Genomic DNA, 141,662 nt, shown 5'->3' on the forward strand with positions numbered 1-141,662 from the left:
TAACGATGAGACCACCTTTTTATCTCTCAGCAGTCTTTGGCCGTCAAGCCTACAATGTTGTTCCAAACTTAAAGCTATACCCAAATATGACTTTGTATATGCATTTACAAATTGTATCTACAAAGATTCTTTGACATTTCAAGGACAACATGTCAACACTTCACCGTGCCTGTGTTGCTCCTCCATGAGCTAGCTGCAGCTCTTTGGACTTGTTCACACGTTGCTTTGTTAAAAACCTTTGGCAGCTCATTTGAACTTGATAAACAGATCAGTTCTGTTGTCAAAACCAGCTTCTTCCAGTTACCAGCGTTGGCCAAAGTGAAGCTACGCTAACCATTTCGCCAGTCATGCGCGTGTTTTTGATTACTTGAATGTGGGTTTTGTCGGGTCTCCTTGTGGCAGGGTGGAGCAGCTGCAGCCACTCAGGCTGACGGGACACACCTGTGTCCCGTCAGAGTGGCTGCAGCTCCTCCACCCTGCCACACTCCTGTTTTAGCTTCAGCCGGTGTAAAACACTGCCCATTGAGGGTTTATTCCTATATTTTAAGGCTTTAAATGGGCTGACACCACCGTACTCGTCTGAAGTTCTTCTTCTTTCCAGCCCTGTCGGAGGGCTGACATCATCCTGCCAGAAAGCCCTCCTGGTTCCCAGATCCGGACTCAAATGGAGGTGACTGAGCCTTTTCTGCAGCCGGACCCACCGGTACACATAACTACACCTCGGAATGTTGTTATCTTTACTTGTGCCTTCGATTTGTACGTCTTTGCATGTGTTGCTCATGCTTTATATTAATCTTAAGTGCACTTCACCCAACCGTTGTTGTTTTTAAATGTCCCACAGAAATCATTTGGACATTGAGCTACCCTGACTGGACTATGAACTGTGACACATAGTTGGAAACAGCTGAAGTGAGGTAGACGGAAGCATGCATCGTTTCTGCAGTTTTCCCCCGTCTATTAGAACATTTTCACCGCAGCTCCCCAAAACCATTTATGACAGCAACAAAGCCAGTTCAGCAACCTCCATTTAAGTTTGTTCAGAGTTGTTCTATGCTACCATGACAACCACGTAGCTTAGGGAACACGAGGACGCACAGATCAGCCCTTCTTAACGTAGCCTGGGCACCTTTTATCTGAAACAGTCGTAATTCATTTCAAAGCAGCTTAATATATATATGTAGACTCACATTCATGATTTCAGCATAAACTGAATAAAATGCACAACTATAACAATGCTGGTGGTGCAGAATATGCTTTATGCATCACACACACTGCAAAAACTCAAAATCTTAACAAGAATATTTTTCCTATTTCTAGTTAAAATGTCTAATTTTTAGTCAAAGAAAATCTCATTACACTTAAAACAAGACTCATCACTGTAAAAACAACAACAATGTTCACCTGTTTCAAGTAGATTTTCATTTAAAATAACTAGAAAAATCTGCCAGTGGAACACGATTTTTTTGCTTGTAATGAGAAGATAAATCTTGTTCCACTGGCAGATTTTTCTACTTATTCCAAGTGAAAATTTACTTGAAACAGGTGAAAATTGTCAAATAACATGTTATTTTTCTGGTAATGACTCTTGTTTTAAGTGTAATGAGATTTTTTGACTAAAAATTAGACATTTTAACTAGAAATAACACAAATATTCCTGGTAAGATTTAGAGTTTTTGCAGTGCATATATATATACAGTACTTAGTCAACACAACCAAGATGCCTGCAGAAGTAACCAACAAGCTTTTTCTGCAAAACCAACAACAGCCTTTCACTGATATCAAAATCAAATGCAGAGGAACCTGACAGCCTCACCCCTCCAAAGTAAAACACCAACGGATGATCTGATTATGTTTGGCCTTCTAGAAATGAATGGATACCGGTTAGTAAGAGAATGATCATACGCCATGTCTCCCAGTGGAACGAGCCCATGAACCTCAACGGGGAGGCGTCCGGGGGGCATCCGAGCCTCCTAATCAACCTCCTAATCGAACCTCTCCTGTGAGAGTTTAAGGTCCTGGCCTGACGAAGCCAACAGAACCACATCATCTGCAAAAAAAAGCAGAGACCCAATTCTGAGGTGACCGAACGCGGACCCCCGCTAGCTTCACCTAGAAGTCCATGTCCATGAGTCTGTCCATGAGAGTCATGAACTGGACCGATGACAAAGGGAAGCCTTGGCGGAGTCCAAGATCTGACCTGTCCAGAGACCAGAGAGCCCGTCAAAGAGTAACAGAGATCTCGGTTCCACACAGACTCCCAGAGCGGCCCCCATATGAATAATAAATAATAAATGAAGGACCTGCGCTGTTGTAAAACCTAAACAACTGCATGTTTAACTTCCCGGAGGCCGTCTGTTGGGATCAGATCAATACCTGACACTTTTCCACGCCTCAGCTGATGCTTGTGTTTGTCTGTCTGACCTCATCATTTACGAAGCAATGACCCAACACCGACAACTAACCTTTTTAAAGAAATAAAGTCCCTCAGACGATTTCTTAGTGCATGTTTATATTCTCTCTGTTGTTTTTGTACCTGCTGGGGCAAAAGTGACAGAATAAAACACTTGTAAAAGGGGAAGTCCAGTTTCCTCGTGACCATTGAAAGCAGACGTGTGATGGGAAAACAAAGACAAAGCAGCAAAACAAAAATAATCCCCTCTCAAGGAACCCCCTCCCCACTCCCCCTGCTTGATCCTCATCCGATGAAAGAAAAGTCTTTCCTCGCTGCGAGCAAAAACTCCAACATTGGGGTAAACCGACGCGGCAACGCGGATGGTTGAGTGTTGAGGGTTTGGTGGGAGCCGGCGTAGGCCCGGTGCTCTTACCATGGGACGCTCCTCCACTCTGAGTCGCTGTGAGAATGAGGGGGTCACCAACACTGGGATAAAAGAGGGGAGAAGATGGAGGGGGGGAGGAGGAGCAGGACAACCAGCAGGGGGAGGGGGATCGGGGGGAAATGAGGAACTCTAAAAGAAGAACTGCCCACCATTACCAACACATCCAGGACCCCTCCCACGCTCACCCCCGAGTGTGTGACGAGTGTGAGGAACTGGACAATACACACACTTGCAAACTCAGCTTTCATGTTCATAACAGAAATAGTGTATATATTTGGAGAAAAATGTCTTAAATGTTAAACTATTAAGTCTCCTTCCCGTATAATAGCATAAACTTAAATTTTTCAGTCACCAGCCAAACCACCGTGAGGACCATGTTTGATCTAATGTTTATAAACCAAAGATTAAATCTATTCTACCTCCGCAGTGTTCAAGTCTGAACCAGACCTGATCCTGGTGATGCTGTCCACGTTTTATACACACACTATATCTGTGATGGAAATGTCCACTAAACCTGTTCAAATGAACACATTTCTGGAGTTGGGAGCTGGGACTTGTCATGGTTTGACATTTCCCCCAGTTTGTGTTTTCAGTTCTGCCCCTCCTGTTTCCCATCTGCCCTGATTGTCTGCACCTGTGTCTCGTTATCCCCTGTGTATATCTAGTCTTGTCTTTCCCTGCTCCCTGTTGGTCCGTACTGTTTCCTCTCTCCATGTCTCCTCGCCTAGTTTTTGGATTCCTGTTTTTTGTTTTACTTTTGATCCTGCTCTGCAGCGTTTTTGGTTCACTTTTTGTTCAAATAAATCCTGCCTTTTTGCCAACTCCTGCCTCCTGCTCTCCTGCTTTTAGGTCCTCAACAAACCACACCCGTGACAGAACGGACCGACCAAGATGGACCCAGTGGGAGAGCTCATTACCCTCTGGGTGTTCCTCCGCCGGGAGGCGGAGAAAAACATGCGCTGGGTTGAGAAGGAGTCCCCTTTCACGCCTGGCTCGGGGTGGGCCAAGGAGCCCAGGGGAGATGAAGACGGCGTCGGCGCCAGCCCCAGCTTGCTCCTGTTCGGGCGGTGGTCCTAGATGCATCAGCCTCTGTTCCGGCGGTGGTCCCGGGCGCATCGTCTCCTGTGTTGGCGGTGGTCCTGGATGCATCAGCCTCTGCTCCGGTGATGGACCCGGGTTCCCCCTCAGCCAGCTCCGAGGATCCTTTGTCCCCCGAAACCTGCTCCGGCTCCTCGTATCCTGTCTGCCCCCAAGCCAAGTTCCACGCCACAGCCCAAGCCAAGCTCCACACCCGTGACAGGACTGCTGCTGGGAGCTGGGACTGGTGCTGGGACTGGTGCTGCTACTGCTTGACTTCAGTGCTGCCTTTGATGTGATCGACCATGACATTTTAATTTCCAAATTTATTAGTTATGGTTTTAATTTCTCTGCAATTCAGTGGTTTAAGAGCTATCTGTCTGACAGGTCACTAATAGTTTAAGTCCCTCGACTGTGGAGTCCCCCAGGGTAGCAGTGTGGGACCTCTATTATTTTCAATTTTTACAAATGATATGCCATATGTACTCAGTGAGGCTAAGTTGATTATGTTTGCTGATGATTCTACTCTTCATTATTCAGCCCCCACATGTTCAGAGCTTAATCAGGTTCTGTCTTGTGAGATTGGCATATTATATAATTGGATCAAAACAAATAAAATGATTCTTAATACATCAAAAACAAAGAGTATGATGTTTGGTTCTAGCTATAGATTATCTGATAATCATAAACTGAACATACAAATCATACAAGTCAAACAATTCAGCAAGTAAAAACTGTGAAGCTTCTTGGACTTTGGCTGGATTGTACATTGTCATGGTTTCAAAGGTCTCTCTCTAAACAAATTAACATGTTTTTTTATTTTTTTATTCTCAATATACTAATACATGTGAATTGTTTAAAAGTGAAAAGATTTGAGATTGAAAAGCCAGAAACTGTGCAGCGTGGTGGCGGGAACCTGAGTGGGACGGATGAGGGGACCTGTCCCTCCTTCAGAACAAAGACTTGCACAGGAATCTGGGTCAGGGCTTAACCCCCCGTCGACACTCCATCATGGGCGCTCGCCTCCTTCTTATTCAGCCCAGCACTCGGCGGAGCTCCCAACTCTCTCTTTTCTCTTGTGATTGCTGCCAAAAATCTGCTTGGCATGGGAAGGACTCCCTGGAAAACAAGTTGAGCCCAGAAACCGCAGCGTTCCCCTCGGGCTGGACCCATCAGAAACAAACATGTCACCTTGTTTTCAGCTGGGAGAGTTCCCGGAGCTGAAGAACTGCACTGATTAAAGCATTTTAAAACAAAAACAGGGGCGGCCGCCTTTTATTTACATCCCGTGGAGATGGTAATGAATAAAGTACGGTGAATGATGAAGGATCTTTCTTTCTTATTGTTCTTATTGTTCATCACACTAAATTACAAAAATAAATCCCATAAACCCATATTTTATTCACAACAGATAACAAAAAAACATATAAAATAATTATTAAAATCTCATTAAAAAAATATCAACTAATTGTAAATTTGATGGGAGCAACGCATCTCAGAAAGATTTGGACATAAGAAGTACTAACAAACAAAAATCTTCAATTCAATTTTATTTATATAGCGAAGCTATATTTGAGACTAACTATTATAGTCTTGTTTTATAGCTGCAACTATGACTACTGACTCTAACACACTAGAGTTTACACTACCTAGAGATTTACCAACACCAGCTAGAGGTTTACTAAACACTAACTATAGGCTTTACTAAACAGAAAGGTTTTAAGTTTAGTTTTAAAGGTGGAGGTGGTGTCAGCCTCCTTAACCCAGATTGGAAGTTGGTTCCATAGTAATGGTGCCTGATAGCAGAACGCCCACCCTCCAAATCTACATTTAGATACTCTAGGAACTACGAGTAAACCTGCACTCTGAGAGCGGAGAGCTCTGCCAGGAACATAAGGCACTATCAGGTCTTGTAAATACTGCGGAGCTGAGCCATTTTGGGCTTTATATGCAAGTAATAAAATTTTAAATTGGATTCTGAATTCTTCAACTAATTAGATTAATTGGCAACAAATCAGTGACAGGGAATAAAAAGATCATCTCAGGATCAGTAGAAAAGAAGAAAAGATGAGCAGATGTCTACCAAAAAAAGAACTGAGAAACTATTTCTAAATAATATTGAATATAAAAAGAAAAATACTTGAACTATCTCATCATCAGGCCGATCCAAGGAGAAGCTTATTGAAAAAGCTGTTTTTAGACAACTAAATAACTTTTTAACACAAAATAACTGCTATGATGCCTTCCAGTCAGGTTTTACACGGCACCACAAAGTGTTTAATGACATATGTCTGAATACAGACGCTAGAAACACGTCAGTCTTAGTTTTACTGGATCTCAGTGCTGCATTTGATATACGGTAGCTGACAAGGAGAACTAGACTGGTCTTTTTCCAGAACTGTACTAAACTGGTTCAAAACATACTTAGAGAACTGTAAGTACTTTTTGTCAATAGGTAACTTTACATCTGAGCAGACAAGAGTTACATGTGGAGATCCCCAAGGTTCCATCCTGGGAACTGTTCTGTTTAACATCTACATGCTCCCGCTGCCACAGATTATAAAGAACAACTAAATAAACTACCACAGCTATGCAGATGACACGCAGATATATATATATATATATATATATATATATATATATATATATATATATTACAATGTCACCAGGAGACCGCTATACTGTACAGGTGCTTGGTAGATGCATTGAGGGGATTAATGACTGGATGTGCCACAACTTTCTCCAGTTAAACACAAACAAAACTGAGGTAACTGTCTTTGGGGCCAAAGAGAAACTAATGTGGATTTTCTGGGCCGGTCTGAAGAACGATGCTATTCATCGACTACAGCTCAGCCTTTAAAACCATCATCCAAGACATTCTGATCAACAAACTCCTTCCATGGACCATCCACATCCATCTGCAGGTGAATAAAAGGCTCAGTACGTTTACATGCAGCAGTTCAAATTTCGGATTTCTGATTGTATAAGAAATCGTTCGGACTTTTAAACTGCATGTAAACACCTCAATCCGATCTACTTCGGACCTATTTCGGACCTATATCGGACATTTAATAATCGGATAGCAACACCTAGATAATTCGTTCAGAGTCGGAATGTTAACGCCATGTAAACGGAGACATCGGATATTGCAGTCTGTGCATGCTGGAGAATTTCCTCTTGGACTTCACCCGGAAGTGAAAGGAGACGGCGTGTGTTAAATAGTTGTTTAAACACCAACATGGAGATTGCAAAAGAGATGGTAGAAGCTTCATCAGGACACCGGAGCAGATCAAAATAAAGTGTAAAAATATACGGAAGGCGTACATTGGCACAAAACAAAACAAACGTCAACCGGAAGTGGCTCTTTGTTGAAATGGTTACAAAAGGTTACCATGGTTACAGCACCACATAGGGTCACAGAGTCAGCCATGCTCTGGCCATTTATCCGATTCTCTGAACAGCATGTAAACTCAGACAAGTGATTGGGTCTTCTGGATGTTTACCTGATACGACCAGAAATCCCATTTCTTTGCTGCATGTAAACATACTGACTTTCTCATAGACCGCCCACAATCTGTGAGATGCCCACACCACTCACCCACTCAGCACGGGCTCTCCACAAGGTCGTGTACTGAGTCCCTTACTGTACTCCTTGTACACACATGACTGTACACCATCCCATCTCGCCACTTTATCATCAAATTTGCTGATGATACCACCATGGTTGGGCTCATCTCAGAGATGAGGTTCAAAGACTGTCAGTGTGTTGTCCAGACAACAACCTGCCACTGAACACCACAAAAACAAAATAACTGGACTTCTACAAACACAGCATGAATCTGCCTCCACTCTTCATCATTAATAGTCATAGCTGCAGAACAAGACAATAATAGTTAGTCTCAAATATAGCTTGGTGGTAGATATGCTGCTATAGGCCTATGCTGCAGGGGGAACCGACATGATCCACTGAGCAGTGCCTCTCACCCTTCTTCTCTTCTCCTCTTCCATTTTTTATTTATTATAAGTATCTAATAGCCATCATTTCCGTCCATCGTTCTTGTAGTTTCTTGTGCGGGCCCCCTTTTTTCTCTTTTGTGCATGTTTGCAGGCTGGAGCTTCAGTCTCGCATCTCTGACGAACTCTGGACTGTCAACACCACAGAGGTGGTGAAAAAGGCCCAGCAGCGAGTCCACTTCCCGAGAGAACTCCAGAAAAAACACCTGGATAAGCCGCTAGTGACATTCTACAGAGCCACCGTAATTACTGGGTGATGCATCACAGTGCGGTACGCTGGATGCTCTGCAGCAAACCCGACAGAGAGTCATCACTGGCTGCTCTCTCTCCTGCCGTCTCTCACTACCTCAACAGAGCGACGAGCATCGTCAGAGACCCATCCCATGAAGCCTGATGGAAAGTATCAAAAGCATTGTTCAGTCCATATTTTAAATCATGCTGCTCTGCTAGGAGGAGTGTTGAGTGGATGCATGCCGCATCATCCTGGATAAAAGTGGACCAAAGGCTGGCGTGTAGCCTGGTAAAATTTTGTTTCAACATCTGGAATATTGGTAAACCTAGCAATTTGTCATCACATCTAAAACCCAGCAATACTCAACATGGCTTTGGAACCAGATCTGCTTCTGGTGTTCACTTTACTCTTCCTCTACCAAGAACCAAAGCACTAAAGCAGACACAGGATCACCATCCTTACTTATCATCCTCGACCTGACAGCAGCATTCGACACTGTGGACCACACCATCCTCCTGGAGCGCCTTCAAAACACCACTGGACTTTCAGGCAGTGCTCTGCAGTGGTTCCGGTCCTACCTTTGATTGATTGATTGATATATTTTATTTGGTCACGTTGTAAAGTTATTTGTCGATACAAAGTTTTTTCATGTAGATCAAGGACCAAAAGGTGTAGACAGAAGCCAAAGCTTATTTTGTCTACCCTTTTAACATAATATAACCACTACAGTGCAAGATTTAAAAAAACAAAACTAAATAGCTACGTGAGAGAGAAAATAAATAAATAAATATATATATTCATACATATATATATACATACACATACATACACACACATACATATATACATACATACACATACATATACACACACATATACATACATATATATATACATATATATATATATATATACACACATACATATACATACACATGCACATACACATGCATACCCACATACACATGAGATAAAGAAAGAAAAAAAGTAAATAAATAGGAAAAAGAAATAATGTTGCTCAAACTGGCCTATCTCGGCTTAACAGCATCAAGATGTGCTTACATTCATCCACATGTACCAAACCCACTTATATATACATAGCTGTGCATACATACATACATATATATGCACTTATTTATACCTGTATACACATACATACATGTACACTCATCTACACATACATGCATTCATAAGCATTCATATACATCCTTCCATGGACATAATACACACATAATTCTGTCCATAATTTAGCAATAAATGTACATAATGTGGCTATGCCAATGATTTATAATTATTTATAATCTTATCTTTATACATATTTTTGAAATATTTTAGTGTATTACACAGTTTCATTTCGGTATCAAGGTTGTTCCACAGATTGACTCCTTTTACTGAGATGCATCTCTGTTTCACAGTCGTTCTTGTCTTGGTTTTCATAAACATACATGTTCCTCTCAGTTCATAATGACTGACTCTTCGTTGGAAGAGCTTCTGAACACAGTCAGGGAGCATGTTACTATTTATTTTAAACATAAACTGAGCGGTTTTAAAATCCACCAGGTCATGAAATTTAAGAGTATGTGAGTTAATGTATAGATTGTTGGTTGATGAATAATAATCTGCATTATTTATGATCCTGATAGCCCTTTTCTGTAAAATAAAAAGCGGATTTGTTATTGATTTATATGTGTGTCCCCAGACCTCCACACAGTAGTTAATGTATGGGACTAGGAAACAGTTGTATAACAGGTGTAATGAATTTTGGTTGAGGATGTCCTTTATTTTATACAATATTCCTATGGCTTTGGATAATTTTGACTTGACATGGTTTACATGTGGCTTCCAGCATAGTTTATAATCGATAATAACACCTAAGAATTTATTCTCATATACTCTTTCTAATTTGATATTATTAATTTTAATTTGTGGCTGGTCGTTAGGTTTACGGTATCCAAATAATATGAATTTAGTTTTATTTATGTTTAAAGATAATTTATTAATGTCAAACCATTGTTTTAACCTAATTAATTCCTCTTGGACTGTATTCAGGAGCTCGACCAAGTCTTTTCCAGAGCACAGCAGAGTGGTATCATCAGCAAAAAGAACATATTTCAAGACCTTTGACACATTGCAGATATCGTTTATGTAGAGAGTGAACAGTATTGGGCCCAGGATTGATCCTTGAGGGACTCCGCATGTTACTCGCATCAGATCTGATTTGACTTTATTTAATTGTACGTATTGTTTTCTATTTGCCAGATAGTCTGTAAGCCATGAAAGTGCTTTTCCTCTGATTCCATATCTTTCCAATTTTTCCAAGAGTATAGTATGATCAATTGTGTCAAAGGCCTTTTTAAGGTCTATAAAGATCCCAACTGTATAGTCATTATTTTCAATGGCTGATGATATTTGCTCAGTCAAATCAATCACTGCCATTGCAGTTGATCTATTTGACCTAAAACCATATTGATGTTCACTCAAGAGGGCGTGACTTTCAATGAAGTGGTCTAATCTTGAGGCAAAGAGTTTTTCTATTATTTTTGAGAACTGAGGAAGAAGTGAAATTGGTCTATAATTTGAAAAAATGTGCTTATCTCCGTTTTTGTAAATTGGAATAACCTTGGCTATTTTCATTGAGTTGGGAAAAGTACCGGTTAGAAATGATTGATTACAAATATGTGTAAGTGGTTTAACTAAGTATTCTATAATATCTTTTACTAGTGCCATGTCAATATCAGTGCTGTCGGTGGATTTTTTATTTCTAAACTTGTGAACCACATCTACTAACTCATTCTCCTCAACTTTTTTCAGAAAGATGGTGTTTGGGTTTCTAGTGATAATATCCACCTCTACCCCGTCCCTTAGTAAGGGATCAGCAATATCCTTTGCCAAATTTAAGCCAACATTTACAAAATAGTCATTAAATTCATTTGCTGTTTCTTTTGATGTGGTTGCAGTTTGTTGATCATTTTTAATAAAATAGTTTGGATAATTTGATTTTCCAGTACCCTTTTTAATAATAGTGTTGAGCACTTTCCATGTGCCCTGTGTATTATTTTTGTGCTTTTCCAACAATTTATAGTAATAATCCTTCCTGTTGATTCTCATTATATTTGTCAATTTGTTTTTATATTTCTTATATTTTCTTTCTGCTTCCTTAGTTCTCATTTTTAGAAACTGTTTATATAGGAGATTCTTCTTTTTACATGCATTTTCCAGCCCCCTGGTCATCCAGGGCTTGTTTTCATATTTATTTTTCCGCCGTTGTGTTCTTATAGGGCAGTGTAAATCATAAAGGATGTTAAAGACTTTCAGAAATTCCTCATATGATTCATTGGGATCATGTTTGGAATAAACCTCCCTCCAACATTGCTTCCTTAAATCATCCTTAAGACCCTCTATGGCAGCTGGTGTTTTAACCCTTATCAATCTATTATTGTCAGTATCATTATTTGGTTTATTTTTTAGAAGGTTCTGAAATGTGGCAAATACTGGAAGGTGATCACTTATGTCGCATAGTAGCAGTCCACTTACAATTTTACTCCCCAGTTCATTGGTGAAAATATTATCAATTAAAGTTGCGCTGTTGCTGGTTATCCTTGTTGGTTTTAAGATAGTAGGGAGTAGACCTAAACTATACATTGTGTCAATAAAATCACTATTTTCTTTTTGTTCATTCGGGTTTAGCAGATCTACATTAAAGTCTCCACATAGAAGGACCCTTTTCATATAATTCATTTTTCCATACATTTCAACCATCACATCCTTAAATATGTCTAAGCAGGAACCTGGTTTTCTATAGATGCAACTTGCAATTATGTTTCTAGAGTTTTCGGTTATAATTTCTATAGTTATACATTCCATCACATTTTGTATTGTTGTAGACATGTCCTTTACTATTTTGCAATTTAATTTGTTGTTGACAAATAGGGCTACTCCTCCTCCCCTTTTTTTCTCTCTATTGGTTGAAAACAAAACATATCCATCCAGTTCAATTTCTTCTTCTTTCTTTTCACTAAGCCATGTCTCAGAGACTGCAATTATGTTAAACTTGGGGAGTTTGCTCAGGTAATCCTTAATAGATGTAAAATTACTTTGAAGACTTCTGCTGTTGAAATGTATAATTGATAGTGAGTGGTCCAATATAATATGTTTGTTGAATTGATCATCAGTGTAGTATTCACAGTTACAGTCAATGTTATTATAGAAATTAATATCTGAGTCTATGTTATTCTCATGACCATACCTTGTGTGCTCAGTGTGACTAAAAGTAGAAAAATTTAGATTTTCAAATTTGCTTTGGTCACCAGCACACTCCATATCAGTGTCTACAAACTCCTCTAAATCAATGTCATAGAATGGGAATGAATATTCCTCGTCAATTTCTGACATTTATCATACTATAATTCTTCCAAGTCATATTCAAATTAGTCCATATAAGTGTCCAGTACACACTCATATATACTCCAGACACACGGGTCTGGTTAAAAGGTCTCAAAGTCCATCGAGATAGGAGAAGAAACAGAGCGCGCTTAAATCCCAGACCACAAGAGATAAATAATAATAATCCCTGCACTCTGCGTCTTCTTGGTGGAAAAGGGAAAAGAAAACAGAAAGTCCAATAAAGCAAAATCCACAATGAGCTCAGCGGGTGAGAAAGTTCATGCCATCTCCAACCAGAATTACAAACTAAAGTTTTTAGACATCTCAGGCAAAAGACGGGATCCACACAGGTACAATCCATACACGCCGCAATAGTTATGGTCAAAGAATGTGAATGTCCGGCCATTATTTGTATTGATCAAGGTCTTGAAGATCTCTTACCGTGATGGTCCTGGCTTCTTCGGCAGTGTCTCCGTTTAGCCGTATCATCACTTTGCAATTTCTGGTCCAGGTTCCTTTAATCTTGTTCTGCTTTCTCAGATTGCGTGCCTGCCGGGCAATATCGGCATTCTTTTTTGTTAGATGCTCGTTCACATAAACATCTGAGCCCTTCAGGTTCCTTCCCTGCATTAGCAGCTGGGTTTTGTATTTTCGGTTCGCAAAGCGTATGATGATGGCAGGCTTTGCTTTGCTGTCCTTCCGGGGAAGGGTGTGGCAGGCAGCGATACTTTTAGGATCAATGGTTATATTTTTACTTTGGAGAAAGTCTGTGACTTGCCGTTCCAGTGTGAGTTTTTCTTGAACTGGAGCGTCTTCTCCGTCATTTCCACCTGCGGCTGCTCTGGCGTAGGTTTGATGTCTTGTTTCCAGTCCAGTGATGATAACGTCCTCCATTCGTGAGTACTGTTCCAAGTCCTCAATCCTGCGTTCCAAATTGTCTATTTTTTTGTCCCTTTCCTTCACCAGGGCTTTCAAGTGTTTGACTTCGTTCATGAGCTCCATAAGAGCGGTTTGCTGCTTCGCCACCTTGCTCAGCTCCTCTGACATGAAGTTGAGGGATCGTCGAATTTCCTCGAGATCATCCTCGTTTTGGGCAGGAAGATGTTTCTTGGGTGGCATTTCCTTTTCTTTCACTTTTCTCTTTCAGTTGAAACTCAGTTTCCAAGCAGAAACTTAGTTTTTCTTTCAGTTTTCTCTCTGGTTTACCGGCGTTTTCTCAGGACGCCACCGTCTTGCATGACGTCATCAGATCAGTCATACCTCTCAGACAGGACGGAATATGTGTCGCTGGGAGGCTGTAAGTCCAGGCTGCTCCCTGTCACCTGTGGCGTACCACAGGGGCCGGTCCTCGGCCCCATCCTTTTTATCACCTACCTGCTCCCACTTGGTCGTGTCATTAGCAGACATGGGATATCCTTCCATTGTTCTGCTGATGACTCTACATAAGAACTGCACCCACTCCCTCTGCAGCCCTGTCATCTCTCACCGTCTGTCTTGAGGAAATAAAGGCATGGATGAGTAACAACTTCCTTCAGTTGAACAGTAACAAAACTGAGGCTCTCCTTCTTGGCACCACATCAGATCCAGACTTCCCCCATATCCCAACTCACCTTCGACGGCCTGGTCATCCCTCTATCAAACTCAGTCACAAATCTGGGAGTTCGATTCGACCCCCACCTCACTTTCAACAACCACATACAACAAATATGCAAAACGTCTTTCTACCACCTCCGGAACATCTCCAAACTCCACCTCGCTCTAACCCTTCCAGATGCAGAGAAACAGGTACGTCTTTATCTCCTCAAGGCTGGACGACTGCAACAGACTCTTTTTCGTGATCCCTGGCAAGAACATCCAGAGGCTGCAATATGTTCAGAACAGCTGCTGCCAGGGTCCTGATGAGAGTCCATAAATACGAACACATCACTCCCACTGTTCACACGCTGCACTGGCTCCCTGTCTCGTCCTGGATCAACTACAAAATCCTGCTACTCACCCACAAATGCATCAATGGACACGCACCACCATATCTAGAAGACCTCATCACTCCACAATCCTCCACCCGTTCCTTCAGATCTACAGGCAGCTGCTCCTCCGAGTCCCAAAAACAAGACTCCGCACCATCGGGGGCTGAGCCTTCTGCTCATCAGCACCTGTGGAACCGTCTCCCCGCCCAGTTCAGAGCTCCACAGAACTTGGACAATTTTAAAACAGGCCTAAAAACCTTCCTATTCAGGAAAGCTTTTAACTGCTAAGGAGAGTAGAGAGGAGAGGACGCTGGCGTGTTTGTTCGCCGCTTCTCTGTCTCTGAGTTTTTACATTTGTACCTGTTTTTAACTTGTTTTAATCTTGTAAGCACTCGAGATTCTTTGAATGAAGAGTGCTCTATAAATAAAATCTATTATTATTATTATTATTATTATTATTAAAGAGGGCTACAATGTATAGAGCAGTAACATAAGCTTCCACCACATTTAACCATGATAAACAATAAAGCTAGATTCAAAACTAAATTAAGAAAATCAGTACTTAGCAAGGAAGTCAGTTTTTTAGTTAGTTGGTTTATTCTGAAATTCTTGGTTTATTCTGAAATTCTGAGTGTGTAAAATTTAATATTTTTTGTTGTTTAAGGGTTGAATTCCATTACATCTCAGATCATTTTTGTTTAGATTTAGTTATGTTTTAATTGTATTTTATTGTTTTATGTGTGCAATGTTGGACCCCAGGAAGAATAGTCTTCACTGCAGTGAGGACTAATGGGGATCCGTAATAAATAAATAAATAAATGCTTTTTATTTTCCACTATGTGGTGATGTTTCAATGTCTTTCTAAAGAACTTTGAATCTCCTTGTTGAATTGTGTGATATAAATAAACTCATCAAGGCCGTGTCTTTGCTCCGCCTCTCCACAGCTGAAGAACCACCAGATGTGAATGTAGAGGCTCATGTAATCTGTGCTTTTTGACAGCAGTGAGAAAACTCCACCATCCGCTTCCCTGTGCTGTTGAGTGTGGATGAAACATGCAGAGGGGGTTCACCAAAAGTCAGATTTTAATGTTAAAATCTGTTTTTTTTATACTGAAGCCCAGTGAGTGGCATCATGACATTCAGAGTGCTTATGTAAATAAATCATTTCACCTAACATCTGTGCAAATCACGTTTATTGGAGATAGAGAAGATTTTGGTGCACAAAGGTTGTCTTGTGCACCTACAGCACCAAGGAAAAGGGGAAGTGAAGGGGGAACCTTTTTTTTCTTTTTAAAGATGTATTTATTCAAAAAGAAATCCTGTACAGCATTGCTCACAGTACAGTACAATACAAATATCTTTTTTATTTTTTATAACCCAAACAAAATGTAACATTATATATATATATATATATATATATATATATATATATATATATATATATATATATATATATATATATATATATATATAAGAAATAAAACAAAATAATTGAAAAATTAGAAAAGAGCCCCCCAACCTGGGTCCTTGGCTCGTTGGTCTTGATCCTCAGCTTGTTTCCGTCCTGCTCCTGATCAGGTTTAGTGAGGTTGGAAGCAACAGCAAAGCAGGACAAAAGTTGAAAATATCAATCCTGGGGGAAGTGAGAGGACCAGTGACATCAGGAGACAGTCTCCCGGACATTCACGCCCACAAGTTATCATGCTGTCAATCATACGTCAATCAAATATGTCAAACCCAGACTGGAACCGGTGCAGGAACCCCAGGACTGGCCTTGAGTGTGGAGGTACAGCTGGGACTGTGCTGCCCCCCGCTGGTGCTCTCTACTAACTCAAATGTAACACTTGGAAAACATGACAAACATGACATGACAAGATGAACTCTGTGTCTGTTTCAACACCATATATTGAAATAATAAAAAACAAAAAAAAAAAAGAAGGACAATGAGACAGAACATCCTGTGCTCTTCCCGTATGAAACCGTATGAAGCGGTTATTAAAGATAGGTTATTTTTTCTTCCTGGTTTGGGTTCAGTTTATTTTACACATTAAAGAGAAGAAAAGCATTAACATTTCCATTGTTCTGTCTGGAGTTTATTCTATTTGAAAAGATAACGTTCCTTTCTTTCAGATATTTGATCAACAAATATTATTTCAAAAGCAAGTGTTATTTAACCTATTTAAAACAAACATTAACATCTGGTTTGTGTAGTTCAGTTAGATTTTTCTAAAAAACAGGGGGAATTAATTTACCTGCCATTGTTTATGTAATAACTGCTCGGGGGTCATGTTCTGGGTCTCTGGAAAGCGTCTAGAGACAACTTTTGTTGTATTAGACGCTATATAAATAAAATTGAATTGAATTGAATTGAATTGTCCAATCACATTAGATTAAAAACAACAACATACGAGTACGTCACAATGCTGATCGCTGATTCGTTGCTGATAACTTGGTGAATGAAAGGTACAGGCCTTCAACCCAAAACACAGAGCTCTCCCAGCAAAACGCTGCGGTCCAAGCATGACGCGCTGGGGCTGTTTGGCTGCATCAAGCTCGAAGAACATTGTTGGGGTGCATGGGACCATAAAAAAAAGATGCTATTTTGATAATTAAGGTCAAATATCTGCTGCCAGCCTAGCTTTAGGTCGTCAGCTGTCTCTCAACAAAACAACGGCCTGAAACAAACATTTACATTCATCCAAAAGCCTTTTTAGGAGTCTTTCTGAGAATCTGTGGTGGAAGCTCAAGGTTAAAGTTCACGCTCAGAAACCATGGAAGACTGGACTGAGACCCTCATAGGAACTACCACAAGAGGCTGACTGAGGCTGTAGGTCACAGAAAGCTAAATTATTCGTCATTAATGGTCAGAGGGCTCACGTTGACGTTGACGTTGACGGGAATCACGCTGACCTTGGCACATTTAGCATTATTCTTTTCTTAGATCAACTTATTTTTTAAATATATTTATTTAGAATAGTGACTGCATATTAATAAACATTTAAATAAGTACATACATAAATGTAAATATGCCAGATATAGCTAACAAGCTAATTTTCATCTGCAGTCCCTCGTCAGGTTGATGGCAACAGAATAAAACAAGGAGTTACAATTACAAATGCACAATACATATAACATATGTATTGTGTAGTCCACCTGACCTAGAACTTACTCTACACAGTAACACACCCATATACATAAAATAAAATATACACAAAAATGTTATAAATGATGGCTAAAAACAGGATCTCTCTCTCTCTAACACACACACACACACACACACACACACACACACACACACACACACACACACACACACACACACACACACACACACACACACACACACACACACACACACACACACACACACACACACACACACACACACACACAACACAACTGCAGTCAAAAGTCTACATTTTGCTTGATTTGGAAATTTGGTTCTTTGGAAACCATGTTAATAGTAAAGTAAAAAGTAATTGTAAGCATTATTAAAAAGAGCAAGAATGAATACGGGACATTAATACAAGACTAAAATTAGATCTCCACTGAGTTTTATTCACTAATGCAGACAAAATTTTCAAAAATAAAAGATGTGACGGGGCCAACACTGGAACAGATGGAGGTCTTCAGTATCCATCACTAAAATGCTTTTAGGATCACAATTAAAATAATCAAATTCACATGATTTTGTCACAATACTCAATACACGAGAAAGAAAAAACCCCAAAGTAAGAAAAACTAAAGGACAGAGTCCAGCAGTGGCGGTTTCTCGGCGCATGTGTAGAAACAGCGCCCTCTGGTGGATCAGATGAACACCTACAGTCAGAGCGCTGACCGGGAGCAGTTTGCTGGTTTCTCAACACAAAGCCTGAGCTTTAACCAACATAAAATAATGCGGAGCACTTCACAAACACTCCGTCCAGAGCAGGGCCGGTCCAAGCCTCCATGGAGCCCTAAGCAAAATTTGATTCTGGGGTCCTCTATTACTGCCAATAATACTGATTATTGATCACACACCCACTATAAACTGATTTCATGTTCTTCCCTGTCATTACAAATACACTTGTAAGAACTTTTTGTTGTAGTTAGATTTTAATCCACAGTGATTAAGACCATGGAAGCAGACAACAGATTAATAAACTTGCAGAAAAATCTTTCAATTAATATTTTTCAAAGTCAGCAACTGCCCCTACTGGCCACACAGAGAAGCAACAGATAAAAGGTCAGAGAGCTGCACAGTTGCAGCAGTGTTGTTTCCATCATCCTACTGTCAGCCTGGCAGGTTTTTACCATCTATGGTTTTTAATCTGAAATGGGATCAAATTCAGCTACAAGAGCGGCCTGGGGTTGATTTACACTAATATTTAAAGTGATATAGTACTAAGTGTGATACTGAGTGTGATCTAGAGTGTAGACCTACTAAAAGAAACAAAATAATCAAATAGATCATTTATATAAACCATTTACTGTAAACACTTTATCTAGTTTATTTTTGGTTTTAAATAAACTGCAACAACAATTTGAAGTGGAACAACAACAATTAAGTACAACAACAAAGTACTACAAAAACTAGAACTATAATTAAAATATTTCAACTTAGATAAACAGTACCTCGTCACTATGTGTATTTATGTAAAAATATTTATACAGTACTGTCTCAGAAAATTAGAATATTGTGATAATAAAGTTCTTTATTTTCTGTACTGCAATTAAAAAAACAAAAATGTCATACATTCTGGATTCATTACAAATCAACTGAAATATTGCAAGCCTTTTATTATTTTAATATTGCTGATCATGGCTTACAGTTTAAGATTAAGATTCCCAGAATATTCTAATTTTTTGAGATAGGATATTTGAGTTTTCTTAAGCTGTAAGCCATGATCAGCAATATTAAAATAATAAAAGGCTTGCAATATTTCAGTTGATTTGTAATGAATCCAGAATGTATGACATTTTTGTTTTTGTAATTGCATTACAGAAAATCACAATATTCTAATTTTCTGACAGTCCTGATATATATATATATATTTTTTTTTAACTCTTGGGGGCCCCCTAGTGGTCACGGGGCCCTAAGCAGCTCAGTTGGGCCGGCTCTGACTGTCAGAAGCTTGTACCGGTACCCTGAAAACGTCTGGCCCAAGTCACGCAGTTCAAAGGCAACGCAGCTAAATACTAAGGAAATGTATGTCAACTTTTGACATTGAAGAAGGTAATATAAAATTCTCTAAGAAGTTCTCTCTCATTTACCAAAATGAAATCATTTGGGTGACCCTGACTGACCGGAAACAGGAAGGTTTAGTTCTGTTCTGTCTTTTTGCACATCGTATGTAAACTTCTGGTTTCAACTGTAACTGTAGCCACATTTACAGGCTTTCCTGCTCCTGAAGCAGTCCAGGTTGTTCAGAATAAAAACCACTAGAGCCACAAAATCTTTAAACATTTACAAATTTATCAAAACATTTCCAAAATGTCTCTCTCTGTATGATAGGGTACCGAGTACCGGTAATTTTGTATCTCTAATTTGGTCAATACAGGAGTCCGACTATTGGGGAAAACAGCATCATTGTATGCAGAGTTGGGTAGTAACGAGTTACATTTACTCCGTTACATTTACTTGAGTAAGTTTTGGGAAATTTTGTACTTTTAGGAGTACTTTTGAATCACTATACTTTTACTTTTACTTGAGTAGATTTGTGAAGAAGAAACTGTTCCTCTTACTCCGCTACATTAGGCTACGTTGAGCTGTTACTTTTCTTTTATCCCTTTTATCCACGTACGCGTCAATCTCATGACATCACTGGGTGAGTTTCTATGAGTTTATGGGCTTGTTCTAGTTCTGCCTGGTTAAAAAAGAAAAGTAAAAAGGCTGGAAATTTTGTGCTACTTGTGCTTAATTTATTTTTTTATTATGTTATTTTATTTATTTTATTATTTATTAAAGTACTTGAATTTACTTTAAGATTATTTTAATTTAAGCTATTTTTTATTTTTTATTAATTTAAATTTATTTTATTGATTTAATTTGCCTGAAGATGATTATTTTGTACTTTTGTCTGTTTGAATGGTTGGGTTAAAAAAATAAATCAGACGTTACTCAACAGTTACTCAGTACTTGAGTAGTTTTTTCACCAAGTACTTTTTTACTTTTACTCAAGTAATTATTTGGATGACTACTTTTTACTTCTATTTGAATCATATTATTCTGAAGTAACAGTACTTTTACTTGAGTACAATTTTTGGCTCCTCTACCCAGCTCTGGATCTTGGGTGGCAGTAAACACTTCAGGGTCTCGGTCAGGACACTTATACGCTGCAGGGGAGTTTAAATGATCACAGAGTCCAGGAATAAAGTTTCAGCTCTTTATGAGTTCTGTGCTCTCATTACAACTGATTTGTGTGTGTGTGTGGTTATTGAATCATAAACACAACAATACTGGTTGATTAGAAAATAAAAGTACATATTAAACATAAACATACCCTGAGCTGGATATATCTCTAACACGATTTCTGAAATTACAGCTCTGGATGAGTTATGAAATTAAAGTCAGCATTAATCAGTTATCACAGAACGATCATTAAGATATGCAGGATAAGTAGAATAGAGAGTGCCACTGATAAAATAGCCTTCAGTGAGTCCTGTATAAACATACGTAAAAGTGTAACACATGTAAACAACTCTGAGCTGATCGACGTCTGTGGTGCGTTTAAGGACCTGAAGACTGTGGGAATTTTCATGTGCGGCATAAACTTTAGTACAATCATTATTGGTTCTTAAACATTTAAAAGTGTAGAGTATTAACGAGACTCGGGTTAAAAAGAAACATGTCAAACTATAGTCCTACTCAAAGGAGGGAAACACCCACAACATCATTAAAGACACATCATTAAAGGTAGGGTAAGCGATTTCTAGATAATGTTGACATTTGAAACGGAACACCAACAAAACACAAGAACTAGCTCCTTGCAGCGCCACCCTCCAGGTTAACAGGTGACCTCTACGCTAGCATCAAATAAAGAATATTTGACCAGATGGGTGTTTTTCTACTGTTGTTTCCACAGGGTTGTTAATCAGTTCTAATATTAGAAGTTGTCATCAGTTTATAACTAATGAAATAGGGTTTATTTGAACAAAATTCCTTCACTTGACGAGGGTGAGCAGCTGAGTTGGATCTGACAGGCTGCCATGACAACCTAAATTCTGTAAAGCTAAAGTGTCTTATTTACAGGTGTTTAAGCCTCGGCACCAACAGTCCTCTGGGTGGCATGTCTGCCTGCAGTCGATTTCACAACCAGCTTGAATCATCCAGATTCTAATTTTCTTCATAATGACTTTTATATTAAACACATTTAATTGTAAATTATTTCATTTCTAATCTCGACTCCTAGAACGGTTTAAAGAGAAGGCTGCACCTCCGGACCTCCAGGCCTCCGGACCTCTAGAGATCCAGACCTCCACCCCTCCAGACGTCTACACCTCCAGACGTCTACACCTCCAGACCTCCAGGCCTCCTGACCTCCAGACCTTCAGACGTCCACACCTCCCGACCTCCGGCCCTCCCGTCAGTGAGGCTCATGGATGCTCTGGGTGAAGTGTTCCCCGGCGTAAAGGCCACGGTGAAGGGTGTCCTTCTGCACCGCGGCCCACGCCATCTGCAGGCTGGAGAAGCGAGCGGCCCAGTTGCCCTGGGGGTCCACCGTCACCACCCCACCCAAACCCCCCACTCTGGACTTCATGTAGGCCAGGCCCAAATCACTGGCAGCCTCTGCTGACTGACCTGAGAGCAGAAGGAGAGGAGATGATAGTCACTGCTGAACAATCCATTTCAAAGTTACATGCTAGTCAGTCTGATGTGTTGCTCTTTGATCTTCATTTTGTGCTGGAAGGATTCTTTTTAAGAATACTTTTCCATCCATCCATCCATTCTCCACCGCTTATCCATTACCGGGTCGCGAGGGCAGCAGTCTTAGGAGAGATGCCCAGACTTCCTTCACCCCAGACACTTCCTCCAGCTCTTCCGAGGGTAGTCCGAGGCGTTCCCAGGCCAGCCGAGAGACAGTCTCTCCAGCGTGTCCTGGGTCTTCCCCGGGGTCTCCTCCCGGAGGGACGTGCCTGGAACACCTCCCTAGGGAGACGTCAAGGAGGATCTGGTACAGATGCCCAAGCCACCTCAGCTGTCTCCTCTCAATGTGGAGGAGTAGCGGCTCGACTCCGAGCTCCTCCCGGGTGACCGAACTCCTCACCCTATCTCTAAGGGAGCGTCCAGCCACCCTGCGGAGGAAACTCATCTCGGCCGCTTGTATCCGCGATCTCGTCCTTTCGGTCACTACCCAAAGTTCATGACCATAGGTGAGGGTAGGGGCGTAGATTGACCGGTAAATCGAGAGCTTCGCCTTTCGACTCAGCTCCTTCTTCACCACGACGGTCCGGTACATCGACCGCATAACTGCGGACGCTGCACCGATCCGTCTGTCAATCTCCCGCTCCATCGTTCCCTCACTCGTGAACAAGATCCCGAGATTCTTGAACTCCTCCACCTGAGGCAGGACTTCTCCACCCACCCGGAGAAGGCATGCCACCCTTTCCCGGTGGAGAACCAAACCTCGGTTTTGGAGGTGCTGATTCTCATCCCTGCTGCGTCGCACTCGGCCTCAAACCGCCCCAGCACATGCTGAAGGTCCCGGTCCGATGAAGCCAACAGGACAACGTCATCTGCAAAAAGCAGAGATGAAATCCTGTGGTTCCCAAACCGGATCCCCTCCGGCCCCTGGCTGCGCCTAGAGATCCTGTCCATAAAAATTATGAACAGGACCGGTGACAAAGGGCAGCCCTGCCGGAGTCCAACATGCACCGGGAACAAGTCTGATCTACTATGCAAACCAGACTCCTGCTTCGATCATACAGAGACCGGACAGCCCTTAGTAGAGGGCCCCGGACTCCATACTCACTCAGCACCCCCCACAGAATGGCACGAGGGACACGGTCAAATGCCTTCTCCAGATCCACAAAACACATGTAGACTGGTTGGGCAAATTCCCATGAACCCTCGAGCACCCTGCGGAGGGTGTAGAGCTGGTCCAGTGTTCCACGACCGGGACGAAAACCACATTGTTCCTCCTGAATCCGAGGTTCAACTATCGGCCGTAATCTCCTCTCCAGTACCCTGGAGTAGACTTTCCCTGGGAGGCTGAGAAGTGTGATCCCCCTGTAGTTGGAACACACTCTCCGGTCCCCCTTTTTAAACAGAGGGACCACCACCCCGGTTTGCCACTCCAGCGGTACTGTCCCCTTCCTCCATGCAATGTCGCAGAGGCGTGTCAGCCAAGACAGCCCTACGACATCCAGAGACTTGAGGTACTCTTCCTCCATGGCCTCCCAAATTCCTCCCAGACCCGAGTTTTTGCCTCCAGGACCGCCCGAGCTGCGGCTCGCTTGGCCTGCCGGTACCTACTGTATCTACTGCGTCAGAAGTCTCACAGTTTGAAGTTTGAAAAAATACTTTTTAAACACCAAATTCAATTTTTATACAGAAAATAATTACAGTACATCTGAAACAAATGATTATAACAATATATTCAAGAAAAAAAGCATGTTATTGCCTCATTCAAATCATCATCTGGAAGTTTGCATCATAACTGCCGGTGTACCTGCCGATCTTCCACCCACTTTTCTCTAGATTGTCGCTACGTTTCTCCATTTTCTGTTATCTCTTCTCTTTTCTTTCTTCCCATTTTTATTCTTTGTGACAGGGGTTCGCTTTGGCCTGGGGAGTTAAATTCAGCATTCGCTTTAAAGATATCTGGCGCCATCTAGCGTTGTGAATGGGTATCATGTCTAGACCCCGAATGTGCTTTCACACCTGTGGCCCGTTTGTTTTGTTGCGATTCAGGGGCTAAATCGATACAGTTGTTTCATTTTTGGTTTGTGGCGTTTGTGTTCACAAGGCAACCGTCTGTAGCGGTTCAAAGCTGTTAACAAATGCCATGAGAACCAACTGTTCTGTCATTAGTCAGAAATGAACGGGGAAGGAGTTTCCTCTTCCGTACCCTGGGAAAAACAACTATGGAGCATCATAAGCGAGTGTGGCTAGTTTGTCTTGTGGTTAATCGGTTGCTGTGTGGATTATGTTCTCACTGCAAACAAACCGCTCCAGGTCTGGAATGGAAGCGAGCTGAGAACCACCTCTCCTAGGAGATCTCGGCTCGCTTGTTTTGTCCCACATCCGAGCGTGATTGCTGTGTTCACATATACCAAACGAACCGATCTTTAGGGGGAAACGCTCCCTGCTTCGGAACAACTGCTCCAAACGGGACACTTTTTCAGTCTTATGTCAATGAAAAAAACACCATATGATATTCAGGCCAATACGGTAACTGTCAAACCCCAACTTTGCACGTGTGTTTGTGTGTGTGTGTGTGTGTGTGTGTGTGTGTGTGTGTGTGTGTGTGTGTGTGTGTGTGTGTGTGCGAGAGACCTTGCTCCATGTGGAACAGGATGTGTCTGGCCAGCGTGACCTTCATGATGGTTTCTCCGTGGCCAGTGGTCGACACAGCTCCTGCCTGATTGTCAGCATAGCCGCCACTCCCTGATGCACACACACACACACACACACACACACACACACACACACACACACACACACACACACACACACACACACACACACACACACACACACACACACACACACAGAGTAAGCAATTAAACATTGTACACTTATTGGATTTCTCCCCACTGAACCTCAGTGAGCTGTACTTTGTTGACCCCCCCCCCAGTCCAGAGGGGGGGTCAACCCTGATCAGCCACTACAGACAACAACAACAGCAGACAGTTCTAGACAGAAACACACACATCAACTTTCCCTGCAGTCGCAGAGAAAAGCTTTTTATTTCCTTTTACATTCCCATCCTGAGCCAAACGGCAGCCTTGACATTGAGGAATGTTTCACTGCGTGAAGTTTTATAACTAATAAAGTATTTTGAGGAAATGTTTCGTCGTTGCTCTGAGGACGAATCCCATTCACCTCATGGCGTGTTATGAAACCGGAGCAATGATTAAAGTAACTGATGCCTTTTCTCTGAACCTGTGTCTCTGATCAAACCTTCCCACCACAACATCTTTGCTGATTGTTTTGGACTTTGGGGCTGAATTCCGGCTGCTGAGTCATAACTTGTCCTATCAGTCACGTATTGATAGTGACAGATTAGACAAGCCGCAAACGCAGGCCAAAGCTCCCTGCTTCTATTTGCTAAAGTGGAGGATGTTTTCATCCACTGCGACACTGCCGTACCTTTGCACTCAAATCAAAACTTTGGCTCCGGCCTGTTGCTCCTGCGGCAGTATGTCATCAGTATTAGTCAGCCGACGGGACGGTGGGGGGGGGTTACTGGTGTCTGTTGGTGGTCTGCGGTGGTTGTTAAAGACGCTGGTGTCAGAAACCTCTTTGCTGGACTATCACATGTTGAGTTGATTAAAGAAATGACTGATGAAGAAGCAGAAGTGTTGCCATCAAGACGAGTCGTATAAGGGTCAATGACGAATAAGGATTTTCAACAGGTCAATTTTAAAATAATAAAAAAAAATATCTATTGCAGTAGTTCAAACATTAAGAATGTCGTGTACACATAAATTCATATAAAACTTAAATTAAGTGATTTTTGTCAAGATGAATTGGCACTAGCCTTAAAAAAAGTCATGTGGTGCAACCATGATTCATATTAAAATTAATTAATTTCCTTAACATCTTGACATCTTTTTTTTAAAAAGTTTTCAGTATTATACAAAAATGGTTATTTTAATGGTCGCGTCACATGATATTCCATAAAATGGACATAAGTCAAACTTTGTTTGTATATTATGACGGAAATATAAATGTGTTGCAATCTTATACACTAGAAGACATTTTGGAAATCATGCCAGATAGGGCAGAACATTTAAATACATTTAGAGTGATTTCAAAAAAGTTTTCAAAACAAGAGTCATGGTCGAACGGTCACACCACATGACATTTTGATGCTTAAAACAACAACAAAATCCCAAATAACTAGTATTTTTTGTAAATTTCACGTGAGTCCATATGTGGGACAGGTAGTTCATATATATGGTATTTTTTTATCCATTTAAACCTTTTTTGAATTGAAAAAAAATCTGTTTCTCAGAAAATATATGTGTCACGTCATTGACTCATAAGCAGCTCCAAACACACGTCGTCCTTCACAACGGACCCTTTTTGAAAGGCGGTGTGGATGATGAAGCAGGTATATACCATACCACTGGCTCCAACTCATATTCAAATGTATCCACTTTAGTTATCCATCTTACTTAAAACAATATTTGATTCCATATACATCCTCATATTCTCTCAGAAACACTCAGCAACCCTTCCTTTTCGTTCCTTTGACATTTAAAGAAATTGGCAGATGTGCTTTTAAGTTCAAAGCCCCATCAGATTGGAACAACCTACCTATCAATATGAGAGAACTTAATTCATTACATCTCTTTAAAGGGGACCTATTATGGCATCTAATACCTATTTTAAACAGGCCTTGAATGTCTTAAAAACAAGCTTTTGATTGTTTTTGCTAAATAAATTAGAAATTCAGCCTCTGAGCCATGTCTTTAGCATTCCATTCTCTAACCTCATTATCTATGCAGGATTCTGAGTGGGCGGGGCTATGATAATGAGGCTCTTTGCTGATTGGCTGCCTGACGCGATGACGTGAATGACGCGATACACCGCTTTGAAAAAATGGCGGAAGCTCCGGCTGGCGGAGTTAGTTGTGGGCGTGGTTTCACGCATCGCTCCCGTCGTTACGTAACGACGGGAGCAGAATCTGAACGGCTCGTAGATCCACATCACACTGGACGGCTCATCCGGGCGGCTGTACAGACACTGCAGAATTTGGTTGATTTCCTCCTTCTCTGAGTTGGCAGGCTGAGGGGAGACCACTTTATATATGTTAAAGCAAGAGAAAACCTGTTTTTCATAATAGGTCCCCTTTAAAAACTCACTATTTTCCAATCTCAATAAACCATGTAGTTGCCTCAAGTGGTGTTGCCTTCTCATTTGTGTAATTTAAAAAACATTTTTTTTACATAATGCATCTATTTTTTCATATATTGTATAATAATGATGATGACAATGACTATTACTAATATTGTTGCTCCTGTTGTTATTACTGTGTTATATGCAGTATTTACTTGTGCTCTTTGTGTGTGGTAGGTCTTGGGGACTGGTGTGTGGGCGGGTTTGTGGCAGGAGTTTCTCGGGACGGGTCTGACCCGCCACGGAGCCATGCCCCCACCCTTACCCAGGTGATCTGTGTAGAGCTTGATTAAAAAAGGCCCAGGTCAGCGATAGTGCGTAAGTTGCAGGGGAGTTCCAGAGCCGCGAGGGGGGGCAATTGAAAAGGCTCGGTCACCCCAGCGCTTGAACTTTGACCTGGGCTCCTCCAACAACAGTTGGTTTGAGGTTCTCAATGCTCTGTCATGCTCACGCACCGTTAAAAGCTCAAATAGGGGAGGGGGGCTTTAAAAACAAACATTAAAAGTTTAAAATCAAGTCTAAAATGGACAGGAAGCCAATGGAGTGAATAAAGGACCGGAGTAACCGGAGTGCTCACGTCTTTTAGTGTTAGTTAAAAGACGGGCAGCTGCTTTCTGCACTAGTTGAAGACAGAGGACTTGGAGATGCCAACATACAGAGCATTACAATAGTAATGCTTGTTTTGAGGGCTTTCGTAGAAGTGTGTGACGTTAGACCACAGGTGTGAGGACTGACCTATGCAGGGCGTGTCCCCCACCCGGCCTTCCATCTTGTTCAGCATCCCACCGGTGGAAGTGGCGCACGCTACGTTGCCCTCTCCATCCACTGCAACTGCACCAACCGTGCCCATCTTCCCCCTGCAGAGGCAGATACACTGCAAACTCAAAATCTGAACAAGAATATTTGTCTTATTTCTAGTTAATATGTCTCATTTTTAGTAAAAACATCTCATTACACTTAAAACAAGACTCATCACTGGAAAAAACAACAATTTTCACCTAAAATAAATAGAAAAATCTGCCAGTGGAACAGGATTTTTTTTTACTTGTAATGAAAAGATAAATCTCGTTCCACTGGCAGATTTTTCTACTTATTTCAAGTGAAAATTTACTTGAAACAGGTGAAAATGGTCAAATAACAAGTTATTTTTCTGGTAATGATTCTTGTGTAATGAGGTTTTTTTGACAAAAAATGAGACATTTTAACTAGAAATGAGACAAATATTCTTGTTGAGATTTTGAGTTTTTGCAGTGTAGACAACACAGCCCAATAAGTTCAAGGTTCTTCCCGAAGAAAAACACTAAATACAAATATAAAAGTAATCATAAATAAATTCCAAGAAAATCTGTAGTTAATGCAGAAGATTTAAAAGTAAAATAGTTTATTTTGCTCTGTTAGTTTGGACATAACTGGGACCAGGAAAGAGACAGGCAATGTGATGTCTGCAGTTAAAGTCACGTTTTGTTTCCAATGTTATAGAGGTGAAATGGTTTCGATGCAAAACAAAAAAACACAACACATTTCTCCACATGACCAACCAGCTGCAGACGACCACAATCCCACCTGATGTACGTCACCAGCACGCTGAAGGGACGTTGATATTAATTATATGTAGGCGATGCATTTCGTTTATAATACATTTTAGGAAAAGGTGCTTAACAACGCTTAACTTCCTTAACCGTAAGTTATCGAACAGTTGTTAATCCAAAAACTGCGCTCGTTGTTGTAGCTGCAATAAATCACACCATATCTTCCCTGCAGGAATTTTAGGAATTCATTCTATCCTCTTTAAAAAGACGACAGTCTCTGGAGGCCCCATCTTTTTAAATACCGGGTACCTGACTTCCACTCTTATCTCCTATCTAAAATTGTTACTGTGAAGCACTTTGTGGTTTCTGTCTGCGAAAGGCAGTGCATGAATACATTTTTCTAACTGACTGCGCTGCAGGTGAAGCTTTTCTTTTCACATTTTTGACGTGCTCTGACATGCTACACAAACAAGAAAATGCTGTACGACTGTGTGACGCCTCACATTTGGCACTCCACAGGGTTGGCGTCTGGGGCCAGGTTCTTTTCCCAGCGCATGCGAGAGTACTGGGTGATGAGGGAGTCCATGGGAACCTCCGGGACGCCCATGGACCGGGCAAACTTACTGGCACCGTCGGCTGTCAGACACACGTGGCTGGTCTAAAGGAAAGATCAAAGATCAGACGTTAAAGTTTACAGAGCAGATTCATGGAGTGGGCTCTGAGGTGCCCGACCTACGCTGCTGCCACACTCAGTATCCCTCTGTTGGGTCTTAAATGTTTTAAATGAGTGTCACTCTGGTTCTTCAGACATGGTTGTTTACACCTACTCACTCAACTACATACTCACTCACCTACATACTCACTCCGCAGTTTTGGGGGACAGATAGTCGCAGTAGCCTAGTTTCATGGACCTGGAATGGTTGCTGTTTGTGTCTCTGCCTGTTCTCGTGTCTGTTTGTTTTTTCCCTTACTAATCTCAAAAGCTTGTGTGCCCGTTGTGCGTTTCCCTGTTTTTCTCGTTTCAGACTTGCAGCGGATGTCACCCCTCAGGGGTGAACCAATCAGAAAAACAAAGCGTGGTGCAGCCATTTAGCCTCCGTACCTTGTCCATGACCAGTCGTGCCAGCTGAACGGGGTTGGCTACGTTGCGTACCGCAGACACGGCACCGCTGCCCAGTGTTTTCCCATCCATCACAATGGCATCCATCTCCACCTCCCCCCTGATGTTTAGCACCGAGCCACAGCCTGGAATATGATGGAGAAATTGACTATCTGTCAGGTTTTAATCAGCGGATCACACCTTACACTTCGCAGTGCCGACTGAAACAAACAAATATGGAGTCAAAGTTTTGACGGAGCTCTGGTTTGTTTCACTTTAAATTTCCACGGTGCACATTATATTCACATCATCCACAAAAAAAGAAACAAAATAGTCTCTCATCTCACAACCACCCTCCGGTATATAAAGACTACCGGCAAAACCATCCATGATAAATTAAAGGGTGTATTTGTATTTGTCTCTTAAAACCATTCAATAGTCCAAAATACTTCCTACATTCCCTTCTGACCATTTATTAAACCCATCAAAATAAAAAACACTAAGGCCACGTTTACACATATGTTTACACATTTACAAAAGCGGATATTTCCCCATTTACGTTTTGAAAAATACCATAATTTACACAAACCCGCATAAATAGCTGTTAAGGTGCTATGAGCAGCCAAACCTACAGGGGGCAGTGTAACGAGAAGATAAAGTCATGCTAGCCAACAAGAATCCTGGAAAAAAACATCAACAAATGACACGAGTAACTACAGTGGCCAAATAAATTGTAAACACGGGTCGCACACATGACGCTGGTGACGTTTCTGTCTCATAATGTGACGTTCTGAAGCCTAAATGTACGTTTCCCTCTGTTTACAAGCAAACTTGTAGATGGAGTTTTTGCAAATCTCCACTTTGGCCGGAGTTTTCAGAAATGATCGTTTTTGGTGACTTTGAGCTTCGTTTTCGTGTATGGGTCAATGACGTGACACCTATATTTTCTGAAAAACAGATTTTTTTTTCAATTAAAAAAAGGTTTAAATGGATAAAAAAAAAGCCAGATATATGAGCTACCTGTCCCACATATGGACTCACTTTAATTTTACAAAAAATTCTAGTTATTTGGGATTTTGTTGTTGTTTTAAGCATCAAAATGTCATGTGGTGCGACCGTCTGACCATGACTCTTGTTTTGAAAACTTTTTTTGATATCACTCTAAATGTATTTAAATCAATCGTCTGCCCTATCTGGCATGATTTCCGAAATGTCTTGTAGTGTATAAGATTGCAACACATTTGTATTTATATTTCCATCATAATATACAAACAAAGTTTGACTGATGTCCATTTTATGAAATATCATGTGGCGCAACCATTAAAAAAACTACCATTTTTGTATAATACTGAAAACTTGTAAAAAAAAAAAGGAAATTACTTTATTTTAATATGGTTGCACCACATGACCTTTTTTATGGCTAGTGCCAATTCATCTAGACAAAAAACTCCGAAATCACTTAATTTAAAATGTTTATATGAATTTATGTGTACACAACATTCTTAATGTTTGAACTACTGCAATAGATATTCTTTTTTCTATTATTTTAAAATTGACCTGTTGAAAATCCTTTTTCGTCATTGACCCGTAAACGAAAGGCCAAAATGCATGAAAACACCACAGTTTTTGCTACGTGTAAACAGGGCCTAAAAAAGCAACTAGTAAACTAAACACTTCTAGCCCAAATCACCCACCCCACACCCTCTCTCTCCTCAGGCCGTTTGGTTAGTGCCAGCCAAACTAATTGAGCACACCAGGCCTTCATCAGCCACACAGAGAGTGGTTAGAAGAAGCAGAACAAAAATACTGAAAACAAATCAGCCCAAAACAATAGATACAGAATAAATTTCATATGGAGGAAAAAATGAACGAATGAATGATGTGGCCCAATACTGATCACCTGCTTAGTGAGGTTTTTCTTAGTTTTTCTCTTTTCCTGCTCTGCTCAGCTGGTCTCCAGCAGGAGGGTTCCCCCTTATGATCCAGGTCCTGGTCCAGGTTTCTTCCCTCCTAAAGGGGAGTTTTTCTTGCCACTGTTGGATTAAGGTTTTTCTCCCACTAGGGGAGTTTTTACCTGCCAGTGTTTATGTAATAATTGCTCGGGGGTTTATGTTCTGCGTTTCTGGAAAGATCCTAGAGACAATTTCTGTTGTAATAGACGCTATATAAATAAAATTGAATTGAATTGAATTGAATTGAATTGAGGGGATGTGTGCTACTATGGAAGGTATTTCTGGGAAATACTAGGTTCCCACATGAGTCACTAACTTTTAGATCCAGCTTGAGTTACGGTGACTTGAAGTAGTTGTTTTCCAGTAAGCCTTCATCAGTCTCTCACAGTTGTTGTAGAACTTAGCGATCAATGTCCTCATGAATCTCACTCATGTCTGTGAACCCAGCTCAGCTCTGAAGGTGCCAACTCAGCATTTTAATCGGGTTGTGATCAGTTTCAGCCAAGGCAAGGCAAGTTTATTTGTATAGCACAATTCAACACAAGGTAATTCAAAGTGCTTTACGTCAACATTAAAAGCGCCAAGACACTGGAAGCCAGTGTAGTGATTTCATGACCGGTGTGATGTGGTCCAGTTTCCTGGTGTTTGTAAGGACTCTGGATCAGCGTTCTGGATCAGCTGCAGCTGCCTGATTCATTTCTTGTAAAGATGCCATTGCAATAATCCAACCTACTGAAAATGAATGCATGAATAAGTTTTTCCATGTCTTGTTTAGACAGAAAAGATATTGAAATTAGTAGAATTATTATAATGATAGCAATGACTGAAAATATATTACTAAGGTATGGTATTATTAGCGCTATTATAGTGTATTAGTATAATTATAGTGTTATTAATATACCGTATTTTCTGGACTATAAGCCGCTACTTTTTTCATAGGTTTTCAACCATGCAGCTTATACAAAGATGCGGCTATTCTGTGGATTTTTCTTCCACTGCTCGGGGCGCTCTAACCAGAATTAGAATCAAAACTAAGACAAAATAAATGCAAAGAAGAATACGCTACTTCTTCTTTAGCAGATAGAAGTAAGTAGAAGCAGATTTCAAACAGATAAATAGATAAATAAATACTGGTTATTTTCTCTTGGTTCTGTCCCGTTTTAATTTTTTTTTTAAGTTGCTGCCGTGTTAAAAGACACTGTTAGGAAAGGATCTATTTAGGTACAAACATGTACATCATTTATAGTTCAAAATCCTTCTGTACATGTAGTAAATATCTAATCTAACAACATAAATATCTGCGGCTTGCATATCTTCTTTTTTTTTTAAATAGAGCGGATGCGGCTTGTATGCAGGTGCAGCTTATAGTCCAGAAAATTCGGTATTATAATATTATGCATACCGGTATATAACTGAAGTGTGTGTTAGTGTGTGTGGTTATTGTTGTTGTCATTGTTGTTTTTATTATAAGTGTAGTTATACTAGGAATGTATGACTGCATGTATTTATGTCTTAGATGTTATCATTTATGTAATATTTTATGTACTTTATGGACCCCAGGAAGATTAGTGGTCGCCAAGGCGGTAGCTAATGGGGATCCATCCAATAAACAATAAACCAACCCCTTAATTAAGCCAAGCTTCAGCCGTCAGGCCGAATGTCCTCACGCTTGTCTCTGAAATAAAAGGGTGTGTTTGTAATCAGCTCCAATGACGGCAAGGTGCTGAAATGCTGTCTGGTGTTCAACAAACATGAAAGCTGGGCATCAAGACTCAACATCTCCACCTCGGTCTCATCTGTGTACGGGACATTGATTTGTTCAGATGTACTTTTGCAAACTTTAGTTATCCTTCATTGTCTTTTTATAAAGAAGAGGCTTTCTTCTTGTACTTGTTCAGTCTGCTAACTGTGCTGACGTGCTCTTAAGTATTTAAAATGCTGGACGAGTCCTGTAAGGTCTAAATTTAATGTAGCTCTTGGGTCTTTCAGAGCTTCTCTGGCAGAGGTGTCAAGTAACAAAGTACAAATACTTTGTTACCTTACTTAAGTAGAAATTTTGGTTATCTATACTTCACTGGAATAATTATTTTTCAGACGACTTTTTACTTTTACTCCTTACATTTTCACGCAATTATCTGTACTTTTTACTCCTTACATTTTAAAAACAGCCTCGTTACTCTATTTCATTTCGGCCTTTAAAAAAAAAAACTATCCAGTTAAATTGCTCCATCCGGATAGAGTGAATTTGGTTGTGGTTGTTTCAGATGTTCTTGTCCAGTTTTGTTCTTACATCCGTTCCCTCAGATTCCTGCAACTAAACTTGGATGTACATTCCAATAAAGGTTAGGATAAATGATAACATGCCTCTGAACTTTGACTTTTTGCACCATTACAATACTTATAGGCAACTAGTCATCATATCTCCTGCTCTCTGAAACACATGTTAATACTCAATAGTACACATATATGCTTCTTTAATATATTTGCATTATACTAAGATGCATTCATTTTCAATGGCTTTTGTCCTTAATAGCTTTATTCCCCTTACATTACTTTTACTTTCATACTTTAAGTAGTTTTGAAACCAGTACTTTTATACTTTTACTTGAGTAAAAAACTTGAGTTGATACTTCAACTTCTACAGGAGTATTTTTAAACTCTAGTATCTATACTTCTACCTGAGTAATGAATGTGAATACTGAAGACACCTCTGTTCTCTGGACACTGCACGGTCTGAAAATGGGAAACATTTGCTGGGACCTCCATCCCTGGGAAGTACGGAAGAGTATTAGGGCCATGCAGGTGAAAAATATATTTGAGAGAGGAAGATTTTTTTTTATTGTGCACTTCGGGAAAAAAGTCAAAATGTCGAGAAAAAAGTCGAAATGGCGAAATGAATGTTGAAATACAATTCGAAATTTCGCCTTTTTTTTTTCAACATTTCAACTTTATTCACAAAATTTTGGACTTTTTTCTCGAAATTGTACTTCAACATTAATCTCGACATTTCAACTTTTTTCTGGAAGTGCATAAGGAAAAAAAAATCTTCCTTCTCTAAAATATTATTTTTATTTTTCTCCTGCCTGGCCCTAATACTCTTCCGCAGGGAAGACTGTCACCTGTCACGCATGATGGTTTTACTTGTGAAAAATATTTCTGACATTACAGCGTTGAACTCTAATTATTTGGAGGACGACGGATGAAGATGTGTGAGCATGAGGATCAAACAGCCAAACACAGGTATTAAACTCCTTTAGTGGAGACCCAACCTTTGAATAGTCAACTTTTGATCGTTCACACGTCTGCTTGTCTAATCACGTGAACCCGCCATCGTCCTCTCCTCACTGGACCGGCATATCAGATGCAGCCACACATCTGCCTACGAGTGACTCCACTTCAAAACGTGGACAATTTGTCACGAGGTGTCTATTTGAAATCACCCTTCTGAAACAAAAACCTTTCACATGAACAGTTGTGTTTGTGTAGATTCTGAAACAGACATTTCCTGTGTACAAGTGAATGACTTTACGGCGCTTTTCCACTAGCACCTACTCAGCTCGACTCTCCTCCACTCAGTTTGGTTTTTTCCCACTAGGGGTCTAACGTGCAGAGTAGATACTTTTTCTGTAACTATTCTGCCGAGGTTCTAAGCTGCTGAGTCGGCTGTATCTGACATCATCACACTACAGGCCACCGATTGGTCGGGGGGTTGGAGTCAGACGTTTGAATCAGGAGGAGGAAATCAGAGAAAGAGACTCTGACGGATTCTTGTTCATTTTATTCAACAGACAATGGCAACAAAAGTCTGTTTCATGATCCAACTCTGAGGTGCAGATGTTCATAAACCTGGTGCTGAGGAGAGAATTAAAAAGGGATCTAGACCAGAGGATTTCAACTGGTTTTGTCCCAGTCCCACCATTATAACCAAGAAGCAACTCGGGGACCACTGCTTTTTGGGATGTTTGTTTTATTTTGCACCTTGCTTTTAAATAAGAGTATGAGCCTATATAGGCTATTTATTAGCATCAGTGTATATTTTTATTTTTACCTTTTGCTATAAAAAAAACAGTCAATTAAAAATTAACAATAGGAAGCCAAGACTGCTTATAATATTAAAAAGTTCACTCTCACTCATTTGACATAATTTGGATGGGTAAATTATTCACAAAAATGAATAGTAAATGGAAAATAAATTGAGTCTAAAGAATAAATATATATTTTTTTAAATATTATTGTTTTCCATTTACAATTTCACGGACCACCTGCAATACCGCCACAGACCACCAGAGGGCCGCGGACCACCGGTTGACAAACCCTGATCTAGATGGGTGATAAGGAACGACCAGATCTATCAGGAGCTCTGTCTCTTCATAGCTGCTCACGGCTCCAGCTGACTTTTCAGCAGCGCAGAGACAAACGGAAGTCACCGCTTGAAGCTTCTTTCGCTCTCATTTTTAACTTGATATTGAACACAAGCCACTAGGGGTGTGACAATATATCGTGCCACGAAATTTCGCGATACAAAAACGTCACAATACGTGTCGTGGAGGTGACAAAGTGTATCGCGATATTGTGTTATTAATATTAATCCATTGTGTTGACTAGAAACGCGCATCCGACCGCGACCGCACCTCGACCCGCGGACCAAAATCTTACTCCACTCAGAAGAAACTAGTCCCGTTTTGTGGTCCCGTTTTGAGCTCTGAACTTTTACTAATGTAAGGCTGGTGTAGAGTTAAGCCTTACCTTATTAAATTAAACCTTTTTCGGGTCGTGAGTAGGAGAAACACGCAGGCAACTTGTCCGCTCAACAGCGTAGGATTTTAGAGCATCAACACAGCACCTAGTGCTGTATCACTCCGCCCAATCTAAAACAGACTAATCACTACAGATAAACTGACTAGTGTCATTATAGTCCCTGATTTACATCAGAATATAAAGAATATATTTATAAAATAATGAACCCTGAATTACCAAAATAAACTTCTTAGCAAAAATAAATCTCCTCTTACACTTATGAGGTGAGCATGAATCAATCTTTTTTATGATGTAAAATTGTATGTATTTATTTACTTTTATTTATTTAATTTTAGTTGTTAAATTAGAAAGAAAAAAGTCAAATCATACATGAGAGAAACTATTCAGTTTGTGGCTAAATATTTGTACTTGTCTGAAACTGAAGATGCATAATGCAAACCTGACATTTACTTTTAGTTCAGTTTGTGGAAAATGTTTGGCCTGGCTTTCTCTTTAAAACTTAAACAGTTATAAAGAATTACAAACTGTAGCAATAGGGCAAACACACAGCATTGTTTTGTATTTTGTGTCTTTCAAATAAAAGACAATTTTTCCAGTCATATGTTCCTCATTCAAGGTTGTTAAAAAATACTGCTATAATATCGTATCGTATCGTATCATTATCGTGACCTCAATATCGTGTATCGTACCGTATCGTGAGATTAGTGTATCGTTACACCCCTACAAGCCACAGACCCAGCAGCACATCTATCATCTCCTCCAGGTTCTACATCTTTAGTGTTGTTGTCTTCTTCGTTTAGATCAAACAATCAAATACGTCACAGCAGCTTCACTCCAACCTCCTACTTCTGATCCAGGTGCTGAATTGTTATGGAAAAGAAACCAGGTCGAGCTGAGTTGAGTAGAGCCGAGTACTAGTGGAAAAGCGCCATTAGTCTCCCCTGTGACGATACCTGCATTGAAGGAGGGGTTGTTCTCCAGCTGGGTCACGGCCTCCACCACGGCGTCCATGCTGCTGCCCCCCCCCTGCAGGACCAGGTACCCGGCCCGCGCTGCAGAGCTCACTCCCCCGGTGGAGAGTTCTGAGCGCTCCTTAGGGATGTGGCCCGCTCCTCCGTGCACCACCACCACCGGAAACATGGCAGGGACCTGGAACAGAAGCTTTATTAGTAAAGCCTGGGAGCGGTTTTCACCTGAGATGTTGATTTTTATCACTTAATCGAACTTCGTGAAGATGCATTTTTACACTGCAAAAACTCCAAATCTTAACAAGAATATTTGTCTTATTTCTAGTTAAAATATCTCATTTTTAGTAAAAAAAATCTAATTACACTTAAAACAAGAGTCATTACCAGAAAAATAACTTGTTATTTGACAATTTTCTCCTGTTTCAAGTAAATTTTCACTTGAAATAAGTAGAAAAATCTGCCAGTGGAACAAGATTTATCTTCTCATTACAAGCAAAAAAATCTTGTTCCACTGGCAGATTTTTCTACTTATTTCAAGTGAAAATCTACTTGAAACAGGTGAAAATTGTCAAATAACAAGTTATTTTTCCAGTGATGAGTCTTGTTTTAAGAGTAATGAGATTTTTTGGACCAAAAATGAGACATTTTAACTAGAAATAAGAAAAATATTCTTTTTAAGATTTTAGGTTTTTGCAGTGTAATTCCTGCAGGTAAAGTGACAGTTTATCTGTTCATCCAAGGAAATAAAACAGGATGAACATGACAACTTATCCAAATGTTCTTTAAAACATAGAACCTTCTCACAGCAACACCAAACTGCAACATAAAGTTGAGATAAACGCCTAAATACGATTAAATACAGTTCATTGACCGACCACTAGGAGCCGTCTCCAAAAGTAGATCCCCTCGCCCTCTCAATGTTAAAATTACAGAGCTAAATTTCACATCCAAGACAATTATAGGAGGTGAATTTTTATTTATCGAAGCATGTTACATAAAGCAACAAATATATGCAGCAACCTGAGAACAGCAAAACATTATCAATCAATACAGTTTTCAGGAAATCAATCAGAGATTGGATTAAGAGAAGGTTGATTAAATATACTTTGTCTGGGCTTGTCACCAAATAGTACATGTTGAATGCTCAACTTAAAGGAAGAATCAACTTTAGCATTTATAAAATTATTAAGGTCAATCCAGAGAATATGAGTATATGTGCAATTCTAGAATAAGTGAGATATTGTTTCATCCACATTACCACAAAAAGAACAGAGTGTGTCAATGTTTATCTTATATTTAATAAGATTGGTCTTGACTGGATAGCATCTATGAAGTATTTTATAAGTAACCTCTCTTACTTTGTTTGTAATAATACATTTTTCTTGACAAGACCCATGTGTTTTTCCAACCTCATTATAAGTTATTGGAATAAGTTATTCCAGTAGAAAACTGCTGCAGGTTTAGAAACAATATCTCTCTGTATAGTATATCTAATGCAATGATTCGTAGCTTTATCACTTAGTAAAGGACAAATATTACCAACATCAGGATTCATTTAAATCTGAATCATAGACCGTTGCCATTTAACCCTCACCTGCCACTCAAACCTGGTTACCATGGAAACCTGTCGCTGCAGCCCCTCAGGAGTAGTTTTATTTATTTATTTATTTTTGCCTTTAATTTATGTGTTAATCTTGCATTGTTATACTTCATAATATGGGCATTACTTCACCATGGAATTATAGCAATATAACAAGGATATATGTGTGTATTTCTGTTTTTTTTTGTTTTGTATTTGTTTTTTGTTACTACATTTATCTATGCATTTGTTGTTGTGATGCATTTTTGCTTGTTTGCTAAAAATATCAAATATATGCACCGTGTTTTTTTTCTCAAAAAAAGGAAAAAAAAAGAAATAAAAAAATTTGATCACAAAAAAAAGTTTTAGACTCGCGCGCGCCGCTATGTAGTGAAGTAGAACTATGTAGCGGCGAAGTAGTGCTGGTGATTTGCGCTATTTAAAACAAGTGGAAACCTATATATGTCATGAAATATATACAAATATAAGAAACCACGCTGGCCTGGTGAGCAGCGAATTAAATGGAACCTCGTGATCCTCGGAGATGAACACTGCGGTACAGCCAGCCGTCATTCGTAAGGCTGGTTTATGGTTCCGCGTTACACCAACGCAGGCGGCGTAGGGGACGCGTCGCCGCTTACCCTACGCCATGGGCTACGCCGTCAATTTAACGCGGACCATAATTCAGGCTGTGCTTGCGTGATCAAATCAGCCGCTCCTACATTGCATGTGCGCTCCTTTTTCATTCTTTACGGCAAATGAATGATAGCGGTTCAAAAACAGAAAGATATGAAGTACTGAGTTTGAGATAATGCAGATATTTTTGTTTCATATATTTCTTTCATTACCTTGATGACACCCATAATTACACCGTAATATGTACACACTCTTACTATAAAAGAAAATGATAAAACACTTTTTTCTTTTTTTTTACTTCAGGTTCTGTGTTGGAGAGACTGTAAAAATTAATTCTTCCATAATTTCACCTAATACCTCACATAACTTTCTTCAGGACTACTATATTAGTTGTGAGGAGAGGTATATGAGGTATTAGGTGAAATTATGGAGGAATTAATTTTTACAGTCTCTGCAACACAGAACCTGAAGCAAAACAGGTGATTGACCTTTGTAGAAAAGTAAAATGTTTTAAAGTTTAGGTCTTAATATTTCAATATTTGTACAGTTAAATTGTTTGACATTCAGTGTGCTTGTAGTGATTGTAGTCCTAAAGAGAGGTATGTGGGGTATTAGGTGAAATTGTGGAGAAATACATGTTTACAGTCTCTGCAACACAGAACCTGAAGTAAAAAAAAAAAAAAGTGTTTCATCCTTTTCTTTTATAGTAAGAGTGTGTAAATATTACGGTGTAATTATGGGTGTCATCAAGGTTATGAAAGTACGACAGAGTATCAGGGCCAAACTAAGACCAAAAAAAAAAAAAATGGAAATTACGAGAATAAAGTCATAATGTTGCGAGAATAAAGTCGTAATAGAATAAAGTCGTAATTTATGAGAAAAAAGTAATATTATGAGAATGAAGTCGTAATTTATGAGAAAAAAGTAATATTATGAGAATAAAGTCGTAATATTATGAGAATAAAGTCGTAATTTACGAGAAAAAAGTAATATTATGAGAATAAAGTCGTAAAATTACAAGAATAAAGTCATAATGTTGCGAGAATGAAGTCGTAATAGAATAAAGTCGTAACATTACAAGAATAAAGTCGTAACATTACGAGAATAAAGTCGTAATTTATGAGAAAAAAGTAATATTACGAGAATAAATTCGTAATATTATGAGAATATAATTTATGAGAACTCTAACAGGAAGAGCATCTTCTCCCTGTGTTAAAATGAGGAATATTGAGCATCTAGTGAAGTTCTATTTATATATTTATAATATATTTAATATTAAGATTCTCGTAATATTACTTTATTCTCAAAATATTACGACTTTATTATCATATTATTATGACTTTATTCTCGTAAATTCCATTTTTTTTTGTCTTAGTTTGGCCCTAATACTCCGTCGTATGAAAGAAATATATGGAAACAAAACATACCTGCATTACCTCAAACTCAGTAATTCATATCTTTCTGTTTTTGAAGCGCATTCATTCATTTACCGTAAAGAATGAAATAGAAGCGCACACGAAATGTAGGAGCGCTGGTTTGACTGCAGTACTTAGATGAACAGCAGGTGATCTGCTTGGACCCAACCATAGTGGGTTAATAACACACTAAACTGCCCCACAGTTAAAAGCACCAAGCTTCCTGTAATATAAAACTCATATCGTGCATTTTTATTTGTTGTTCGCTTTTTCAGAAACCAACACTTCCTTCCTTATGACCCATTTGTAATCAGATTAACATGAAGCGAACATTATGAGCTCCCTGGTGGCATATTAACGACGTAAGTCAGCGAAGCAATACACCTAAAAGGAACAAATATAGTACAACAAACGTGTAGTCAGTTCATAATGACAACAGAAATGTCAACCTCACCAGAATAAACAGTCCGAGCTCAGAAAGTTTGCTGTCAGAGACTGCACGTCCCGGATATGACGATGACGCTTTCAAAATAAAACTACACATTACAATTAATTTCAAAATTGAACCGTCATTATAGTCATAAACTATCTACTGTATTCATGGAAATAACCAGAGTAGCCAAAATTGTACTCAAGTAAAAGTACTGTTACTTCAGAATAATATGACTCAAGTAGAAGTAAAAAGTAGTCATCCAAATAATGACGTGAGTAAAAGTAAAAAAGTACTTGGTGAAAAAACTACTCAAGTACTGAGTAACTGTTGAGTAACGTCTGATTTATTTTTTTAACACAACCATTCAAACAGAGAAAAGTACAAAATAGTCATCTTCAGGCAAATTAAATCAATAAAATAATTAAATAAATTAAAATGAATAAAAAAAAAATGCTTAAATTAAAATAATCTTAAAGTAAACTCAAGTACTTTAATAAATAATAAAATAATAACAGAATAAAAAAATAAATGAAGCACAAGTAGCAAAAAATGTCAAGACTTTGTACTTTTCTTTTTTAACCAGGCAGAACTAGAACAAACATGAACTCATAGAAACTCTGTGTGTGTTTCAGTCTGTGTAAATGTGACAAAACATGCAAAAACAAACATTTTTCCCAAAGAATCACCCAGTGATGTCATGAGATTGACGCGTACGTGGATAAAAGGGATAAAAGAAAAGTAACAGCTTAACGTAGCCTAATGTAGCGGAGTAAGAGGAACAGTTTCTCCTTCACAAATCTACTCAAGTAAAAGTAAAAGTACAGTGATTCAAAACTACTCCTAAAAGTACAACATTTGCCAAAACTTACTCAAGTAAATGTAACGGAGTAAATGTAACTCGTTACTACCCACCTCTGGAAATAACCACATCCAAAAGGTAGTAGAAGAATAAAGAATAATACAAATATAAAATACGTCCACTGTAATTAAACTGTCACAGTCCATAGTAATTTAAAATACATAAACTAAACTTGAATATTTACAGTATTTATAAAAGCTAAACTTGAATATATAGTATATATATATAGTATATAAACAGGTGAGGAAGTACCCAGTCAGCCCAGTATTCTTCTATTCACTTAAACTGTTATTTTCTAAAGAAGTACATTAACTTTGTCTCCACCACACATTCTCAACAGGATTGAGATCAAGGCCACTCTGTTTGATTCTGTTGTACTTCCAAATTTTTCGAACAAATACAGACGTTTGTTTTGGGTCATTTTCTTGTTCATACGCGACAGATCAACGACATAAAGCTAAAATCATTTTTCAACATTATTTCTCAGAATATTAACATAACTCTTTTTTTCATGATCCCATGAATCCAAACACAGTTCTTTGACCCTTTAAGAAATATGTCATGTAATGTAAATATGATCATGTAAATTTGGGATTCATTTGATTTGCTGGTGCATGGAGTGGGGAATTTCTCCTTAAACCATGATCTCCAAGACCTATGCGGGGCAGATTCCTCACAACAGTCTTCACAAAACCCCAAGGGCCTGATTTACTAAGATCCTAAATAAAGAGTACTAAATTGCGTGTGCACTGAAAAAGTTTGCGAGTGCTGTTGTTGTGTGTTTTGCGGGTGATCAACTAAGAATGCTTGCTAACAGGTGCAAACCGCAGTATTTAAATGAGGTGTTGCGTCTTACGGTTTGCGCCATGGAGAATCTGGATGGAAAGCAGATAGTCGCAAGCGCAAAATGAAATTTGACGAGTTGGAGTTAGAGATATTAGTGGAAGAGGCAAATAAACACATTCATGAACTACAGCAAAGAAATTTAAACATTACCAAAAAAAACGCAATATGCGAGAAAATCTGCGATAGAATAAATTCAGTTGGTAAGACAAAAAGAACGGCATATGAGGTTAAAAGAAGGTGGCAAGATATAAGGCGAAGAACTAAAGAAAAAGTGGCCTTTAATAAAACTTGTGCAACCATTTTAAAAATAGCATGCAGCAGAATAAAGACTCTCTCTCTGCGTATTCTTTGATTTTGGCGATGTCGCCTCCTTGCCACAATAACAGCAGCCATCGGTGCGTAATGCTGGGCAGATTAGCACCTTCCTTTCCAACGTATTAAATACAGACGCAATCACAATCCCCGCAATAACTTTCAGGCTTGGTAAATCTCATTGCAGGTGGTAAATGAACCTATTTGCATCTTCCCCTCCCAGTACTTAGCGCTTTCTGGCGGGTACGCCCCATATTGATTATTCATCAGGGCAAAAGTACTAAATGAACAGCGTGTGCTATTTTGCTCATTTGAGAGGAGCAGTCCTCTTTGCAAGCTGTTAGTAGATCAGCTTGCACATTGGTTTGCGGGTGATGTCAAGTTTGCACACGTTTTTACGCACGCAAACCTTTAGTAAATCAGGCCCCAAGTCCATAAGGATTCTTAATAGGACTAGCTGTTAATATCCCTAAAATATATCAGCACACTAACTCCTAGCGGACATGTCGGTGGGGTGGAGTTTGGACAGGATCGCAGGGCACCACCAAATCTACACGTCATCAGTTGTGTGCCTTGTCTTCATCAGGTGTTTCGGCCTCTTAACACAATACACCCTCTTCCAAGGTTGGCCCGCCACAGACTGATCAGACCTGGGTGTGTGTCATATGGTGGCACCCCGTGGTCATCAAACAGCCCACATTGCATCCCTCCGTTTCAGCCACAGCCAGTGACTGCTCCGTTCGGCTGCTTTGGCAAGTTCTTTTATTGCCTGTCCTCTGATCCCAACTTCCTTCAGGAGCCGTGTGGTGGACCTGGCTACAAAGCCTCGGCAGCCCACCTCCAATGGCCACACCTTTACAACATAAAATAACATACACTTCATAACACCCAAGGTCAAGGGTAAATATTTGAATGTGAATATTCCCTGCTGGAGAGAATGTGGAGCAGTAAGCCCAGATCATGCTCACGTATTTTGGAAATGTGATAAGGTACAACTGTTTTGGAAGATGGTACATAAAACTCTGCAAGAGGTGTTAAGGTATGAGATCCCTATGTGCAGTAAGGTACTCTATTTGTGTAATTTTACAGACGAAAGTGTGCATGCAGGGGATAGATACCTAGTAAAAATATTGTTAATAGCGGGTAAAAAAGCTATCACAAGGAAATGGGGTAGAGTGGACTCTCCGAATCAGGAACAATGGATGGAGATAATAGAGGAAATCTATGTAATGGAAAAACTGACACATCGTTTAAGACTGCAAGAAACGCAGCTGGAGGACAAATGGCTGAAGTGGACATCTTTCAAGACCTGGTACAGCGACAAAGACTGATGAAGGATCACCAGATACAGAGGACGAAACAGGAAACCAACAAATGACCATGTAGGAATGCTACTCCCAACAGGACTTTAATTTGTCTTTTGTTTTTTTTTTGTTTTATTGTGTGGCTGTTTGGTTTTTGTATTGTGCAAAATGTGAAAAATCAATAAAAAACAAAGTTTAAAAAAAAAAATAACATACACTTGTTACAGACACAGTAAAACTCTTGTAAATAACGAGCCGTTCTGACATAGATACATCCCTTATCATGGATTTGAGAGGAGTTTCTGAAGTAACTCATGAAGTCCTCTCAGTGAGATTGAAATGCTGATTGATACGATGTGGTTACACGGAAAAAATCAGTTTAGGGATAATAATTTGGACCATCAACTTCATTTACATTTTTATTTTACCTTCAAATGTAAAATAAACTGAGACCGTAACAGTGAGAACATTTACTGAACATACAGCCATAGATTTAATCATAAGTATATTACAGTAAATGATCATAGTGAGCTTTACTGTAAAGGGGGAGTGCTAACTTTGGCACATGACTGTTGCAACAATGTTCATTTTCTAACCCGTTTAGCATATCGGAAAGCACTTTATTTACAAAATGCCATCTCTTTCTATAAATAGATCTTGAAGCAAATTTGCTTCCAAATTTAGATTACTGTAACAAAATCTCTCGTGTTGTGTAATTTTCTTCTTCTTTTTCTTTTTTTGGGCTCAAATGTTCTATTTTTAGAATGTTGGACTGCATCTAAATGTTGCGGAAACCTTCAGGAAGCCACACATGATATAATTGAAATGTTGCAGTCTGACATATTGCAAATGTCACCCGATAGTATGGGGTAAGTATGAGGAAGAAACGTGTGTGTGTGTGTGTGTGTGTGTGTGGGTTGCTGAAAAGATGGATAGAGTGAGAGAATAAAGGAGAGCAGCAGAGAGAGAGAGAGGGAACAGGGGGTATGTACGTCATCCTCACATGTGATGATTGGTGGGAGACACGGGGAGGGAGGGGAGAGCCAACACTCTCACTGCATAGGGTTTCAGACGGGAAATGGTTCCACAGTTGCATTCATAACATTCTTGTTATGTCATCATGTTGATCAGCATCTTTGTACAGTCCTACTGACAGACAAAACTAAATACATTCATACAAATATGATGGATTTCTTTGTCTTACCACTAAAATCTATATTATTCATTTATTTATGGTCATTTCTAATGACTGTGCGTGTGTGTGCGTGCGTGCATGCGTGCGTGCGTGCGTGCGTGCGTGCGTGTGTGTGTGTGTGTGTGTGTGTGTGTGTATTTGAGAAGAACGATATGAAATGGCCATATAAAAGCTCCAGAATATTGTAGATAACAATGAAAAAATGTTTTTACAACAAATCTTTCTCCTTGAATGAAACAGAACAGAAAGAAGACTAAGCTTATTTTATCTGTCCCTTTTTCCTAAGAAATCAAATTTCAATTCATGTAATAATAGAAAAAACAAAAGACAAATTACGCAATTAAAAAAAAAACACTTTCCAATAAACTTAATTTAAAAAACCCCCCACAAAAAACACACACAAAAAAAAAACCACAACAAAGTTATAAAATAACACAAAATAGCTTTAATAATATGGTGTAAATAAGTGAATTTATATAAATATTTATATGGGCATCTGTGTACAAATATATAGAAATATTCAACTACGTGTATGTATGTATAGGTAAGTGTGTGAGTATAATTATAGTATAGTTAGTTATTAGCAAATACTTGTTAATAAATGATTAGTGAATGGGGGTAGGATTAAATAAGTTTACACTTCTTCCTAGTCCTTTTTTGCAAATGTAAATTAAGATATTAAGTTTTAAAAGATGAAATTCTTTGTTTTTTTTGTTTGTTTTCTTATGTTTTCTTATCTTCTCTTCTGTGTGCCGTATTTGTGCTACAATACGGGACTTCCTACACAAGGGACATGCCAGGAACTCTGATCTGCAGTATTTTGATTTACTGACAGTCAAAGTAAGACGTGAACACAGGACTGATGAAAATATAAAGCTGATATAAAGAAAACCAGCTCTGTTTGGAAAATGGTTTATGATTCCTGCTTTCCCCTTCAACCACTGGCTTTTCTAGATCCGACCCCCTTTTGTGTTTTCTTAGTCAGAAGACAGATGAGGAGGAGGTTAATGGAAACACACGAGCTTGAGACAAGAAGCAGAAGCAAAGTTACGCTAACCCCTTCACAACCTTACATAACTAAATGAGAAAACAGAAAAAAACCTAGTGGAACAGACTCACGTGATGTCAAAACCAGATCACACAGAATGCAAATAAGCTCATAAAAATGAGTCCCTCAAGTTTTGGTCGATTGTCCTTCCATTTACTGTAATATTACAGAATATCGGACAGCTTTTTCTTCAAAATAGTTTAGAGCCATGTTTCTGGCAGAATATATGAATATGTCCAGCTTAATTGTTTTATTGATTTTGTGCCATTATAGTCCTAATATACCTGGAAGCACAGGAAATTAAATCACTTTTTTCTCTGCCAGATGAGCTCAACTCTCTGTTCTGTCTGCATCTTTTTCCATTCACAAAACATGTTATAAATGAACACATGAACATCGGGTGTTTTCTATTATAGTAATACACGAAAATAGATACTTAAACAAATCTTGTTTAAAATCTAAGCTCAGTATTCTAAATAAGTGTTTAGTTTCAGAACTTACAGTGAACGTACAAGCCCAAGGAAGAGTTTGTCCCACTTAAATTCAATGTCCTCCCCAAATATAATAATAAATAAATAAATACTCTAAATAATCCATCAGTTTAATCATCTAGTTTTGGATGTTTTAAATTGAACGACAAAATAAGGAAAGGGGTGTATTTCAAAACTATGAATTGGGCCCTGACCGGTAAGCAGTGGCGCCACCAGGGGGTGGCCAGGGGTGGCCACGGCACCCCTACAAATTTGCTGGCCACCCCACTTGCCTCAATAAAAAAAACAAAAAAAACACTTGCCGGTCACATAGATTCTATCGTCAGTTATGCGTTTCATCCCAAATCATTTGGGCAAAATGCATTGCAGTAGTTGTCTCTTTAAGTATTTCTGAACCTAATAATCAAATATAGGGTTATGTATGTATATACAAAAAAAAGAAAAAAAAATCAAAAATATTTAAAAAATGCATATATATAATAAATAATAAAATAAATATATGATATATTAAAATATATATGATATTAAGAAAACTCAAATATCCTATCTCAAAAAATTTGAATAAAATTTGAATATTCTGGGAATCTTAATCTTAAACTGTAAGCCATAATCAGCAATATTAAAATAATGAAAGGCTTGCAATATTTCAGTTGATTTGTAACGAATCCAGAATGTATGCCATGTTTGTTTTTTTAATTGCATTACAGAAAATAAAGAACTTTATCACAATATTCTAATTTTCTGAGACAGTCCTGTATGCCTTTTGTTTTGACCAACATGGTATTAACCATTAATATATATGCAGACAAGTTAGAAAGTAAAAAAAAAAAAGTATTTCTGAGCCTGTATACTACAACAGATAAAATAAATAAATAAAGTCCTGTAATGATGGCTTTTAGTTTTGGTGTCCACCCCAAGAGTTGAAGTGGCCCCATCTGGCCCCCCCTATGAAACCGCTTGGGCCGCCCCTGCCCGGTAAGCACCGCTGTTCTGATGTGAACATGGTTCCAGGAATCACTCACACCCTTGAAGAACCTCTTATTTCCTGTGTGTGTCGGGAGCGCGCATCCTCCTCGGCGCGCGGAGCCCCCCATTCTCAAATGAGGGAGCTGCGCGCTCCCGCGGCACACGAGAAGTGCGCGCGCCTGCTCGGATGCGGTCCCATTGACGGAGCTCCGTCTCCCTGACAGCAGCATCAGCACCAGCACCAGCACCAGCGGCGGCGGCGCTGCGCCGGGGACAACGCGAAGTTACCGCCTCGCCCCGCAGCCATCCCCGCCGAGCCGAGACCCCCGGCCGCATCCAGGGAGCCCCCCCTTCCCTACCCCCACCCCCCCGTCCCCATCCTCCTTCTCCTCCATCTCCTCCTCCTCCTCCTCCCCATCCTCCTCCTCCTCCTCCAGCCTCCTCTCCCGTGCGCCATCAGCATCAGGACCAGAGCGCCGCGGACATGCAGGGCTCCCCGTGAAACGGAGGCGGTGGAGGGGAGAGGCGGGCGGGTGGGCGGCGGGAGGGGGGTGGGGGGAGAAGAAGAGGAGAACCGCGGAGCAGCGAGACGGAGGAGGAGAGGCTGAGTGCAGGGGACAGGCATCCAGGATCTCCCCCGATCCAGTCCTACGCCGCGGCCGCCGCCGGTGCGCCGCCACCGTCGCCATGGGAACCCCGCGATCATCGCTCCTGCTTTCACCGGGGGCCATGTCGTGATCCGTGGGCACCGCCAGCGGGTTTTCTCTCTCCGTGATCCGAGGCGGAGGAGGAGGAGGAGGAGGGAGAGGAGGAGAGGAGGAGAGGAAGGTGGTGGCGGCACGGGAAGATGTTCGCCTCGGCGGGCCCTCGGGGCGCCCCGGCCATCCCGGAGCCGGACCTCAGCCATCTGACGGAGGACGAGAGGAAGATCATCATGGCTGTGCTGGCTCGCCAGAAAGAGGAGGAAGCCAAGGAGGAGGCCATGTTAAAGTAAGGGAGGGAAAAGAGACGGATACATAGACTGTGCACAGTGAGTGTGTGAGATGTGTGTGTGTGTGTGAGAGAGAGAGAGAGAGAGAGAGGCCTGATTCCATTCTGAAGAAGTCCATGCTCCCTTAGACATGTCATGTGGATGAGCCGCTCATCAAAACCTCTTACTTTCCTAAACTTGGCCTCACTGAGCCCAGAATGCATTCATGTGTGTGTGCGTTTGCGTGTGCAGATCCAGATGAAGTCAACACACGCTGTTACATCCTCCACACTGTGACTCAGAGAGGCCCGTGCAGGTCTGAGCGGGAGGACGCATACATGGAGGGTTCAAATCCAGTTCACAGATCCTCACCGAAGGGCCAGGTGCCTAACTTCCTCCGGAGGGAGATACACGGGAAGGAAGTGGGAGGGTGAAGGGGTGTGTCACCACAGATCAACCCTGATACTACACAGATGCAAAACAAGAGCCGCGTTTCCCTCACCTTTACTTTGCTTCAGTAACTATCTCTATCCCATGTCCGCACAAGTCAAGGTGCAAGCATTTGCGCCTTTTTCTGAATGTTTCACCGATAGATGCTGCGGGAAATTGCAGAAGCCATGGCGTTGGGAAAGTAAAAGTAAAACCCTCCCTGTTGGCTTTATCTGTGCAGCATCCGTCTCAACAGCTGCTGTTCTCAGCTCTGGGGTGCGGTTGAGCCTTTCCCAGCCTTATGCACTGTATGTAGGCCAGTGCTCTTGCAACAGACATCACACGGGCTGTTATAGAAACATGGGCCTGTAGCAGGAGAGGGAAAGGTGCCAGTGTAGTCTTACTGTGAATGAGGAGCGACTTCTTCCCTCCACCTCCTCTGTAGCGCCTTCAGTGTATCAGGAAAGTCTCTGGATGTATCGTCCCTGACTGTGATCGGTACTGAGGTGTACACACATCCACCTTCCTTCTCCTCCAGGAATCAGAAAAATGCATCAAGTTGAAACAATGCCTTGCTCACGTTTTCTGCATTGGAGGCTGCATGCACAGACGAGCAGATAGTAAGATAGAACGACCCACCTAAGCGAGGCGCTCCTCAGGCTCTACGTCCCTGTTCTATTTTAAGCCCTCTGTGTGGACTGATGGCCCAGCACTGGAACGGAAGATCGATTCATTGCATCTAAAGAAGGAAATGTCCAATTTATAGCTCCGGCTCTAAGTGGCTATGCATCATTTTAAGTAATGTATTAAAGAGGAATGGATTCGGTCATGTCATAATGTAGCAGCTGCGAATGAGGCAAGCCGTCAGCACATACGTGTCCGACCGTATATATATTGCCTTCTGCAGCGTTTCCCTTCCCTTCTGCTTAGATGGTCGTTATCATGGTAAAGCCTCGTGTGTATATGGGATCGCATTTGGGTCTACATTGAAAAGATGGTTGACTAATACATGCATGCTAAGTGTGCTAGGAGTAGGGTAGTGTGGGTTGTAATGCAGAGCAGTACTTATGAGCTGTTAAGATGTACTAACATCAGTTTCCTGGCTCTCAAAGCATTCAAACCTCGTAACACTGGTACGTCAGCCTGTATCCCTGATTCTGCATCCCTGAGATGAAAATAGCACAGTAATATGACAAAGCATCAGTGATCAACGACCGGTGCTCTCATTGTATCAGGAGCCAGAAAAAGTGTGAATTTTAGCGGCGGTTTAGCAGGTAGGATGGCCTTTCTCAGCGAAACAAAAAACTCGGTAGTCAGTATTCATCCCAAACTGTGATCTCTTATTTTCAGTCCATAGAGCACACAGCTCACCTGAAAGCCAGAGCAGCGGCACACACACAAACTCATCCACAGTGTACAGTCTGCAAAGTCTCAATGAACACATCCAGAAACATGGCGGGAAGTTTATGTAAGAGAACGTATCTGCTACAGTATGTGTTGGTGTGTGCTCGGTGTGGCCTGCATGTCCCCCTAGGAATACATCTGCTGTCCCAGCTTATTAATATGCAGGATATGCATATGTGAAATGTACACAATTAAGATGTCAGTATGTGAACACTGTTTCCCACATGCTTTTGCCGTGCTACTAGGATTTGTATGGCATTGGTATCAGCACACAAGGGCATTACCAGCAGTAAATATAAACACATCAAAAGCTTAACATTAAGTACATCAGCTCTTTGAGTGGAACAGATTGTTACAATTGTTGATTTTAAGACCCAAACAGGGGCAGCACGGTGGCTTAGTGGTTAGCACTGTTGCCTCACAGCAAGAAGGTTCCCGGTTCGACTCCCAGGCCCAGCATGGACTTTCTGTGTGGAGTTTGCATGTTCTCCCCGTGCTTGTGTGGGTTCCCTCCGGTTACTCCGGTTTCCTCCCACAGTCCAAAAACATGCGTCCTAGGTTAATTGATGATTCTAAATTGCCCGTAGGTGTGAGTGTGAGTATGTCTGGTTGTGTGTTTACAGGACTGTCTCAGAAAATAAGAATATTGTGATAAAGTTCTTTATTTTCTGTAATGCAATTAAAAAAACAAAAATGTCATACATTCTGGATTCATTACAAATCAACTGAGATATTGCGAGCCTTTTATTATTTTAATATGGCTGATTATGGTTTACAGTTTAAGATTAAGATTCCCAGAATATTCTAATTTTTTGAGATAGGATATTTGAGTTTTCTTAAGCTGTAAGCCATGATCAGCAATATTAAAATAATAAAAGGCTTGCAATATTTAAGTTGATTTGTAATTAATCCAGAATGTATGACATTTTTGCATTACAGAAAATAAACGACTTTATCACAATATTCTAATTTTCTGAGACAGTCCTGTATATGTGTCCCTGTGATGGACTGGTGACCTGTCCAGGGTGTAACCCCTGCCTCTCACCTGTAATAGCTGGGATAGGCTATTACAGGTGATTGGAAGCGCAGTGGTTAATTACAAACATGTAACCCTAACACCACGGCTCATCCTTTGTGAGGCCTGCTTGCTGTAAAAGTGGGAGTTGCGTCAACTCTCTGATAAATGCATAGAAGTTTGCAGAAGTAAGATCTCGGTATGTGTACAAACACACAACACTGTTCCCATATACCAGCAGTACATAGAAATACTCGGCAACAAGTAAAATATGAACAAAAGTACTTTGAGAGGTTCCATTACTATTTTTTCTCTTTCTGTTACCGGGCTTTGAGTATCTTTCTTCTTTACTTTTTTTTTCTTTATTTCTTTATTTCATTTATTAAAAGAAAAACAAAACAGTTCAATATAATTACAACAAATCTCTTTCCTTGAATGAAAGGGAACAGAAAGCAGACTACGCTTATTTTATCTTTCCCTTTTTCCTAAGAAATCAAATTTAAATTTATGTAATAATAAAAAAAACAAAAACAAATTACGCAATTTAAAAAAAAAACCCAACACAAACAAACAAAAAACAAAACCAAAACTACAACAAAGTTATAAAATAACACAAAATAGCTGTCGTCAAACACAGATAGTCGTATTCTTTTTTGATTCAAAGAAAAAAAATATGACAATGGTGCTAAAAAGAGAGATAGAAAAAAAGAAAACCCACCTAACTTAACAATTATGATATTTCTTCACCAAAATGGCTTTTCTTATTCTTTTAAATGTAATGTTTGATTTGCATTCTTTGACTTCTGTATCCAGATTGTTTCATAAACTGATACCTTTTACGGAAACACAAAGTTCCATTAATTTCGTCCTGAATTTTAGTTTTTTTTTTTAAAGATCTCTGGTCCTTTTAAGTTATACTTATTTTCTCTTTTTTCAAATTTTTTCTGCATATTGATTGGCAATATGTATATAGGCTGATACATACCAGACAGATGTCATTGGCTGGACCTGAATACTTAGTTATCTGGATATTTGTTAGTTGGGAGGACATGGCTTTTATTTTTGCATTCGCAGCCAGCGCTCTCACTCACCGGTGGCCACGGAGATTGTCTACTTCGGTTTGTTTTAGTTGTTAAAGAAAATGCTGAAGACCTGAGCTGCGTGATGTTCTCTTAAGTGATCCTCTCATTCCCAGGCGTTTGGTGCTCCACTGGTTTGGTGTTGTCACGCTCGTCTCACGTTACCCACACTCCTCTGGTCAAGCTTGAGTAGATCACACGGGTTCAGTGTTGCGTCTGTGAAGGCTTGTTTGGGCACGCGTGTGTGGGCGGTACTTGTTTCTGTGCGTCGTGATGCGGAAGTTCCTGAGCCTGTGAGGTGGTAATTGGACCATGTCAGAGATCCGACTGTTCGTCATAAAGCTTCACTTCTTTGAGCTTACATGACATATGGCGCTTTTCCACTAGTACCTACTCAGCTCGACTCGACTCGACTCGCCTCGGTTTTGCGCTTTTCCACTAGGGGTCTAACGTGTCGAGTAGATACTTTTCTGTAACTATTCTGCTGAGGTTCTAAGCAGCTGAGTCGGCTGTATCTGACATCATCACACTACAGGCCACCGATTGGTCGGGGGGTTGGAGTCAGACGTCTGAGTCAGGAGGAGGAAATCAGAGAAAGAGACTGTGACGGCTTCTTGTTCATTTTATTCAACAGGCAATGGCAGAAAAAGTCTGTTTGGTGATCCAACTCTGAGGTGCAGATGTTCATAAACCTGGTGCTGAGGAGAGAATTAAAAAGGGATCTAGACGGGCGATAAGGAACGACCAGATCTACCAAGAGCTCTGTCTCTTCATAGCTGCTCACGGCTCCAGCTGACTTTTCAGCAGCACTGAGACAAACTAAAAAAAAAAAAGCGTCGCCGCTTGAAGCTTCTCTCACTCTCACTCACTTGATATCGAACACAAATCACAGACCCAACAGCACATCTATCATCGCTTCCAAGTTCTACATCACAGCATCTTCACTCCAACCTCCTACTTCTGCTCCAGGTGCTGAATTGTTATGGAAAAAAAACCAGGCCGAGTTGAGTAGAGCCGAGTCCCCTACAGTTTGGAGAGAGCCGTTTCAGAAATGAACATCTTACCCCGTCAGCAGTGTTAAGTCAAGTGTTAGCATAATGCTGATGCTGGATAGCTAGCTCTGATCAGCGACTCAAAGCACGATGTTGCAGGGCAGTATTTCTGGCTTTTAGAGCTTTCGCAGGTCCCGATACCCTTATTTCTGTTGTGATTGGTGAGCACTTCGGATGTTGGTATTGGAACTTCATTAGTCCCTTGAGTGGAACTGATTGTAATTTGGCAACATGAGGCCCACCAGTCAGGTTTATAGGGTCATCATTGGCGGGGACTGGAAGATAAGTAACCCGAGTTAATTACAAACAATCCAACTTTGACAGCCCAGCTTATCATATTGTAAACCAAGCTGATCAGCTTCTGTCAAAATCTATCAGGAATTGTAAACTGACAGAGACCCTCTTTTGAACTGACGCCGTGTTTCACTTTTCGTAACGCGTCACGAGTTACACACTCAGCCCTTTTGAATGGAAACCTGCATATTTGGCAAAGACATCAACGAATCTGAACTGAAAGAGAAAATAGTTTAATTTGATTTTATTAAAACATTAAACTTGTTAAAACAGTAGCCCTTGGAAAGTCGTTTTAAAAAGAAAGCTGGTGGTCTTTAACAGTTTAAGCCAAAGATGTGGAGCTGCCTTGTTCACCAGCACACGATTGCTTAGACAGCCTGCACGGGATCTTTTGCTGTTTCCAAAGTGCCAGAAATGTCTGATAGAGGGGTCCCCACAGTATTGATGTTAAAAAGACATGTCTTCTGTTTTAGACAGTGTAGGTGTTGGGGGGGGAGGGGGATTCTCTGAGTTCCCTCTGTGATCAGACTGATCAGAGCCCACGGCTCATGTTTATGGATGAGACGGTTTTCAGCCCCAGTTTGAATGTGTCAGTGGACGTATTGAAAGCACGTCATCATTGTCTAAGGCCTGTCATTGACACCTACACGGTACCCAAATACTGCAAAGATAGAAATGGAAGATTTGTTCTGTTTGCATTTAGTACCCGTATAGTATAAAACAGAATTTGATGACCTTTCCTAAAGTCTGAGGACTTCCTGCAGTCTTTCCTGTTGTAGCTCTCTGTTGACGCAACAAGGAAAGGCAAGGCAAGTTTATTTGTATAGCACAATTCAACACAAGGTAATTCAAAGTTCTTTACATCAACTTTAAAGGCGGCAAGACACAATTAAACAGTAAATAACAAATAAAATGAAATAAAATGATAAGAAAAGAGGTAAAATAATAAAAAGCACAAGTAGTTAAAAAGTAAGGGCAGTAGAGTACAGCAGGTACATCTCATTCTTACAATGGCAAGAATTACATTTCTATACGGTCAAAACGTACAAAGACCGGGTCAAATAAAGTATTACAAAAGTAATCTGTAACAATTCGTACGTGGAATTAAACCAATTTGACAATTCTATGCCACAATGCCTGTTTCCAGGTCTTATTTCACACAACTGACGAGAATTACGTTTTCTATACTGTCAAAACGTACAAAGACCGGGTCAAATACAGTATAACAACAGTAATCTGTGCCGATTTGTGCGGTGAATCAAACTAATTTGACAATTCTACGTCACAATGCCTGCATTCAGGGCTTATCCATCACTAGTGTAACTTCGAGCGGTTTTCAAAAATCGTAAGTATTTAATTTAAGAGTACGCTTCAGTAAACAGTAATGTTTTTAGTCCTGATTTAAAGGAGCTGACAGTTGGAGCAGACCTCAGGTCTACAGGATGTTTGTTCCACCGGTGAGGAGCAGAATAACTGAATAACTGAAGCAGATTGTTGTGTTTCAAATCTTGATTCAGCGCTGGTTTAATGTCAGATGCCCGTCCTGACACAAACCTCCACATTTATCTGGGCTTGGGACTGGCACTATGAGTGGCAGAGGCAGTGTGGTGTTCCATGTCCTGCCCAGGGACACTTAAGCACATGTCGGGGCAGCAGATCGTCCCGGCGAAGTTCCACAACTTTCAGTTGGATGACAACCGACTGCCTACACCACGGATACCCTGCTATGCCGCAGCGCACAATCCATTCATAAACTCTGAGAACTTTGTGAATTGCAGAGAGCATTGGGAAGCAAAAAATATTGTTCTGTTGAACGCCTGGAGAAATGAATCCAGGGCTGACTGCAGTCCGAACTGCTATCATATTTATCCTACAACAGCAGGTTAAAGGGTAGATAAGTATTTGTTTTACTCTGACAGAATTCCTGTAGCTAATCATTGTTTGTTGCAAATGAAAGGAAACATATTATGCCTTTTTATTTAGAGTTGACACAATTTTCTGAGCTACTAATGAAACGTCTGTGACATCCTCTGCTGAAAATACCGCAGGTAGAGGATGCAAACCATGTGCTTTACCCATGCGTTTACAGCTCAGCTGGGTTTAGGCGGTGGGGTTATGGAGCCAAATCAAGGCCAAAAGTTTTGCTAATTTGAAAATAAAATTTGAACCTGAAAATTCAAGTTTTTATCATGAACTTTTTTCTTTACAGTTTCAATTTTTTTTCAGTATCAGATCTTTTTTTCAGTTTCAGATCTTTTTATTTCAGTTTCAGATCTTTTTTCAGTTTCAGATCTTTTTTTTTCAGTTTCACATCTTTTTTTTTCAGTTTCACCTTTTTTCAGTTTCAGATCTTTTTATTTCAGTTTCAGATCTTTTTTTTCAGTTTCAGATCTTTTTTTTTCATTTTTCAAAAAAAATTGAAACTGTAAAAAAATAAGTTCATGATCAAAACTGGAATTTTCAGGTTCTAATTTTATTTTCAAATTAGCAAAACTTTTGGCCTTGATTTGGCTCCATATGGGGTCCGCCTTACACCTTAGTGGTACCTTCTTCTGAGGTCCTGCACTTGATTTGATGTTGGGGCAGATAAAGAATAGTGAGACTGATCAATCTCCTCTGATCTGGGTCTGTGATACCCATGATGCCCAAATCTCAACCGCTCAATGAATGACATATTTTATAAATTAAGGGGCCCCAAACGAAGTGGCGAGGTTGAATTATGAGTAGAGTTTTGAGTTTTGAGTCGTTTCAGATGAACAAATATATGCTCTCAAGCGCAGAAATAAGTATCTCTTTGTGACATGTCGCCTGCAATAGACTGCATACAAGAAAGTTAGCAGCAACAAAACTAATGAAACTGTATTTTTCTCATCAGGGAAGAGAAGCCCATTCAAGCAAGAACTGTCAACCTGGTTGGGCAGAAGAAACCGCCACAGCAAAATGACGTCAGGTGAGTGGCAACAGCTATTTAGCTGGTAACTCCATAACACCCCGGCTTGGTGGAGCTCAAAGAGATTAAAATGCAAGTAAAATGCTTTTGTGTGATTTGACCTCAGAGGTTTCTTCTGAGTTAAAGTGGGTTTGTTCTCAAATCTATTGTAGACAACAGTGTGGATGATAAATCAGCTCTGATGACTTTCTTATGGTTGTTTAACTGCAAACAGAGTTTAAATAGGTGAGATCACATGACACAGAGACCTCATTGCAACTTTTAGATTGACAGTGTTTTTAGGACAGGAGTCCTCCGCTGATTGATGTTATATCTGTTTAACACTCCATATGCTATCGCTAATCCGTCAGACGGTGGCTACATATAGGCTGTGCTTCAAGGATTCAGTCCACTTAGTCCAGTCCCAGCTTTGTTGAGTCATTAAAGGCCAGCTTGTGTCATCTTCCCCCGTAAAACGTTGCTGTCTGAAGGCTGAATTCAAATGCAGGTCTCACAGTTGGCGTGACTCCCTGCCAAGCGGTTTATCTGGAGGAACGCCTCCATCATGTGTTTTGTGTCTGTGATACGTTTGACTTCAACTTCTTACGAGTATCCAAGTTTCACACAGAAATCTGTTGAGAGCTGTGAATAATGTCCTTAAAAGAATCTTATATTTATGCAAACGTGTGTGGTCCACATTGCCGGTAGTTAGCCAGATCTTTTCTAGTTGACGGTTGTACACCAACAGGGCCGCCCTTTGTCACCAGTTCTGTTCATAACTTCAGTTATCAGTTCAGTGGGGTTAGGATTTTGGGATGATGTGGTCACAATGATGGAGCGGTGACTTCGGTTCTCACTGCAGCAGTTCACAGTGTGAAGTTATGGGAATGAGAATCAGCACCTCGGTTGGTAAACGGTGGAATGCCCACTCTGGGTGGAAGACTTAGGGTTAGGGTTAGGTATCTCAGGGTCTTGTTCACCATTGCAGGAAGAATAGAGCAGGAGATTGACAGGTGAATTGGTGCAACATATGCAATGGTGTGGACTATGTACATGTTGGTTGTGGTCAAGATAGAAATGATCCAAAAGACTGTTTACCGGTCGATCTTTGTTGATACTCTTACCTGTCGTTACGAACTGTCAATAGTGACCAAAAGAATGAGATTGAGAATTGAAGCGGCTGAAATAAATGTAACCCACAAGGCCACTGGTCTCTGCCTTTAAGATAGGGGGAGGAGTTCACCCATCCAAGACAGAGGACTCAAAGTAGAACTGGTGTTTAAAAAACAGAATAACAGGAGCGCTGCTGGTGTCCCCACAACCACCGGTGCTCTTGCAATGGGTGCAACAGTAATCTCAAAAGGAAAAAATGCAGGCACTCTGGTGGCTTGAAAAAATTAAAAAACCTTTATTTGACTGGGTTACATACTAAAAAGACACCAACGCGTGTCGGCTTGCGCCTTCCTCAGGGTGTATGGAGACAAGAGACAATCAAACAAAATTAAATAGAGTTCAGTTCAGCTGTGGCTCCTCAGGTCTCTGCAATGCTCCTCCAGGCCTGAAGGAGGCGCCGGCAGGAGCACCCAGATATTCTGCTTCCTGAACAATCAAAAAAAGGAAAATTAAATTGACTGTTGAAAAGTAACACAGAGTAGCAGTATAACGTGAATCATGAGTACCAAAATGAAGACCATACAAAGAATAATAAAGCTAAATATATAGAGAAAATCTCCCCTCCTTTAAACAAAACATGACAGTAAGTCACAAAATGGCCTGAAAAGTCATGACGAAACAGAAGAGCAATGTGAATATAAATATAAATGCAAACAAAGAAACCCAACAGAAGAAGACTGATAATTATACAACAAAAATGACTAAATCATAGAAAGGATGAAAGGTCAAAATCCTCATTGAGGCCAGGGAAGCTGGTGGCCTTCAGGACATGAATCCAATAAGCCTCTCTCTGCTTGAGGCGTCTGACTCTGTCCCCACCCCTTGCATCGACACTGATCACCTCAATCCCTGAGACTCGTAGAGAAGAGTCATCTGTGTGTTGTGCCTCCATATAGTGTTTGGCCATTGGGTAGTTCACAATTTTGGTACGAATGGCATATTTATGTTCAGCCACCCTGTCCCTCAATCTCCTTTTTGTAAGCCCTACATAAAAACAACTACAGATGCATTCCAGTCGGTATACAACATGAGTAGTGTTGCAATTTATGAAACTGGAAATAAAATACAACTTATTGCTAAAAACATCCATGAAAGTATCCGTTTTGACCATGTTGTCACAGCATCTACAGTTACCACACCGAAAATTTCCCTTTGGTCGACGCAGCCAGGTGTCTGGTTTGTGAGCAGGAAGGTAACTCCTCACCAGTTTATCTTTAATGGTGGATCTTTGATTCCCTTCTGAAGCTGATACCTGGCGGTTCAGGGAAAACCCCTTTTAAAGAGGGGTCACTCTCAATTATGTCCCAATTTCTCTTTATGATACGTTTGATCTGGACAGCTTGTTTACTGTAGCGTGTAACAAAGAAGGGTTTCTGAACTTGTTCTTGTTTTGGTTTAGGGGTGAGTAGATCCCCTCTCTCCAGTGATGAAGCTCTGTTATGAGCCTGAGTCAGGAGCTCAGATTTATACCCCCTCTGTTTAAAACGTTGCTGCATGTCCGTTGATTGATTTAAAAAGTCTTGGTCAGAATCGCATATACGCCTTAATCTGTGCATTTGTCCATAAGGGGTGTTCTTAATAAGCCACGGCGGGTGGAAGCTATCTGCATGCAATAGAGTGTTACGGTCAGTTTCCTTTCTAAAAATGGATGTGTGCAAGTAACCTTGGTCATCTTTAGAAATCTGCAGGTCTAAAAAATTGATGACTTTAACGTCGTATTCTATGCTCAGTTTCAAGTTTTTGTTCAAATTGTTTACATAGAAATGGAAGTCAAGGAGCTCTTCTTCTGACCCGGAAAAGAATAGGATTATGTCATCTATGTATCTGCCCCACCATACAATTCTTTCTTTAAATGGGTTGTGATTTGAAAAAATTTACTGTTCCTCCCATAGTCCCAAAAACAAGTTTGCATAATTTGGTGCAAAACAAGCACCCATAGCTGTTCCTTTTTCTTGTCTATACAGTTTGTCTTGAAATAGGAAGACATTGTTTTTTAAAATCCATTCAGTGAGTTGCATAATAAAATCACTGGGGGGCATAAGGTCATCAGGTCTTGACCCCAGATAGTGTTTCAAGGCTTCCAGCCCTTCCTCATGGACAATGTTACTGTATAGGGATTCTACATCCATGGTGGCCATAATACAAGAACCGATATTCTTTATTTGTGCAATCTTGTTCAAGACTTGGGTGCTGTCCTGAATGTAAGAAGGCAGCTTTGCAACAAAAGGTTTAATGTAGTAGTCCACATATTTAGAACAGGATTCTGTGATGGAATCATTCCCACTAATGATTGGACGACCAGGTGGATTTTCTAAATTTTTGTGGACTTTCGGGAGCATATAAAAAGAAGGAAAACGTGGCTGTTGGCATAGTAAAAAATCATATTCTTTCTTAGATATCCAGTTTTGATCTTTTCCCATACTGAGTGTTGTTGAGGTGGTATGTTCATCTGGTTACGATGCCTCCTGGACTCCCCCTGGGGAGGTGTTTCTGGCATGTCCGACCAGGGGAAGGCCCCAATGCAGACACAGGGCCCATTGGAGGGATTATATTTCTCGGCTAGCCTGAGAAAAACCTTGAAGTCCTTCTGGATGCGCTGGAGGAGGTGAATGGGGAGAGGGAGGTCTGGCCGTCTCTGCTCAGGCTGCTGCTCCCACCACCCGGAACTGGATAAACAGAACTGTTCAAGGATGGATGGATGAAAGTATGGATGGATGGATGGATGGATGCATAGATGGATGCATGGATGGATGGATGGATGCATGGATGGATGGATGCATGGGTGGATAGATGGATGGATGGATGGATGCATGGATCAATGGATGGATGGATGGATGGATGGATGGAGGGATGGATGGATGGATGCATGGATGGATGGATGGAGGGAAGGATGGATGGATGGATGGATGGATGCATGGATGGATGGATGGATGGATGGAAGGATGGATGGATGGATGGATGGATGCATGCATGGATGGATGGATGGATGGATGCATGGATGGAAGGATGGATGGATGGATGGATGGATGGATGGATGAATGCATGCATGGATGGATGGATGAATGCATGGATGGATGGATGCATGGATGGATGGATGGATGGATGGATGGATGAATGCATGCATGGATGGATGGATGAATGCATGGATGGATGGATGCATGGATGGATGGATGGATGCATGGATGGATGGATGGATGAATAGATGGATTGATGGATGAATGAATGGATTGATGGATGGATGGACGAATGGATGAATGGATGGATGGATGAATGGATGGATGGATGAATGGATGGATTGATGGATGGATGGATGGATGGATGAATGGATGGATGGATGGATGGACGAATGGACGAATGGACGAATGGATGGATGGATGGATGGATGAATGGACGAATGGATGGATGGATGGATGGATGAATGGATGGATGGATGGACGATGGATGGACGAATGAACGGATGGATGGATGGATGGATGGATGCATGGATGGATAGATGGATGGATGGATGGATGGATAGATGATGGATGGATGGATGGATGGATGGATGGATGAATGGATCGATTGATGGATGGATGGATGGATGGATGGATGGATGAATGGATAGATTGATGGATGGATGGGCCTCAGTGGTTTTTATAGGAAAGGCGAGTAGTTCCTTAAATCCATTTCTCTAAGGTTTCAATATGCTACAATGTTTGGTTCTTTCACATATCCACACCTGCAGCTTTTACGTTCTCTGTTGAGTTATTGTGGATTTTTAAAATAGGCCATTCATATAATTTTTGCCATTTTATTTGGTGAAGTCCCAAAAACTACAGCTGAGGTAGGTTGTGCAGTTTGGTGCCATCTGTATCAACAAAACTCACCTCCACTTTCTTCCAGTTATGACGATTTCTGTTTTCTGACATGTACTGTATAACCTTCAGTATTCCTAAAGTGTGATGTTTAGATCCCCTGGGGCTTATGGGAAATGACATTCCCCTGAAGGTTAATTAATATGTAAATAATGCATTAAGAATAACATGAGATCCCCCCGACCCAAATATTCCATATCACATGCTGTTGAAAGGCTTTATTTTTATTTGTAGCATAGTTGCAGATGTAATTTGGTTTTAACTGAGGTTTTCTTTGTAGGGCAAAGCTGTCTGTTCCAGTTTTACTTTGGTTCCCTGTAAAAATGTTACTGGAAGCTTGTGAAGCGTGCAGTTTTAGATTTATGCTTTTTAGAAGACCCAGATTAAGTTGGGTTTGAAACATAACTTCACTACTGTATATAGAAAAAATAAATATTATTGTGTCCTACAGTACATACAGTAAGTACTGTAGATGGACACATCTGGCTTTTCTGATTGGCTGACAGCAAATGAATAATCAAGTCTGTTCATGTGACTTAATAACTCTTCTGTAGGAGTGGGGCTAAATAAAGTTGTCTGAATCTAAGATATAGTGCTGTTTTTGTATTCATAACTCTTGTTTCCCTGTGTAGTTAATTAATGCCAAAAGTCACAGTTTCCCCTTCATGGATATTGTTTTACTCATTTCATAGAAAACGGTGCAGCAATCTGGGAGGCGATCCACAGTAGAAAGTTAATGGTACATGATTTACCTTCCAAGAACCTCAAGGGAGCAAAGCCTGAGGTACAGTTGCAAAGTAGGACGAATCACACTTGTTACCTGGAGTTATGAAAATATGATCTCAGTGCCTGGGGACGAGCTCTTTTCAGCTGACGCAAGTCAAATCAGGATCGGGGAAGAAGTTACAAAGAACTGTATATTAACTATTGTAAAGAAGTACGGTATGATGATTGTAGTTGGGTAATGTTCAGATATTCATACTAAATGCAACACTTTTGCAATGTTACGTCTGCCTTTATACGTGGAGGTTAGTCGCCTTTACGACACTGAAAAAAGCAACACTGTCTGATTTCAGGGTGTGCAGCTGCAGATTGCTGGTCAGCTCATACATGACTAGCTGTTTTGTAATCGGGCGTCTTAAAGAGCTGACAGTGACTCGGTGACCCGACTGGTCTCTGAAACCTCTTTTTATCAACACAAATCTGTGAGATGCTTCAGGATTCCCTTTTTCATGAAAACCTCACCTGATGCAGTGCTCGCTCATTGGCTGCAGCTTGGATAGGGATCACCCTGATGGCTTCACATATTTGGCTAGCTTGATACCTGTTGGTCGTTTGCAATGGCGAGGGGATGTGCCAGGCAGCGTCTTTGATGAGACTTCAGTAAAGTTGTGACCGCTTGCCACTGACCTGTATGGGAACCTGTCTGAAAATGCCCCTAGTTGCCTCTACCAAGATGTCCACGGGAGCTTTGTTAGCCAGTTTCATAGTTTTTGATGTGCATCATAAATTGATATGCAGTTGTTTTAAAAGACCAGAACGGGAGGCCAAAGTTATTTTGAGTATTTCTTGCAGATAGTATAAGAAGACTGCAAGCGATAGACAACACATCCTGGGAATCATCAAATATTCCTTGAAACTGACATTTTATTATAGAAAAATCCTTGGTCTCACTTTAAGGAGGTGAAATTGCAAACATTTAATAAGGAGGGTAATAAGTAAGCCATCACAATACACCACATTTCTTGACATACAGTCTTGCATTGCTGCAGGATGAGCCCGAATGAATGCCACTGTTCGAGCTCTAGACCTCTGGTACACTACCACCACAAATATCTGAAGCTTCGTTTACTTGCGGGCGGTTGAAGGGGTATGACGAGTGCACAATACTGAACTAATGTGGTCACGCGTTTGTGACCGGACATCTATGGCTCACACTTTCAACATTGATCGAGTGCAGTCCAGGAGGCCAAGGGAGAGCGGTGCATGTACCCTACATGCGCCCAAGACTGAGGCATACTACTACTACTACTACTACTACTACTACTACTACTACTACTACTGTCATTTAGCAGATGCTTTTATCCAAAGCGACTTACATCTGAGGGAACAACACAAGAAAGAAATCACATAGGAGGGTACAGCTGGATCAGTGCTGGTCAGACTGCTGAGAGTCCAGTTGGACACACGTGCTGCCATGCCAGTGATAGATTTTTTTTTTTTCCTGCCCAACCCAACAGTCCCTTTATACAAGAAAGCTATCTCTAAAAAGATACCATCATGCGATCATCTTGTCATAAGTCATTGCCGGCTTAATCAGTGCTGATGAGTCATGCAAAGAGCTGGACCTTCTACCTAATTCTGATGAGCGGAGAAGTTTACTAGATGCAGAAGTGGCCCTTAAAGAGCTGAGATTTTAGCTTGCTCCTAAAAGTAGGTACAGACCCTGCAGATCGGACAGAGTTTGGTAGGACATTCCACCATCGGGGAACAATGGAGGAGAAGAGTCTAGTTACTGATTTCACAACGTTGTGGTGGAAGAACCAGGCGTATTTCACTGGCTGAGCAGAGTGAGAGAGGGAGTGTAGCTCTGGATGAAGGGGTGAAGGTAGAGGGAGTGTAGCTCTGGATGAAGGAGTGAAGGCAGGGTATTTGTGTTTGGGTAACTGTTTGGTAGCAGAAGCAGAGCTTTGAACTTGATGCTGCAACTGGAAGCCAGTGCAGGGAGATTAGCAGCGGAGTGACATGTGCTCTCTTGGGTTGGTTAAAGACCAGACGTGCTGCTGCATTCTGAATCATCTCCAGAGTTTTAACTGAGCACGCAGGAAGGCCGACTAACAAGGAATTACAGTAATCAATACGTGACATGACCAGAGCCTGAACCAAGAGCTGTGTCGTATGTTCTGTCAGGTAGGGTCTGATTTTCCTGACGACCGGGAAACCGAGGTAACATGATCCTTAAAGGTCAGCTGGCTGTCTAATATGACACCAAGATTCCTAGCATAAGACGTGGGCAAAAGTGTGGTGGAATCCAGCAGCACACTTATCTGAGGAGGTAAGGAATGACTGGCTGGACAGACAATAAGCTCAGTCTTGAACAGATTTAGCTGAAGGTGGTGGTCCTTCATCCATGCAGAGACATCAGAAAGACAGGCCGATATTCGCATTGAGATGGCAGTGTCGCGATGTGGGAAGTAAAGGAAGAGCTGGGTGTCATCGGCATAGCAGTGGTAGGAGAAGCCATGAGAGCTGATGATTTCACCTAGTGAAGTGGTGTATAGTGAAAAGAGAAGAGGGCCAAGCACCGATCCCTGTGGCACCCCTGTTGCCAGCTCATGTGATCTGGACACTCATCCTTGCCATGACACTCTGAAGGATCTTCCTGCGAGCATGCATGCAAAGTAACATGTTTGCCATTGAAAATAATCTTTTCTAGGAATACAATTTTTTTTTAATTATTCTCAATTATGCTGTGGTGTTTAAGGCAATATGAGAAACCACGCAGATCTTGTGTTCTAAAGCATAGATGAAATATATATTACAACTTTGTCTTTTATTCTTGTCTTGGCCTGACATTGATGATAATGGTCTAGCAAACGCCAATCGATGTCATATTTACACAAAAAAAATAGAGACTGGAACCTCTTAACTTCTATACCGCGAAATGTGTAAACTGAACGCTTCTGATCATCTCAAAGTTTTCCAGCTAAGACTCAGACTCAGAGTGCAGGTGGTTAGCGTTTAGCTTTGAAATAATGCTTCCCATCTAGACTCCAATTAGGAATCAGATGCTTGATGGTTTGTTTAGGAGCAATTCTTAATAATGGAATCACTGAATGATGGTCTGTCTTCAGCACTGTGTGTATGTGTGTGTGTGTGTGTGTGTGTGTGTGTGTGTGTGTGTGTGTGTGTGTGTGTGTGTGTGTGTGTGTGTGTGTGTGTATGTGGTTTTATCAGTGGCTGTTAAGAGGGACTCGAATTGTTTCTTGAAACAGATGCTGTGGTTTTCGTTCTTTTGACGTCGGGCTATTTGAGGATGTCTGACTTTTCCCAGAAAATTTCAGAACTGAAATGTTATTTCCCATGTGTTTTTTGTCCAAAGCCAGTAAAGAGAGTTTTCCACCAACTCTGTGAGCAAACAATGCAGCTGGAATTTGTTTGGTCTGTGTGCCCTGTATGACACTGATACATTGGTTGTTTTTCCCCCACAATACGCAGCATTATTTATGAAATCATACAATCCGTGCTTTTCCCATCTGTGTTCCACACATCACTCCAAAGAATGTCAGAAGAACTGAACCTGGCTGCAATCAGGTGTGGGAGAACTAATGATGGCTGTGGAAAATATGAAAGGCTCCCTTTACATATAGTTTGTAGTTTGTACTTCTGAGCTGTTGTTGAAAGTGCAACATGCTGGACCTGGAAGAAACAGGTATGGATACAACCACAATACACGAATGAAAACAGAGTTATTAATAATTTATTGCATTTCTGCCAACAGACTGGAAGTTAGACTGTCTGTCAGTGTGCTAAAAATAAATTAGGAGCATGTCTAAAGGCTTGTGTTGTCACAGGCCAGTTGTCTCAGGTATGGTTCATTTGTACTGCCTCATGACCGTACATCTGTTTTCTGCCTGAGTGTTTCCTGGCAGAACCCCGGCTATGATAACGTAGCGGTGCTGATGTCTTAACCAATCCTGAGCAAAGTGGTTTATCTCAAACTGCTGGATCCTACGCTCCTCTGACACAAATTTAGGCACACAGTAGAATCAGTGACAGGAAATGATCAAGTTTATCTTACCTTGTCGGTTAGCCACTATATGATGCTATATGACTTATCATTATCCTTTGTTTCAACAGTGGCATTTACAATTAGCTGGTGTGGTAAATGCAAGAGAAAGTTGTCCTCAGTTTTACTTATCCCTTTCGTATTTAAGAATAAAGACAATGCAACATCTGCTGTGGTTGTTGTTTGGTTCTTTTAGCGTTTAGTCGTAGGTTTAATCGCTAATGAGTCTTTCTTCTTCCTAGAAGGTAACGTTACACTGCAAAAACTCAAAATCTTACCAGGAATATTTGTCTTATTTCTAGTTAAAATGTCTCATTTTTAGTCAAAAAATCTCATTACACTTAAATCATCACCAGAAAAATAACTTTTTTCCCTGTTTCAAGTAAATTTTCACTTGAAATAAGTGGAAAATCTGCCAGTGGGACAAGATTTATCTTCTCATTACAAGCAAAACAATCTTGTTCCACTGACAGATTTTTCTACTTATTTCAAGTGAAAACCTACTTAAAACAGGTGAAAATTGTTGTTTTTTGAGTTTTTGAGTCTTGTCTTAAGTGTAATGAGATTTTTTTGACAAAAAATTAGACATTTTAACTAGAAATAAGACAAATATTCTTGTTAAGATTTTGAGTTTTTGCAGTGTAGAGGCTTTTGCATAAAAGGTGCGTGTTAAACCGAGTTCCGTCCCAACTGTATACTGAGCGTCTCACAGTCAGCAGTGATTGCTTGGTTGAGGCTTGGTTGAGACATAGTGCTTATTAACAGAATGACATTATCAATTGTAGGAAATAAAGAGGGCAGGTAAAACTGGGTGTGGATGGTCATTTCCTGCCAAATGTTCATCAGGGCGAGTTGCTCATTACAGTCAGAAACAGGCCTGTTCTGAGCTGGAGACTGAGCGGATGGCAATTTGAAAGCACTGTACATGACTTGTTTTAAACTTCACCCCTGTGTACTTTCTGAGTTAATCTCTTGGGGGTTTTAAACTTTTAATAAGACCAGGAGTTGTAGAAGTTCTAACTCTGTTGAGAAACATGTTCATTTAGCTTTGGTTAATCACTATACACAGGCTTTTAAAATCAGATATTTCAAATAAGTTATTTTCATAAGGCTATGGAGAAGTCTAATTATTTTAAGTGAACATTGTTTCCTTTTATTTGTTTAATTTTTCATCATGTACACTGGGTCATTTCTGCTATATGTTATAGTAGATTAACTCTTAGTTGTGAGTACTTTGATTGCACACCCATGTGATGGACTGGCAACCTGTGCAAGGTGATCCTGGCTGACCCTGAACAGGATGAAGCAGGTAGAGAAAATAGATCAATGGCACCACATGACACCTCATGATGTGTCAATGCGCCACTGTACATTTAACAGAAACTGAGGCCCCGTTTACACGTAGCAAAAACGGTGGTGTTTTCATGCGTTTTGGCCATTCGTTTACACGAAAACGAAGCTCAAAGTCACCAAAAACCATCATTTCTGAAAACTCGGGCCAAAGTGGAGATTTTCAAAAACTCAGTTTTCACGTTTGCTTGTAAACGGAGGGAAACGGACATTTAGGCTTCAGAACGTCACATTATGCAACAGAAACGTCACCAGCGTCATGTGTGCGACCTGTGTTTACAATTGTTTGGCCACCGTCAATATTTTCTTGTATTTTACCTGTTTTATATTCTAAAGTCACACTTAAAAGTAACTCCACTTCTCTGTCACTCCAAACAAAAGACTCTCATTCCGTCTTGGAAGTAATTGGCAGTCAAGGCTGATTTATGGTTCCGCGTTACACCAACGCAGAGCCTACGGCGTAGGATACGTGGCGACGCGTACCCTACGCCGTAGGCTACGTCGATTTAACGCGGAACCATAAATCAGGCTTCACACATGTGATTTGTTGACGTTTTTTTCCAGGATTCCGATTGGCTAGCATGACTTTACGCTTCTTGTTACACTGCCCCTTGCAGGTTTGGCTCATAGCACCCCTTAACAGCATATTTATGCGGGTTCGTGTAAATGAAGAGATTTTGAAAACGATCTTGTGTACACAATGGAATTTTTCAAAACGTAGAGGGAAATATCCTTTTTGTAAATACGGCTATGTGTAAACGTGGCCTAAAATGCAGAAGAGGTGTGTGAAAAGATAAACATACTCCATGATTCAACAGCTTGTAGAACAGCAATAACTTAAGACAGTAGAAGTAAGTAAGAAGTAAACTTGAAGTGACGTTAGCATTTATTACATTTATTATCCTTAGGATCCTGTGGATCCTGTAGTGGCATTTCCATCGGTTTGAAGTCTGGACTTGGCCATTGCTCTCGATTCTTTTCCTTTTCTAGTCATTCTGTTGTTGACCAGCCAACATAGTGGGGATAACTGTCTTACTTCTTACATGATCCTATTCCAGCGTCGTATTGGCAAGCGTGTCCTTTGGCTCTTTCAAATCCCAATACCAAATCAAGGGATTACCATTAGGGCTGAACGATTAATTGCATTTGCGATAATATCGCGATGTGATAAAATGAGATTTTCTAACCGCAAAGGCTGCGATTTGACCAGTCACGTGATCTGGTCACGTGATCTGGTCACGTAATGTGCGGGTGAGCAGAGTGGAAGAGCAGAGCCGGCAGGGAAAAAAAGTCAACAGTGCCGCGTAACCTAGTGTCGGCGGACAGTAGAGTTGCTCTGAGCCTGAACCTGCAGCTCGTCAGCTCATCAGGAGGTTAAAGAGCGGGGCTGCCAGTTGTTCATTGCTGCTTCGTTTTGTTAACTCTGAGCTTTGTTGGTTTGTTTGTTAGTTGTTTGCTGGTGGTTTTTTTCTCCCTGTGATTTTTGAGTTACTTGTGAAGAAGTTCTGACTTCCCTTTGAGGAAGGTTTTTTGTGTTTTTCTATTAAACTACGCCTCGTTTTGGCTAAAGTTTAACCCGGTTTGGTGTTGTGTGATTGGGTTTAGAGAACGACCCAAAACACTGGTATACAGACGTGTGTAGACGTGTTAAAGAGGTAAAGCCACAGATTTGTTTTCTTTATTGTTGTAATCTGGGCTTTAAATAAATCTGACATTGTTTATTATAAAACAGACTGATTTATTGCTTGTGTAGTTGGAAAATACATGAGAACAGGACCTTGAAAAAATAATCGCATATTAAATCGCAATCGAAATATTGATGAAAAAAATCGCAATTCGATTTTCAAAAATCGTTCAGCCCTAATTACCATGGTTGAGATGGTGTACAATGCCTGTGCTGATGGGCAGTGTTAGTTTCATCAAAAACATTGTTGTGTGACGTGGCCAAACATCTCCACAAAATTCTAATGCAGCTTCACATTTAGTGCTGAGTTGACTTCTGAGCATAGCTTACTCGGTTTGGATTTTTTTGGTTGTGACCCTTGAAATGAAGATCTTTGGAAAGATTTGATAAGAATAAATGTGAATTTCCCCATAGTGAATTTCCAAATTGAGGGAGAAATAAAGGAAAATCTCATTTTATCTCATCTTAAATTATTTTGATTAGCATCATAGGCTAGCATACGCTAAACCAGCTCAGCTGAAATGGATAACTGTAACTAAGATAGGGTGGGTTTGTTCAGTTGTCTTCCCTGGGGATTTGTCCAGTGTGATACCATTCTATATTTACCTAATTTATCACAGTGAGGACCAGGGGATTTATTTTTATCAAAATATGTAAAGTTTTGGCTTTGAAAGAGCTCATACTCTCCTTTTCACTATAGTCAGAACAACAGGTTAAAGTATCAAACCATTTTTTATGTCAGGAATGCATAATTTCAAAATTTGTGTTTGAACATATTGAAGTTTTTAATTATTAGAAAAATGACATCATATAAGCTTGATTTTTAACAAATATTGTGATCACATAACAGTATTAGATAAACCAGATAACACCTTTTTGCAACCTTAAGACACACTAAAGAGACCTGCTCTTACATTGCCACACTGCAAAAACTCAAAATCTTAACAAGAATATTTGTCTTATTTCTAGTTAAAATGTCTCATTTTTAGTCAAAAAATATCATTACACTTAAAACAAGAGTCATTACCAGAAAAATAACTTGTTATTTGACAATTTTCACCTGTTTCAAGTAGATTTTCACTTGAAATAAGTAGAAAATCTGCCAGTGGGACAAGATTTATCTTCTCATTACAAGCAAAAAAATCTTGTTCCACTGGCAGATTTTTCTACTCTTTTTAAGTGAAAATCTACTTGAAACATGTGAAAATTGTTGTTTTTTCCAGTGATGACTCTTGTTTTAAGTGTAGTGAGATTTCTTTGACTAAAAATGAGACATTTTAACTAGAAATAAGACTAATATACTTGTTAAGAGTTTGAGTTTTTGCAGTGCATGTCCGCCTCTCCCTCTCATCTAAGCCTCCATAATGGCAGCATGATGGTTCTACAGCGTAAGGATGTTTACTCCCCACATGGACGGAGGTGATTGGCCAGGTGTCCCCTGACAGCAGGATACCATGGCGATGGCCCAGCGGCCCCGTAGTAACCTCGCTGGGCCTTGGGATTGGCGAGGAGTCATTTCCTCACTTCCTTCAGGGATTGGCTGCTATCCTGGTCTTCCCACGGGTCTCCACTCCAACTGGGATCTGGAGAGGACTTGACTCTCTCTCACTTACACTTCTGTATGTTTGAGAGCTTCCATCTTTAATTACTGGATGAGACACGCCAAGCTTTATGTAATTTGAAATAATTATAATTGGACTTCCTCAGCTGATTTAATAGAAAATAATGGCAATTTAATATTCTAATATGAGGCAAATATAGCCTTGCCATATTGTTACATCCCATATGTTCAAAGATTACTTTTGTAATACTGTATTTGACCCCGTCTTTGTACGTTTTGACCGTATAGAAACGTAATTCTTGCGCTTTTTATTATTTTACCTCTTTTCTTATAATTTTATTTCATTTTATTTGTTATTTACTGTTTAATTGTGTCTTGCCGCTTTTAATGTTGATGTATAGCACTTTGAATTACCTTGTGTTGAATTGTGCTATACCAGGAGTCGGCAACCCAAAATGTTGAAAGAGCCATATTGGACCAAAAACACAAAAAACAAATATGTCTGGAGCCGCAAAAAATGAAAAGTCTTGTATAAGCCTCAGGATGAAGTTAGTTATAACTGGGGGAAGATCTTTTTTTCATTATGCACTTCGAGAAAAAAGTTGAGAAAAAAGTCGAAGTGTCGAGAAAAAAGTCAGAATTTCGAGAAAAAAGTCGAAATGTTGAGAAAAAAGTCGAAATGTCAAGGAAATAGTCAAAATTTCGTGAAAAAAGTTGAAATGTTGAGAAAAAAGACGAAATGTCCAGATTAATGTTAAAGTACAATCTCAAGAAAAAAGTCGAAATGTCGAGAAAAAGGTTGAAATGTCGAGATTAAAAAGGAAAGGAAAAAGGAAGAAAAAAAGAGAAAAAAAGGAAAAAAAGGAGAGAAAAAGGAAAAAAAGAAGGAAAAAAAGAGAAAAAAATGAAAAACATTTTTGAAAAAGCTCCAGGGAGCCACTAGGGCGGCGTTAAAGAGCCGCATGCGGCTCTAGAGCCGCGGGTTGCCGACCCCTGTGCTATACAAATAAACTTGCCTTGCCTTGCGTTCAAATGCTATTAAAGCATCGTTCAAATTCCTAATATCTAGTGTATGATTTTTATTTATTTATTGCTCATCATTTTTGCACTCTGCAAAATAAGACACAACATGAAGTACATGTGGATATGTACAGTATGCACAAAATTCAATCATAGCATACTGCATGAAGCAAAACTCGCTGCCTTAACATTAATGTTTCTGCGAGTGACATCAGCCCAAGATGTTGCAATGGTTGGGCTGGAGTCGGATCAGGTTGCTAAAACTGAAATTGTTTGGACAATAAAGTACATCTTCTCAGAGAAGCATTGTACAACATGGTTTGATTTTGTTGGACTGAAACACAAGTTAGAGCTTCCCCTCAGGGCTTTTGTTTTGAATGTCTCCAGTTGAGGTCCACGTAGACCGCCTGCTGTCACAGCCGCTCGCTACTGCAGTTCACTTGCCTTCTTATTCTTTCTTGAGAATGTATCTTCTTTTCTTGATGTTGCACCATTTCCATCCATTTCGGTCCTATCAAAGGCAAGACAAGGCAAGTTTATTTGTATAGCACAATTCAATACAATGTAATTCAAAGTGCTTTACATCAACATTAAAAGCTGCAAGACATAATTAAACATTAAATAACAAATAAAATGAAATAAAATGGTAAGAAAAGAGGTAAAATAATAAAAAGCACAAGTTATTTAATAGTAAGGGCAGTAGAGTACAGCAGGTTCATCTCATTCTTAAAATGGCAAGAATTACGTTTCTATATACGGTCAAAACGTACAAAGACGGGTTCAAATACAATATTACAAAAGTAATCTGTAACTATTCTAAGGTACTTAGATCAGCTCTGACACATCCGAACTGTTTGTAGTCTGTAGTAAAGAAAAATATCACAACTTATAGAACTTCCTTAAAAAAAAATATATATTTTACTTTTTTTTTTTTCCTTTTGATTGGCTGAATGTTTTGAGGTTCTTAAGTTTCTTCTAATTGAATGCAAGCTTTCCATAAGAGGTGGAGTTTCCTGATGAACACAGACAACTCCTGTCAGGAACCAAACAGAGCTCCAAACCTACAAGCTACAAGACACAAAACTTTCAGCAATTAGAGGTCCAGCCTGGTTTAGTTCAGTCTGGGGACATCGTGGCTGTAAGCCCTTTTATTGAATTATAGAATCAGAGTAATCAAGGCAATCCCCACCGTATGCCCTATTTTGCCAAAGTCCTTAAATATTTTTCTTCACAAAACAGGATTTGCAAGGATGTCTAATTTGAACAAAAATATGACACCCCCTTGTACATTACGATATCAGAGCCACCAGAATAGTCTTGGATAATAATTCATCACTGCTACTTTTCAAATAAGTCCAAAAACATGAAAAAGCATACCATTCACATTTTAATGATATACCTGTACTTAAGTATTAAAGTAAAGTACATTTTTGTCTGCTTTGGAGTCAACCTGCTAAATTCTGCAATTTGATGTAAAAAAATAAAAAATAAAAAATAACAAGTGATTATTACATTGTATAACACCATTTAATGTTAAGCCCATAATGCAAATTCCCATCTGCTGGAACTAGATTGGAGCAAGCCAAACCATTTTAAATGGATAAAACTAAATCCTGAATTGTTTTTTTTTGTAAAAATTTAAAAAACAAGACTGTACATAATAAATCATTAATCACAGCTAAAGGGACCAACACAGGCCAAACAGTCAGTACAGGAGTTGAGGGGGGATGAGGGGGGGATGGCATCCCCCCCTGAAATAAAAAACGACAAAATGTCCAAATCATCCCCCCTGTAAAACTGCCATCCCCCCTTTCCATCCCTTATGTCATTTCATCAATGAACGTGGTTTTACTGCTATTTCAACATTTAGAGTCATCACCAGAAAAATAACACCAGAAAAATAACTTATTTGACAATTTTCACCTGTTTCAAGTCAATTTTCACTTGAAATAAGTAGAAAAATCTGCCAGTGGGACAAGATTTATCTTCTTATTACAAGCAAAAAAATATTGTTCCACTGGCAGATTTTTCTACTTATTTTAAGTAAAAATCTACTTGAAACAGGTGAAAATTGTTGTTTTTTCCAGTGATGAGTCTTGTTTTAAGTGTAATGAGATGTTTTTACTAAAATTAGACATTTTAACTAAAATTAAGACAAATATTCCTGTTAAGATTTAGAGTTTTTGCAGTGTTCCATGTTACTTATCCTGTGAAGGACAGAGTCATATTGATAAGTTCAGAAAAGTGTTTTTTATTGTTGTGTTTTGATGTATTTGATGTAAGCCCAGTGGATATTTAAAGCTTACAGAAGGCTGCATTTAACTGCTGCTATGTCATTCCTGCAGTATTTCTGCAGGTGTTTTGGTCAGTGCTATTATTTGTAATATATTATATTATTTGTAATCAGCACAAATTATCTGTTCCCATATGATCAAATCCACCATCCCCCCTGATTTTTTTTTTACAACTCGAGTACTGCAAACAGTGATGCTCGTCTAAGAAAATTTACATTTGTCAGTATCATTTGTCATATAAAACTATAAAGTTAAGATCATAGATGAAATGCTATTTTTGCTAACATGATTTTCTAGTTAAAATTATATTTGAAAGAGTAGGAGTGGGAAACAGAAATGTGTTAAATGTGTCGCTATATGGTCATTTATGTGTAAATCTATGGGACCTGTGTGAACGTGATGTGTTTGTTTGGAGGTATACTGGGTTTCATGTGTGTGTTTGTGCGGTGTATTTGTGCTGCCTGGCTGTGTATGGCATTGCCAGGCCATATGGAGCGCTGTCTGGGGAGCACACTACCCACTTAGCTCTGCTGTTGGCTCTGGTGCTCTCTCCATCTGTCCCTCCTCTCTCTCATCTCTTCCTCCAGCACACTGCCGTTCTCTCCTTATCTTTATTTTTCATCCCATGTTTTACTTGTTTTTCCTTTAGTGCTTGATTTCATTTCAGGATCCCTTCGTCACTCTTTGGCACTGTCGTTTTCATGGTTTTTGCGTTTGGATTAGAGGGCTTGCATTAGCTGCAGTAATAAGCAACGAAGCTAAGGGTCTTTCTCAACATGCATATCATATTTTTCTTTTTCCTGTTTGCTATTCTTCACTGCTTCTGTGCATTTTGAATGGTGATAAGTTTCAGACCTTGACCAACACCGCAGATCACAGGCCAGGCACACGGGACATAGCCAATGTCAGCACTGTTACCTCACAGCAAAAAGGTTCCTGGTTCGATTCCCGGCAGGAGTCTTTCTGTGTGGAGTTTGCATGTTTTCCAGGTGCCTGTGTGGGTTTTCACTCTGGTTTCCTCCCACATTCCTAAAGGTTGATTGGTAATTTTAAATTGCCTGTGATTACCCAGTGTGACCCTGAATGGGAATTAGAGGTTATAGATAATGGATGGGCCAATGCGACACAGGTGGCACAGTCAAGGAAGACAGGGCTAACCAGAAACCGTAGTGAAACCAGGAAAAGGCAAAATAATCAGTCAGTGAACAAAGACTTTAAAAGAAAAGAACACAAGAAAACCAGGATGGTCCTGAAACGATAAACCCAAATCCATACATGACGACGCTGTGCTGATACTTGACATTCTGATGCGTTTCTGTCCAAGCTGCCTCACTAAGTTAACCCTTGTGCTGTGTTCGGGTCAAAATGACCTAATTCTCCTTCCTTCTTTCCTTCCTTCCTTCCTTCCTTCCTTCCTTCCTTCCTTCCTTCCTTCCTTCCTTCCTTCCTTCCTTCCTTCCTTCCTTCCTTCCTTCCTTCCTTCCTTCCTTCCTTCCTTCCTTCCTTCCTTCCTTCCTTCCTTCCTTCTTCCCTTCCTCTTTTCTCCCTTCCTTCATTCCTTCCTCTTTTCTCCCTTCCTTCCTTCCTTCCTCTTTTCTCCCTTCCTTCCTTCCTTTTTTGTTTTCTTCCTTCCTTCCTTCTTTATTTCCTTCCTTCCTTCCTTCCTTCCTTCCTTCCTTCCTTCCTTCCTTCCTTCCTTCCTTCCTTCCTTCCTTCCTTCCTTCCTTCCTTCCTTCCTTCCTTCCTTCCTTCCTTCCTTCCTTCCTTCCTTCCTTCCTTCCTTCCTTCCTTCCTTCCTTCCTTCCTTCCTTCCTTCCTTCCTTCCTTCCTTCCTTCCTTCCTTCCTTCCTTCCTTCCTTCCTCCCTTCGTCTCTTCCTCCTTCCTTGACCCGAAGACAGCACAAAGTTAAGATAAACATGGAGTTATGTGGGTTTGCCAAATAACAATTGTAAGGAATATTCTGTCATGAATTTACGGTGGCCAACATGCCAGTCTTCAGTTGCTCCAGATGAGTGAGCAAAGTCCAATTACTTATATCAACTGTAAAGGAACTTTTGATATTTTTAGGTCAGAGGGTTCCCCTGGAGGTTAAGATACTTTTACCACTCTGTGCAAGACCTATTCTTGCTCTGTCTCTCTATTGTTTTCTCACATTTTCTCGAGTCTCTTAGTCACCACATTTTTAGTTTTGTTTGCTAGTTTTATCAGTGTTCACATGTGATATAGTTCTAAAAGTGTCACGCAATTCCAGACTAGTGGGATGACAGGGACGACCGGGATGTCAATCCAAAGTTTCCTTGGATTTTCCAGTAGTATGGGACAAGGAAATGGCAAGGGCTGGCTTTTTATGGGTTTTACATTAAGCAATGTGCATATGTTTACAGTGTTACAGGTTATAGAGAATATAAGCATAGTATGGCTGTAATATTCAAATACTTACAGGTATACAATATCCCTCACCCAGCTATCACCCAGCAAAACTAAGTCCGATGACACCACCCACAACTGTTTATGTCAAACCATTGAAAAGTTATTGCAGGAAATAGGGACTATCAAATATCAACCAATCAGAAGACGGGGCAGGGCTTATTTGCACCGATTATGTTCAAGGACTCAAAACCGAGTCCGATGACACCACCCACGACTCTTTATGTCAAACCATTCAAAAGTTATGGCAGAAAGTAGGAACTAATGTAATGGACAAATCAGATGAAGGGGGCGCGCTTTTTGGTGTCTATCATTGCCACAGTAACGCTTTTGACTGAGAAAAGACTGAGTGAAGTGCCCATTGTCGCAGGATGGAGACGCACATTTTGATGTATAACACACCTGGGTGCACGTTACGGTTCGGGCCGCATTAACGGCCGAAGAAATGGCATAAATTTTGCCAAAATTACATGATTAATTCAAAATGGCCGACTTCCTGTTGGGTATCGGCCATGGCGCCAAGAGACTTTTCTTTAAGTTGCGACATGATACAGGTGTGTACCGATTTTCGTGCATGTACGTCAAACCGTATTGTGGGGCTTGAGGCACAAAGTTTTCTAGGGGGCGCTGTTGAGCCATTAGGCCACGCCCATTAATGCAAACCATTAAATATCAATTTTTTTACCAGGCCTGGCTTGCGTGCAAAATTTGATGACTTTTGGGGCACGTTTAGGGGGGCAAAAAGGCCCTCATTTCGTCAGAAGAAAAACGAGAAAAACAAAAACGAGAAAAATTCCTAAAGATTCCTACCTAGGGCCTTTGCACTGTCAGTGCTTGGGCCCTAATAATTTCAAAAACTGGACAACGATAGTTTCAACGAGGTAGTCTATATCAATTCTAAAAAAAAATCTTTCAAGTTTGGCTTAAATTTGATCTGCTGCCATATACCAAAATAAAATATTTTGTTGTTTTGCATTATGGATTGGGGCTGTAGATATTTCCAGATAGATAATATCAAGAAAAGTCAAATACCAATGGGAGATGTTAAGCGTGTGTGGTGGTTTCCATCTTATGCAATTATCTTGAGTTATTAATAGCGCGACTGAGTTATTAATGTGTGCTAAGCCAACCGTGGAGTGCGCAATAGAAGTTTGCCCGATGGAAAATATTGTGTATGCCAGTGAAAAAAAAAAAAAACTTCTCTTGAAGTAAATGGGGTGGGGAACTAGTGTATTTGCCAATTTTAAAGTGTGCTATTGTGGTCTTTATGAGACTTTGCTGTAGATGACGTTCATGGTCACAAATGACTGAGAGTGCTGCAACTGGCTGTTTATTGAAAACCAAAAAACCCACATACAGAAAAATGAAAACTCCACATAAATGAATATGCAGATACCCCTACAGCTGACATACATGTAGTTCACATATAGGATTACTGACGTTTACCTGGGCTTTCACTGCAGCCAAAGGCCTTTTCATGGTTTCACATTACAACCATAGTGACATTTCTTTTCTTGTAACACCATAAAAACCTTCTCAAAACAAAACATAGGGCATAACACCATGGTAAAGAGAGAAGAGAAGAGTGAGAGCGAGTATGAGGAGTGAGTGGGTGGAGAGCAGAGAAGTACACTGAGAGGAAGGAGGAGTTGAGAAGAGTCCAGGAGTAAATGAGGAGGAAAGAAAAAAGTCCGTAACAACATGATGAAGTGCTGTGTAGCAGCTGAAATAAGGAGTGGTGACCGTTCAAATGATCACAAGTCTTCATCATTTTCTAAGGGGGTTCCCCAAAAATCATCATCCGTGCGACTTTTCCGAATTCAGCTTTACATCAAAAGAAAGACTGATTTGAAACGAAGACTAAGAACGTACAGGACTGTCTCAGAAAATTAGAATATTGTGATAAAGTCCTTTATTTTCTGTAATGCAAAAGATGTCATACATTCTGGATTCATTACAAATCAACTGAAATATTGCAAGCCTTTTATTATTTTAATATTGCTGATCATGGCTTACAGCTTAAGAAAAATATCAAATATCCTATCTCAAAAAATTTGAATATTCTGGGAATCTTAATCTTAAACTGTAAATCATAATCAGAAATATTAAAATAACCAAAGGCTTGTAATATTTCAGTTGATTTGTAATGAATCCAGAATGTATGACATTGTAGATTTTTTAATTGCATTACAGAAAATAAAGAACTTTATCACAATATTCAAATTTTCTGAGACAGTCCTGTATTTGTTGTCATCATCTTAACATCATACAGCGTATCTGATTGAATGAGGTCAATACATCAAATTATATATGATTTGTATGATATTTTTCTTGATTTCTTATTTGTAATTTTATTTTTTTATGTACTTTATGAATTGAGATTGTTTGTTTGATTTTGTATTTTATTGTCTGGACCCCAGGAAGACTAGCTTTCGTTTTGGCGTCAGTTAATGGGTATCCTTTTAAATAAACAAATAAACTCTGTACTCCAATAACCAATAAACACTATCAGAAACTAGAATAAAATGAGAGCACTTTAAAAGGAAAAGACAGGAATAACAGACAGAGGGATGGAAGGAGTGGGCGAGGTGAGAATTCACCCAGGTATCTCAGCACGGTGAGTTCTGTGACGGACGATACTGGGAGGGGAACGGGTGGAGGAGGAAAAGAAGAGCTTTGGCACAAAAAGATAAAGCTCCTGAGTAAATTGTTCATGTCTCTGCAGCCATATGGTGAGCCGCCATGCCGCAGTACAGCACATACATGCACCAGTGGAGAGGCACGCAGGCAGAAGATATCACGCTACAGAGAAAACAACAGCTTTATGTACGGAAGAGTATAAGGGCCAGGCAGGAGAAAAAATATTGGAGAGGGGAAGATTTTTTTTTATTGTGCACTTCGAGAAAAAAGTCGAAATGTCGATAAAAAAGTCGAAATGTTGAGATTAATGTTGGAATACAATTTCAAGAATAAAGTCGAAATTCTGCCTTTTTTCTCAACATTTCAACTTTATTCACGAAATTTAGCCTTTTTTCTCAACATTTCAACTTTATTCACGAAATTTTTACTTTTTTCTCGACATTCCGACTTTTTTCTCAACATTTCGACTTTTTTCTCGAAATTGTACTTCAACATTTATCTCGACATTTCGACTTTTTTCTCGAAGTGCACAATAAAAAAAAAATCTTCCTTCTCTAAAATACTATTTTTATTTTTCTCCTGCCTGGCCCTAAGACTCTGCATAAACTAATTTATTTTTTTAAAGTTTATGCGAAATAGATACTTTTTCAATACACACACATACATTTAAGATTTTCTCTGAATGAACTTCATTCAAACATAAAAACTCCTCATGGTTACTCGCTACGCTCCAGTCTGCTGTGTGCTGCTTTCACGTCACGTTGATGCAGGCTTAGCCGGCATAAAAAGACATCGCTCACAGCTTTCTGGAGAGTGGCTTTGAAGGCCCATGTTTTGGAAATATGAGGACCACCATATTTGCGGAAGCTGCCTCTGCCCACCGCACTGAACGAAATAAACAAACTTCAGTTTGTTGGAACTTCCACACCTAACCTCAGTTACCAGCTTCTTTACCATAACTCACACCAAGGCATAATGCTAGTTATCCATCCATCCATGTTCTATACCCGGGGTCACGGGGGTTTGCTGGAGCCTATCCCAGCTAATTTCAGGCGAAAGGCAGGGGTTTCTCCCTGGACAGGTCACCAGTCCATTGCAGGGCCACATAGATATACAGACAACCAGACACACTCACAACTACGGGCAATTTAGAATCACCAATTAACCTAGTATGCATGTTTTTGGACTGTGGGAAGAAACCGGAGTAACCGGAGGGAACCCACGCAAGCACAGGGAGAACATGCAAACTCCACACAGAAAGACCGTGCCGGGCCAGGGAGTTGAACCAGGGACCTTCTTGCTGTAAGGCAACCGTGCTAACCACCAAACCACCGTGCTGCCCTAATGCTAGTTAATGTTGCTTTATATAGCATCAAATCTGTCCATCCATCATCAGGTTAGATGTTGCTACTCAAACGTCCTCTGAAGCGTGGACTGCCAGAGCTCCAACCAGGCTTACCTGACTTTCTACAGCTACGACGGCCTGGCCACAGTCACAGTCCAGCTAGCTTGGTTAGCTGCTACTAGGCCAGCCCGAACCCTTCTTGCGAAACCCCGTCAACCACCGGGGCTGAAAGTGGCCTTCTGCTGTGGACAAGGAGTCCTCATAATCATAACTCATACTGGGCAGCACGTGCTGAACTGGCTCTCAAAGGCCACTAGCCGTGTTCACCTTTGGCTAGCTGCTCTGAGCTTGCTTCCTTTCACCCTGGGACCATTTCAGGTCACCCCAGAGCCAGTTTCAGCATTCTGTTAAATTATATTAAAAATAAGGGATGTTACTTCAAAGACTGCAATGTATTTGTCCATCAAAAACAGTTTATTTGACCTGTTGTGGTTCATAAAAATACACCCCCAGATGCCTTGGATGTGAATTCTGGCTATGGAGACCAAATCCGTTTTTGAATCTCGCTGTAAATGTGTTTAATTCCACTCCGAAGTTGGACATTTAAACATGGGTATCAATAGAAATTGATTTACCTTTGGAGCGAGCCCCTGGTGGTCGTTTGATGAACTTTCCCTACTTCTGGAGTGGTTTCAAGTTTAAAAACTGAAAACTGCTCTGAATCTGATATGTCATAATAAGTTAGAGGTAAGGAGGATCTCTTTTCTCTGTTCGAACAGAGGCATACACCATCACAGCTGCTGAACCCAAGACCCTGTTTCTAATTCTTGCCTGAATTTTACCTTCTGTTTCATTTCAACAAGGAGGAGGAAAACTCCCATCACTCTTGCAGATGGTGCTCTACATTAAGAATGTGTGAGTAAGTATTTGTGCATTTAGATGATGATGATGCTGATAGCCAGGCAAGTCTAGGAGAAGTGGGGGTGGTGGTGGGCGGTGGAAGTTACTTTCAAAGTGTGTGGTGGACAGCAAATGAGACAGAAAAAGTTGGAGTTCTTAATTTCTTAATGGCTGTGAGGTGATTTTCTCTGACACTGGCTCATTGTTATTTGATTCATGTCCGCTTGCTTTTTTGAATATCGATCCCGGAACTGGATGAGTGACTCATACTGGGCCAAAGAGGCCTTAGTCACTACAGGCAAAGAGCCGGAGCTGGCTCTCATCCCCAACCTGATGCCACCCTGCTTTATGAGAGCGCCGGACTGGAAGAGGCAGTGCCAACATTTGGCTTTACAGCAATAATGACTCCCAAGGACTTTAGGATTCAGCTATTTTACTGGCTTTATTTTGGGACACATTAACTGTCACGCCAAGTACAGGGTCTTTAACTTTCTGTATTTGTTTAAGAGTAACTTCATGCTTTGATGCAGGAGACAATCTCTGGCAGAGTGGGCTCCAAAACTATTTTGGGAGGCACTTGTGGAGATTGGAAAGCAATTTAATTGTGAGGCTTTTTTTGAGAGGATAGAATGAGTGGACACAAAGTGAGGATTCTTGGCTTAAACTCGAGGACATCTTCAGTAAATTGCATCATTTGCTTAGTATGTGCTATGGTACGTGTGTGCGTAACTGGGTCTTATAAAAACCCAGCAATGTGGGTCTGCTGCAAAGCAAAGCAGACATCCTGACATGCTGATATTAGGACTGACGAATTAGATCAAAAGTCCAAAACTTGAGATCTCTAAATCATAGTATAGGATTTACCGTCTTGTCTTAGCTGTATAGCGGCTTCTTCCCTTGTTAGTCCCCTATCATTCTTCATCGTGTGCATCCTTGTCTTGTTTTTCCAGATGACCTTCCCTATCTTACCCCCTGCTTGTTTTCCACTTGTTTTGGACTTTTGGTTTGTCAGATATTCATGTGGCAGGACCTTCTGTTGAAGTACAATACTATTCTTGCTCCTGTACCCAAGTCTCCTGCAGTTGGGTCCTATACCTGTATCTCCCTGACATTAACTTCCTGGGTGGAAAAGGTAACATATTGACCAAAAAGATTAGCATCATCAATTGGTCATCCGTTGCTTTGATTTGAACAACTGATATCTTTGTCAGCAGCAGGAAAACGGCTACTGGCCACATCCTTGGATTCACATGGATCTTTTCTCACACTTGCAACCCGAACACTTTTTGCAGACCAATCCCAACCCACATGCAAGAGCACATGGGAGGTCTTCGCATATAACCGTGTCATGTAAATGGGCCTTTGTGCTGCTTTAAGAAGAGAATATAGCTTTCAAGTTCAAGTAATCACCTGCTAAGTAAAAAGAATATACCGTTTGTGGCCAAATCGTATTACATTTGCTTATGCTTTCCGTTTCCCTCTCAGGTAGTTTTTATTGAAGGTTAAGGGCAGTTGCTGCAAATGTATTGTCCATTTACTAGATTTATGCCCAGTAAATTTAAAATTGAGGGGTAAATGTGAAAGAATTTAATGGCAGCAGTGGTAAATGTTGATGTTGTCTTGGCTGGTCTGTACTAGGTCAAGGTCTACGTGCTGTGCAGCTTTGAGTTACGAAGCATTGTAGCATCTGCCAGGGTGCTAAAAAGTTAGTCTGGGAGCTGCTCTTCCTCTGCTCCTTAATTATACCTCAGCCATGCATCTGTCCTCTTTGCACTGTTTGCCTTCAGACTTCCTCAGCATCCAAAGCCTGATGCAGGGTTTCATTCCTCTGTGCCACATAGCTCCACTGGCATCCGAAACTGTTAAAAACACATCAGTGAGTCACACTGACTGGGCGTCTCTAATTTCCACTGTTGTTTAGTATGACTCAGTCTAATGTCCACCATCCTGCTGCTGTAAATAGTTACACAGCAAAAAAATTATTAATCATTGGCTGAAAATAGTCTTGCGTAAATATAACATGTACCAGTTTGTCATGTTTCCTAAAATCTGCACTACCCAGCAGTGTTAGGTAGTTACTCAGCCTTAAAAACATGAAATGTAAAGGACCTGTCACACCTTGACAATTTAGCCAGCATCTGCAGACTTATATAATTTCCCTAAAATGCTGGCATAAGCTGAACTATCAATGTTTTTTTTTTACAATTTTGGGTGAATACATACAGTGGGGAACCTTCAGGGCCTTCTACGCCTTCAGAGAAGGCCTAAAAAAAAAGAAATAATAATGAGAAATCAAAGCCGCAAGCAGCGATGAACGGGCCCTCGCACCCTTGTGCACGTTCAGGCGGCAGTGGAAGCTTGTAAGACTTGCATGTAGATTCTTCAGGCCTGGACATTTAGCGGATGACACCAGCCACGACTCTCTATGTCAAACCATTCTAAAGTTATGGCAGAAAGTAAGAACTATCAGATATCAACCAATCAGAAGAAGGGGCGGGACTAATTGGCACCAATTAAGGTGAATCAGTCAAAACCGAGTCCGATGACACAACCCACGACTCTGTATGTCATACCATTTAAAAGTTATAGCAGAAAACAGGGACTATCAAATATTGACCAATCAGAAGAAGGGGCGGGGCTAATTCAGGCCAATGAAGGCCAAGTACTCAATACCGAGTCCGATGACACTACCCACATGTCTTTATCACAACCTGTTCAAAAGTTATGGCAGAGAATAGGCACTATCACATATTGACCAATCAGAAGAAGGGGCGGGGCTAATTTGCACCAATTATGTTCAAGGACTCAAAACTGAGTCCGATGACACCACCCACAATTCTTTATGTCAAACCATTCAAAAGTTATGCCAGAAAAAAGGGACTATCAAATATCGACCAATCAGAAGAAGGGGTGGGGCGAATGGTATGCATTTACGTCACTTTCCCCTTACTCCCACTGAGTGGCAAAACATCAGCAAAAACGCTGCAACTAGTGGAGAAGACGGGATAACAGCCGATTATCGGCTTAAGTTAAAGGCAGTTGGACTTGACAGTGACCCGTACAGTTACCCCAAGAACCAGTGGTCCATGGACATTAATATTTGGTACAGTTACCAAGAACCAGTGGTCCATGGACATTAATATTTGGTACAGTTACCAAGAACCAGTGGTCCATGGACATTAATATTTGGTACAGTTACCAAGAACCAGTTTTCCATGGACATTAATATTTGGCCATGAATCCAGTTTCCTGATATTTATATGTACTTAATTTCTACGCTGGGGAAATACACGAAGCAAAGCTTGAAGGCATACAAAAGTCTTGACGCTTGGTCCGACTTCAAGGCAGGATTTGTTGTAGAAATTAAAGTGATGAGGACACCGAACTTTATGATCTGACCGTTTAACGTTAGCTACCCAGAAATCCAACATTACCTGATACAAAATGGGAACCACAAATCCACGTTTCGGTGCCTGGAATCCAGTTGTTTCTGCCAATTGCAGCGATCCATTTGTCTCTCTTAAGCTTATTTTTCGGCAGTCTGTAAAACGATAACTCAGATTTCTTGCTAAATCTATGGGTACAGTCGATCGCACAACAGCTCTTTCCCATTTTAGAGGTTTTCCAGTTGGTCAATCTGAAAGTCTACGCTGCCACTCAATCTTTCTGCCACTCAGTGTCCGTAACCTGCTGTAAAGTCGCATCTGTGACATCATGCGCATTCCCTGTATTAAAGATGTCTTCTTCATCATCAGCATCTGAATCTCTATGTGGCGACCAGAATGTTAGTCGGTGGCCTATCAACAAGGACGTGGACATACGCTACTGCGTATTGCCTGACGGACAGCTTGGTGTGTTTGTTGATGCACGTAACTTGTATGGTCTTGCATGGTCATTTGCATATATATCATGTTGATGTAAATACCGTTCTTCTGCACAAGGTGCAAAATGGTTTAAACGTATGGAAGGTGAAGGTCCTTCATAGTTGCAAAAGCCCTGTGGAACCTCATGTTCAGCTTTGTCGACTGAACTGGCTGCCAGCTTCTTGATGAAAAAAAGCATTAACAACCTAGCTGGCGTCACAGTCCTTATTTGACGAAGATTTATCGGGTCATTATTTATTTTTGGCACTCTCACCATGTTTTGTCAAGCTCTCACACCTCAAGGACCTCAACTGTGAGGCAAAACCTGAGCTCCCAGCAGCGTCCGTTCCACCGGCCTTGTAATGAACGCAGCCGTTGCTCTCTCCATCGCACCTTCTTGCTCTGGTTGGAGGGCTGATATTAACCTGAGACCAACATGAAAGTTAAGTATGTCAAGCTGGCGTGTGATTGGTTAGAATGAATACTATCAGGTGAGGCACATCCTGCGTGCATTTGGTGGACTTCAACAGAAACAGTACCACCACAGTCAGGGCCGCCTCAAGGGGGTGTGCGAACCGTGCGACCGCACGGGGCCTCGCGGTATGGGCCGTTTTTTTTTTTTCAATTTTTTTTTTTTTTTTCGTTTTCTTTTTTCGTTTTTTCCCTTATAAATATCAACAGTCACGTTCCATTACAGACCTAAATGTTCCCCCCCCCCCCCGGCCATTTCGTATAGGGCCTCACAAATCTCCCAGACAGCTCTGACCACAGTTATTCACACTCGCACGATTTCTCCTAAATATATTTTGAGATCACACAGATAAAGTTTAAGGCTTAAACAGTCCCAAATTCAAGTCCTGGCTGTGTATGATTACCATTGTATTTGTTTTGAGTTTACTCATAAGATCATCTGAGGAGATATAATTGAACGTGATGGTAAGTGTTAGGATTAAAACTCGTTCAGAATCACTTCTCTTAGCTTTAACTGACAGAATCATTCACCTTTTCACAGACTCCACTGCAGGAGAGGATATTTTTCATTTTAATTTAATTAGATTTACTCGTTCATATTTAGGACACTTTTCAAAAGCATAATAATTATGAATATGTCACGCACTGTTACAAAGTTTCTCACCTCACTGCTAAAAATAGATCTCTAACAAATATTTACAGCAATCAGAATGAACACACCCATTACTGTACACATTATAAGACCAATGGCAACTTTATGCAATACAATCTTAAACCATGGTTATTTTTCTTTAGGATATACTTTTTTTTATACCTTTTCATACTGTTGAGCGTGTGTATGTTTGCTGCTGCACAAGTGAATTTCTCCTCTGGGGGATAAATAAAGTTTATTCTATTCTAAATCTCAGTATCAGCTGAAGTGAAGGCTCTCTTATGTGGAGTGTGTGTCTAATGTGTGCAATCCAATTTAATTTCCATTCTCGCGGACAAAACTTTGCTTTCTCTTTGTGCGGAGAGTCAGAGTGCAGAGCTTATTAGTGCTGCACAGCTTAGTTGTGAGGTGCTTTATGTTAATGCTGTCTTCTAACTTAAATCATGGACGCTTTGTTTAAAATATGCATATATGCACTCCCATACACACGTGTACCAGCTTTATTGGAAAAGTTGGAGTGTGTTTGGTTAACGTTTGTTTTCACAAGAAAGTGAGTGTTTTGCTCTCACTTTGCTTTAACCTTGTCCCTGCATTTGAATATACATGTTTTCTGGATTTTCTTAATGAGCTCGCTGTCTGTTTCTCTGTCTCTCTGCGTGCTTCCCTCTGATTTACTCCTCCAAGCCTCTTCTTCCCTTCCCATCCTTCTCTCCATCCTTGTTCTGTTTGCGTTACAATCTTCCGCTCCCTCCATCCTTATGCCTCTGTTTGATGTGGTAAACATCTTGCTTCTCACTTGCGTCTGTGGACTTAATGGCTTGTTGTGGTTGACTGAGTTAGCGTGAGGTTCTTGATGTATTTCCTGCTCCTGTTACTGTACTTTTCAGTTTACAGTGTTGTGTCCTAGGCTCATTTGCAGCAAAACACACTTCAAATCACACACAAACATTGTAAAGACAGGAGCAATGTCAAGTTTGCTGAGCAGAAGTTGGTGCTGCTGCTGTTAAATATACACTACTTTGATTAAAATGTGTATGAAGGACAGGAGTTTGCCCTGTTGAAGTGACAGCAATGGAGCAACTACTGACATCTAGTGGTCAGTTTGGGAACAGCAACCATTTCAACAACAAATTGGATCCATATCTGTAAGCTAAATTACTTGTCAATGATATAAGCAGAGATGTCAAAAATATTCACATTCAGTTTAAAAATACTCCTGTAGAAGTTGAAGTATCAACTCAAGTGTTTTACTCAAGTAAAAGTATAAAAGTACTGGTTTCAAAACTATTTAAAGTATAAAAGTAAGAGTAATGTAAGGGGGAAAAAAGCCATTAAGGACAATAGACATTGAAAATGAATGCATCTTAGTATAATGTAAATATATTAAAGAACCATATATGTGTACTATTGAGCATTAACGTGTGTTTCAGAGAGCAGAGATATGATGACTAGTTGCCTATAAGTATTGTAATGGTGCAAAAAGTCAAACTTCAGAGGCATGTTATCATTTATCCTAACCTTTATTGGAATGTACATCCAAGTTTAGTTGCAGGAATCTGAGGGAACGGATGTAAGAACAAAACTGGACAAGAACATCTGAAACAACCACAACCAAATTCACTCTATCCGGATGGAGCAATTTAACTGGATAGTTTTTATTTAAAGGCCGAAATTAAATAGAGTAACGAGGCTGTTTTTAAAATGTAAGGAGTAAAAAGTACAGATAATTGCGTGAAAATGTAAGGAGTAAAAGTAAAAAGTCGTCTGAAAAATAATTACTCCAGTGAAGTATAGATACAAATACTTCGTTACCTTACTTAAGTAGAAATTGTGGTTACTTCGTTACTTGACAACTCTGGATATAAGCACGTTTGGTATCACTTTTAAGAGATTTGTTCTTCATCAGTGATTTTCATCTATAAAACACCAGAGTATTTTATTCTTGGACGCTGCCTTTGACTTTTGCATGCTCTGGTTTTTACTTCTTTGAGGAAGCTGATTTGTAAATAATCTGGTATGATTCTACTTTTGTCAAATGTGGACCCATTTTGTAGAAACTTTGTAGAAAACAGTATCCACACCCACCTACTCCTCTATCTTTCTTCTTCATGACTTTTCACACTTTCTACACTTTCTATACATGCTTTTTATCGTGGTAAGGATCCTAAATGGTGAGGGGGTTCTAGCTGCAGACCATGGAGACACAGTGACCTTCCTTCATGGCAGACTGCAACATTAACTAAATGGACGGTTGCCTGCTGCAGTACGTTTACGTGCACATTAGTATATAAGAAAGGAGATTGGTTTTCTGTTTTATGTGTATGCAATGTGGAAAGACCAAAGAAACTTTGGCCCACATGTCTTTGCCTTTCCCTTGTACAAAAATGGAGCAAACTGCCACAGCTTATTATTCATATTTCCCCCTAAGCTGCCGAGCCATACCCAACAACTTCAAGTAACGAGTGTGGTACGTTTCCATTCACAGCAGTTTTCACCGGTACAGAACATACCGATCCAATTGCAACAGGGCGGGCGTGAGCTCTTTTTGTGACGACTCAGGAGCTATGAGAGAAAAACAACGATGATGGTTGGAATATTTCTAGGTATGTTCTTGATCTCCTCGCAGAGTATCCCAGAATGCATTTCACATCAACAAGCAGAAGTAATAGAGGGAGAGAAAGGAATAAAACATAAAGTTATACATTGGTTGTTTTTTAACAGAATGTATTTTTAAGATGTCTAAGTGTGAGAATATAGTTGTTATTCTTACATATTTGTGGTAAAGTTATTGAGATTTCCTCCAGCATTTTTTGAGTTAATAAAAAAAAATCCTTCACTTAAAGGAGCCGTCTGTAAGAAATGGCCAAAACTGGTACTGCAGTCATTTTCAAAATATTGTTGAGCGGCGTGTACCCTCCCCCTCCTCCCCCCGACCAGAGGTTGCCAGGTAGGCTGCAGAATGCAGCAGGAACGTAGGCTGCCATGGCTGCGATAATTAGAGCCGAGCTGGCAACCCGGATGCCGAAACAATACTGACTTGGTGATTGGGAGATAGGTGGAGGGTGGAGCTTCAGAAACAATACTGACTTGGTGATTGGGAGATAGGTGGAGGGTGGAGCTTCAGAAACAATACTGACTTGGTGATTGGGAGATAGGTGGAGGGTGGAGCTTCAGAAACAATACTGACTTGGTGATTGGGAGATAGGTGGAGGGTGGAGCTTCAGAAACAATACTGACTTGGTGATTGGGAGATAGGTGGAGGGTGGAGCTTCAGAAACAATACTGACTTGGTGATTGGGAGATGGGCGGAGGGTGGAGCTTCAGAAACAATACTGACTTGGTGATTGGGAGATAGGTGGAGGGTGGAGCTTCAGAAACAATACTGACTTGGTGATTGGGAGATAGGTGGAGGGTGGAGCTTCAGAAACAATACTGACTTGGTGATTGGGAGATAGGTGGAGGGTGGAGCTTCAGAAACAATACTGACTTGGTGATTGGGAGATAGGTGGAGGGTGGAGCTTCAGGCCAAAACAAAAAATGACAACATAAACATCAGTTGAGGGCTGCAACTCCTCTTTTTAAACGGGAATATCCTGGCTTGAGTGCTGTTGTCAGTGACATACGTAAGTATTTGAAATGAACATGATTTTTAAATGTCTGTTGACATATCGGGGTCATTTTATGATTAGTTTTATTATTGCTCTTACATACAGCTCCTTTAACTTATCTATAATACGTCTAGTGTACAAAAGCGTATAATCCATAAAAAAAAAAAACGCAGTTATGAACAGTTTACTGAGAACAGTCCATGGTCCATGCTCACTCAGATTAATGTCCATATTGGACCAAAAACACAAAAAACAAATATGTCTGGAGCCGCAAAAAATGAAAAGTCTTGTATAAGCCTTAGAATGAAGGCAACACATGCTGCATGTATCTATATTAGTTATAACTGGAGGAAGATTTTTTTTTTCATTATGCACTTCGAGAAAAAAGTCCAAATGTTGAGAAAAAGTCAAAATGTTGAGAAGAAAGTCGAGGAAATAGTAAAGATTTCGTGAAAAAAGTTGATATGTTGAGAAAAAAGTTGAAATGTTGAAAAAAAAAGTCGAAATTTCAAGGAAATAGTAAAAACTTTGTGAAAAAAGTTGAAATGTTGAGAAAAAAGTCAAAATTTTGAAAAGAAAAGTCGAAATGTTGAGATTAATGTTGAAGTACAATCTCGAGAAAAAAGTCGAAATGTCGAGATTAAAAAGGAAAGGAAAAAAAGAAAAAAAAGAAAAAAGAAGAAAGAAAGGAAACAAAGGTCAAACATTTTTGAAAAAGCTCAAGGGAGCCACTAGGGCGGCGCTAAAGAGCCGCATGCGGGTTGCCGACCCCTGGTTTAGAGTGTGTGATATATGCACAGTGAATCTGAGCTGGGCTGTTATCGGTACACTGCTGCTCCAATGGCAGAAAGACTGACACGCATCCTTGCATCTTCACGTCCTCTCAAGTACGTTCTCCTGAGTTAAACTTTCAAATTACAAACTAGCCAAGAAGACCATAAGTGCAGACTTGGCTCACTTGGAGTTAAGTAGCAGCCCCCTGGTGGTCAGAGTAGTTATTGCTAAATAGCATGGTTCGGAAAAGACCCCTTTAAAGTGGAATTGGACGAACATAATGCTATTTTACAACATTGCATAATCCAGTGTTACAAATGTACAGGGCTGTCTCAGAAAATTAGAATATTGTGATTTTCTGTAATGCAATTCCAAAAACAAAAATGTCATACATTCTGGATTCATTACAAATCAACTGAAATATTGCAAGCCTTTTATTATTTTAATATTGCTGATCATGGCTTACAGCTTAAGAAAACTCAAATATCCTATCTCAAAAAATTAGAATATTCTGGGAATCTTAATCTTAAACTAATGAATCCAGAATGTATGACAGTTTTGTTTTTTTAATTGCATTACAGAAAATAAAGAACTTCATCACAATATTCTAATTTTCTGAGACAGTCCTGTATGTGCATTAGGGTTCTGTATTTTTAGCTATAACATGATTAAAGATTTGACATTCAAAAAACATTTCGATCACCCCAAAAGAGTATTAATCCATCCATCCATCCATCCATCCATCCATCCATCCATCCATCCATCCATCCATCCATCCATCCATCCATCCATCCATCCATCCATCCATCCATCCATCCATCCATCCATCCATCCATCCATCCATCCATCCATCCATCCATCCATCATTGGGAGGTCACCAGTCCAACGCGGGGCAGAGGAGCAGTAATTTAGATCTAAATTGGATATAAAGCCATTGTTGTCAACTGCTGTAAGGATGTAAGTCTGTGGAGATAAAGCAGCCTCTCAAGTTTGTTTTTGCTACTTAGAAATTCACTGGGGGTTTGGTAAAGTGCTAGCTAACTGGTTGCATTTCCTGCTAAATTTCATGTCCTGTGTTTCCAACAGAACCAGATAACACTTGTGGTGATCTGATTGCATTAGAAGCAACACTTCTCTTCCATGTGCGTCAGCCGCTTTGCTGCTCCTTGTTCTCTCAAACACTCACCCAACAGACTGCAGGGAAGTCAACCACAACATCTTGGAGGAAGCATTAGCCGCACCGATCCCTACGCGTGGGCCTGCAGCAGCGAGCAGCGGTTTGAGAGTCTGTCATGCTCAGAGAGTGGCTATACTTTAGTTGAAAGGTTGACGTGTGCTTTTAAAAAATGTTACAAATAGCCTGGATCTTGCTATGGAGATTCCAAGTGGGCAACAGTGTAACACAACAAGTATTCCTCCTCTGAATATGTCTCACATAGAACAGTGTTAAACTGGATCTGAATTAGCCACATGCTGAGTCTCCAAGCACCTGGGCCTTTATGAGAGACCTGACAAAATAAATGAGATAGAAATGGACACACTTGGTTCAAAACCTGGTTGAAACATAGACTGCATAAAGAGAACTGGACAAATCCTTGTGTGATGCCCAGAGGTGGGTAGAGTAGCCAAAAATTGTACTCAAGTAAAAGTACTGTTACTTAAGAATAATATGACTCAAGTAGAAGTAAAAAGTAGTCATCAAAATAATTACTTGAGTAAAAGTAAAAAAGTACTTGGTGAAAAAACTACGGTACTCAAGTAACTGAGTAACTGTTGAGTAACGTCTGATTTATTTTTTTAACACAACTATTCAAACAGACAAAAGTACAAAATAATCATCTTCAGGCAAATTATATCAATAAAATAATAAAATAAATTAAAATTAATAAAAAATAAAAAATAATAGCTTAAATTAAAATAATCTTAAAGTAAATTCAAGTACTTTAATAAATAGGAAAATAAATAAAATAATAACAGAATAAAAAAATAAATTAAGCAAAATAGCACAAAATTTCCAGCCTTTGTACTTTTCTTTTTTAACCAGCAGAACTAGAACAAACATGAACTCATAGAAACTCTGTGTGTGTTTGAGTCTGTGTAAATGTGACAAAACATGCAAAAACAAACATTTTTCCCAAAGAATCACCCAGTGATGTCATGAGATTGACGCGTACGCGGATAAAAGGGATAAAAGAAAAGTAACAGCTCAACGTAGCCTAATGTAGCGGAGTAAGAGGAACAGTTTCTTCTTCACAAATCTACTCAAGTAAAAGTACAAAGTATAGTGATTCAAAACTACTCCTAAAAGAACAACATTTCCCAAAACTTACTCAAGTAAATGTAACGGAGTAAATGTAACTCGTTACTACCCACCTCTGCCCCCTTGGTTACTGTTGCTAACTCAGACAATCTATCTATAGGCGCATTTCCACTAGCCAGAGTTCTGGGTAGATTTTCCAGGCGTGGATCGTAGGCGTGTGTCTCTATTCTATTCCCAGTAACGGCTCTGCTAAAGTGGCCGTCAGGAACCTTTCTTTTCCTGTAGTAGGAGAGGTGCTAGGGTTGGCCTAAAGGACCTTCCCGGTTGATCGCCATTTCTAAATCACGTTCAGCACTTTCCCGTGAACTTAAATCATGAGAACAGAACTAATTTGAACCAGAACCATTTTGCTGTGAGTGCATTTAATGAAGATGGAGATTACAAAAAAAGTGACAGCTCGACTGGCATGTCGGTTCAGGCCTTGTTGGCGTATAACGCCAATGTAGAGGTCCGGCAGGGGGTTTTCTTTCAATTTCAATTGCTACTACTGCGGGGTATGAAGAAAAGCAAACGAAAACACAACTAGCATTCCTTGTTTACGTGTTTCTTTTTCTTTCCTCTATTGTTGCATTCTTCTTTTTGCTGCAAATGACCGCCACCTTGTGGTCAATTGTGTTATTTCTTTCAGTCAACAATTCTTGTGTGGCACTACAGTGTGAAGGGGCTGAGGAGGTTAGAGGTCGGGTGGGTTTACCCTGAATCCCAGCACCTGAAACACACCTAATATCTGTGAGAAAATGTTGTCGCAAAAGGTTTTAGACACATTTTGAACACAAATTGACTACCTGTTGTTTAGGAGCATTCAAACGGGACTTAAAGCTATAGTCTGTGATCGTATTCAAAAACATTTATTGTTATACTGGGTGAAATGGTCCTTCCATCCTGAGAGAAGCCAGTGAATAATGTGTTCAGAAAATGGAAAAAAAAAAATACGACCTCTCTGACAGCTTTAATCCTGTAAAAACTCTGACCAATCTGTTTTTTGCGCTCCGAATGGCACGGATTGGTCAGAGGACCAGAGGATTGGCAGGGGGGAAAGAACCAATCATTGCCTTCATTTTAATAATAATAATAATGACTTGGATTTATATAGCGCCCTTCTAGGCACCCAGAGCGCTTCACAGAAATCATTATTCATTCATACACATCCTCACCAGTGGTGGTAGCTACATTGTAGCTACAGCTTCCCTGGGGCAGACTGACGGAAGCGTGGCTGCCATATCGCGCCAAACGGCCCCTCCGGCCACCACCAACATTCATACACATTCATACACATTCACATGGGGCAAGGTGGGTAAGGTGTCTTGCCCAAGGACACTACGACAGCAAACTGGGACAGAGCAGGATTCGAACCGCCGACCTTCCGATCATTGGACGACCCGCTCTACCACCTGAGCTACTGCCGCCCATTTTAAGTCCCGCTACGCCCCCCTCTGTCCCATGCGCGCACTCGTCACGTCGAAAATCTTGCCGGAAAACTTCACGTTTGCTGAAGAATGGCGCAGAAAACGAGAAAACGCAATCCCCAGTGTGGGGATCCGTGGGGATGGAGTCGTCTCCATCCTGGCGAGGGCGGAGAGCGCTGGTGCGGATGGCGGTGCGCTGCGGTGCTGTTCAGGCTCTGGAGCCACGGCTACGCCGTAGGGTACGGCGTAGCCTACAGCGTAGGTTACGCGGCGACGCGCACCATTCTGCGTTGGTGTAACGCGGAACCATAAATCAGCCTTCAGTGTGTGCTCTGTGTGCTGTTCTGAACTTCTCTGTTGTGCTCATTTTGCTGGGACGTCTTTTAACTTATAATATGATATATAATATAATATATATATAACTTTTGCGGTATACGTTCATTGTTGTGTCTAAAAATGATGCGCAGTGCCCACCCTGCACGGTACAGATATTCTGTGATATTTTTTTTATATTTATTAGAAAATTAAATTATAAAAAATAAAGGATCCCCATAACTTTGATTGGGTGGGTAGGACACACGTTTGGGTGGGCACAGCTCACCCCTGCCCCCCCTAAAACCGGCCTCGCTTACAGGTGAATGAGACATGGGGTAGTTTTGTTGAAAATGTGCTGTCCAAAATGTCCTGGAAAACTGGACTCCTGCAAATGCACGTTCCCCACTTTTGTGGGGGCGTGGCTTTGGACGGAGCGCTGACGCGAGGGGGGGGAGGGGGCGGGGCTTAGAGGAGGTGCCACTTTCAAATCTTGCTAGCTCTCCAACATTACTGACTATACCTTTAAAGCTAATCGATTCAATTTGAATTCAATTCAATTGTATTTATATAGCGGAAAAACTCCCCTTTAGGAAGGAAGAAACCTTGAGCAGGACCTGGCTAACGTGGAAATCCTCCCTTGTGAAATGGGTCTGATACCCCCCTTCCACCCAGACATTTTCATCATTGTGGAAGTCACGTGGCGATAGGAGCGTCTAAGAGCTGCTATTCAAAACAACCAAGATGACTGCAGAGTTGCTAGCGACTCCTTGGATCGACGAAACCGCCAAGAGTCATTGGTCGGTGTTCCTCCTCCACAGCGCAGCATGTTGCTGATGCTGGTCTGTTTTACACCACCTACTGTATGTCACACGCTTTTGTTTCTCCAGCTCCATTCACACAGCCCTTTCTTCCCACTTCTGCAGCCTTCTTTTTTCTCTTTACACCCTGCTGAGCGGTATGTGTGTGAATGGTACAAGGTGGAACCACTAACATTGTGTTCCAGGCCCGCACCACCTCTGAGAGGTAGTAACGGGGCGTAAAGTGGTTGACACGACTGCTGTGTGAACTGGCATTCCAAAAAGGCCTGACGGGGTTGTGAAGACGCTGCAAACTATGTGCAGAACATGAAATCAAGATGGCGAGGATGGCGAAACACAGCCCAGCGGGCCGCCTGACAGCTGCTTCCTCATCCAGCTACACTCATACAAATATTGTGCTTGATCGACTTAAAAAAAATAAGTCAACTTTCTGCATGAGATTATTATGTAGATCAAGAAAGACTAGTCTTTGTATAAACTGCTTAATTTTTTGTATGTAAATTATACATTTTGCAAGTACAGTCAACTTAATTGTGTTAAATTGACTTTATTTACCAAAATTAAGTTGACTTTACTTGCAAATGGATTTTGTACATACTAAAAATTAAGTAGTTTATACAAAAACTAGTCTTTTTTTGATCTACATAAAAAAAAGTTGTGCGAAAAAGTTGCCTTAATTTTTTAAAGTAGATAAAGCAAAATAATTTTTTACTGTGGTTTCTACTTAAACAAATAAAGCATGTTTCATCTAAACTTTGGTAAATCTGCCCAATAGATTAAAATTGTTAAAGGAAAAGTCAATACAACAAGATCATTGCTTGTTGTTTGTTGTAAATGAAAAGATTGCCTGGGATTACAGAAATACTGCTTGTTAAGGAAAAAATGCACAATGCCTTGTTTTTTGAACAAATGCAGATTAAGTTCATAACTAGATTTATTCATGTTAAGCAACAAAGTTAATTTTTAATTGTTTTTTTTTTTTTTTTTACCTTGTCTGCACACATATTATTGATTGATACCATGACGGTAGAAACCAAAAGTGTATATACGTGCATTATTACTATATTTAATATATACATATATATACGCACACATATGCGTACACATACATAAATATACACATACAAACCCAGTGTTTTTTTTTTTTTTTTTTTTGGGGGGGGGGGGGGGGGTGACGACATCCACTGCCAATCCAGGAAGCAGGAACACACGGAGACACACGTCAAGCACTGGAAATCTGCAACAAAAAACCACAAACAAAGCACGAAACCGGCACGGAGCCATCCAAAACACGAACAGCAATCGACCCAAATCCCGAGATCTGATCGCAGTCTGAGCTAAGCTATCGCTACCGCTACCTAAACCCAAAAACTAGAGAGCCAGCATGCAGGTGAACAAGCCAGTGTGTATGTCTATGTGTGTGTGTGTGTATGTATATGATCATGCGTGTGTGTGTGTGTGTGTGTGTATATGCATGTGACTAAATGACTATATGTGTGTATGTGTGTGTGTGTGTGTGTGTGTGTGTGTGTGTGTGTGTGTGTGTGTGTGTATGTGTGTGTGTAATAAACCAAACAAAGCTCCACCTGAAGTGTATCTATATTAATTGTTAATATCACAGATTTAAATATGTTATATTTACATGCGCTTAGATGTATTTTTTTCAGTGTAAGGCAACAAGGCGAGCACCAACAGCAATAGGAAAAGTGAAGCCAGAGCAGCTGTTTCTGTTTCTGTCCCACAGGAACAGCCAGGTAGAAACTTCAGTTTCTATTTGCATTTGTCATGTTTTATTTATTGCTGACTGAATACAGCAGCCAGTTACCAGAGACATTAGAGACTGTTTGCTGACTGTAGATCTTGAAGTGAGGGAAAGGGACTGTCTTTAGATGATGGGGTGCTGTAATGCTTTTATGAAAGAACACAGCTGAGGGAATATTGGTCCTTCCTGTGATCAGTGGGAATGCACAGCTGGAGAGCGGAGGCGGAATGAAGAAGCGATCCCCGGTACGTCTTCATAGCACCATCGCTGTGTGGAAGTGGCTTCTGATTGGTCGTATGCCTCTCCTATGGTGTCCAGAGGGGGTTTCCTCTGCTTTTGTTGGTACTACTTCCTGGAAATCAATGATGAATCCAGAGGAATCTGACTGATTCTGTGTAACGAAGAAGAAAAGATTTCAGGACGAAAAAAAAATCTTCCTCCGCTCAGAAGAAACTGGTACCGTTTTGGTCCCGATCACGGGACTCTTGGGGGTTTTGAGCTCTGAACTTTTACTTATGTAAGGCTGGTGTAGAGTTAAACCTTACCTTATTAAATTAAACTTTTTTAGGGTCGTGAGTAGGATAAACACGGGGACAACTTCTGCTGAGTTCCAGTGTACTTTAATGTCCCTCAACAGTGTAGGATTTTAGAACATCAACACAGCACCTAGTGCCGTACTGTGGCGTATCACTCCGCCCAATCTAAAACAGACTAATCACTACAGATAAACTGACTAGTGTCATTATAGTCCCTGATTTACATCAGAATATAAAGAATATATTTATAAAATAATCAACCCTGAATTACCAAAATAACCTTCTTAACTAAAATAAATATCCTCTTACACTTATAAGGTGAGCATGAATCAATCTTTTTTATGATGTAAAATTGTATGTATTTATTTACTTTTATTTATTTATTTAATTTTAGTTGTTAAATTTCTGGAAAAGAAAAAAGTAAAATCACACATGAGAGAAACTATTCAGTTTGTGGCAAAATATTTATACTTGTATGAGAGTGAAGATGCATAATGCAAACCTGACATTTACTTTTAGTTCAGTTTGTGGAAAATGGTTGGCCTGGCTTTCTCTTTAAAACTTAAACAGTTAAAGTTAAAGCATAGCAAACGTACAGTATTGTTTTGTATTTTGTGTCTTTCAAATAAAAGACAATTTTTTCCAGTCATATGTTCCTCATTCAAGGTTGTTAAAAAAATACTGCTATAATATCGTATCATTATCGTGACCACAATATCGTGTATCGTACCGTATCGTGAGATTAGTGTATCGTTACACCCCTAATACAAACACATTCCACTTTTCATTCTCTTCACTGACTCCTCAGTATTCTCTGACTAATCATTCCAAAAGCTAATGCTGAGGTACAGTAGCCCTGCCCACACATTCATATGCGTTTGTGAGGAGTTTTATCTCCCAGACAAAGTTGATGGACAGCAGAAAAGGAAAGCCGAAGTAAAGAGTTCTGGAAATAATTAAGGAACTCAATGAACCCAATCAGAGAATGACATTGAGGAAGGAGGGAAATGAGATGTAGTACGGATGAGCGAGTGCACTGAGCCCTCTCTCTGCATTTAATACCGACTATTGCTCCATCCAGCCAACATGGATTTATTAAAGCTAATACCAGTAGAAGCTATTTTGGATTAAAGCCATGGAACAGCTACAGTAACCCCTCTGAAATACTAAATGTCAATAATCAAAAACTAAACAACCTCTTTCATTTATTAATTCAGGTAACATCCCCAGATTCAGTTCAGTGTCAAGGCTTCCCGTGAGAATTCAGTGTAATAACCAGTACTGGAGTTGAGGGGGATGAGGGGGGATGAGGGGGGATGGCATCCCCCCCTGAAATAAAAACGGCCCAAATCATCCCTCCTGTAAAACTGCCATCCCCCCTTTCCATCCCTTATGTCATTTCATCAATGAATGTGGTTTTACTGCTATTTCAACATTTAGAGTCATCACCAGAAAAATATCTTATTTGACAATTTTCACCTGTTTCAAGTAAACTTTCACTTGAAATAAGTAGAAAAATCTGCCAGTGGGACAAGATTTATCTTCTCATTACAAGCAAAAAAATCTTGTTCCACTGGCAGATTTTTCTACTTATTTCAAGTGAAAATCTACTTGAAACAGGTGAAAATTGCTGTTTTTTCCAGTGATGAGTCTTGTTTTAAGTGTAATGATTTTTTTTTACTAAAATGAGACATTTTAACTAGAAATAAGACAAATATTCTTGTTAAGATTTTGAGTTTTTGCAGTGATCCATTTTACTTATCCTGTGAAGGACAGAGTCATATTGATAAGTTCAGAAAACTGTTTTTTATTGTTGTGTTTTGATGTATTTTACGACGGAGTATTAGGGCCAAACTAAGACAAAAAAAAAAATGGAAATTACGCGAATAAAGTCGTAAAATTACGAGAATAAATACGTAAAATTACGAGAATAAAGTCATAGGCTAATGTTACAAGAATAAAGTCGTAATATTACGACTTTATTTTTGCAACAATATGACTTTATTCTTGTAATTTTACGACTTTATTCTCATAATATTACAACTTTATTCTCATAATATTACGACTTTATTCTCATAATATTACGACTTTATTCTCGTAATATTACAACTTTATTCTCTCAACATTAGGCTATGACTTTATTCTCGTAATTTTATGACTTTATTCTCGTAATTTTACGACTTTATTCTCGTAATTTCCAATTTTTTTTTGTCTTAGTTTTGCCCTAATACTCCGTCGTAGTATTTGATGTAAGCCCAGTGGATATTTAAAGCTTACAGAAGGCTGCATTTAACTGCTGCTATGTCATTCCTGCAGTATTTCTGCAGGTGTTTTGGTCACTGCTATTATTTGTAATATATTATATTATTTGTAATCAGCACAAATTATCTGTCTCCATATGATAAAATCCACCATCCCCCCTGATTTTATTTTACAACTCCAGTACTGGTAATAATTACCAACAAACATGGAACATGTGACAATAGTTGCACCTATTTATCCCCGTCTTACTGGTTTGAGCAGAGATAAACTGGCTGGGAGCATGAGGAAGTGAGCCCCGTGGTGCAGCAGCGGGTCACCTCCTGGTGACATTATTGCTCCCAGGAAGTGACTGTAGGAAGTGTGTACTCCGCCTTATCGGGTTCACGCGTGTGTGTGTGTTGAGTTGTGTGTCTGTGTGCGTGTGTGTGAGGCCAGGTGTTAACATTTACGCAGCCAGCTTGAGTTTCACCCGCCGCGTCCTTGGAGTCTGTGAAAGGTGTATTTAGAGGGGCAGGTTTGGTCTCCAACACCCAGTGGAACCATGAGAAACTGGAGCAAACAGTCCGATGTTGGACTCCACTTTCGGTGGCCTCTGCCGCTGGGACTTGCACTTTTTATTGGCTGAGCTGATGGGGGAGGAGGCTGCAGCGCTGACCCCCACTTTGTAAGTAATGTGATGCATGCAGCTTAGACGGTAGTCTGGCGTACGCTGGCTGAGCCATGCGTTCTCTTCTGACATCAATAATCAGAAGACTTTAGCCGTATTTATTGTTTCTTTTTTTTCTTTTTTTTTTACTTTGTCTGCATATAATACCATGTTGGTAACCTGAGGCATATATATATATATATATATATATATATATATATATATATATATATATATATATATATATATATATATTTACATGTATCTTTCTGTTTCATATTTTTTTACTATTTTTAATTTTTTTTAACATGGTTGTATGCACCAGAGAATTTAAATTTACATTTTTTTTAAGAACAAATAACGATAATACAAAACAAAAGTAGATAAACAATACAATAAAATAGACATAGTCTGTATGAAATAATTAACTGGGCACATAAACATACTGATAGACACAAAGTAAATATCTTAAAAAAAAAACCCAAGTAAAAAAAAAAAAACTAAATAAAAAAAAAAGGGTATGTGGGGGGGTGGTTACATTGTTGCAAAAAAGTCCATAAACGGTTGCCAATTATTATAGAATTTGTTCAAGTTTCCCCTTCTTGAGTATCTAATTTTCTCTACTTTTAAAAGGGACACAACCTTGTTAATCCACTGTGTACTGGAATGAGTAATCTGCTACAAACTCTGCTGTTTTCTGTTTAAATTGTGTTTTTATATTTTGATTGTTGTACGGTGACCTTGAGTGCTATATATATATATATATATATATATATATATATACTTATACATATACAGATACTTATTCATTTTTTTTTATATATTTTTTTTAATGTGAAGGGGAGGGGGGTCGGGGTTGGGGTGGTGTTGAGGGGTGACATCTGCTGCTAGTCTAAAACACGAAAAACACATGGAAATGCACAACGGGCACACAAGCCTTTGGAATCTGTAAGATAAAAAACAAACAAGAACAGGCAGAGACACAAACAGCAACCATTTCAGGTCCCTGAAACTGAATCAAAGCTAGACTACTGCAACCTCATTTCTCTTTACTTCCTCTTTTACTCCTTCACCTCTCACTCCTATTTCCTCTCTTTTATCCTTTTCTTTCCTTGCATTTATCTCTCGTTTCATCTTATCCTCTCTTCTTTTACTGCTCCTCCCTTCTGGTACTCCGTACCAGCTCCTCCACCATTTACAAACCTCTCCTCTTTTCTCTTTCTCCCCCTAGAAGAGTATCACAGCCAAGCAGGAGAAAAAATACTTGAGAGGGGAAGATTTTTTTTTCATTGTGCACTTCGGGAAAAAAGTCGAAATGTCCAGATTAAAGCAGCACAATGTAACTTTCAGCTTTTGTTGAGTTTGGCGGCTCCTTTGGACAAAAGCGGTAGTGCTTTAGCAGTAGTGTGGCAGGGTTCCTACCATGCACCTCAAAGTTACATAGTGCCAGTGAAGGCGATACAGACCCCTCAGATCATGACAGAGGTTCATTAAACCTGTTGGAAGTTGATGTACCATCACAATGACTCTGGAAATATTATATTAAGGTGGAAAAGTTACATTGTTCTGCTTTAATGTTGAAATACAATTTCAAGAATAAAGTCGGAATTTTGTCTTTTTTGTCAACATTTCAACTTTATTCATGCAATTTTGCACTTTTTTTTCTCAACATTTCGACCTTTTTCTCGAAATTGTATTTCAACATTATTCTCAACATTTCGACTTTTTTCTCGTAATTTCGACTTTTTTTTCTAAGTGCATAATGAAAAAAAATCTTACTCCTCTAAAATATTATTTTTATTTTTCTCCTGCCTGGCCCTAATACTCTTCCGTATCCCCCTTTATCCCTTCATTTGATCTTTTCTTTTTTCTTCTTCTGTGTTTTTTCTCCTCTTTTCTGCACTCTTTCACTTCTACATGTCTTCATCTCTGTTCTCTCCCTTTGACGGATCCTCCTCTTTCATATTTTGCTCTTCACACTCCTCTCCTCCTTTTGTATCCTTCCATCACCCTCTTGAATTTTTCTCTCTTCTATTTTGTCTCCTCCACCATCTCATTTAAAAGCTTACATTATTGTATTTTTTCTTCATTTCCTCTCTGTAGCTTAGTTCATCATACCCTCCACTGTTGCATCTCCCAATCTCATTTCTTCTCTTCCCCTTTCTTCATTTTTTTTCTCGGTGTATTCATTTCTCTGGTTACTTTCCCTTTTTTTCTAATTTCCTTGTCACCTTGTTTTTATCAACGCTCCTCTAGTCTCTTTGTCTTCCTTTTACTCTTTTTTTTAATACATTCTTCTTTTATTTTTTCACAGCTACACATTCCTTCTCCTTTCTCCACTCTTCTCGTGTTCTGCTTTTCTCATCCCTCCTCTTTTTCACTGCTCCGTCCGCTGATTTTTTTTCCCTTTTCATGCAACATGTTAGACATAGTTATTGGAATGAATCATATAAATCAGTTTATTCTTACTTACTAACTTATACTGTACAGAAATACAAAATTATCTGACTAGTTATTAAAGTATGGCGCTAGAACAGTCTCATAATTCACAAATGCACAGGACAAGTTTTACAAATGCACAGACCGATTTGCAAATGCACACACAGTTTCACACATGCACAGGACAATTCACACGTGCGTAGGACAAGATACACAAATGTATTTTTGATGCACACACAAATATAACCTGATTTACAAATGTTTTTTTGTCTGTGAGCTGCGCTGGATTTGTGTGTGCCTTTTGAGACTCCCCTGACGTGACTAGATCCACAAATAGGTTTTTTTTAACACGGAATGATCTGCAACCAATCAGATTAAAGGGGCGGATACACCTGCTGTTTGAACTGCGTTAGCGCCGTTCGCTTAGAAAAGTGATTAATATTTCGAGTTGGTGTAGTAAAGATAAATAAACATCTACAGGAGATAAAATATAAATAAACAGGATGGAGAGGAGATCACTGTTCTGCTTTTCATGTGATCCCGCAAGAAAACAGCGCGATCAGAGATGGTTTGTCGGGCTGTTCAACCAGAGCCGTCGGGACTGGAGAGCTCTTAGTCCTGCCGATGCAGCAATGATGAAAAACAGCGGAGATATTTATGTATTTGCTCCGTTTGGTTTGACTACGTGTTACATGGAATTGTCCCGCTGATTCAGAACCAGACAGACAGCAGAGGCTGCGCTGTCTGACGGGGACGAGCTGCAGCGCCAGGTGGAGCAGCAGTGCACGTCACGAGATTAATTTACCGAAATATCTGGAGTAAAGTCGGTATCAGTCGACTGATAACCGAAGAACCTCTGTATCCAGCTCAGATGTTTGATGATCGGTGGACTAAACCCTGACAGCATCATCACGGCTGCATCTTCCCATGAGCACGACTCTGTCTGCACCAGGACTGTCCTGATCCGCCGCTGTTTTGACGTATGTTTGTCTCTGTGTGGTGGCGATGTCACATCATAAATGTGAGGATAACAGCTGCTTGTTTCTGACCTCCACGTCTGGTCACTGGTCAGCTGGTGTCTGACCGGGACCAGCGCCACTAGCGGCCAGAGCCAGAACGCGACCTGCAGCAATATTCACCCCCGTCAACAGGCTTGTTCTCCTGAAAGACACCTGTAGTTCAAATACAGAAATATCTCCGCTGTTTTTCATCATTGCTGCATCGGCAGGACTAAGAACTCTCCTGACGGCTGTGGTTGATCAGCCCCACAAACCATCTCCGATCGCGCTGTTTTATTTACCGAAATCACAAGAAAATAAGAACAGTGATCTCCTCTCCATCCTGTCTATTTATCTTTTATCTCCTGTTGATGTTTATTTATCTTTATTCCACCAACTCGAAATATTAATCACTTTTCTCAGTGAACAGCGCTAACGCAGTTCAAACAGCAGGTGTATCCGCCCCTTTAATCTGATTGGTTTCAGATCCTTCCGTGTTAAAAAAAACCTATTTGTGGATCTAGTCACGTCAGGGGAGTCTCAAAAGTCACACGCAAATCCAGCGCAGCTCACAGACAAAAAAACATTTGTAAATCAGGTTATATTTGTGTGTGCATCAAAAATACATTTGTGTATCTTGTCCTACGCACGTGTGAATTGTCCTGTGCACGTGTGAAACTGTGTGTGCATTTGCAAATCGGTCTGTGCATTTGTAAAACTTGTCCTGTGCATTTGTGAATTATGAGACTGTTCTAGCTCCATATTAAAGTCCTCCCTGTTTTTATACTTTTTTGTAACTGAAGCATATACTAAAAATCCTACAAGATACAAGATCATTGAGTCGACCATGATTATTCTAAAGGGAGGAGACACCTGGAGGAAATGCTCTACTGAACTTAAAGCCGACCTGGATGCCCCAAAACCTGAATGAACTGAAGCAATGTCGTAAAAGAACAAACCAAGTGAAGACTGAGAGTCAACTTAAGTTATTGGTGCTGAATGTGCTGAACTACAAGTTATTGAAGTTAGGGGAACTTATGGTGTTTTTCCACTAGCACCTACTCAGCTCGGCTCTCCTCCACTCAGTTTGGTTCTTTTCCACTAGGGGTCTAATGTGCAGAGTAGATACTTTTCTGTAACTATTCTGCCGAGGTTTTAAGCTGCTGAGTCGGCTGTATCTGACATCATCACACTACAGGTCACCGATTGGTCGGGGGGTTGGAGTCAGACGTCTGAGTCATGATGTGACATCAGCGAAAGAGCAACTCCGGCTTCTTGTTCATTTTATTCCGACAGGCAATGGCAGCGCAAAAGTCTGTTTCATGATCCAACTCTGAGGGTCAGATGTTCATAAACCTGGTGCTGAGGAGAGAATTAAAAAGGGATCTAGACGGGAGATAAGGAACGACCAGATCTACCAGGAGCTCTGTCTCTTCATAGATGCTCACGGCTCCAGCTGACTTTTCAGCAGCGCCGAGACAAACTAAGGAAAATTAAAAAGCGTTGCCGCTTGAAACTTCTCTCACTCTCACTTTTTGGTGTCAGGGTTTGACACTTCCCCCAGTTTTTGATTCTCAGTTCTGTCCCTCCTGTTTCCCATCTGGCCTGATTGTCTGCACCTGTCTCTCATTATCCCCTGTGTATATCTAGTCTTGTCTTTCCCCTGCTCCCGGTCGGTCTGTACTGTTTGCTCCCTCCATGTTCTCCTCTAGTTTTGGATTCCTGTTTCTGTTCTGCCTTTTTTGATTCTGCTAAGCAGCGCTTTTGGTTTTGTTTTTGTCCAATAAACCCCTGCTTTTTGTGAACTCCTGCTTCCTGCTCTCCTGCTTTTGGGTCCTCAACTAATCCTCATCTTGACACTTGATATCAAACACAAGCCACAGATCCAGCAGCACATCTATCATCTCCTCCAGGTTCTACATCTTTAGTGTTGTTGTCTTCTTCATTTAGATCACACAATCAAATACGTCACAGCAGCTTCACTCCAACCTCCTACTTCTGCTCCAGGTGGTGGATTGTTATGGAAAAGAAACCAGGCCGAGTTGAGTTGAGTTGAGATGAGATGAGTAGGAACTAGTGGAAAAGCGCTTTTAGTGTTGGCCACATTATCATTATTATTGTCATTTTTTAGCTTCATTTGTGTTAAATAAATAACTGTACGCTGCTGCTTTTTATCTGAGGTTGTAATTGCCTAATACACAGACCTGCTATGATCAGATGGTTTTCTAATGGTCTTGCATACACACAAAACTAAACAGCATTAAAAGAGGGAGCGCTAACTCTTGCATGGGTGTATATCACATTTGAATTTGGCCCAAAATGTTATAAGCTGAAGGATCATTTCGTCATATTGCTTGTAATGCTTTCCCCAAGTATCTGCCCCGTCTCTCATTTCCTCCATCCTCCCATCTATTTCCTGCTGGCTTTCCTCCCTATTCTCCTCCAGTCTGGAGTATCTTCTCCTCTTTTTCTTCTTCTGTCTTTCCTCCTTTCCATTCCTCTTCACATATTCTTGGCCTCGTTTCCTCTGCTCTGCTCTAACATCTCCTCCTTCTGATGGTACGCTCCATCTATCTTTTCCAATCATTCAGTCACCTTTTATATCACAGTCATTTCCTTTTTCTCTTGGTTTGTTTATGTGCAGCCCTCTGTAAGCACATGTGTCACTTCCTCCTGAACTTCTCATCCTCAGCCCATCAGTTTATTTCTTTTCCTTTGGTCTGTTTCCACTCTTCTTACTTTCTCCTCAATCTCCACAGTGTGAAATCCAATTAATCAGCATACTGTAATGCCAGATAAAACCAATACTCTTCTCCGCTCTTTCTCATATCGATTTAAGGAGTTTCTTGTGTTGGCTAAGCAGTCTGAAACAATAGCACACGCACAAAGTTGTTTGCACCAAAACACTAAAGCGGTTCTGGGAACAGGATATTGACTGAACTTAGATCAGGAACTGTCCGCTGGTTTCACTTTCCCTTTTTTCACTTTATCATTTATATTTAAGACGGGTGGTCTTTTCTTGTTGTTGTTGTACGTCGATACCCTTTCATTCTGTGGTGTGCAGTCCATGCTAGGCTGAAACTAACCAGAACCCAAGACTTACTGTACATGAAGTCGTGTTTTTATACCACATTTGCGGGCCGCCGCAAGGGGTGTGCGAACCGTGCGACCGCACGGGGCCTCGCACTATGGGCCGTTTTTTTTTTTTTTTTTTTCCTTTTTTCTTCCCTTATAAATATCAACAGTCACGTTCCATTACAGACCTAAATGTGTACTAGTCTGTGCATATCAATAAATATATGTGCAATGATGCGCGTGTCAGTTGTTCAATACAACTGATCAGATTCAGGAAATTTCCATCGGGGAATAAAAAAAGAAAAAAACTAAAGAAAATGGAAGAGTTTAATGCCTCTCTGAAAGGCTCGTTTGATAAATTTGTTACAAAAGTCACCGATCTGACCGGGTCTCAAGCAGCCGTGGGGCCCCGCGTCGAGTCAAGAGATGATGATGAGGCAGGGGATGGTATCCAGTATTTTGCTAAATGGAGAGTTAAAATTGCGCATATAGACACCTGATCTGACCCGAAAAACCCCAAAATTTTGCGCGCGCTCGCTACGCTCACACACGAGGGCCCCCCCAGCCATTTCGCACAGGGCCTCGCAAATCTCCCAGACGGCTCTGGCTGTGTGGATTATGTTCCCATTGTAAACGAACGCTCCAGGTCTGGAATGCAATCGGGCCGAGACCACCTCTCCTAAGAGATCTCGGCTCGCTTGTTTTGTCCCACATCCGAGCACGATTGCTGTATTCACCAAACGAATCGATCTTTAGGGGGAAACGCTCCCTGTTTCGGAACAACTGCTCCAAATGGGAAAGATGTGAAAGCCTAAGTTATCAGAAACTACAAGCAGGGCTGGGTGATTTGGTCTTCAGTTGATATGGCAATAGTTTCAGACGATTTTTCTTTTTTTTTTTATCTTATATTTTTTATCTCCACTGTGTATTGTGTATATACTGTCCATATTTTTTAATTATATCCGCGGCCCTCTGGTGGTCCGTGGCGGTATTGCAGGTGGTCCGTGAAATTGTAAATGGAAAACAATAATTAAAAAAAAAAATATTTATTTAGACACAATTTATTTTCCATTTCCTATTCATTTTTGTGAATAATTTACCCATCCAAATTATGTCAAATGAGTGAGAGTGAACTTTGTAATATTATAAGCCCTCTTGGCTTCCTATTGTTCATTTTTCATTGACTGTTTTTTGTTGTTTTTTTATAGCAAAAGGTCCAAATAAAAATATACACCAATGCTAATAAATAGCCTATATAGGCCCATACTTTTATTTAAAATCAAGGTGCAAAATAAAACAAATATCCCCAAAAGCAGTGGTCCCCAAGTTGCTTCTTGGTTATAACGGTGGTCTCTGGGACAAAACCAGTTGAAAACCTCTGACTTAGTCGAACCTTTTTAAGGACACATGGACAAGATTTTTTTTGCTTGTAATGAGAAGATAAATCTTGTCTCACTGGCAGATTTTTCTAATTATTTCAAGTGAAAATTTACTTGAAATAGGTAAAAATTGTCAAATAACAAGTTATTTTTCTGGTAATGACTCTTGTTTTAAGTGTAATGAGATTTTTTGACTAAAAATGAGACATTTTAACTAGAAATACAGTAAGACAAATATTCCTGGTAAGATTTTGAGTTTTTGCAGTGTACAAACTGCTGATTGCTTTGGTAAGCTTGGTAGCATGATATGTTTATTGTATGTATATTTATAGATTATAAATATATTATTATTATTATTATTATTATTATTATATTTACAGCATGTAGAGGTTTATTAGTGTAGGCAGGAAGGATCTCCTGTAGCGGTCTGTGTTGCAGCGGATCTGAAGAACCTCTTACCAAAGACACTCCATTGCTGAATCCCTGTGTTGTGATGAGGATAATCAGGGTGGTCTATGATCTTCTTCTGTTTATAAAATATTCTTCTTTGCATTCAGCTCCAGATGCTCCAGAACAGTCCCCAGAAACTCTCCTGATACGGTACAAAAACATTCATTCCCCACAGAGTCGTCATGGGTATGAAATCAGCCAAGTGAGACCAAAGCGTTTTTTTGAAGCAGGATGTAAATATATTTATTTCTGCTCTAAAGTTGGACATTTTGACATGCGAGTCAGTGGAGATTGACTCGCTTTCGCAGCCAGCCTCTATCGGTCAGTGGAGGAACTGCAACGAGTTTGTGGTGGAGCTGAGCCGGTGCTGATTCTCACCTCTACTGCTATAATTACAGTACATCAAAAAGTGCAGACTAAATGCCATTTTTTCTGGTCAAAGGAATTAAAGCATCACAAAAGACTTTATTTCATGTTAAAATACCTTTGATAACAAAATGGTAAATAATCTGCACTAGTTTCATTTTAAGGAATAGCAAAAGTCCTCTTTTTTTCTTGTACCAACTGTGTATTAGGGGTGTAGCAATCTATTGATCTGCATCCACACACTGATTTAATGATCACCCATGCAACACCATCGATGCAACATTTAAAATACCTATCAGAATCCATTAAATGCAATCCTCTTCAATTAATGTCATTAACTGGCCTTTTTTTTATCCATTTTTGTTAAAGAAATTGAACATTTTTAATTTAATTGTCCAGATGAACTCTGATTAAAAACAAACATGACTTGATATTTTAGTTACTGTGATTTGAAGGAAATGGAAGTTTGTGGGCGTTTTGTGTTGTTTTGATATCGATCGCTAGCTCTTGGATCATATCAAATTAAAACTGCACCGTAAGGGACTTTGTGATACCGGCCAACATTAAATTGTGATCCAGTTTATCAATGTGCTACTGTATTATTTACACTGCTCCTGTGTATCACATGTGGTGTTATGTCATACAACAATGAAATAAACACGCAGAGCTGGAGTGGACATGGTGATCAAGACACTCAAGAAAGTAATGATGGAAGAGGAACATGAGAGCGTGACCAGAGATGAGTAATCCTAAACTGTTGTAAAAGCAACTAAACCTCTACCAACTATTCCTCTTTGCTGATCCAACTGTGGGGATGGGTAGCACTATCTGGCTAATAGAGGAGGCTAAATTCTTTATGTGGACACTATGTCTGATGATGATGGGTGCCTCTAGGAAGCTATAATCTAGGAAGCTATAATGCTGTAGTAGGACTAAAGAATATGTTCCCTTACTCTTCAACCCTTTGGTGCGCCCAACGCTACATGCATGTGTTCACACCTGACATTAAAATGCTAGACTCAACTCGGCCTGGTTTCTCTTCCATAACAATCCAGCACCTGGATCAGAAGTAGGAGGTTGGAGTGAAGCTGCTGTGATGTATTTGATTGTGTATCTAAACGAAGAAGACAACAACACTAAAGATGTAGAACCTGGAGGAGATGATAGATGTGCTGCTGGGTCTGTGGCTTGTGTTCCATATCAAGTTAAAAGAGAGTCAGAGTCAGAGTCTCTTTCTCTAATTTCCTCCTCCTGACTCAGACGTCTGACTCCAACCCCCCGACCAATCGGTGGCCTGTAGTGTGATGATGTCAGATACAGCCTACTCAGCCGCTTAGAACTTCGGCAGAATAATTACAGAAAAGTATCTACTCGGCACGGTAGACCCCTAGTGGGAAAGCGCAAAACCGAGTGGAGGCGAGCCGAGCTGAGTAGGTACTATTGGAAAAGTGCTAATAACAGACTATGTAGAAAAATTTTGTTTTTATCAGTACGTATGAGTACTGTTGCATACAGTTTATAAAAAGGCCCATGTCAGGGACTTCAGCTCTTATATACCTCAGTTTTCAGGCCATCTAGTTGTCATTTTAAGAGGAACACAAATGATTAAACAGTAAATGAAAGTTTTGAAAGAGGGGGCGTAGTAGGAGCTTCCATGGTTTTTTTTTTTTCAAAAGGACTTTCTACTCATGCAAGTATAATTTGCATGCAGATACCCAATTCCAGGAGGAAATCGGGTCCTCTAAACTCCAAGCGCAGATCAACCCAGCCATGCATCTATCCCCATGTGGGGTCAGCCCTGCACCCTCCAGACACGGAAACATCCCCCCCCTCCAGTTGTCTCTGTTGCCTTGGCATGTGATTGGCAGTAAAGCCGGGCATACACTGTGCGATTATCGACTCGTTTTGAGCCGATTTTCCAGTCGTGCGACTATTTTTTGGATCAGCCCAGATTTCGACCCAATCGTTGGTCGTGCCTCGTGCAGTATATGTGGGGTAACGACGAGAGATTAACACCTCACGACGAGCTCCCGATCACAAATCGTGTACTCGCAAGAAAATCAAACGTGTTTGAAATCCTGGTCGCTCCTCGTGAAGGAATCGCACAGTTGAAGCAGCTACGACTCGATTTGCCTCATCCTTTCGCAGAGAGCATGCACAATCTCTGATGTTACGTCAAAAGCTATTATTTGTAGTTTAAAGTGTTGCAAATTCACATTACAAATCATGTTTTAATAGCAGAAAAAAAAGACCGCATTTCCCACGTCTGCCCAGCCAATTCCTTGTCCAATCACGACGTTGTCTAATCTTTTTTCATTTATCGCCACACAGAATGGCACAAATTGTTAAAGGCTGATTTATGGTTCCGCGTTACACCAACGCACCGTACGGTGTGCGTCGCTGCGTACCCTACGCCGTAGGCCCTGCGTTGGTGTAACGCGAGATCAGGGCCACCGCAAGGGGTGTGCGAACCGTGCAACCGCACGGGGCCTCGCGCCCCAAGGGGCCTCGCGCTATGGGCCGTTTTTTGTTTTTTATTTATTTATTTTTTTTTTCAAAAATTTTTTTTTTCGTTTTTTTTTCCTTTTTTCCCTTATAAATATCAACAGTCGGCTGAAACTAACCAGAACCCAAGACTTACTGTACATGAAGTCGTGTTTTTATACCACATTTGCGGGCCGCCGCAAGGGGTGTGCGAACCGTGCGACCGCACGGGGCCTCGCACTATGGACCGTTTTTTTTTTTTTTTTTTTCCTTTTTTCTTCCCTTATAAATATCAACAGTCACGTTCCATTACAGACCTAAATGTGTACTAGTCTGTACATATCAATAAATATATGTGCAATGATGTGCGTGTCTGTTGTTCAATACAACTGATCAGACCAAGCGCAGACACAAGCTGCTCTGATCCAGACGGGTGGAGTGTGGAACAAACTGTGGAACAAACTCTCACACAATGTCGAGAGAACGAGACAGAATCAGGAAATTTCCATCAGGGGATGAAAAAAGAAAAAAACGAAAGAAAATGGAAGAGTTTAATGCCTCTCTGAAAGGCTCGTTTGATAAATTTGTTACAAAAATCACAGATCCGACCGGATCTCAAGCAACCGTGGGGCCCCACGTCGAGGCAAGCCATGATGATGAGGCAGGGGAAGGTATCCAGTATTTTGCTAATTGGAGAGTTAAAATTGCGCATATAGACACCCCATCCGACCCGAAAAACCCCAAAACTTTGCACGCACTCGCTACGCTCACGCGCGAGGGCCCCCCCAGGCCATTTCGCACAGGGCCTCGCAAATCTCCCAGACGGCTCTGCGCGGAACCATAAATCAGCCTTCAGTGTGTGCTCTGTGCGCTGTTCTGAACTTCTCTGTTGTGCTCATTTTGCTGGGACGCCGGGTCCCTCCACCGAGACACAACTTTTGCGGTATGCGTTCATTGTTTTGTCTAAAAATGATGCGCAGTGCCCACCCAATCAGAAACGATACAGATATTCTGTGATTTCTTTTTATATATATAAAAAAATAAAATTATAAAAAAATAAAGGATCGCCATAACCTTTGATCGGGTGGGCAGGACGCACGTTTGCCCCAAAACCGGCCTCGAGTTCCAGTAACAGAAGTCCGATGTGAGGATTATGATCGTATAGTGTGAGCAGACGGGTCGCATCTGACAATCGGGACGTACAGTGTGAGACCATAAATCATGGGCTGTGAACTTTTGAACGCAGCGATGTAGTCGTGCAGTGTGAGATGGGGCTGAATCAAACGATTTAAAATATCGCACAGTGTATGCCCAGCTTAAGGTGTCTGATTGGTTGAAGCAGAGTGAGTGGGAGCAGTGGGAAGGGAGGACACACACGGTCCTCACCAGAGAACACAGGAAGTAAAGGATTTAAGCGTTGTTATCTAACAGACCTAGAGAGTTTCTGAGATGTGGCCATTGGAATGAAAACACTTAAAATATACACCCACATCTCACAAAGGCAAAAACCTAGTTTTCATCAGAACTTTTCTCCCTGGTCTAATGCATTATTTAAGCATTAGATCATGTGTTCACGCAAGGCAAGGCAAGTTTATTTGTATAGCACGATTCAACACAAGGTAATTCAAAGTGCTTTACATCAACATTAAAAGCGGCAAGACACAATTAAACAATAAATACCTTATTTTCCGCACTATAAGGCGCACCTAAAAGCCTTTAATTTTCTCAAAAACCAGCAGTGCGCCTTATAATGCAGTGCACCTTATATATGATCATTACGGTAATTTCTGTTACTGTAGTCATGGGGATTGTGGGTAATGTAGTCAGGGGGATTGTGGGTAATGTAGTTGGTGTCGCGAAGTAACGGCGCTAAAAACGTCAGGAATCGTCACAGACGTTCAAGACAACAGCAGCGACGCTGACTCGCATAATGGAGACTTTTGACGAGACGGAGCAAAGCTGGTTTTTATTTTGTTAATAAAGTTTGACATACGGTACTTTTTTTCTGTTTTTCTTTTTTTTGCATTTGCTGTAGGATTTTGTAGCATTTCCTGTAGCGCAGCTCCATCAGGTAGATACGTAACTCAACCCCAGCCACTATAGGTCAGTATTTTACCATATATTTAGTGCGCCTTATAATGTGGTGCGCCTTATATATGGAAACACGTTTTAAAATACGTCATTCATTGAAGGTGCGCCTTATAGTGCGGAAAATACGATAACAAATAAAATGAAATAAAATGATAAGAAAAGAGGTAAAATAATAAAAAGCACAAGTTGTTAAAAAGCAAGGGCAGTAGAGTACAGCAGGTACATCTCATTCTTAAAATGGCAAGAATTACGTTTCTATACGGTCAAAACGTACAAAGACCAGGTCAAAGTATTGTAAAAGTAATCTGTAACAATTCGTACGGTGAATTAAACCAATTTTGACAATTCTATGCCACAATGCCTGTTTCCAGGTCTTATTTCACACAACTGACGAGAATTACGTTTCTATACGGTCAAAACGTACAAAGACATAGACGCAGTTGGAGCATAATCTACTTTAAAAAAGCATGCTCATGCATCTGTCTGGTCTCATGTTTTCCAGAGGAATCCAGCAGCAGCTGTCCAGCTACAGGGAGACGGTGATCCGGCAGGCGACGGCGGCGGCGGGCTCGGCCGTCCATCGGGACGACGCACCCACCTGTGGCATCTGCCGTAAAACCAAGTTTGCAGATGGCTGCGGGAACTTGTGTTCGTACTGCCAGACAAAGTTCTGCGCTCGCTGCGGTGGTCGAGTGTCTCTGCGATCCAACACGGTAAGGGGCCGCTCTCCGGCTTCATCTCATAAACCAACATGAAGAAGCATGATTGAAGTTTCTGTCTTTCATAGTAAAAACATATTACCTGAACAATCCTGGGGCTCTTCCTTCTTCCCTTCCTCTTTTCTCCCTTCCTTCCTTCCTTCCTTCCTTCCTTCCTTCCTTCCTTCCTTCCTTCCTTCCTTCCTTCCTTCCTTCCTTCCTTCCTTCCTTCCTTCCTTCCTTCCTTCCTTCCTTCCTTCCTTCCTTCCTTCCTTCCTTCCTTCCTTCCGTCCTTCCTTCCTTCCTTCCTTCCTTCCTTCCTTCCGTCTTTCCTTCCTTCCTTCCTTCCTCCTGCTCTCTCCTTCCTTCTCCCCTTCCTCTTTTTTCCCTTCCTTCCTTCCTTCCTTCCTTCCTTCCTTCCTTCCTTCCTTCCTTCCTTCCTTCCTTCCTTCCTTCCTTCCTTCCTTCCTTCCTTCCTTCCTTCCTTCCGTCTGTCCTTCCTTCCTTCCGTCTGTCCTTCCTTCCTTCCTTCCTTCCTTCCTTCCTTCCTTCCTTCCTTCCTTCCTTCCTTCCTTCCTTCCGTCTGTCCTTCCTTCCTTCCTTCCTTCCTTCCTTCCTTCCTTCCTTCCTTCCTTCCTTCCTTCCTTCCTTCCTTCCTTCCTTCTTTCCTTCCTTCTTTTCTCCCATTCTCCATTCCTTCTTTTCTCCCTTCCTTCCTTCTTTCTTTCCTTCTTTTCATTGTTCCTTCCTTCCAATGTTCCATGTGTCAAAGTCCTAAACATTTGTCTGTTCAGTAAATTATTAGACAAACTGCACAACTTCGCTCTAAACTCAAACCCCTGATTTTACCGGTGAAACAACTGCATACAGAACTGACGGACTGGTTAAATGGAAAAGCCACATGAACCTGTGTTGATGAGTGAGGGGGACGTTAGCTCGGTTTGTATTAATGCTGGAGTAGAAGATGTCTGGAATCAAGAAAACAATGCTCATTTCAAAAGTATAGAAACAAAATATTCAGCCACTTTCCTTCTCACTGACGTTAAACTAACAGATTATATCCAGATGTACAGTAGGCAACACATACTGTACGTTTATTATGAGTGGGGTCTTTTACTGCTTAGTGCTTGGCGTCGTCTCCACTTCTGAGCTGTGAGCTTCGTCGCTCATATTTTAAAGAGAATACGTTTGGTAATGCTGCTGTAACATGTGGTTTGGGAGGTTTGTGAAAGGTAATAGGACATTTACTGGTCCAACTGAAACACGGCCACTACTCCATCTCTCCTCGGCCTCTCGTCTCCTCTCAGTTGTGTCCGTCGAGGAAACGCCACACTAACATCCACTCCACTTCTACCTCGTGCTTTGGACGACAGGAGATTTTGAGCTCTCGACTATAAGTTGCGTTTTTTTTCATAGTGCGAAAAAATTGTGGAGCAATTTATGTGTGAAATTATTAACACATTATTACCGGTTTATCATTACGGAAGAATATTAGGGCCAGGCAGGAGAAAAAAATTAAAAATAATATTTTAGAGGAGGAAGTGCATTTTTTCATTATGCACTTCGAGAAAAAGTCGAAATATTGAGAAAAAAGTCGAAATGTCGAGAATAATGTTGAAATGCAATTTAGAGAAAAAAGTCGAAATGTTGAGAAAAAAGTCAAAATTTGATGATGATATTGATTTGAAACACATATCACACATATTCAGTGGCATAACTTCAAAAACGTAGCCTTAACGTTCCACTCCAAGGATGTAAGTTAGTTAGTTAGTTACGGCTGCTTCTCCATAGCTGTCAGTCGCTCTGCTAACTGGATTTGGGCTTTATTCACAACATTGTATTTCAACTTTATTCTCAAAATTTCTACTTTATTCATGAAATTTCGACTTTATTCTTGAAATTGTATTTCAACATTAATCTCGATATTTCAACTTTTTTCTCGAAATTTTATTTCAACATTAATCTCGACATTTCGACATTTTTCTCAAAGTGCACAATAAAAAAAATCTCCCCTCCCCTCTCAAATATTTTTTCTCCTGCATGGCCCTAATACGCTTTCGTACTTATATATGTTTTATTCCCTGTTTATTATGCATTTTATGGCTGGTGCGACTTGTACTCCGACTTATAGTCTGGAAAATACGGTACTTAGCATGTGTGAGACGAGTGTGTGTAACCATCGCGGAAACAAGAGACGAAGATGTAAAGATGAGTTTGTCCCATATAGGACTGGTTATGTGCAGCCGCTCAGGCTCTTCTCCATCACAGCGGCCAAATCTCCACCCGGCAGTCTGAAAGTGCAGCTGTACGTCGGCTCGGGCCTCAGGTGTGGGAGCTCAGGTGGACGTGATGAGCCGTGGCTGACGTGTGGGCTCCTCTGTCTGTACAGTGCGCTCTGGATGTGTGTTCAGATGTTTATGCGTGCCTGCACTCATGTGCACATGAGCTACGGCTGCGTGTGTGTGGCCCCGGCAAGGGCTGGTAAAGGTTAATTGGGCATTAGACTGAGCTGTGGACGGAGGGGGTGTCTCTGCCTCCCGGGGGTCCGGAGCTGCCCTATAAACACACCCAGTGGGGTGTGCGTGTGTGTCATCTGCAGCTGGGAAGTGAGTCTTCTTAAATGGGTGTCGTCCCGTTTCTAACCCTCTTCCCCTTCCCTACGTTCGCCGGCGTGACATTTAATGCCCTCACGCACGCACAAACATGCCCGTACTTAAAAGTACATCCTAATTAGTCAGTGGCGGGGAGTGTTCAGCTGTGGCGTTCAGGGCGGCGCGCTAGGGAGGGCCACAGCTCCATTCAGTGTGAGAAGGTCTTTGAAAGTTTCATTTGGCAAATGAGCACAACGACAAGCAGACAATTAAAGAGCAACAGAACAACAACCCTCCTCTACTGTAACACAAGTTTGGACTTAATTTGTCCTCAATAGATACTCTGATTATTGCCCAACGGTTGAAAAAAGCATGACTAGCTTGTGTCAAACAGACATCAGGGATGCTCTAATAGCTAATTATGAAAGGACTGAGGGGAAGTTATACAGTCTTAAAACACTATCGCTACACTTTGTTCCCTTAAATCGGGGGTCGGCAACCCGCGGCTCTAGAGCCGCATGCGGCTCTTTAGCGCCGCCCTAGTGTCTCCCTGGAGCTTTTTCAAAAATGTTTGAAAATGGAAATAGATGAGGGAGGGAAATATATTTTTTGTTTTAATATAGTTTCTGTCGGAGGAAAAACATCACACAAACATTCTTAATGTTTTCCAATGCTGTAAAAATGTGTGGAATAAATATAAAATTTCAACATTTCTGTTAACGAAGATTTGCGTCATAGGCTGCGACAGACGTTTCTACCAGCAGGGGGCGCCAGGCAGGAGGCTGTTGTAAACACACCGGCCAAAGGGATTGTTTCCAAAGGGAAAAAGGGTGTTTTATTCTGCTTCAGCTTTCTTACTAAACTTGGCTAATCACCACCTCACTCAGACAACAAACTTAAAGTGGCAGTTTTTTTTTTGTTTATTCTAGCTCAGTGGGTCCCCCTACAGATGTGGAGGTGAAGTTTTATAAAACAATCTGGTTTACTCTTGTCTGACCTCATACTCACGGCCTTTCATTTTCTCTTCTGTCACTACTTTCACAGTCCCTCAGGCTCCACTGGTATGATGTGAGCTGTAGTTGTGCTTTTTCTTTGTCATTGATGTGTAAACTTATATGTCAGTGTCGCTTAAGAGCCCAGATATACTTGCTGTTTGTGCTTGCGTTCGCGTCTGTTCGTGTCCTTTTGCATGCACCACCAACTGCAACGTCGCTCGCGTAGTACGCAAGGAGAGCACGTCGTACCGGCGGTCACCGATAGGGGGCAGTAAGCAGAGCAACAGTTGGAAAACTGATTAAATATTTAGTAGTAGCGGTCGTAGCAGTAGCAGATTTGAACAATGAAGAAGTTAACATGACAACATTGGATGAAGAGGAGAGTATAACATTGCTTTGGTTGCGATCTCGGCAAAGGAAACGCCAGTGACCTCCGCGTCGTCACTTGTCTTTGACTGGTATCAGACCGGGACCAGCGCCACTCGCGGCCACAGCGAAAACTGCAGGTCGCTACGCGTTCAGTGTCTTTTTGAGAAAGTGCCCGTTGACGTGTCAAATGAACGCAGGACATGCGTGTCGGCCATGATGCGTACGCGTTCTGAACTGCAAGTATATCTGGGCTCAAAGACAGCTGGAATGGTAGTGCAAAATTGCTTTGTTTGGATTTTCCAGTAGCAGGGAGAGGAGCTCGCGAGACCTAACAAATATTCCTCAAAATGAAACTGAAATTGGTATTTTAACATAAAAAAACGAATTTGTGTTGTTTTAATGCTAAACATCAGTGCATATTTGGACATACTGTACATTATTTTACAACTCAGCTGTTTGGTCTGACGGATTTTTGGGGGTTGAGCAGACTTTTGAAGGACTCCACTGGCCAGCAAATGCTGAACTTGAACTACTTCAGTAAAACAGAAACGTCCGTGCATCAGCGTTTGTTCCTGGAAAGATTGTTAGAGCATTGCAATGCTTTGTGATATCATGTTTGTTCAAATTTTTATCTGTCTTTTTTCCTCTATACGGCTTACTGGATTGCAGGAGGACAAAGTGGTAAGTGCTGTTTTTTATTTATTTACTTCTTGACTATATAACTCTTGCCTTTAAGACATTGAACCTTAATGGATGGAAATAACACCCACACGTGTGTGTATGTGTCTACTTTTGTGTCTGTTGTGTAGGAGTAGCACTATGTGCACTATGTACTACTAGTGTATGTTATGTATACCTACTACACAGAATGGGTTATTAAATGGATGGTATTCAAATACAGTAATCCCTCGCTATAACGCCGATTTGCATTGTGCGTTGTGTTCAGCATTCTGATTGGCTAAACAGTCTCCCTTCACTTCCTGTGTGTCAATGTCGTTACTGTTTAATATGTACTGTACATGTACATAAAACAGCTTGCCAAATTTACGTTTGCAAATTTTCACCAAAACCCATAATGTTGACAAAATATTCTGCACCGATTCTCCCATTCAAATCGAGTTACTCGGGTCGCAGTGGGGCGGTGCTGATCTCTGCAATTTGAAGCCTTGTATAATAATTGTAAAAAAAATAAAGGTTACTACTCCACGGATCTCACCTATCCGCGGGTTCTTTTTGGAACGTAACTCCCACGAAAAACGAGGGATTACTGTACACTGATCTCCTGGACTCAACATCATCTCACAGTTACACCAGAACACAACTCTCCATTTTCCTTGTTAGTTGTTGTTCGCTTCGCTTCCCAATGAAGGCGTTACATCTGGAAAGCAAGGCTGGACCATCAACGTACTTGTTGGGACATAAACTGATACACCACAATTCATTTTTTCCATGTGAAAACATGCCATAAAACGAGTGGCAGTCAAACTATGTGAACATGGGGTCGTTACAAGGTCCCCATGGGAAACATGTTCACCGCTCTGACGAATATAACCTTGGTCGTGGTGTGGTGCAGTTTTGTTGTTGTAGTCTTTGAGAGAGAAGAGTGAGTGCTGCCTGAAACGTTTGCAAGGACCAGATGAATTTTGAAACATAAAACCAACGTGATCGGTCTCTTGTTTGTGACATTCATCCCCTTCAGAACAAATGCACATATTCAGTCAACTTTCACATAGCCTGTCTTCCTCAGACATTTGCTTGTGTCATGGTCTTCCCCAGTTTGTTAAAAGATAGTGTGCAGAAAGAAGGCATAAAGTTGCAGGCTATCTATATTGGTATTGGTAAGTATTCATGTGGTGGTCCCTCACAGCAAAAGACACAACTGTACCAGTTAACCGGTGTGATGCAGTGTAGCCTACGGTGATGCACAACATAGGCAGACAGGCCAACTGGAGGCCAGGAACCAACAGGATTTTAACCCTTGTGCTGTCTTCGGGTCAAGGAAGGAGGAAGGGAACAAGGAGGAAAGAAAGGAAGGAAGGAAGGAAGGAAGGAAGGAAGGAAGGAAGGAAGGAAGGAAGGAAGGAAGGAAGGAAGGAAGGGAGAAAACAAGGAAGGAAGGGAGAAAAGAAGAAATGAAGGAAAGAAGGGAGGAAAGAAGGAAGGAAGGGGGAAAGAAGGAAAGAAGGGAGAAAAGAAGAAATGAAGGAAAGAAGGGAGGAAAGAAGGAAGGAAGGGGGAAAAGAAGGAAGGGAGTAAAGAAGGAAGGAAGGGAAAAAAGAAGGAAGGATGGGAGAATAGAAGGAAGGAAGGGAGAAAAGAAGGAAGGACGGGAGAAAAGAAGGAAGGACGGGAGGAAAAGAAGGAAGGAAGGGAGAAAAGAAGGAAGGAAGGGAGGAAGGAAGGAAGGAAGGAAGGAAGGAAGGAAGGAAGAAAAGAAGGAAGGAAGGAAGGAAGGAAGGGAGAAAACAAGGAAGGAAGGGAGAAAAGAAGAAATGAAGGAAAGAAGGGAGGAAAGAAGGAAGGAAGGGGGAAAAGAAGGAAGGGAGTAAAGAAGGAAGGAAGGGAAAAAAGAAGGAAGGAAGGGAGAAAAGAAGGAAGGAAGGGAAAAAAGAAGGAAGGACGGGAGAAAAGAAGGAAGGACGGGAGAAAAGAAGGAAGGAAGGGAGAAAAGAAGGAAGGAAGGGAGGAAGGAAGGAAGGAAGGAAGGAAGGAAGGAAGGAAGGAAGAAAAGAAGGGAGGAAGGAAGGGAGAAAAGAAGGAAGGAAAGAAGGAAGGAAGGGAGGAAGGAAGGAAGGAAGGACGGAATGAAGGAAGGAAGGAAGGAAGGAAGGAAGGAAGGAAGGAAGGAAGGAAGGAAGGAAGGAAGGAAGGAAGGAAGGAAGGAAGGAAGGAAGGAAGGAAGGAAGGGAGAAAAGAGGAAGGGAGAAGGAAGGAGAGAGCAGGAGGAAATAAGGAACAGGAGAATTAGGTCACTTTGACCCAAAGACAGTACAAGGGTTAAACAACCTGAACCATATGTTATACGTAAAAAGGTAAAAAGACAATTACCCAAGAGAAGCCCCCAAGGCGATAGATGAAACGAGGAGGAAGCTTCTCTTGACTGTGGAATTGTCTTTACCCCAGTGGGAGAGCAGGGAGAACCAGTACACAGAGAGGAAGGATGTTTCCAACAGTCCAGTCCTTCTCACCGTAGGGCTGGAGGAACTTGTGGGTCAAGCAGAAAGGGCTGGGAGTAAACCTGCATGAGTTTTAGGGCTTTATTTACCTCAGAGTCCAATCACTGCTGCTTGAATTCGATGAGTGAACGCACCCGCCCAGTCAGTGCCTTCTTATAACCACATCCTCTCTGATCTTTTACTTCTCTTCCTCTACCATTTCAGGTTGTTTGTTACTACCCAGCAAAAAATCCTGTTTTTCTTTTTCTTTTTTCGTTAATATCCAAGAGCCCATAAATCTAAGAAAATTGCAAGATACAAGGATGTCTTTATTATCCCTCAGAGGCAACTTGTTATACAGCCAGCGGTAATCATACTATAAATTAATCAGGCAGCATTCAGTGAAAAAAAAAGTAAACAAAGGATAAATCTTTCTTGGAGGTCTTGCTGGCCTCATGGAGTGGGGATCTTTCCAACATGACCAGAGCGTGAAGCAGACCCGGGACACGCTAAACCATAAATTGTATTTCTGGGCTGCCCAGGGAATGCCTTGGTGTCCTCCTGGAAGGGAGAAAGAGCTGGAGGACATCTTGGACTCTCTGCTTATGCTGCTGACCCAGGTGGACGGTTGAACCTTAGTAGAATAAAAAGTGTCATGTAGCTATTAAAAAAAAGAGAACAGAAAAAGAGGAAAATTAAAAACATTGCCATCAACCAATAGTCTTATGAAAAATGGGACGGTTTGTGTTTTCCTCTTCGTGTCCCTCAGCAGAAAGTTTCATGTGTTTCAGTTGAAGTGCCCTACTTGCACATCCTGAAGTGTAAGCAGCACTGAGGCGATACACTGTTGTCATGTAAAAACCAGCCACTTTAGGGGTTTCTGTAGTTAGTTCAGTCAAAACTCTGGCCTGGATCCAACGTGTCGTACGGATCTGTCCCCTGCGTCTAAACAAATGTAGAAATACAATTCTCTATCTACAAATACGGACAGGTAGGGCAGACGTCCATTGCTAACGTATACATTTGGCTTCATGTCACAGTTGTAAGAAGCTTATCCTCTCCATCTACAACCAACGTGCTATCAGCTTGAGCAGCAGGTGTTTTGTGTATCCTGTATTGTGCAGGATCTATGTAAAGTCTAATATGTCAACGCTAACCTACGTACCAGTAAGTCATTTGTGTTTCCTAAACACAGTATCAGCTCTCCTAACGCTTTTGACTGAGAAAAGTAATGCGCGTCGTCGCAGGATCGAGACGCATATTTTGATGTATAACACACCTGGGTGCACGTTACGGTTCGGGCAAAGAAGCGGCCGAAGCAATGGCATAAATTGCGCCAAAATTACACGATTAATTCAAAATGGCCGACTTCCTGTTTGGTTTCGGCCATGGCGCCAAGAGACTTTTCTTTAAGTTGCGACATGATACAGGTGTGTACCGATTTTCGTGCATATACGTCAAACCGTATTGTGGGGCTTGAGGCACAATGTTTTCTAGGGGGCGCTGTTGAGCCATTAGGCCACGCCCATTAATGCAAACCATTAAATATCACATTTTTCGCCAGGCCTGACTTGCGTGCAAAATCTGGTGACTTTTGGGGCACGTTTAGGGGGAAAAAAGGCCCTCATTTCGTCGGAAGAAGGAAAAAAAAAACAAGGAAAATTCCTACAGATACAATAGGGCCTTCGCAATGTCAGTGCTCGGGCCCTGTTGATCTAGATCTTTCCTGTTTTTAAACTAACATTTCAAGATTAATCTTGTCCCTTGCTACCTTTATTCTTCCCCAAAGCTAAAAAAACCTACATTTTAGTATTCCTTTGTAAACTGTATTGCTAAATGTTATACCTATGCATCTGATTGATATATTTCAGTAAAGAAAAAAAGTATAATTCCTCTTCCAACAGTTTTATCTTGTTGTTTACGGTGGTATTTTTGACTCTGGGTCTACATGCAGCACTAAAGCGGAGACCTCTGGATGTGATGTGAGCGCTTCGTCAAACTTCAAGTACATCCTAGGCCTTGGAGTTTGGGGTTCATGATTCCCGAGTCTGCCCACAGATCTGGGTGATTAACCCGGATGTGGGGGGATTCGCACAGCTCTGAAACACGGTGCAGCCCCATTCTGAACAGATTATCTACGAAGTGGCATCGGGACAACAGGATTTTTATGGAAAGTGACAGTATTTGTTGTACAGATGCCTGCTTTTACTGTAAAGATATGTTCCTCATCATTATCATGTAGCCATGTTAAACAAGAGTTGAGCAGAACCATGCAATGTGATTCTGCTGGAGAAGTGTTCCTGGCGGACATACCTTTAACACCTTTTCCTGCTTGTGCAGCGATGTCAGGTTCAAAACCTTACTTGGCCTTGGCTGCCTTCCCCAAAGGCAGCTGCCAAACAGGCACTTTGATGTTACTTGGCTGGGCCTGAGTGCCTGGGCTGTCTACGAGTGCTTTGTTGTGCTGTACATAGCAGTCTCACTCCCTTGCTAAAGCTTGGTACAACAGTCACTGGCTCTAAAATGAAAAGTTTTGGCAGGACGGAGGCCTTATGTAGCTCTGGCGGCATAGCCGTTCTGCAGTCCAGGTTGATTTACTGTTTTACAGGGATTCATTTAATTACTCAGGGAATGATTAATCTTGTCTTGTTCATTGGTTGAAAAGTTGCCTTACCTACTTTTTCCACTCCACAGTATAAAACCAAAGTAAAAATGACAAAGATAATTTCTGATCCTGAACGATTTGTGGTTCAAATTTTGTTGTTCAGCCCAGATCAATAATCAGTAAGTCGGTTTTGCAGTTGGTGTCACTGTTACGGCCCGCGGCCTCTGGACATGGATTTTCGTCTGGGTGGTCTCACTGGGATGATTGGCTGACCGGCGGGATGGCTCCACCCCTGTGCCTGGCTTTGCGGTTCCTTGCCTGCGGTTGGCTGACTGTGCTATCCCCAATCCGGGATTGGCCACTTCCTCCTCAGCTCAGCCTGATTCATCAGTCCTATTTAAGGAGCCGGCTGATGGCAACTCCTACTCAGCTTGCCTCATTCTGGGTTTGGTTGTCAGCCTGTGTGTGTAAACCCATTGTGTAAACCCGCTTGTTTTCTGAATGTGGGTGGCCCTTTTGTCAAAACTGCACTTGTGGTCTTTGGTTTACCTTTATGTTTTCTTTTATCCTTTTTGTTTTGTTGTATTACAGGGATATTTTGTGTTATGAGGTTTTGGGTTTGGTTAGAACCTATCTTACTGCCTTGTTTTCTATTTAGTTCGTATTAATAAATACTTTGACTAAAGATTTGTATGTGCGTCTGATGACACAACCCTTTATTCCGTAGCGAATTGGGAGTTTGTAACAGTCACAGGGTCTTAAAGGTTACTTCTGGGACATCACAGTATAGAAATGTCCAGTTTAACCTATATCTATACCTAGAACCTCTGACACTGACATTTATTTTTTTTTAAATATTTTTACCCCCGATTTTTTTTTTTATCACCCAGTGCTCCTACCTAAGTCACTCCATTGCTCTCCCTCTACCAACCCTGGGAGGCCCTACACTGAGCTCAAGTCTGTTCCTTACTTGACGAGTGAGCAGGCCGCTCGCTCCTAGGGTGGGGCTTCTCCAGCCGGACGTAGCGCGTGGAAGGATCGCGTTATTCCGGCCAGATCCTCCCCACCCCATCTGGTGCCCCGGCAGTAGAGGAGGCAGTAGAGCCCAGGACTGCTACATGTTTTTGTGAGGGTAGCTCACATTAGCTACACATGAAAACTCCACACAGAAAGGCCCTTTCGCCAACCCCACCCAGGTGCTGAAGTCATGGAGGAACTTAACACGCACTCAGCGCTCACAGCGTCCCCGGTTAGAATTGAACCCAGGACCTCTAGCTGTGAGACGGCTGCACTACCAGCTGCACCACCGTGCCCCCCGAAACTGACATTTAAACAAGAAATTAGCAAACTGGTAAAGACATTGAGGGCAACTGCATCCCACTGTATCAAAATCCCTGAGGTCCTCCACCACACTTGTTATATATACATTTGCTAACTTAAAGCAGCACAATGTAACTTTTCCACCTTAATATAATATTTCCAGAGTCATTGTGATGGTACATCAACTTCCAACAGGTTTAATGACACCTCTGTCATGGTCTGAGGGGTCTGTATCGCCTTCACTGGCTCTATGTAATTTTGAGGAGCAAAATTTTTTTGTCCAAAGGAGCCGCCAAACTCAACAAAAGCTGAAAGTTACGTTGTGCTGCTTTAACAGTTTTATTGTATGACTGAATCATCTTAAATATACGCAGTGGTTAAAGAAGGAAGGAAGGGAAAAAAGAAGGAAGAAAAGAAGGACGGAAGGGGGGAAGGAAGGAAGGAAGGAAGGAAGGAAGGAAGGAAGGAAGGAAGGAAGGAAGGAAGGGAGAAAAGAGGAAGGGAAGAAGGAAAGAGAGAGCAGGAGGAAAGAAGGAAGGAAGGAAGGAAGGAAGGAAGGAAGGAAGGAAGGAAGGAAGGAAGGAAGGAAGGTAGAAAAGAGGAAGGGAAGACGGAAGGAGAGAGCAGGAGGAAAGAAGGAAGGAAGGGAAAAAAGAAGGAAGAAAGGAAGGAAGGAAGGAAGGAAGGAAGGAAGGAAGGAAGGAAGGAAGGAAGGAAGGAAAGAGGAAGGGAAGAAGGAAAGAGAGAGCAGGAGGAAAGAAGGAAGGAAGGAAGGAAGGAAGGAAGGAAGGAAGGAAGGGAGAAAAGAGGAAGGGAAGACGGAAGGAGAGAGCAGGAGGAAAGAAGGAAGGAAGGGAAAAAAGAAGGAAGAAAGGAAGGAAGGAAGGAAGGAAGGAAGGAAGGAAGGAAGGAAGGAAGGAAAGAGGAAGGGAAGAAGGAAAGAAGGATGGGAGAATTAGGTAATTTTGACCCAAAGACAGTACAAGGGTTAAGAAAGTAAAATAGCCCCATTGATGAAGGGAGGAACTTCCTGGAGGCATCGGCCCCAACGATGTCTCTGCGTCTGCAGTAATACCCTCGACAATGGTGCTCCCTCGTGTGCTCAGGGGTGCGTGGACCTGAATTTACTGCTTGAAGCTTTAATTTGTCTAAGTATTGGGTACTGAACTGTGAGTCAACTAATAAATGTGAGTCAGGTCTTTACAGATATTCTGTGAGTGGTGCATGTGCTGTGGCGTGACACATGGATGATATTCAGGGCTCATCATTGTGGCTATGATGGCTGCACAAGTGATGGAGAGATGAGCGTACTGTGGGCTGATACTGTGGAGAGTGTGTTGCCCATGCCGGTCTCCTGGCACACACACAGCTCTACTTTCTCTAATTGTAATGTCCAGGACTGCTTTTGCTTTTATGGCGCTTTAACTGGACAGTTTGGCCCAACCACGTTGCTGTTTTAAGACTAATTATGATTCAGAAATACCGTCATTACTGCTTCACCCACTGGTGTCTCTTCAGAGCATGGATGCTGTTAATTACTGGCAGAAGGTTTTTGTTTTTAAAGTACATCCTGTCTCTGACAACAGAGCTCTTCCTAGTTCATGATGAGGAAGAGACGCTCCTGTCCGACTGAAGGATGTTTGAAGTTCCTAGAGGAGATGAGGAGTGGTTTGGCATACCTTTAACATTAAAACTTCATCATTATTTTCAGTTCATAAGTAGTCTTCAGTGGGAGCAGTGTTCGGTATTGGAAGTGTAGCTTTGCATATTTGCGAGAGAGAAGCAAACGGCTACAGTAGCACAAGTGTAATGAGTCCTTGCAGCTTTGTCTCTCATTTCATTTTCATTCATTTAGTTAATGCTGAAATGCTAAAGTGACACTGACAGATGCCCCGCGTTTAAAACCCAAATCTAGCAACTTTTTTACATTAACCCACACAGGGTGGGGTTTCGAGCCGGCCCCACCAACAACTCACCTCTGATGGTACATAACGAGTAGTGGGTGGGTATGTTCACAAGCTCCTCGTTGCTCCTCGTTGTCAGAGCTGTGGACACCACAAATCAGCATATTACAGATGTTGGGCCACAGTCCTATGTGGACATGGGAAGCCTTAATTTCAACGTTAAGGCCCAGCTCTGAGGCCTTACTCTGAGACTGGCCTCGATTTCATACAGCTGACCGCATGGTTTGAAACAAAGGAAATTAAGGAATGACTCCAAATACCAGCAGGCTTTGCAGTTTATTGTCCGTAGAGGTGTCATAAGGGGGCAGGATGGACGCCATGCATGGACAGTAAGGACAGTGAATTGGTCCACAGGCCCTGCTGATACGAAGCACAGAACTGTAATCTGCAACTGGCTGCTAAAAAAACTGTTCATGTATGAACACGCCTTTACACTGACCAACGTTGAACACGCGTTCTTCGTCCAGGGACAATGACTGACTATCTTTAGGAGCAGTTATGTAGCAGGACTTTTTCCTCACATCTTCGGATGTGGCCAACAATTGTTGTCAAGCTAAGCCAGACGAAGCACATCCCTGCCTACAACCTAAAGATGGAGGAGGTAATCATGTTTTTTTGTTTTATTGGTTAAAATCGCTTTTACATTCTGACAAGAAATAATGAAGTAAACGTTCAGAGACTGATATAAAATCCATTTGTCATGTGTGGAGGCTGGGCTGTCACAAAAACACACCCAACTGAGCTATTGGATGGACCCTCCCCTCAAATGAGGATGCGTGAATGACTGCCGAGGATCAGCTGCACGGAGTCCGGAGCTCAGACACCTGTAGCTTTCACCTGCACACAGATGTGGACAAATATGCTCTGACCCTTCCATTAAAGACCGAAAAGCCAACAGGAGCCACTGAAATAACTTCAAAACTAACTAAAGCAATCCTAAAATAATTTGCTGACTATTGACTAATGAATATCAGATAGTTCTTTTGAATAGTAATTCAAAAGAATAAGTAAAAAATCCTACCTAATAAAACTGGCCTGGAGAAGATAAGTGGACTCTCAGCCTAATATTTTGTTGCACAACCTTTTGAGGCAACCGCTTGAATCAATCGCTGATCACATTTACCTCTGCTCTGGTCCTGTTGGTGCCTTCTAAAATCACCGACACTGCCACGGCAGTCTCACCTCCGTCCCTTTACAGCCTCATCTCTTTACCTCTCTGGATTTATTGCAGGAGAGTCCCCACGTCCGTTCATCACATGTCCCTTTAACTTGCCATTATACACCCTGGGGGTCCCATTTATGAGGTGAGACACAAGTCAGTGTCAAGCTGGTGTCGATTTGTTGGAAGGATGGCAGTGTTGGGTCAAGAGATTCAACTTCCACTTTCTGTTCTCTCTGAGACAAACTTAGTCGTGAACCACTGGAGGAATGTGCCATCAATTAATGGCAAAAATACCAAAAAACAACCAAACAACTTGCTATGTGCCTTACATTTGTGTAAATGTATATTTATTGATCTAAACTGACAAGGAATTATGAGTTTGTGCTGACTGGTGTTGGGGTGCAGCACATTAGAACACGTGAGCCTCGTGTCATTTGCTGTTAACGCCACACCGTCTCATGATTACTATTGATCGCCAGTCTCGCTCGCTGCATCCGTCTTCGCGTTCGTCTCTCATTGACTGGCCTAACGGGGGTCATCTTTCTCCTGGTCATTGCTGTACACACCCATTTTAAAAGCAGGCTCTATCGCACACCAACACACACACACAAACACACACACCAATCACCTTATTCTGGGTTTCTGCACAGCCGAACGCTGACTGTCGTGTTTCACGTGTTTCTGTCAGCGAATGTATTGTAGTAAAAGTGAAGAAATACTGTAGCTTTGAGGTTGGTGTTTAAAAAAAAAAAAATCCCTTTCAATCGTCAAACGATTGGGTTTAGCATGGGCTTTGTCCAGGTCACTCCAAAACCTTAATTCTCTGCTTCAGATCATTATCTTGCTGTCTTTCAACCAAGCATTGAGATACATTTCTTATACTTGCCTCTGGAAAACAGACGGTCAGGGTCAGAGTTGCATCATGGTCCACTGCAACCTGCTCAGGTCCTGTGGCTGAAAAAAAACCCATATCATCATTCCCCCACCGTCATGCATTACTGAGGAGAAGTGTTTCTGCTGAAATGCTGTGTTTCCAAACATGATGTCTTTCCCTCTTGGTGTTGCGTTAACACACTCCTGAATGCTCCAATCCAACCAACTACCAGCACATCTGCTCATGAAGGGGTTATCACTGCTGCTGCTAAACAGTTAATCAAGAACTGACAGTTAGCAGCAACTGGTTACAACGTACCCCCACACCCTAAGAGAGATAAGGAGGTGGAAAGCATTGTCCACAGTATTTATTCCTTTTTTTCCCATTTTTTCCTTTATCTTTGTTAGATAAATAATGTTCAATGTGAACACGACTGAACGCTGATATTGAACTCATCTCAGCCATCCGCTAACGCGGCTCACACCCCCTCATGCTGCTTTTGGTAGTGGAGATACATAGTGGTGAACCATGGGACATGCAGCTTTGCTTCTTCCTCCTACCAGACTCCTGGTACACCCTAGGCAACAGATAAAGCTTGGCAAAGGAAGAGGAGTCAAAGGTGTGCAAGTCCATCATAGTACAAGCACGCTTTGCATAATCCCTCTACCCTCCTGTCCTTGTTCATTGACAGGGGGAGGTTGTGCTTTTATGTTATTAAAGGGATAGACTGACGCTATCACTGTTAACAAAGCTCCATGTGTGATACACACATGAGCCCTAACTGGCATTTTAGTATTGAACAGATTGATCAAGTATTAACCTTTGTACTGTCTTTGGGTCAAAATGACCTAATTCTCCTTCCTTCCTTCCTTCCTTCCTTCCTTCCTTCCTTCCTTCCTTCCTTCCTTCCTTCCTTCCTTCCTTCCTTCCTTCCTTCCTTCCTTCCTTCCTTCCTTCCTTCCTTCCTTCCTTCCTTCCTTCCTTCCTTCCTTCCTTCCTTCCTTCCTTCCTTCTTTTCTCCCTTCCTTCCTTCTTTTCTCATTCCTTCCTCCCTTCCTTCTTTTCTCCCTTCCTTCCTTCCTTCTTTCTTCCCTTCCTTCCTTCCTTCTTTTCTCCCTTCCTTCCTTCTTTCCTCCCTTCCTTCCTGCTTTCCTCCCTTCCTTCCTTCCTTCCTTCCTTCCTTCCTTCCTTCCTTCCTTCCTTCCTTCCTTCCTTCCTTCCTTCCTTCCTTCCTTCCTTCCTTCCTTCCTTCCTTCCTTCCTTCCTTCCTTCCTTCCTCCCTCCCTCCCTTCCTTCCTTCCTTCCTTCCTTCCTTCCTTCCTTCCTTCCTTCCTTCCTTCCTTCCTTCCTTCCTTCCTTCCTTTCTTCCTTCTTTTTTCTCCCTTCCTTCTTTCCTTCCTTCCTTCCATCCTTCCTTCCTACCTTCTTTTTTCCCTTCCTTCCTTCCTTCCTTCCTTCCTTCCTTCCTTCCTTCCTTCCTTCCTTCCTTCCTTCCTTCCTTCTTTCCTTCCTTCCTTCTTTTCTCCCCTTCCTTCCTTCTTTTCTCTCTTCCTTCCTTCCTTCCTTCCTTCCTTCCTTCCTTCCTTCCTTCCTTCCTTCCTTCCTTCCTTCCTTCCTTCCTTCCTTCCTTCCTTCCTTCCTTCCTTCCTTCCTTCTTTCCTTCCTTCCATCCTTCTTTCCTCCCGTCTTCCCTTCCTCCTTCCTTGACCCGAAGACAGCACAAGTGTTAAACTGTGGCTCCTGTGTAAACTTCAGAGGTAACTATAGCCCACGTGTGGCGCTCGTCGTGCAGGGCGGTTGCTTGTGCGACTACTGCTGTGTCCTACTTTACAAATACTGATTATTTAAGTGTGCCACGCATGCAGCTATCTGTGTGAGAGCTATGGGTGCTACTGTGTAAAGTACTGTATAGATGGTGTGTGCGTGAGTCCTGTGCTGCGGGTGCCAAGCTGCGCTGATATAGTACCTCATTAGCTGCTGTGGGCACTAATCTCCTCTGTGGCAGTCTTTCATCCTTAGTGCAGGATTTATAGATTTCTTCGCTTTACCCGCTTTACATGTTCCTGGTGCTATACGTCACGCTGCACTTGGTTGATGTTAACTCCTGGTCCCTCCCCTCTTCACACCTCTCCCCCATTCCCCTGGGATAAATGTGGCGATGGTCTTGTCTAATAAGAAGCAGGTGTGCGGTTGGACAGAAATAGCAGGAAAGCTAATAGCATCCCGCAGTGCAACATGACAGCGCTGTGTGTTGTGATTAATGTAAATTTAACGCTGCGTCCCAGCTGGAGGGACAGACAGAGATAGCAACAGATGATTTCAGATGTGGGCTCCATGCGAAGTGCTTTCAGTGGTTATACTCGGGTACATGGGTAATGAATGGACACGGGCTCCAAATGCGTCTTTTTGGGATTTCACTTCGTCAGACCATAAGTGGGCAATTCACATAGAGCAGGTACGGAACCAGCTACAGTCCCATTTCGGGCCCCCATTTCAAAGACTGTTAAGGTCTCAGATGGCCCCCCCATTGATGTTAACAAAATAAAGAGCCCTTGATACCTCAAGGCAGTCAAACACAATTCTTTCTTAGGGATATTTGCTCTGATGTCTTTCATGAGTTGTCATGTTCTGCTAATGGCGTTAAGTGGGCTGTATTTTACTGCTGCTTCTTTTTTTGTGTTTCGGAGCATATTTGTGGGTGACGACCAAAACAACATCCCTGATCCGACATAATCCTCTGTCTTAATTTTGGGCCACCTAAGTCTGAAAGTATGGCATTTAGTAAGCTGTTGAGATTTGAGAGGTTTTGAGATTTAACAGTCCCCCTGAAGCTGTAGAACCGAGTCTGCAAAGCGCTATGACCAGTTTTGGTCTTGCCTGACGTGTTTGGCGAGCCAGCCTGAAGCAGCTGTCTTCGCTCGTGTTTGAGGGTGCTGGTCAGCGTGAACCAGAGGACACCAGCTGGACCCTGCACCTCTCACAGCAGCTGGGTTCTCCAGTTAATACCACTTTCACCTCAGATCGTTTGAGCAGCAGTTCGACAAACACTTGGTCTGCAGCTCCCGGGCGTATGCTGGTCTAACCATGCAAAAAACCGGCGAAGTGGTAGCGAGTCCAAAATGAAGCTGTTTGGTCTTACTACTACTACTGTCATTTAGCTAGACCAGGGGTCGGCAACCCAAAATGTTGAAAGAGCCGTATTTGACCAAAAACACAAAAAACAAATATGTCTGGAGCCGCAAAAAATGAAGAGTCTTGTATAAGCCTTAGAATGAAGGCAACACATGCTGCATGTTATATTAGTTATAACTGGGGGAAGATTTTTTTTTTTCATTATGCACTTGTCAAATGTCAAGATTAATGTTGAAGTACAATCTTGAGAAAAAAGTCGAAATGTCGAGAAAAAAGTCAAAATTTCGAGAAAAAAGTCGAAATATCGAGATTAATGTTGAAGTCCAATCTCAAGAAAAAAAGTCAAAATGTCGAGAAAAAAGTCAAAATTTCGAGAAAAAAGTCGAAATGTCGACATTACAAAGGAAAGGAAAAAGGAAGAAAAAAAGAGAAAAAAGGGAAAAAAAGAAGAATAAAAGGAAAAAAATAAGAGAAAAAGAAAGAAAAAAAGTAGAAAAAAAGAGAAAAAAAGGAAAAAAAGAAAAAAAAAGGACAAACATTTTTGAAAACGCTCCAGGGAGCCACTAGGCTCTAGAGCAGCGGGTTGCCGACCCCTGAGCTAGACGGTTTTATCCGAAGCGACTTACATCTGAAAGAACAAACAAACCATTTTGCCCGGGGAGCAATTAGGGTTAAGGGCCTTGCTCAGGGGCCCAAGGTGGTTCATCTTGGTTTCCATTCTGGGGCTTGAACCGGCTCCTCCAGACCCAAACCCACCTCTGTAGCCACTAGACTACCAGCCCTTTAATGTCCTAACGTCCAGCTCCATGACGGGTGAGAACCACATACAGCATTTGAGTAGAAACGTATCATATCGACCGTAAACTACGGGGGCAGAGCGGTTATGGTTTCCCTCCTTTTGCAGCCGGAGGACCTGGACTCCTTGCAGTTATTGAGAAGATCATAAACTCCTTGAATACCAGATTATTCTAGAGACAACTGTCTGCCAGTTAAAGCTGGGTTAAAACTGGGTCATGTAACATTTCAGTTACACAAAGCACATCGGCGAGTCAGAATGCTTAACAGTTTAGGATCGAGGTTCAGGAATAGCCCAGAAAAGCCACACGTCGTCTCATGAAAAATATATGCAAAGGCCTCAATGAGCCGGAGACCAAAACTCCTCCACAACCATGTGAGAGACCGATACGATTATATAAGGAGCGTCGACATCACGTTTTTCTAATGAAGGTGGATCTATAAACTATTAAATCATGGGCTTTCTTTTTAGCTGAATTTAATAAAAGATGGCAGTGAAAGAATGTGATAGGTTGTTGTCTGTCTGCGGTCGTATATTTCCCTATAACTCAGTGTGACCGGATTATTTTCATTATATTTTACACAGAATATAGGATTAAAAGAGGAGGGGTAGTCACCTGCACATGACTTACATGAGGGAAGGGGCACCTGTGCAGGTGTGCACGGTCCTGCGCCTTAACAGGCGAATATACACAGATGGACACACAGAATGAAAGCAAACACACACACACACACACACACACACACACACACACACACGCACACACACATGCAAGGGCTTGGTGTCCTAGTTTCCATCCGTGGAGAGGCTTCTCTCTTTCTTGCTCACTCCTCACTCACATCTCATCTTGCGGGTGGGTTGAGGTAGGTGGTGTTCATGTCGTCATGTGTACGTACAGCACTGCTGTTGCTGCACATCACGTGCAGAAAAAGGCAGGCATCTGTATGTGTGCGTGCATCAGTGCTCTTCTGCATATATTTGACTGCATTCTTGACTTGTGCGTGATAAAGTCACCTATATGCAGTACTCGAGTTGTAAAAGAAAATCAGGGGGGATGGTGGATTTTATCATATGGGGACAGATAATTTGTGCTGATTACAAATAATATAATATATTACAAATAATAGCAGTGACCAAAACACCTGCAGAAATACTGCAGGAATGACATAGCAGCAGTTAAATGCAGCCTTCTGTAAGCTTTAAATATCCACTGGGCTTACATCAAATACATCAAAACACAAAAATAAAAAACACTTTTCTGAACTTATCAATATGACTCTGTCCTTCACAGGATAAGTAAAATGGATCACTGCAAAAACTCACAATCTTAGCAAGAATATTTGTCTCATTCTAGTAAAAAAAATCTCATTACACTTAAAACAAGACTCATCACTGGAAAAAACAATTTTCACCTGTTTCAAGTAGATTTTCACTTAAAATAAGTAGAAAAATCTTCCAGTGGAACAAGGATTTTTGCTTGTAATGAGAAGATAAATCTTGTCCCACTGGCAGATTTTTCTACTTATTTCAAGTGAAAATGTACTTGAAACAGGTGAAAATTGTCAAATAAGTTATTTTTCTGGTGTTATTTTTCTGGTGATGACTCTAAATGTTGAAATAGCAGTAAAACCACATTCATTGATGAAATGACATAAGGGATGGAAAGGAAGGATGGCAGTTTTACAGGGGGGATGATTTTGACCGTTTTTATTTCAGGGGGGATGCCGTCCCCCCTCACCCACCTCAACTCCAGTACTGCCTGTATGTAGGTCCAGGTTTGTGTGTGCGCTAACTGTCAAGCGGCTCTCTGCATGCGCCTCCTCTCTAGCGCTTGTTTCACCATCAGGGTGTGATCTAATACAGGGATTACTATGGGATTAAGTGAGTCTTTTATAAAATAACCGCTCACTGCTCCAAATCTCCACAACACTGAGATATCAGGATGCTCTCACGCTGTCTCACAAGGATGTGACGCCACTATTCCTCCAGGAAGGAGTGAGATGTGCCTATGCAGGATAGAGGAATGCACCACCTGCCCTGTAGCTGACAAAATGTGGACATGCTCAGTACGCTCACATTGAGTAGAGTGACATCAACCGTGGCCCTTGTGTGTTGGAGGGACTGTTGCCTCCGTCAAACGTTGGTGAATTTTGAACTTTAAAAAAAGCAGTCAGTGTCACAGTGATTCAAATCAGTGAATTAAAACAAAGAATTGTTCAGTTTGTGTTTATCACGTTTGAGTTTCCTTTCAAGTAGTGTTGTTTTTGTCAGCTTGTTTCAATTCTAGTTTCAGTCTAGCTATCATTTTAGTTTGTATTCGTTTTAGTCACGTTCATTCTCCTTTTAGTCGTGTCAAGTTTCAGTCGACTAAAAGTCTGAGCATTTTAGTCTCATTATAGTCAGAATTGTCCAGGACCATTTTAATGTAGTTTTAGTCAAAGATTGTATTTAGCCAAACACATTTTACAATTCAAACAAGGTTATCTTATTATTAGGGCCCGAGCACTTACAGTGCGGAGGGCCTATTGTATCTGTAGGAATTTTTCTCGTTTTTGTTTTTCTCGTTTTTCTTCCGACGAAATGAGGGCCTTTTTTCCCCCTAAACGTGCCCCAAAAGTCACAAAGTTTTGCACCAAGCCAGGCCTGGTGAAAAATTTGATATTTAATGGTTTGCATTAATGGGCGTGGCCTGATGGCTCAACAGCGCCCCCTAGAAAACTTCGTGCCTCAAGCCCCATAATACGGTTTGACGTACATACACAAAATTCGGTACACACCTGTATCATGTCGAAACTTAAAGAAAAGTCTCTTGGCGCCATGGCCGAAACCCAACAGGAAGTCGGCAATTTTGAATTAATTGTGTAATTGTGGCGCAATTTATGCCATTTCTTCGGCCGTTAATGCTGCCCGAACCGTAATGTGCATCCAGGTGTGTTATACATCAAAATGTGAGTATTGATCCTGCGACGATGCGCATTACTTTTCTCAGTCAAAAGTGTTACCGTGGCAACGCTAGATGCCAAAAAGCGTGCCCCCTCTTCATCTGATTGGTCAATTGATAGTTCCTACTTTCTTCCATAACTTTTGAATGAAATGTTAGAAGCTTCATGAGTAGTGTTTGGTTTTTTTCATCTCTAACAGGAGTGGAGTGTTTGGCAGCGGATCATAGCTTTTTAAAATTCAGCCAATGTTCAGCACGTAAAACCTCATTTGGACTTTTGCAGGATAAACACAGATGGCATAAATCTTTCAAGAGTAGCATAAACATGGGCCTCGTTTCTTTGTAAAATTGATTTTACAAACCTTATTAGGCTAAATAATTGTTTCCCAAACGCATTGTAACTGAGGATGTGAGGAACAACGGTCCATGTGAGAGGGAATCAGCAGAGAACTGTGAGTCTTGGGAAGCATGAACAAAGTTAAAGAAGATGGCTTCATTCAACTGTTTCATTTTTAATGTTGCGGTATCACTTTTTCTGCACCTGAGAAAATATATTTAAACAAAAATTACCACCAGATCAGAAACACAACCTTTTCCTTTGAGGCTGCTTTGATTTGTCACAAATGTCTCAATACCTCCCAGAAGGAAAACCGGTTCTTCTCCATTGACCCGTTGGACTGAGTCCGGGCCAGGGGGATTGTGTGTGGCCCTGTGATGGATGGACGACCCATTAGCGGCTTTAACGGGTCTCTTGTCCATTGGCAGCTGGAATACGTTGGAGCAAACATTGGTGAACAGCAGTCGATATTGACAATAGATCTTCAACTCAGCCTCTTGAAACTTGAACTAAACACAGATCAATGAGGCAGAGGTGAAGCCCAGGATTTATTGTCTACGTGTGACAGAGGAACCAAGGTGCAAAGCTTCTCTGATGTAACAAGAACCGTACATCTGGGTGCTCTGCCCTGTTCCGCTGAAAACATCCAGTCAAATCTTACCGGCGGTAAATTACACTTTGAGGTTTTTGCTAATATAAAAGCTACCAGACAAGACTACAGTCCCACTTTGTAACTTTGAGGCCCCAACATCATGTAGCCTGTTAACCTTTGTGCTGTCTTTGGGTCAAGGGAGGTGAAGGGAGGAAAGAAGGAATGAAGGAAAGAAGGAAGTAAGGAAGAAAGGAGAAAAGAAGGAAGGAAGTAGGAAAGGGAGTAAGGAAGGGATAAAAGATGGAAGGGAGGAAAGAGGGAAGGAAGGAGAAAAGAAGGAAGGAAGTAGGAAAGGGAGTAAGGAAGGGAGAAAAGATGGAAAGAAGGAAAGAAGGAAGAAAGGAGAAAAGAAGGAAGGAAGTAGGAAAGAGAGTAAGGAAGGGAGAAACGATGGAAGGGAGGAAAGAAGGAAGAAAGGAGAAAAGAAGGAAGGAAGTAGGAAAGGGAGTAAGGAAGGGAGAAACGATGGAAGGGAGGAAAGAAGGAAGAAAGGAGAAAAGAAGGAAGGAAGTAGGAAAGGGAGTAAGGAAGGGAGAAAAGATGGAAGGAAGGGAGAAAGAAAGGAAAGAAGGGAGAAAAGGAAAAAAGGGAGGGAGGAAGGAATGGAGAAAAGGAAAGAAAGAAGGGAGGGAAGAAGGAAGGAATGGATAAAATAAGCAAAGAAGGAAGGAAAAGCAAAGAACGAATGACGGAAGGGAGGTAGGAAGAAAAAAGAGTAAAGGAGGGTAAAAAAGGAGGAAAAGAGGAAAGGAAGAAGGAAGGAGAGAGCATGGCCGGAGGAAAGAAGGATAGAAGAATTGGGTCATTTTGACCCAAAGACAGCACAAGGGTTAAATAAATAGTTATATTGAATAGCCATGAAACAGTTGCCAGTGTTGTAATGTTTATGTGTTTATTTTTTTAATGACTTACATGGGATGAGGTGAATTACCACAAATGTTTGACGGGTACCAGACTTTTTCCATTTTCATCTTGTTTGTGGGCTGCCTAACCTCACACACCACTTTACTGTCCTTCTCCCTTTGGGAAGAAAAACAATAATGATCTGGAAATGTATGCATTTTTGGCGACTTTATTTATTTTTTATTTAATGTGGAAAAAAACACAACATTTAAGCATTTCAACTTGTGTCTAGTAGCTTTACAGGCGGGAGATTTGTGTCTCACTTCATCCAGAATACAGATTGTTTTGAAAACAACCATTTTCAAATTATTGAAAATATTAGACTACAGGGTGGTCAACTATTTTTTAACTAAAAAATGTTCCATTTCTGGAAATTCAGGGCCCAATCACACTAGCCCTGTTTTTTTCACTCTGAAAATACACTCTGAAATTCACTCTAAAAATCGTTTAGACGAGTGTGAATGTGCAATTCCAGCTTCCTAGGATTCACCCTGGACACCCACTAACGCAAATATAGATTTGTTTTCTTTTTTTTTTTAAGTAAACTGAGCTCAGTCCACATGAAGTAGGCCAAATAGTGAACAAACAGGAACGGGGCTCAGTTCTTAATGCTTTCATATATCGCTTACAGTTTTCATTTTTGGCCCACCTCAGATTTGAGGAGGCCCCAGTCCTCTTCTGTTCTGGTCCCAGTAGAAAGTCTCAGACCTTTACCGCTGGGTGCCAAGTCTAAGGACCAGAAAAAGGTGAACTTAACCTGAAGCACTTGCTCACAACTGTCGGCTTACGTTAACCCCTCTGGAAGCCGAAAGAGACCACGTGTGGAAACATCATCAGATCTCCAGCTGAAGCAGCAACGGATTAGTTGTCAGGAAGTCCATCCATCCATCCATCCATCCATCCGTCCATCCATCCATCCATCCATCCGTCCGTCCGCCCGTCCGTCCATCCGTCCGTCCGTCCGTCCGTCCATCCATCCATCCATCCATCCATCCATCCATCCATTTTCTTCCGCTTATCTGTTCCCGGGTCGCGGGGGCAGCAGTCTCAGCAGAGATGGCCAGACTTCCTTCACCGAAGACACTTCCTCCAGTTCTTCCTCCAGCTCTTCCGAGGGGAGTCCGAGGCGTTCCCAGGCCAGCCGAGAGACATAGTCTCTCCAGCGTGTCCTGGGTCTTCCCCGGGGTCTCCTCCCGGAGGGACATGCCTGGAACTCCTCCCTAGGGAGGAGGGACATGCCTGGAACACCTCCCTAGGGAGGAGGGACATGCCTGGAACACCTCCCTAGGGAGGAG

General features: G+C 41.0%; 3 protein-coding genes across 4 annotated transcripts in view; 1 reads left to right on the forward strand and 2 right to left on the reverse strand.

The window, feature by feature from the left end:
• Positions 1-2,933, reverse strand: part of LOC133463421 (fibroblast growth factor-binding protein 2-like) — a 15,969-nt gene extending 13,036 nt beyond the window's left edge. The window contains exon 1 of the mRNA XM_061744959.1: positions 2,826-2,933. Coding sequence (XP_061600943.1) covers positions 2,826-2,828 — 3 coding nt within the window. The 5' untranslated portion in view covers positions 2,829-2,933. The remainder of the gene's footprint in view (positions 1-2,825) is intronic.
• A 17,939-nt stretch (positions 2,934-20,872) lies between these two features.
• Positions 20,873-42,009, reverse strand: LOC133463346 (isoaspartyl peptidase/L-asparaginase-like). Of its 2 annotated transcripts, XM_061744835.1 has the most exons (7): positions 41,949-42,009; positions 37,850-38,045; positions 30,190-30,332; positions 29,591-29,745; positions 28,294-28,415; positions 24,988-25,098; positions 20,873-22,290 (listed from the first exon to the last, which is right to left on the reverse strand). In XM_061744835.1, exons 2-7 carry the CDS (start codon positions 38,034-38,036, stop codon positions 22,076-22,078), a joined length of 933 nt encoding a protein of 310 aa, XP_061600819.1. In that variant the 5' UTR covers positions 38,037-38,045; positions 41,949-42,009; the 3' UTR covers positions 20,873-22,075. The 2 variants fall into 2 exon arrangements, with proteins under 2 accessions (XP_061600819.1, XP_061600820.1); XM_061744836.1 differs by lacking the exon at positions 24,988-25,098.
• Positions 42,010-49,520: 7,511 nt separating this feature from the next.
• Positions 49,521-121,341, forward strand: LOC133463574 (regulating synaptic membrane exocytosis protein 1-like). Its single transcript, XM_061745168.1, has 5 exons — positions 49,521-49,938; positions 58,067-58,141; positions 116,376-116,586; positions 121,196-121,207; positions 121,336-121,341. Exons 1-5 carry the CDS (start codon positions 49,796-49,798, stop codon positions 121,339-121,341), a joined length of 447 nt encoding a protein of 148 aa, XP_061601152.1. The 5' UTR covers positions 49,521-49,795.
• Positions 121,342-141,662: the final 20,321 nt, after the last annotated feature.

This window comes from Cololabis saira, chromosome 17, assembly GCF_033807715.1.
Source record: "Cololabis saira isolate AMF1-May2022 chromosome 17, fColSai1.1, whole genome shotgun sequence".
Taxonomy (NCBI): Eukaryota; Metazoa; Chordata; class Actinopteri; order Beloniformes; family Belonidae; genus Cololabis; species Cololabis saira.

Bases quoted from the DNA above. Each gene is read 5' to 3' on its own strand.
- LOC133463346 (XM_061744835.1), bottom strand. From the start codon at position 38,036: ATGTTTCCGGTGGTGGTGGTGCACGGAGGAGCGGGCCACATCCCTAAG. The intron at 29,746-30,189 runs GTACGGAGGCTA...TCTTTCCTTTAG, and splicing joins CACGACTGGTCATGGACAAG to ACCAGCCACGTGTGTCTGAC. The intron at 25,099-28,293 runs GTCAGTCCTCAC...TGTGTGCATCAG, and splicing joins GGGGGACACGCCCTGCATAG to GGAGTGGCGGCTATGCTGAC.
- LOC133463574 (XM_061745168.1), top strand. From the start codon at position 49,796: ATGTTCGCCTCGGCGGGCCCTCGGGGCGCCCCGGCCATCCCGGAGCCG. The intron at 49,939-58,066 runs GTAAGGGAGGGA...TTTTCTCATCAG, and splicing joins AAGGAGGAGGCCATGTTAAA to GGAAGAGAAGCCCATTCAAG. The intron at 58,142-116,375 runs GTGAGTGGCAAC...CATGTTTTCCAG, and splicing joins CCACAGCAAAATGACGTCAG to AGGAATCCAGCAGCAGCTGT.